This window comes from Helianthus annuus, chromosome 1 (genome assembly GCF_002127325.2).
Source record: "Helianthus annuus cultivar XRQ/B chromosome 1, HanXRQr2.0-SUNRISE, whole genome shotgun sequence".
In the NCBI taxonomy this organism is placed as follows: domain Eukaryota; kingdom Viridiplantae; phylum Streptophyta; class Magnoliopsida; order Asterales; family Asteraceae; genus Helianthus; species Helianthus annuus.
This window is the reverse complement of record NC_035433.2, coordinates 134,480,365-134,624,543: the sequence shown is the minus strand read 5'-3', so window position 1 is coordinate 134,624,543 and position 144,179 is coordinate 134,480,365. Positions and strand designations below refer to the sequence as shown.

Sequence of the window (144,179 nt, the reverse complement as noted above, 5' to 3'; positions counted from 1 at the left end):
AGTGTTGAAGCTAGTCTCACCTTATTCAAAAAAATGGGTTCCCCGTCGGAAGATTCTTTCACCGAAATTTACCGAAATTTTTTTTCGCCCGACGAAGACGCGGCCGAGGAAGAAGCGGTTACGAGTGCATGTACTTTTGTGATACAAGCATTTGAGCACATTCGGCCTACTCCCCCTCCACGACCCATCTTGCGACGCACCTATATCTTGCGAGATCGTGAAGCCGCGAACGAGCGTTTGATGAAAGACTATTTTGATGCGACACCGGTTCACGGACCGAATGTTTTTAGACGACGTTTTCGGATGAGCCAAAGGTTATTTTTGCGCATTAATAATGATTTGGAAAATACGTATGATTTCTTTAAGCAAAGAACGGACGCGCGAGGATATCTAGGCTTCACCTCAATTCAAAAGGTCACATCCGCCTTACGCGTATTATCATACGGAAACACGTACGACATCAACGACGAGTATTTGAAGATGGCGGAGAAAACAACCCGAGATTGCTTGGAACATTTTTGCTATGGTAATTTTTATTTTCTTTTATTTATTTACTTTTATATATTTATTTTTTAGTAGCTTACTAGTAAAACTTTTGTATATTAAATTATATTTTAGGTATATGCCAGTTATATGGAAAACGTTATTTGAGAAACCCCATTTGGAACGACCTTCAAAAAATATATGAGGTGCATCTAGAAAAGCATTGTAACACCTTGAAAAATTTGTGTCCAATAAAGTATAAACACGTGTCATAAGCTCTGAACGTGAGAAAGAATACTTTGGAGGGACTAAAGTTGACAAACAGGGAAACTATGTGAATATAAGGGTTCAAAGTGTCAACAATGGATAAATATATTCTAAAATAGCCCTACATAATGTTTATACCTTCCAACGAATAAATCATGGATCATACGAAGCTAAACAATGAAGGAAAGTGAGGAATTACAAACTACAGGGGCTAAAAGTGTCAACATGTGCAAAGTATACCTCTGAGTGACCTTTTGGCAGACCCGAAGCTTTGTAATGGTAAAATATACTCACTAGAATATGTGGTTAAAATTTCATAAAGTTTCGTTATCGTATGAGAAAGTTATGATCAAATTCGTGTTCGAGGGGTTAAAAGCGTCAACATTGAATTCTATGGCCTTATGAGTGGTTACAAGGTTGGTCAAGGACTTAACCAAGTTAGTAAAAGTCCCAAGGCCCTTAAAAATCAAGTTAGAAGGCTGGAAATGCAATTTAGAAGCTCAAAACCACGTTACAAAGGACCAGGGACCAAAATTGCAAAGTTTGAAAACTTGTTGACTGATCAGACAGGTCAGGCGGCCCGCATTAGAACCCCTGGTAACCCCAGGCGGGCCGCATCAGACTCCCAGCATCAGAAAACGTGGACAGCTGCCCTTTCAGGCCTGATAACCGACTTTGAGAGCTTGTTTTATATACCAGGGGCTACCCCAATGGTATTTCATGCATAGGGGGCACTTGGACTCATCTGGGATCACCTATAGACTTGTTTGGCACCATCTTGTTGCATCAGAACATCTATATAAGAGCCACTAGTTGTAACCATTTGTGCATTCAATTGTAAAGAGTTCACAACTCAACTCCTGGAGCTCTCTCGACAGCAAGCACCTCTCTTAGTGATCCCTAAGCACAATTAGGACTCTTGTAAGTGTCCTTAACCTTTCTTAATTCGTTTAGCTTAGTTAATTAGCTAAAAGTCAAACCGTCGTAATTAAGGTTTGACTTCGTGATTAATTAAAATGTGCTCTGTCAAATCACGAATTAAAAGTACCTTTAAGTAGGTAATTATGTGGGTAACAAACCCTTAAAAGGGTATTTTCAGATTCCCACTCTAACTATGCTAATTGTCGAGTCAAAGCTTATTATAAAAAGTCAACAGAAAGGTTATTTGCAAATTAATGCATAATTAGCAATGTAGGGTACATGCAACTGGTTTGATCATTAAAATAACTTGGTAATTAATGTAAGAACATGTTCCCACATGTTCAACTCGACAATTTTCAGTTTAGGCTCGGTTTGGAACCGAAAGTCGCAAAGTTTGACTTCTGCTTTGACTTTCAGTTCTGACCCATTTAAGCCAAGATTAGGATTGCCTTAGAGCTTCTTTTGAACCTATTTGCATGTTAGTATAACTCTCTGAGATTATACAACTTGGTTCATTAGATATCCTATTCACATGCATGTTTCCGTTAATCGCTTATATGTTGACCATTATGCCCATTTGACATTAAAACGTGATTTTTGAAAATGTAAAAGGGTAGGCATCTTAGCTACTGATTTATAAACTTGCACACAAAATTTGAAGTCAGTTTGAGGTCTAGATTAAGAGTTATGCTCAATAGCGTAAATAAGAGCTTCTTTACTAATTAAATGGCGTAAATTACGTATAGCCTATCAAAACCCAAATTTTTATACCAAACTTTTTACCCACTGTTATAAAATAATATTTTGGGATTTTTGGAGATTTTTATTTATTTTTAGGCTGAGCATAACTTAGTGTTCTAAGGTTTATTCGGTTTATGTCGGTTTTACCCTTTTTAGCCATAAAATGAGTTTTACAAAACCTTTTGACCTCAAACCAATTTCTACTGATTTGTTATGATAAATAAATTATTTTGAGCCTTCTGGAATATTAAAAATATCAGCTTTTTACAGAAAACCCGGAAATGGCTCCAAATCGCCTTTTTAGGCATTTTTAACGCATAAGTGTGCACTAGAACCTTATTAAGCTTAAAGGATTGAACCTACTGATGTAATTAGTAAATTTTTATATTTTAAACAGTAGGCAAATGTTTTAAACTCAGAATTCCAGAATTGACCTTTTAGGCACATGTGAAATTACCAAAATGCCCCTCCGGAGCATCGTAAGGTTAAAGATGATAAATTTCACATATATTTGATACCCTACTGTTATAACTTAGTAAATTAAGTATATTTACTAATTTAATCAGACCTGTAACTCAGGTTATCATTTTAACCCTTTTACACCTTATAAAATGACCAAAACGCCCTTATGAGGCATAGTTTTGGTTTAAAATCATTTGGGGCATAATGGAAGGTATCATTCTGATATCACAACATATTTTAAGCATATTGACTTCAAAAACTTGTATTTGACTCTTATGGTTACTCGTTACGCATTATACGCGTTCGGATCGGCTTATGTGACTAGTTTGGCCATTTTAGCCGAAACGGGTCAAACCATATCTTTTTGGTCTCAAAATCCAGAATGTGATTATGTTACCCATATAAAACAAGTGTGCAAGCTTGTTGGGACAAAACCACATTCTAAAACGGTCTTCGCCTTATTGTGCGTTTAAAACCGTAATCTTTATATAAAACTAACCGGTCTAAGCTTAAGACCCGTTAGGATTCTAATAGGTTATTAAAACCTTAATTTCCAGATCTAGGAGCCCAGTAAAAGCTACGTGCATTCGTTATATTTGGTTTATACTTTGCTCAGGTAAATACGTTTAACTTATTTTCCCTATACGGGCTTGGGGTACGGTATATAAAATATCGCTTGGTCGGGGAATTGACCTTAACCGGTCTTGGTTATGTGCAGTCAAATTAACCCGTTTAAAAATGCTGTTTTGTTTGTTTAACGCCTTTGGGGGCTTAATGACCATGTCCCGGATATCCTTGGCATCATTCGAAGAATGGCCACGACTTTAGCACTCGGGTGTAGGCGTACACCCGTAGTGCTGTACAACACGTATAATCGTCGGTACGAGAGAAGTCTCGCGGCGGAATTATATTAAGTGGTGTGTCTATTAATCTTTAACCCGGCACGACCCGGGCTACTGAACGCAGAACGAACATGTAATTCTTTTACAAGATTATTAAGCAAATAATTATCCCAAGTTATAAAAAGTTTTATGCCACGAGCATTTAAATCAATTTTAAACATTTTCAAATGAGTCAATTAAATTGTATTTACCAGTGTAAACTGACGTATTTTCCAAAAAGACTAAGTGCAGGTACTACGCGTAATAGGCTGGTCACTCCTTAAGCATCCATAGAAGTCTCGCAAGCTTAGGATGCATGAAGTCTGTTGAAATGAAGTTTCCTTTTTATTTGATTCTGCATGTGGATTCTATTTCTACATTTTGTGATACTCGAATATTACAATAAATTAAGTTGAAATAAATCTATCTTTGCTTCCTCTGTGCATTATAATTTGTGTTGTTTGACTATGATGATATCAACTACGTCACGTTAATCCCCCACCGGGCCCACCGGTGACACGTGGAAATTAGGGGTGTGACAGGCATGGAATACCCGGCATGATTGGTAGCTTGGATTGTCGTCAATGGCGTTGGTATAATTGTCCAACCGCATGGCGAGGTCAACATACGCGGGGTGATCAAAAAGGGCCAACTTTGGTATTACAAGCTGTTGCGTCATACGACCTTTGGGTTTGGTCGGCCTTCTTTGGTGTAGCCGGGTGTTTTAACGATATTAATACGTTAGAGGCTTCACCATTAATAGAGGGCTACATTTCTGGAACTATACAAAAGGCCGGTTTTCATGCAAACGGGAACGATTACGAGCATGGCTACTACTTGGCCGATGGTATCTACCCGGAGTATTCGATTATTGTTAAAACGTTTTCTGAAACGTTCGATGAAAAAAGAAAGTATTTTAAAAAATTACAAGAGTCTTCGAGAAAGGATATCGAGAGGTGTTTTGGGGTTCTACAGCAACGATGACATTTTCTCAGAAATCCTTGTCGCATGTGGCATAAGGATAGAATACGAATGGCCATGTATGCTTGCATCATTTTGCATAATATGATCATTGAGGATGATGGAAGAGCGATATGCCAAAACTATATTCCCGAAGATTTAGTCGAAGGAACCCAAGCGACAATGGAAGAGAGACTCGTAAATGCTCAGCTATTGCGATCTAGAGAAATACATAACACGTTGAAGGCGGATTTGGTTGAGCATGCTTGGGCGATTCACCCAATTCGATTCAACAGTGATCACGACGAAGATTCCGAGGAAGAAGAGGTTGAGGAATTCGAAGACGGGAACTTTGAAGACGTAGGTTTGGATGCTGGAGAAAACGAAGAGGAAGAAGGAGAGAACGAAAATGAAACCGAAGAATAAATTTATTTTGTAGGTGTAATTTTTTTTTCTTTAATGTATTGTTTTTTATTTAATGGAATGTTTTTTAATTTTATAAAACTTATAAATTAATTAAAAAAATGAAAATTAAATTAATTGAGTAATGATGATAAAGGGGCTTTATGACTACGGCCTCAAATTTCATAACGCCCCATAAAGCCCCTTGCTGACGTGTCATGCCACATGTCGCATAACACCCCCAAAAAAGCTTTATGAATACACATGGCCTAATAAAGTTTATGTAGTGAGATAGAGATTCATAGAATAGACAGATATATAGAGAGTGAGTGATAATGTTGGTCAAACTAGGCAGGTTTGAAAATTGTGTTTTCATAATAAGAGGACAAAAAAACTTTAATCTTTGAACAATGTTTTCGTACGTATGCAAAAAAAACCCCAAGTACAATGTTTTTGTCTATATTTACAAGCTTTCACTGATGGGCTTCTCCACCATAAGACCCCCCGTAACGGGGCGTTTTTTTTAAAAAAATTTGCAAAAAAACGCCGGATAACGCCGGAACCCCCATTACATGGGGCGTTTCCGGGCGTTTTTTTTGAAAAAAAATGGTGGTGGCGTGGTTTTAAAAACGCTGAACAATGGTTTGAATGCCCAATCAATTGAGGACATGTGGGTTTAGAGAGAGAGATGGGGTTGTGGCCGGATTTTTTGGCCGGATTTTTGGCCGGATTTTTGGCCGGATTTTCTGGGTTTGCAGGGTTTGCAGAAGGGAAGAAGAATGGGAATGAAGAAGAAGAAAGGTTTTTTTTAAAACTTTGATATTGACACTTAGGCCCCTATACTTTTAAACTTTATTATTTTCTGTATTTTTATTTTACTTTCTGTTTTTTATTTTCTGTATTTTTATTTTCTTTATTTTTAAGTTCTGTTTTTAATATTTTAGTATTGTATTTTTTTATGTTTTAAATTAAAAAAAATAATTAGGAAATGATTGCATGGGCATTATTTGAATAATGCCCCACTACACCATTTTATGGTATAATGCCCCTTGCTGACTGGGCTGCCACATGGCGCAAAACGCCCCATGGAGGGGGCATTATAATGTTTAACCATTACGCATGGTCTAAGTTCCCAATTCTCAAACAACTTATTAACACTTTCATCTTCTCCATCACCATCCGAACAAATCTTCAAGTTACCATTGCAACACAAGGTAAAAATTTATAAATTTGGTCGATTGTAATTGCTAGTATGCTATTGCATTTATAAATTCCGAATTAGGTTTAGCGTTTTTGGGAATCTTGTTAAAATTAATTTCTACATTAACCCAAACCTCCATTAATTCCTCCATTCAAACCCCTTCTGCAAATAAGAACCATGCATGCCTTTTTTCCCCCACCTAGTATAAAAACTACACTTATATGTTGTTTTTTTTATGTATTTCACAGATGGCAATGCCAATGGCAAATACGGTCAATATCCCTCTAGTGCAGGGTGGAGAATGGGTACCCCTTGGAGAGGGTTACGAGTACGTTGTGAATATCTACGATGCCCAAGCAATTGAAGTTAACTTTGCACTCGAGTATGTAGACTTTCTACATGATGTGCTTGATGCTCTGGATCTGCAGGAAGGCCAAGTCCGCCTAACTTACCCTAGACAAACCGGAAGGAACACAACGTTTCCGGTTACTATTGATGGCCCGGAAGCTTTTGAAAACTTCAGAATATTTGTGCAGCATTCATCTGCACGATCTCATATCTCGATATTTGTTCAGCAGATATGAGGTTTGTATTGAAACGGGTTGACTCTAACCCACGCGTTGCGGCGGGATGTTGATTATTAATATCTTAGCGAAAATTGTTAATGTTTATTTTTAATATATGCAATTTACTTAATTTGATGAATATGTAAACATGCCATGACAATGCATTTAGAGTGAATGACCGCTAAAAAATTGTTTATTACTAAAAAATGAACTTTTGCTCACTTGATTGATTGTATGTTAGAAATTAAAAATAAACCTTAGTAAACATCTAACAATCAACTGGGAATTGTTGGTTCATGTATAATGTGGGAGGAATTGTTGGTTTTTGTATAGATAGTTACATTAACCGTGTGTTGTGGAAAAAAGAAAAAAATGAATGTGCTTGAAACTTTATAAAAAGGTAAAAGCAAAACCTTTACACAATAAGCATGAAATAAAAAAATAAAATTTTATGTAAGCCCACCAATACACAAATAAATTTAATATAAAAACTAAACTTATTAAGAAGAGCAAAAAATATTATTACAGAAAAAAATAAAATACTTTAAAATAAAATATTATATAATTAGTGGAATGCCTCTTAGAGATCAGATATTCGCTTTCTTAAGGTACGTACGTTATAATGGTTTGATATAGGACTATAATAACCTAATACATTTGAATTCAGTGTGAAATATTTTTGTATAAATGTTAAAACTTGAATGTTGAAAACACAAAGAAAAACATTATTGCCCATGAATTTTATATAGAGTATAACCATAGAAACAATTGTTTAAAACTAATAAATAAATAAAGAATAACATAGAGTATAACAAACTATCGAACAATTGTTTGAAACTAATCTATACTATATAATAAAAGAAATCAATAAAGGGACACATGTCATTCATTGAAGCCATCAGTTAAAAGATAATTATAAAATTAAACTTAATATAAATTTAAACAATTCGTATAGGAGATAATATAATATTTTAAAATATTTATCAGATTTAATAATAATAATAATAATAATAATAATAATAATAAATTATTATAATAATTTATAACGATAACTCTTTTATAATATTTAAATAATGATTAAAAAGCTTTTTATTTTGATATACTCATATTAATTAATCAATTGATTTAATATTAACATATTAAAAAACAAAATGACTGCTCGCTTAAGAAAAAAAATGAATCATTGGATAAGCATCGAATTACCGTTATTCTTATTATTTTCATTACTTTGATATGAAAATATAATTTAATAAATATACTTAATCATATAGTAAGCAAATTTATTTGAGAAATAAGGAGGTATTGCCATGTGGATAGTTAGGCTTTAAGTGGTTGTAACTTTTGCATTAATTTCTTCGTATTAACACCGCAACTTCAGTGTCGGTGGTCGCTGACAGTAATGTGACATTAGTGCTCGCCCATACTATATAATAAAATAAACCAATAAAGGGACACATGTCATTCATTGAAGCCATCAGTTAAAAGATAATTATAAAATTAAACTTAATATAAATTTAAACAATTCGTATAGGAGATAATCTAATATTTTAAAATATTTATCAGATTTAATAATAATAATAATAATAATAATAATAATAATAATAATAATAATTTCTCTAAAGGAGTGGGTAATATTATAAAATAATTTAGTAAAATTAAAGATGTTATTTTGGAGATTAAAACGGAGCTATAGACAGAAAAAAATGGATAAGTTGTTAGGAAATATCATTAAGAATATAGAGATTAGAAATAACTTAGGTAAAATTAATTAGTGTTAACGAGTAAAAAAATCGTAGGAGGCAAATCATGTGAAAAAAGATTACGTATTTACGTACACCAAGAAAAGTAGTCACCAGCTATAATTTTTTATTAAATTCATTCAACCCGTGTAATAAACGAGATTTTTTAAAGATATAACATTTTTATTTTTTACCATACAAAATTATATTTATGCAACTCGTGTAATACACGGGGTTTTTAAAAAATATAACTTTTTTTTTTATTATGTAGTATATAAAATTAGATTTATTCAATCCATATAATACATAGAGTTTATAAAGATATAACATTTTATTGTCCGATATATAAAATTACATGTGCTCAACCCGTATAACACATGAGATTCTTAAAAATGTAACATTTTTCATTATTTAATATATAAAATTAAATTTTCTTAACCTGTACAATACACAGGGTTTCTAAAAGTACAACATTTTTTTATTATTTAATATATAAAATTACATTTATTCAACTCATATAATTAACGAGATTATTAAATATATATTGTTTTATTATTTGATAAATAAAATTGTATTTATTCAACCCGTGTAATAAACAAGATTTTTAAAGATATATATATTTTTATATTATTTGATATATAAAAATATATTTATTCAACCCGTGTAATACACGGGGTTATAACCTAGTAAATAAATAAACGAATGACAAATTAACAACCAAATAAAAAAAAAGTTCCTCAAACCTGAAACTAATAAATAGGGATAAATTACAACCACATAAAAGTAAAAAAGTTACTGCAAACCTGAAAGTAATAAATAGGTTGATAAATTCACGTAAAGTGAAAGATAGGTTTCAGGATTATTATAATTTCAAGATTTTTGTTCTCCCTTGCAAATTGCAACCGGCAAAATACTTTCAATGTTCTTTTTATCTTTCGGCGCAAAATATTCCGGCCATCGTACTCTAAAAAAGGGTAAGAAACGATCTTCCCGATGACATCTAACACTTCCCTCTTTTAAAGAAAACGCATCTTCTAGGGCGTCCTAAATCCCCTTCTCAGAAACCCCAAAAATCTCAGTTCTTCTACTTTCACCCAACAATCACACCAATCACATTCATACATGTTTTGGGGGCTATCTAGACTACAAATTTGGTCGATTAAGGGGGTAAATTGAAAGGACTGGGCACATCCTTGGCGCCATCTTGAAGAAATTAGGACGGGTGATAACTTTGCATGATTTTTTTTTTTTTTTTTTTTTTTTTGTGGTGGTTATGTAGGGTGTGAAACGGTACAACCGAAGGGGGGAAACGGTGGTCGGAGTAGACGCAATGGGGTCGGAGGAGACACGACTGTTTATGTTTTTTTCGGAACGGTGCGTTGCTTTGGCGCCGCTTTGGTTGTCAAATGTAAGGTCCCGACGGTGGTTTATTTATTTTTAGGAACGATGCCTTTTCTTTTCTGGATCAGTGCGTTGGTTTAGCGCCGTTTTTTTTTTTTCCGAAACGGTGCGTGGCGTTTGTTTGAAGCGTTGTTTATAGTTGTTTTAACCAACGCGAGTTGGTTTTTGTATAAGAGATATAATGTATTTTGGGTGGTAGCTTATTTTATGTTATGTAGGTAGGAATGGCAATGGGCCGGTTTTGGGCTGGGTATTGGTAATCCCAGGCCCGTACCTGGTTGTAATTCTTTGTCCCATACCCGGTCTGTTACTGTCGGGTAATTACCCGTCGGGTATCGGGCATACCCGCAGGTATCAGGTATACCCGTTAATTTCCTAAAAATACCCGTTGGAACAAAATAGAATCATCAGTTCGTTTCCCTTGCTCTTGAGATTGATTTGTGGTTGTTTGTTGATCTTCTTGATTATGTTGATTACTATCAATATGGAGTTCAGAAACAATTGAAGATAATATGTTGAGTGTGTTTATAAACAAATGAAGGTAAATCCTTGCAGTTTGAGCATCAAACAGGTCAACTGTTTAAAAATTGAGATAAGAGAAAAATGAAAAGATACAGCCAAAAAGAAGTGAGAAGACGTTACGCCAGTTATCTGGCTTGTGCTCATACCATTAGACATGAAAAGCTAAGTTTTCCTTAGTTGTCATATATGTGGAAGTGGTTGCAAATTACTTCGAGTTTGGTCAAAAACTTGCCAAAAACACCCAATTTTTTTAATGTCATGTGGGTGATTATTGATCACTAACTGAAAGTTATCATTTTTTGCTAATCTAATAGTCATAGTCATCGGATAGAATGACAAGTATTTATTTAAAAGAAACTGTAGCAAGGCACAGTGAACTAGTCCTATAGTAATATGTGCATGTAGTAAGTTTATATGTATGGAAATTTATAATATGATTATTTCGGGTATTATTCGGGTAAATGGGCCGGGTATCGGGCGGGTATCACTACATCCCGTACCCGTACCCGAATTTTTTCTCTTTTTAAACCCATACCCGGCCCATACCCATCGGGCTTCGGGTATACCCGACCCGTATGTTTCGGGTATACCCGTCGGGCTTGGGCTTTTTTGCCATCCCTATATGTAGGTGGTATCGAATAATTAGTGATATTGTGTAACTGTGTTTACTTCTAATTTTAAAAAATGTTCTGACAATTGTATGTTATTGTTTTGTTAATTTTTTTACTTCTGTCAATTTAGGTTTTTGTGTTTACAAATTTATATTTAACTAATCAAGCACGTTTGATTGCCTTTTAAAAAAGAAAGAAAAAGACAATTTCCGGTTACTATTGAAAGTGAAATAGGTTTTCAAAAGTTAATGATAATGGTTAATCATTCGGATGGACCATTTCCGATTCGGGTCCGAAGCTACTGCCATCATTCTCTACTAGATCTGCGTTCAAATTCACCAGATCTACTCGACGGCTCTGCATTCAATTCACAGGGTTATGGAGGAAGAGTTTGATGGTGAAGACAAACTTACGTTGGACTCTTGAATTTATTTTAATAGAGGTTAAATCAAAAGCAAATTTATTGGAAATGAAAACAACATTATACTACATCTTAAAGCACAAAGTCGGTGCTTCACCGACAAAATTACGTAGTTACCCTTCACTTCCCCTTAAACCCTACTGCTTCAATTTGGATTTCCTCCACCACCGCTCCGCCATGGCATCACCCTCCGCCTTCCACCGCCATGGCATCATCCCGCCGCCTTCCATCGCCACAACTGGAGTTGTCCCCACGCAGAGTGTAAGAAGAAATTGCACCGAAGTTTGGCGTATTGCATCCCGCACATAGACACTAAGGGGGTGTTTGGCCTAGCTTTTTTATCTAAGCTTATAGCTTTTTTAGCTTATTTTTACAAAATAAGCACTAGTGAGTGTTTGGTTTAGCTTTTTAAGCTTATGCTTATTAGCTTATATAAGCTAATTTCAAGAAGCTTATGGGTTGATGGTTTTTTAGCTTATTTGAACAAGATGATGTTTTTACTCATTTGCCTTCAAATGGTGGATTAACTCATTTGAATATGATACACACAATGGTATTATACCACTTCCCATAATACACAATGGATTAACTCAACTTGTAGAATATAAGCTAATCCAAACACTTAAAAATAGCTTATCAAATGAAAGAAAATAAGCATAAGCTACTTTAAAATATAAGCATAAGCCAAAAAAAATAAAAGCTAGGCCAAACACCCCCTAAATCAGATGGAAGGTACTTTTTCTTTGTTTCTTACATTCCAGCCAAAGAACTCCACGTCTTTTTAATTTCTTAAACTCCTAGGTCTAAGTAATTGAAAACAACATGTCCAAATTTGTGTATATCTCCAAAGATTGTCTTGGTAATCCGGAAATCAGAATTGAGTTTCTTGATTCTTGAAATATGTAATTTGGAATTAAGATGAAAAAGGTTAGTAATTAGGGTTAGAAGAAGGGGATTTAGTTCATAATCGTCCCTTGACCTGAATAGCCCACTGGTAGTTCCTTTCTTTTTGTATCTGTATGTATTATGAATAAATTATAAAAGAAATTGTAAATTTCAAATTTTCATATATTTGATTGTCGTTGGATGCTATCGTGAGTCCACTTAAGTTTATAGTAGAAGATTGAAAATGGATGTTGTCATATGCGTGTACTTGGGGACAATTGCATAGAAGGCAAAAGATTATTTCTTTTGTGCTTATGAGTTCGAATTTTTGATGGATTAGGATTGATTTATTAGATGGGTATCTATTTCTTCCTTTATTGTTTGATAATAATTCTGTAATGACTTTGTATATTATCATTGTTTCCGTTTCTTCTTAATTTGTTTTAAGTTTTTCTTTTCATTTTATCACGGAATCATTGAGTTCTTGATTGTCAATTAACAATCGACTGGTGTGACGGGTTGTTCTAAATCTGTGCATGTGATACGTGTTTGCTGATATGCTGATTCTGTGTTTCATATCATTAAAACTGAACACTGGTGATTTGTTTATTTTCGTTTTTGTTTATATTCTTACCTTCTAAAGAAACAAAATCTATAACCAATCTATTTTTTCTGTACGATCTTCCTTCATTAGGGGACTTTTAAGTAACGAAAGTTTAGAATCTCTTTTTACATGTTTTGCAGATCGAAATCCCCTCTTGACGCCTTAACCTTGGAACGTGGAACGAGTGTTCAAAAAAAAAAAAAAAGACATGAGGGGCGAAGAGAAGAAGCTAGGAAGCACGGGAAATGTCTGGTATTAAGCCTTTGGTAAGAAAATTTATTACCCAAAAGCTTTGCATAGTCAATGCATTTAGATTAATGTATTGTTTTATGTCTTTTTTTTTTCAAGCTATGTGTTATAGTTCACTATAACGTTTTGATGGTTCCCTATATAAATTGCTTTCAATTTGCACCTATATAACACATTTTATTACTTAATGTACCATGTACACTCCACTTTGCATTGCTTTATGTTCATAACTTATCATTAAAAACCTTGAATACATGTGTTTGAGTTTGGATGTGTAGGAAGCTTTTATATTTATCAAACTTAGCAGCTTTAATGGATTACAAAGTGTGTAGTAGTATGCTTTTTAGTTGGTATTCATGTAGTAAATTCTAATTCTATGTTGATAAAAGAATGTATTAATCATTATTCCATAGGTACAGATCTTGACATTGCATTTTGGTTCTTTTATATACATGGTAAAAGAATGTATAATTTTCCAAATGGAACCACCAAAATATTTTTCAAAGATGGAAGTCATTTTACTTGAATTAATACGTTTGGTATTACTTCGAGTTAGTTTGTGTTTAAACCAGTCACTCACCGCAATGAGCAACATGTACGTTCTCTTTATCTTTTATTTGGTCCAACTTACGATGTAAATTTGCTCGGCAATCATGTATCTACATTTCAAGTTAGTCTATATTTCAACGTAGAATTCGTTCGAGTCGGGTACGCCGTCACAACGCGCGGCGGGTTAATATACTAGCCAGTGGCGGATCTTGCCCGTTGAACCTGCCAGGGCCGAAAGACAGGGACACTAAAATTAGCACTACGGCCGAAAAACTTGCCAGGGCCGAACATAGTATATATACAAAATTTCGATCGAAATGCGGAAAATTAGCACTACGGCCGAAAAACTTGCCAGGGCCGTGGCCCTGCAACGGCTCCACTAAGATCTGCCCCTGATACTAGCTACATCTTAAAACACAAAGTCGGTGGAAATCTCATCGGCTTTGCCTTTCCCCCTACTTTCACGGATATTGCAATTTTAGCCCCTTGATTTTGGTATTTTCAAAGTTTTATAAAATAGCAAGTTTGGTCTCTAAACTACTACTCTATTTTACAAATAGTTTGGTTTTGCCACCCCAACTTTGTGTGTGGTAGTTTTCTTTTCGGTCACAACTTTGTTATAGTTTCCTTCTTACCCAAAAATTTTATCAAATTTTATCTTTATCTTTTCTTAGCCCCTATGTTTAGAAAATGCAATTTTTAACCACTTAAGTTTTTATCAACTTTGTAAATGTCACTTTGACCCCCTCGAGAGTTTTTGGCTTGATGATATAAATTCGAGTTACTCGGGTCGCGTATAATACGTTATGATTGTACAATATAAATTCGATTTACGTTATGTTTTGATCGAATCGCAATGCAACTATAGGATACATTGAGTTCAATTGGATACGTCAAAACGTGCGTCTTCATATGGTTAACACATCACATAACGCTTGGACTAATCCGTCTGATATTTGCGAAGTACCCGCGCCGCAACGCGCACGGGTCTTATTACTAGTTTTTCATTAAAAGTTTGCAGCCATTTTTTACTCTTTCTTTTCACCACTATTTTATTAATTTACTAACCTAAGACCCCGCGAGTTTCGCGGGTGGCTTAACACACAAATATATAACTTAAAATTGTTGGAAATAATCCTTTGAAAGAAATAAACGTTCAAGTAAGGAAATCCATCTCTCTACCCGCGGGTACGTAATGTATCAAACGAAGTTAGATTCAATCTAACTTTAAAAAATTAAACCAAAAATAAGGTAAGGCATCTAAAGTTTGTTGAGTTTCGAATCAAACAATGTACCAAGTAAGATGACAGATGTTGAAATAAGCGATTACGTGTTTTATAGCCCAAGGATCAAACTATGCCATTAAATAAAATAAAAAGACATGTTTTCAAAAGGCAAAAATCCATTAACGATTTTCGATTATTATAAATCTATTAAAGATTTATCTATTGACAAAATAAGTAACTAATCTACACAAACGGATATCAAAAGAATTAAGTAAGTGTGGATTATCTGTTTTGTTCTCCAATTCCCCAGCTACCCTTCACCTTATTTCACATTTTGATCCGACCTTGCAATACCTGTCACAACAAAAAGTACGACATTTTTGATCCGACCTTGCAGTAACAGCCCTATTTACAGCCATGTACAATTATATTTTCCAACCATAAAATACAACATAACAGTCCCATTTTTACAGCCCAAATTGTTGCATTTAATACGGGCGGGGGGTAGGGTGACTTGTTGGTGCATTAAGTGTCTGCTGACTACGTCTTATTAAGTCTTGTGTCTAGATAGGTTAAACAAGTGTTCAAACATGATTAAATTAGGGTTGTTTAGGTTAGAAATGATCCTGGCCGTTTGAAACAACTCTGACCGTTTGAACATGTCTGGCCGTTTGAACCTTGGTCGTTTGAACCTGTTGGTGACGTTCAAACGGAAGGTCATGTGTCTATAAATAGGGTTCATTTGAAACGGGCAGGGAGCATTGTATGTGTGTGTTTGTGAGTCGAGGTGCTGCCGGATTTGTATCAGAATCATTGTAAAGACTCGCAATCAGTAATAGAAAGAGAAATTGGAAGGAACAAGCTGTTTTGACTTGGTTTACTTTGTTTCCGCCCTTGTAAACTGAGATGAACTACTTCTACTGACGTTTAAGGTCATCGGAACGGTCCTACAAGTGGTATCAGAGCTCAGGACGAGGAGTTCATACCAAATACAGCTTGAAATCGCCGGATTATCTCACTTCTACCTTTCTTTTCTGATGTTGAATAGTTGTCACGGTTAAAATGGCTTGAAACGTTCACATATCAAACGAAATTCACTATTAAATAATCCTTGACAATTTGGAACTAAAAATCGATCTAAAACTAATCAAAATCATCATGACCGTTTGAAATTGTTCGAGAAAAAGTGACGTCATCCGTTTGAAAATGACGCAGTTCGTTTGAGAGTTGTCCTATCGTTTGAACATATCGTTTGAACAGAGCCATTCCGTTTGAAAAACAAACCTATCGTTTGAAAGTGGTGTATTTTCAAACGATCAAAACAGCTATCGTTTGAAGGTTGTCGTTTGAAAGACCATCGTTTGAAACAACTATCGTTTGAAAGTGGTCGTTTGAAACCATACCGTTTGAATACCTTCCGTTTGACACTATTGTTATTTCAAACGGACAAGTTCATCCCGTTTGAAAATAACCTGTTCGTTTGAACCATCATTTGCATCATTCCGTTTGAAAGTATTCCGTTTGAAACTGATATTTTCAAAAACCAAAATTAGTGTTGTCTGATTTTACAGGTACATTTACGATGGACGATATTTTCTTGAATCCGTTCAGCGACATGTATGCATTCACGGGAAGTTCAGGAAACAATGATACATCGTCGAGCAATACGAATGAGAATCAACCGAAAGAGAAAAAAAAAGAAGCTTGGGAGTCCGAGAGTGCATTTGGAACATTCAACAAACCTCCGAAGCTAATGGCAATTGAGGAGTACAGTCGTTGGTCAAGAAAATTTGAAGATTGGTTGATGGCTTTTGCGTATGCAAGTTGGAAAAGTCTGAAAAATGGGTACACACTCGGAGACAAAACTGGAGAAACTTTATCATCAGCCGAAGAAATTGAGTCGTTTGTAGCTGAACAAATGTGTGTGGCATTGCTATTCCAATCTGTCCGAGAAGACATCATTTCTTTGATCGATTACTCAAATGCAAAAGATTTGTGGAATAAACTTAAAGCAAAATGTATAGGAAGCGAGGAAATTGTGAAAAACAAACGAAAGCTTCTTAGAAAATAATTTGATCTTTTTGGATGTCTAAAGAATGAATCGGTTTGTAAAATGATAGAAAGGTTCGGTCATCTGAAGTTGGAATTAGTAAGACATGAAATCAAGTTTTCTGATGAAGAACTAGTTGACAAACTGTTCGATTCATTACGAGATGAGGTTGATTGGAGATATTATGCTCTTATGTTGAAGAACACTATTGCTCCTGAAAAATTAACTCCAGATTTGGTGATTGAGAGACTTGAAAGTCACGAGCTGGAATTGAAGAAAACTTACAAAGTCAATCACTCTTCTTCTCAGCAGAATTTGGATCTTTATTATCCAAAAAGCATGATGCCAAAAGCAACTTCTCCAAAGACTGCATTTTCAGCTGAGAATGTATCTCCAGCAAGCAAAGAAAGTCAAAGCAGTCCAAGTAGCGGAAGTCACAGTGGTTATCACAGTGGATCTTCGTCTTCTGGAAATCGTTCTGATGCGAAGTTTTCTTGCAACATCGCAATAGATCTGAAGAACGCACAGAATTTTGATGAGGAGTCGGCTAAGCAACAGATGGTCTTTTTGGCATCTGTGTTAGAATCTTATGAAGGGTTGGTGGCTGGTAAGATCGGGAACACAAATCTGACGAAAGAAGATTACGATCAGATAGACCCCGAAGAAATGGAGCTTATTGACATTCGTTGGGCAATGGCGAGTGCTGTTCGACGTGCTCAGCGTTTCATGGAAATTACCGGGAGGAAGACGATCGGTGGTCCGTCTACTAAGCTGGGGTTCGATAAATCGAAGGTGACTTGTTTTAAGTGTAAGCAGAAGGGTCACTTCAAGCGTGAATGCAGAAACGCATACGCTGATGAGTCAGAGAATCCGTTTAGAGACGATTACTACAAAAAGGCAATTTACCATCAGAATAAATCCGAGCCGCCCAGATTGAAGCAGTCTGAAGATAACAGAGACAAATCAAGGGCTCTGGTTGTGATTTACGATGATGAGGGGTACGATTGGAGTAAGGAAGTTTTACCGGAAGAAGACGCTGTCGGTTATGCTTTCATGGCAAAGAATGAGCCCATTCCATGGAAAGATAATCGAACTGAAGAGCAGAAGTATAACTACAGGAAAATGATTGCCCAAAACAAAATCATTAGAATTTCTGGTATATTTCTAGAAGCTAGAAGAGCGAAAAGATGGGATCCGGACAGAGAATGCTATCTTGATCCGTATGGCAACATTGCAATTGATGACAAGACACTTGATATAGAAGCCATTGTCAAGGAGTATGAAGAAGAGGATGAGTATTGGCAACACAAATGGTGGGGAACGCCAACCAAGAAAATGATTGAAGAAGAGAAAGAGAAGGAGAGAAAGGAGAAAGAGATGAAAGAAAAAGAAGAGTTTGAGAAAGCAAAGCAGATTGATACTGGCGTGATTGATACTACGCAGGAGTTGACGGCAGAGAATCTGGGAAAAATGGCTGACAAAGTGCTAGCTGTGAAAGCACTTGAGGTAGACTTTAACTCTGTAACTGAGTCTAAAGGCCAAGTCAGTCCAAGTGCGTCAACAAATGCGTCAGGTAAAAAGATCGATGGAAATGCTGACTGCAAAAATTGCACCAAAGAATGCAATTTTTGTAGCACTGTCACGTACCTCAATAGTGAGAAAATTAAAAATCTGACAGCGAAAGTCAGAAGTGTTGAGGATCAAATACTTGGTCGTGACAAAACTGTGAAAGCTTCAACTGAACGGATTAGAGAATTAACTAATCAAATTGAAAAAGATAAAATTGATTATGAAAAAGTTAAAAATGAAAATGAAAAGTTAATTCTTGAAAACCGTAAGATTTCTGAAAAATTTGAAAAACTCAAAAGCACCGTTAAAGAAAGTGATGATCGAAATGGTAAAACGTTTAAAGAAAACGAACATCTAAGAGCTGTGGTAAGAGTAAAAGAAGAATCAATTAATAAACAACTGGATGAAATTGCTAAATTGAAACTTAAAGTTCAAGAAGCTGAAATTGAGAACGAGAGAATTCAGTTGAAACTTAACAGTTATAGCTCCGCAAGCTTTGTGTTGCAGAACATTGTTCCTAAACCTATAGGGAAAAACAAAGCTGGCGAAGATGTGTTTTCTGATGGTACCGGTGTAGGGTTTCACAAAGTTCCACCACCGATTTTGCATAATTATACTAAAAAGGAATCTGGGTTGGTTGAACTTGAGGAGGGAAGTGAAGTGCAACTTCCTGAGAACATTGATGTCATGTTCACGTCTTCCAATGACGAGGGTGTCCAAAATGATGTGGTGAAAAGTGTGGTTGATAAAGTGCTAAAACCGGATTGTGACACTTCTGAGGAGGATGGTTGTTTTCTGGACAAATACATTCCGAAACAAAAGTCCAAGAACAACTTAGATGAAGAATCAAACCTTGTCATGTACAAGATGATGGGCTTATAACAAGAAATTTGTTAATCCACCGCGTTTTTACAATAACAACAGAAATAACTGGTCGAGTGGTTATCAGGGGGGTAAACCGTATCAGAAAAGAAATGTTCCAAACAAGAGGTTTATCGAGAAGAAAAAGTTTGTGAACAGTTCAAATTCACTTGCTGATGAAGGAAAAGAAATTTTTTCAAAATCTAACAAAGAATTTTTTGAGAAGAGAGCTTCACAGGCTCAGTCTGAAGGCACGAGTCGGGTAGCTGATACTCGTACTTGTTTTAGGTGTGATCAGGTTGGTCACATTGCACGAAAGTGTACTTATGTGAAGCCTAAGACTGAAGCTGTGAAAGTTCAACAGAAGAAAGATGATGTGAAGGGTAAAACACCGATGTTTGTTGAGAAGAAGGTTGTTGAGAAGAAAAATGTTAAAATTAACAACTTAAAAGTGAAGAATGAACCCGTAAAGAAGTCGGTAACTAAAAATGACACATTTTACAAACGGGTTGCATTAACTCAACAGGTGTGGAAACCTAAAATTGAATCAAAAGTCGAGAAGAAAGTTTCAACTTCTGAGGTGAAGAAGGCTGACGAATCAATTACGGTTGATTATGATGCAAATTTTCCACCTCTCAAGGCTGAAAATTTCAAAATTCAAATTGCGAGAGTCAAGGTTACACCTAAGGCTGATGAAGCCTGGGTGGACACCATGTTTGATTAAGCAGTTTGAATTGCCGGAGCTTCCTGGATTGCGAAGCATGAATCGGCATCTTTCTTGAAGTTGTTTAAATGATGATTTGTTATGTGCAGGATCTTCCAAAACTTGTATCCAGGTGGATAATGGATAGTGGAGCGTCAAGGCATATGACAGGGAAGACCGCGCTGCTGTATGATGTGAATAACATTAATGGTGGTTATGTGGGTTTTGCGGGTAATCAAGGAGGAAGGATCATAGGTGAAGGAATGTTGTCAAATGGCGTTATAACGTTTGAGAGAGTTAACTACATCGCTGAGTTGGAGAACAACCTGCTGAGTATCTCCCAGATCTGTGACAGGATGTATACTACTCATTTCACCGACAAAGAATGTTTGATCTTGAAACCAGGATTTGTGATACCTGAAGAGTGGATCATCATGAGGGCACCAAGAGTCAACGATCTGTACGTGTTGGACATGAGCGTTGCCACTACAACCACGGGTCAGGCTCATTGTTTTGTGTCCAGAGCAACGGAGAAAGAATCACGGTTATGGCATCGAAAGATGGGGCATATTCACCTAAGGAAAATGAATCACTTGGTGCATAACGATTTGGTCACAGGAGTGCATGTCAAAGGTTTTCATCTGGAAGGGGAGTGCATAAGTTGTGTCAAAGGCAAACAGAAGAAAAAGTCACACCCTACAAAGCAAGTCAATTCAGTTTCAAGACCATTGGAACATCTTCACATGGATTTGTTTGGTCCAGTGAATGTTAAGAGTATAACAGGAGATTCCTACTGTTTGGTCGTGACTGATGATTATTCCAGATTTTCTTGGGTTATGTTTTTGAAATCCAAAGACGAAACGTTTGACAGCCTGATAGCGTTGTTTAAAAGAATTGAGAATCTGTACCAGAGGCCTATCTGTAGAATTCGCAGTGATAATGGTACTGAGTTCAAAAACAGTAAGATGGAAGAATTTTGTGACGAACGAGGTATACTGCATGAGTTTAGTGCTCCGTACACTCTGCAGCAGAATGGAGTTGCAGAACGCAAAAACCGGACGCTAATCGAGACAGCCAGAATGATGCTTACAGATTCTAAGTTACCAATTAATTTCTGGGCTGAAGCTGTTTCTACTGCATGCTATACTCTCAACAGAGTTCTTACTGTAAAGAAGTTCAACAAGACGTGTTTTGAGCTAATCAATAAACGCAAGCCAAATTTGAAGTATCTAGAACCGTTTGGGTCGCCCTGTACGGTGATAGAGCCTAATGGCAAGTTTGGTTCAAAGAGCATTGAGGGAATCTTTGTTGGATATTCAAGTCCTACACGGCGTGTCTTTGTTCCAAGCGAGAAGCGGATTATTGATGCAGCGAATGTTGAATGTCAAGGTTACACTATGCCGCCACAGAATCCTGGTGATTCATGGCGTTATCATTATGACAAACTTTGGGATTCGTTTGACATGAGAGAAGAATCTGAGGAAGAAGAAGATTTTTTTGATGAGCTGGATATTTTGCAAGAGTATGAGTCGCAGCTCAGGTTCCCAGCGGAATATTCTAGAAGACCTCGGGAAACTTCAAATGACGATGAAGCAGGTCCTAGTAATGCTGGTGAACATGATGATGAAGTTGCTCCTGGTAATCAGTCGGAGGTGAATAATGATCAAGAGGCTGATAACATGCCAGTATTTGACCATGGTGATTCAGATCTTGAGGGGGAGCAGATCCAGTTATCAAGTCAAACAAACCAAGTTGGTGAACAAGATGCAGAGCAGAATGTTACTAATCTGGAGGGAAATGTAGATGTTCCAAGCGAAGTGATACCGCGAACTCTTTCTTATCATCCAGAGGAGTTAATCATAGGAGAATTGCAATCGGGCGTTCGCACGAGACGTCAAATTGACCAGGGCTTAACATGTTTTTATTCTACAGTAGCACCTTTACAAACTGAATTCTCATTAAGTTGTTCTATCTCGCAGGTCGAACCGAGAACTTACAAATAGGCGCTTACTGAAGATTCTTGGGTCATAGCGATGCAAGAAGAATTAAGTCAGTTTGAAAAGTTGGGGGTGTGGAAGTTAGTTGATTTGCCGGAGGGTCAAAGGAAAATCAATACAAAATGGGTTTTCAAGTGTAAGAGGGACGACAGAGGAGTGGTTGTAAGGAAGAAAGCTCGACTCGTTGTTCAGGGCTTTAGTCAACAGGAGGGGATTGATTTTACCGAAGTCTATGCTCCTGTAGCTCGACTAGAGGCTATCAGAATTTTCCTAGCATTTGCGTCTTGGAAGAATTTCAAAGTATATCAGTTGGATGTAAAGTCAGCGTTTCTTTATGGGAAGGTCAAAGAGGAGGTTTATGTTGGTCAGCCGCTGGGGTTTACTGACCCAATCCACAAGAACAAAGTTTATCTGCTGGACAAAGCGTTGTATGGTCTACATCAGGCGCCGAGAGCCTGGTACGATTCTTTGTCTCAACACCTACTCGCTAACCAGTTCATACGTGGAAAAGTGGATGCCACTCTCTTCACTAAAGTCGTTGATGGTCATCTTCTGATAGTACAAATTTATGTGGACGATATAATTTTTGGGTCAACAAATGAGAAATTGTGCAAAGATTTCGAACAGGTGATGAAGCAGAAATTTGAAATGTCATCAATGGGGGAGATGAAATTCTTTCTGGGTCTACAAGTTGAACAACTTCCTGAGGGAATTTTCATTCATCAAACGAAGTACGTGCATGATATTCTAGAGAAATTTGGAATGTCAAGTTCTACTCCAGCTGCTACCCCACTTGCGACTAATCATGGGATTCACCCAGATCTCACCGGAGACAGAGCTGATGAAACGTTTTACCGTTCCATGATAGGTTCTTTGATGTATCTGACTGCTTCACGTCCTGATATTATGTACCCAACGTGCCTCGCAGCAAGATTTCAGTCTAACCCGAGAGCATCGCACATGATTATTGTCAAGAGGATATTACGTTACCTGAAAGGTACTCCGTCACTGGGGTTATGGTATCCTAGGAAAGGCGATTTTACGCTCGAAGGGTATTCCGATTCGGATTTCGGATGCTGCAAAGTCAACGCGAAATCAACAACTGCAGGATGCCAGTTCTTTGGTCCTAGATTGGTTACCTGGCAGTGTAAGAAACAAACATCTGTGGCGCTATCTACATGTGAAGCGGAGTACGTTTCTGCTAGCAGTTGCTGCTCTCAGATCCTGTGGATACAGCAACAGATGCGCGACTACGGTTTGCAGTTTCTTAACACACCTCTGTTTGTTGATAATGAGGCCGCAATTAATATTACTAAAAATCCAGTACATCACGCTAAAACTAAACATATAGAAATTCGCCATCACTTTATTCGCGATTGCTTCGAGAAAAAGTTGATACGAATTGAGAAAATCCACACTGACGAACAAAAAGCTGATTTGCATACCAAAGCTTTTGATAAAAATCGGTTTCAATATTTGTTAAAACTTAATGGTATGAAATTGCTTTCAGTGTCGGATGGAATTGTGAGCGTTGATGAGAGTACTGTTGCGGATGAAGACGAGAAACAATCTGCAATGGTTTGTCGATTTTTTACGTGTTTTGGTATTTAGGGGGAGATAGATAGTTGTACATAGTTATACTTTCAGAAAATACAAAAACAGTAAAAAAATGAAAAATACAAAAACATGTTACATGATAAAATTGAAAAAGAGCTTGTGTATATAGGGAAAATGATAGTACATCAGCTTGACAATTACAGTATGCTAAAGATTTGGAAAGACAAAATGAGTTAAACAGTCTCACTAACGATGTGTTGATAGGTTTTCGTACATTTAGTAAATTTATTCGGGATATAAACCTAAAATTTCGAACTTGTGAAATTCGTGGGGAACACTACTTGGATATATAGGTAACCCCTGAAATCTCGTTTGAAAGGTCTCGTATTCTGATATACTAGGTGTTTATACTCTATGATGTCTGGGGTATTATTCCGGGACTTCTGCTGAACGGTAGTTCTGACCTAGTCCTTGGCTAATACTTTATCCAAAATGCTTGAAATATAGCATAAAGCCCTCAGTTGATTAGACAATAAAATTGATAATCATCTGTTGTAGCTGAAAAGATCCTCTAAAGGGGACATACTGCAAAGTCGAAACTAATATCTCTCTGCTGAACGGAAGTTCTGACCTGAGATCCCTCAGTTCTCGCATTTAACCCCTAATTTATGAACAGACATCATTGTAGTATTCTTGCCTGTAAGACTGAATATTGGGATTCTGGATACGGGAGTATATTCAAGAGGTGGGATACATGAATTGAACTAAGTTCTTAAGACACTTAAACGGTATCCTGAATAGATTGAAGTTTGTGTGAGAATTTAAGATGGATCAGTATATCGACAATCGAGGTGAATTGTTTAAGTCTGAGTATGTAATGTAGCTTAACGGTACTAGTAATTTGTCTGAAAAGCTGATATGATTCCCAGACACGCTCGCCAAAAATAAATTTGTAAATAGTTTACTTTCTGCAATTTAAGTTTTCTGTTATTTCATTTCTTAGTTTAGAACACATTAAAAATACAAAAAGATTTTATTTCTGCTTTATTTTAGACAAACCATAGTGGAAAGTTGATTGTCGGATTCTAGAAAGATGAAGCAAACGCAGGAGATTCTGAGCTGAAGAATGAGGAGAGCTTACATTGTTGGAAGTTGAATTGTTTCAAAGACAAAAACGAGTTCATTAACTTGATACTTGTTATTTTTAGAAAAAGTTGAAAATGATTTTACTAAAATCAGTTGGATTCGTCAAAAGATCAACCAGGGTCATTAAATTGAACTTGGTAGATAAATCAAGTAATCAGGGTCATTAACTTGAACTTGAATACTTGAGTGGATTTCTAAAATTGATTGTGTTTGTGGTTTATTGTTTGAAAAGATAAAGTCTAATGTTATTGGTTGAGTAACAGGTTTGGAGACTTCATCATTCCCACGGAAGCTAATTGTCAAAGCTTGAACCAGAAAAAGACCTCAGATTCCAGCATACTGAGAGGGGGAGTTTGTGAAAGGGGGAGTCTGGATCAACATTCAAAGGGGAGTCTGAAGATGGAGTCAAATTGTGATTTTGAACCTGTGAAGATTGAGTTGTTACAATGAAGAGACAAAGTTGGAGAAAAGACCAAGACTAAAGACTTAGGCGCTAAAGACTACGTCAACATCCAAGGGGGAGTCTGTTGGTGCATTAAGTGTCTGCTGACTACGTCTTATTAAGTCTTGTGTCTAGATAGGTTAAACAAGTGTTCAAACATGATTAAATTAGGGTTGTTTAGGTTAGAAATGATCCTGGCCGTTTGAAACAACTCTGACCGTTTGAACATGTCTGACCGTTTGAACCTTGGCCGTTTGAACCTGTTGGTGACGTTCAAACGGAAGGTCATGTGTCTATAAATAGGGTTCATTTGAAACGGACAGGGAGCATTGTATGTGTGTGTTTGTGAGTCGAGGTGCTGCCGGATTTGTATCAGAATCATTGTAAAGACTCGCAATCAGTAATAGAAAGAGAAATTGGAAGGAACAAGCTGTTTTGACTTGGTTTACTTTGTTTCCGCCCTTGTAAACTGAGATGAACTACTTCTACTGACGTTTAAGGTCATCGGAACGGTCCTACATGACTTGGTTGGCTACTTTAATTAAAAAAAATTCACATGGCTGGCCACGCCAACCTAAGCCACGCCCCTCCCCTCATTTTTCACCATAAGCTTGTGGATCCCACCCTCGCCACGTGTCAAGCAATGCCCCCAACCCAAGCCCCTCCACTCCCCACAGTCTAATAGAGCAGCCTGTATCACTAACCCATGTAACTATCATTTTCCTTCAATGAATATATTTATGCATCCATTGGCATGATAAAAAAAAACCGTTTCTTCAATTTGTGAATTACTAATGACTGCAGGTAAATCTACTCCTAAAAGACAAAAGGGAAGCCAAAATCCACTTAACCGGAGTGACACAACACACAAACTGTTAAGTTGGGAGTGATGAGAGTCAAAGTGATAGTTGAGAGTGGCAGCGGCCAATACCCAATAGTTAGGAGTGATAAAATCCAATAACCCATATTTAATCTATAAAAAACAAATCACCCACCATTCAATGAAATCTGATGATCAAAAGAACCTACCCAAAAAATAAACAACGAAGATAACCTAGTATTTTAATTTAGAAAAGTTGATAGACTTCTAAACCTACCCAAAAAAAATAATGCTTATCTGTATTTAGAAATCTTGAAGATAAAAGGCTAAAAACTTTGTGTAAAAGATGAAAAAAAATCATGTATAATGAACTTGAAGATAACATCTTTAATTTTACCAAGTTTGTGCGAATACATGAGCTATTCGACCCGTTCTCTATATGGCTAGCTAAATCTTTTATCGCTCACGTGGGATAAATTTTAGCCCAAATCGACCACTTATTAAAATATCGGGTCGCACAAAGGAAATGTGTATGCATTCCAAAATCAGCAATAGATTAGACCACTTAATCTGTAGGCCCACTCATTAAAATGGAGAGGGGACAACCACTCTTGCAGCAACGACTGTATCTTAAACCCGTGGCTAGCTAGAAAGGACTCCAACCGCTCAACAATCGTCACCTATGTTGTAATCTGTTCAAAAAATAGCATAAATCAGTATTTATTGCCATACCTTTATAAATCATTATTCACATTATATAATAATATAAAAAAAACAAAGATAGATTTTAATAGAAATAACGACAACTACATTCACATTACAAACATCAAGAGAACACCTATCATCAGACATTAAGATCTCACTTATATAAATGTACAAAAAGTAATTAGCGTTGATAACTCATATATTTTAGTAAAAAAAAAATCTCTTATATCTCTTGTATCCTGTAGCATAAACATGGACATAACATCCACCTAATGATGACGAATTGACACGAATTCAAGGAGGATAAGAACGGCAACAATCTCTGATGAAACGGCACAATTAAAGATTAAAGAGAAAAGTAAACAAATTCCCATCATACACTACGGATCAAAATCCATGACAACGACCTCCTATCAAAGGCGACCATTAAAGACCAAAGAAAAAAATGAACAGAAAGAGAAAAAAAAAACGGTGTAAACAAACAAAAACAAAAACTGTTGAGAAAAGAAAGAAATAAAAGAGTATGACAATTTACAAATTGGAGTATGCAAGAAAAGTAGCTGGAGTATGCAACAAATGAAGCTCCGGCCAAGGAAAACATGAAAAGCTAACATGGTTACCGGAATAGCGTCAGAAAACCGTAGCCGTGACCCGTTTCCATTGCGATTGTCACCAGCTACGTCCTTACCACCACCAGCGTTGTAAACCACAATCATCATGAATGTTCGCCGCCACTGCGGATGTGGTTGTTGTTGAAGCCCTATAGCCGCCACCGCCCTTCTTCACGAACTACAACTACCGTCTTTGAGGTCGATGCCGGTAAGGGAGGCGGGCATTCCAAAATCGGCCATAGATCAGACCACTTAACCTGTAGGCCCACACAATGCGACGTGTACAAACCTCTAATTTGATTCTCCCAGATGCAATCTGACCCGTTAGGTGATTTGAACTATTAAAAACCTATTACGCTGCAACATGACCTATTACTAACCTGTTACAAAATGAAAAAACTTGTTCTAAGATGTTATTTGTAACCAAGAAATTGAAATACACAATACGACCTATTTGTATTATCATCCAGTTCTTTAGCAAGTGCACTGGTGTGAACATTTTAAACTTACATTTATAAGTTCTTATTCCTCTAATGTTGAGAGGTCGATACATGTTCCGGATTCTGGTCTGAATTTATGTCCCAAACCTCGTTCGAAGTTCACTTTGATCAGTAAATGCTTGTCTTCTTTAGTCACAGTCATGTTACAGTCATCCCCTTCTTTTGCAAAGAAATAAAGGGTAATACTGCCAATAGGATAACATTAAACAAACCAAAAAAACAACTATTGTTAGACCCAATTCATGATATGCAAGTTTTTAAGTCGTTACTCGACCATCCCAGTTTTGCATAATTCAGTTAAAAGCAAGTGACTACCCCCATCATATGTAAAATTAGCATCCTATAAACATACGTTGATATTCTCGCTAAGAAGAACGAACCCTACCTCGGCTCGTTTACGGCCCTATAACTGGTTAACTAACCCACTAAAGCGCTGGTCTTTGACTTGTTTGAAAATTGAAAATTTGGTATTAATGTTGTAACAGACATTTAGATCAATGTAGGTTCAGACCTTATGAGAAATGAAAAGGCAAAGAAAATTTACACATCAAAACTCACCATCGTCTCAAAAGCAGATCGGAAATTGAACTAGTTGATCCACCAGACACGTTCTTCTTTTTTGTAATTTATTAAATTTCAGCACGTTGCGACACTTTTAAAGTTAAAATGAATGTACTAACGGCGTTGACTGTTGTGCTTCCCACGGGAATGGCTTTTGTTGACCTTCACGATCTTCTCCTCGATACGCTTGTTTCTTACAACGAAACATTCCACTCCCATTGTGTTACTGAAATATAAATTTCAAAATCAATGATTAGTTATTATAAAATTATAATATAAGTTAACGGTTCATATATGACGAATAAAATATTTTCATAACTAAAACTAATGGTGAATTTATTGTTCACAAGTGTGTAAAGAAAAGATATTAATAATTTCAAAATAGGATTAAGATGAAATACAGTGATGACACGTGTCCGACAATGTAAAAAATAAGCATTTTGTATTCATTTATTAGGTAGTTGATTTACTAATAAAAACTGTGAATAAAAAAAAAGCATTTCAGGTTAGGTTGACCCGATACCCAACCTGCCTGACCCACCCTTTTGCCACCTTCAACCCTCACCGACAATGTAAAGATTAGTGGAGGAAACCAACCTGAAATAAGGAAACATCCAGTTCTTTCTTTCCCTTTGCAAATTCTGTTTTCAAGACGCAGTGACCTAATGAATTCTGCCACATTAATCGCCTACCGCTATATTTGCTCAAGTAGAACTCTTTAAATATATCCTGCAAAATTACACAAGTTCCAGCTTATCGTAATTTAAAAGAAACTACAAAACATAATAGAGTTATGTTTTATTTATGTCATACCTGATAAACATTCAATTCATGGAGAAGGCGGACATCCATTGGTGGATATGTTGGCCAGTAACTGTGTCAAAGTACCACGTTAATTTAGTTGTCAACAAAAATCAGTTTTTTTTTTTTTTTTTTTTTGTTATTTTCACAAAAGAGCTCAGGATTATAAAACATACCCAGTTGTTAAAACATGAACACTCATCTCGATTCCGGAGGGTAGTTTCGTTATAGTTTGCAATGATTACTTGAAAGATTCATTAATTGTGACACTCGAGGTTTTTCCGAACGAACACCTTGTAATATTTTGTGTATATAAATATTATTAAATGGAAACGTGATCTTTATTTGCTTAATGTGTGTTGAATGTACGTATTATATATAAATGTACGTGAGTCGAGACCATGACTCGCAACCGGGCGGTTGCGAGTGGGCCTTTGGGCCGTAACCGGTTTGGGCCGAAACCCCAAGCCCAACCCGAAACATCCCTTGGTATATATACCCCATCTTTCCCCACTTTCCCTCATTTCATACACAACACACAAACACACTTCTACTATTTTTCTCTCAACTAGAAACCCTCAACAACACACCCCAATCCCTTTCAATTTTCGGTTCAAGCAAGGATCCCGGACAAGGACTCGGTCAAGACCACTAACTCGGACACTCCATCTTCTCGGTTCTTTTCCTTGTTTACGGCTTCTTCTTCTCAAACCGGTTAGTGTTCTATTTTGTGTGTAGAAATTATGTGTGATAAATGAACTAGAAATGTTTGGTTAGAAACAAGATGCATGATTCTTAGGTTGGTTTGTAAAGCTTGACAATATGTGGTAACATGTTTAAAAATGGTTAGAAAATGGTAGTCTAAGAGTATTCATGGCTAACCAATCTATGCTTCATTGTCCTTGCAAAATGATGTTGTTAAATATGAGATTTCGGCTACAAACATGTGTGTTTCTTGTTCTTGCATGATGATCTTGCTAGAAATATGTGATTTTCGGTTCATAAATGTGTGTTTATGTTGGCATGAAAACCCTAGAAAATGATGAACATAAGATGAACTTGTTTGAATATGACTTGAAGATGTAAAAATGGCAAAGTTTGATCTATTTTCATTGCTGGTCAGTTTAGGAAAAGTGTTAGTGAAACCTTATTGGTTGTTTCCTAATCTGGGTCTGAATACATGGTACAATTTCGGACTGTTGCATCTGCATCATCACGTGTACGTGAAAGGGACAGCTTACGACTCGCAACCGCGTCGTTGCGACTCGCAACCAAGGCAAGACAACTCGAGACCACGTAGTTGCGACTCGCAACCACAGCATGACTACTCGAAACCACGAGATTGCGACTCGAAATCACGCCGTTGCGACTCGCAACCAAAACATGATGACTCGAGACCACGGTTACGACTCGTAACCACAGTGTGACAAGCCGAGACCACCTGGTTGCGACTCGAGACCAGCTGGTTGCGAGTGGGCTGTCCATTCTGGTTATTGGGCCATTCTGTGTTAACTTGGGCTATCTGTTAAATGAACTATGTGTTGCTGTTGACTGCTTAATTATTTAGGCCGGCCCATTAACCCACTGTTTACTTATATGCTTGATACATGTTAGTTATGTGTAAGTTTTACGTGAATACTTGTATACCGAACCTGACCTATACCGGTAACCATGTTAGGACGTGGTGACCAACGTGATTGACAAGTAACCTAAACCTACCGAGCAACCCAAGGTGAGTTCACAACTTAAAAGCATGCGTCCCGGTGGTTTGGGACACGAGACCAACAACCCTATCCCCTGGTAAAAGGGGATACCATTTACATACTTTCCCTGGTTATTGGGAACAAAACTTACTTTTCCTTCCCTGATATTGGGAAACCTTTTGGACAATCCTACCCCCTGGTAAAAGGGGATACCATTTACATACCTTCCCTAGTTATTGGGAACAAAACTTACTTTTCCTTCCCGGGTATTGGGAAACCTTTTGGTTAATTACAGTTTATACGGATTGCAACTAACGGCACTAAACGAAACTCTATCACTCAAGTCCCTACTACAAATACCGATTAGTCGCCGGGTTAGGCGAGCGGGTTATTAGTTGATAGCGCTATTTAGGTGTTTACCAGCCTCACACCGTGCCCTGGTTTGGGACGGGCGTGAACTAATAGACTCAGAAATCCGTCAATGATGATAGAACATTGACATCGGGGCATCCTGCGGATACGCAACGGTTACCTAGTGTTCGGTATTGGAAAAACAGTTTAGTCGCTAACTTTTGGGGTAGCTCCCCAGGGCATGTATAAACGGATAAATTAACCGGTGAAACAAGTTTTTGGTAATTAAAACTGGACAACTAGTGAACTCACTCAGCATTATTGTTGACTCCTTACTGCATGCTTTGCAGGTAACCAATGATTCAGGAGCTGCTACTTGGGGAAGTGTAGTGTTCGTCAAACCCGTGTGTTGGGATAACTGTTTTGATCAATGAACTGTCTTTAAAACTATTTTGGTTTATGCTTCCGCTGTTTTGTTAAACTAATTACCGAATCTAAACTCTAACGTTGTTAATTACTTCGGATTTTAAATATTTCTACTATTAATTAAATGCTCAGTATAATTGGTGGCTGGATCCTGGTCAGTCACGCCCTCGAAGCGGGTGTTATCCGCAGGTGGATTTTGGGGGTGTGACAGATTGGTATCAGAGCCATTGGTTATAGTGAACTTGGTTTTAAAAAGGGGTAAATCTTTTTGGAGAAAACCAGACTATAACCCGTGACTCGTGACGACACTACACTCCAAGTGCAAGGCTCAACACTTTTGACCTCATAGCTCGGACCAGTGTTTACTTGTTTGCTTACTTTATGTTTCCTGTTTCGCTATACGTACTAGTATGCCTAACTAGTGAAAGCCCACATACGATATTGCATGTGATTGCACGTTAGCACACCAACATGAATTTATGTACACTTTCTCGTATCATGTGATTGATAGGGTGGTAATTCCCTAAACCTCCATGACTTACACTACTTGATACTCTTTGAAATCTACTCGAGTGTGGGGAACCATTTGACATGAGTTAAGAGGAGCTGAGATGAACATGCAAATCACAATATTATTGTGGGTGCACACATAATAATATAGTGGGGTGGATGTGAGTCCCAGTGAGGCTTAACAAGTGAAAAAGGGGTTCCGTTTCGTTATCTGTATGATGAGAGACACAACAGTTCATAGGAGCCGTAGCAATGATTGCCTCCTACTCGAACACGATCTTTTCACTTCTCCCTGCACCCCTTTCGAACCTCGATGCTATCGAGTAGTACCTGAACACCCATATGAACGCCTAGCAAACTGTGTAGAACATTAGGTGCCTGTACGAACATCCCCGGGATGGGTGTTGAAACGACAACGATTGGTCTATATCCTTCTCACCTTTCTTCGCTTACTGGAACTTAACGTGTTGACGTCTTAAATCCCGAAGTGCGATCACTTCTGCAACACTATCTCAACATACCGTGTATTACTCAGTCAAGAGGGTAGACGTAGTACCTTACTGGCTTCAGCATTTGAACGACCCTAGTCACCGACAACGAGCATCAGCGAATTGACTCCAATCGAACCCTTAACCCTAGTCAGCGGCTCATAGGAGCCAGCTCTTACGAATCAGTCGGGCCATAAGCGATGACAATTGACAATGGTGCGGAAATGCGTAACGGCCAGCTCAATAAGTACACCTTGGGACGCGGCACGGAAACGTGACAAGGTGGACTTGTCAGTGAAGGATCGTAGCGCACCATTCCAAGCAACGACATCAGAAACAACAGTCGCGACAACATCAAGGGCAACAACCAGGGAATGATGATAGTAATGGAAATCCTCGCAACCGTAACAACAACATTGGAAATGATGCTCGTGGAAGGGCATTTAGGATTGGCGCCGGCGACGCCAGGCATAGTAGCAACATGGTAGCTGGTATGGGTAGTTGTTTGCTTCATCTCTGTTCTGCTTGACCCTGATACTTCTTGAAACTGAACCAGATGTGGAATCGACTGATGGCAAGTCAAATAGAATCTCAAGAGTTCGTCAGGATGTAAACACGACCTTGTGGGACGAGTGTCCGATGTCGACCTTCCTTCTACCACACTCGATGGTTACAACGCAGTAGTTAGTGTGAATTGGTTACCCAGGAATCACGCGAATATACCCAGTGAGGAGAAAACTTTGTGTGGAGAATCGGCATTTGTTCTAAAGCGTCAGAGTAGTTCAATAGTTAGCGCCATTTCAGCTGTGAAGGCCAGAAGCGTCTACAGAGGGATTACTCCGCTGTGTTAGCAACCGCTACGGATGTTAAGGCTAAGGAAAAGTGGATCGAGGATCCACCAGTTGTTCGTTGTTTCTCTCGGCGTGCTATCCGAGGAACATTCAGTTTTTCTTCCGAAAATTTGTTAGGCGGAATCTCAGTTTGATCTCACGTCTGAGGCAGCCCTGATTACTTGTACTTTTTACCATTTTGCGCCAGGAAGGTCGCAAGGCCTATCAAAGCAACTACAGGAACCGTTGGACAGGAGTTTTGTAGGGTCTGGTTCTTCGCTTTGGGGGAGCCTCACTTATCCTAGGGAAGATGGGCCTTTTCTTGTGTATACTGACTATTAAGAACTCATCAAGGTGACAGCCCATAACCGTTTGTCTCGATCCTGTATTGACAACCTGTTGACCAGTTACATGGGTCATGCTCCAATGTGAAGATTGAGTAGCGAACGAACTAACATCAGATGGAAGTCCAGAGGGAGGATGTTCCTAAAACGGCATAGTGAACGCAATAAGGCCATTTCCAGGAGACACCGGATGAATTATTCCATGACCTTTTGGGGTGAACAACCCACCAGCTGCTTTATGGATCACACTGCAACTGTGTTTATCTAGTACGTTTTGAATCACTTCTAGGAGAAAGGGGCACCTTGAACAACACTTGTATTCCATTATAGAGCTTCTAGGGGAGGAGCGTCTACGTGCGAAGTCTACCTAAGTATGACTTCAGGATTCGGGAAGTACACATTTTCTTTTTATCAAACAACGAAGTGGGAATACACATGGATCTCGCTAAGATCCATTTTGTTAGGAACTGATCAACATCAAAGATCCCTTCGAGGATACAGGAGTTTCTTGGTCCCACTAGATACTATCGCAGCTTAATCACAAGATTTTCGAAGGTCGCACAGCTTAAGTCTCGTTGGCACAGCAGGGTGTTGTGTTCGTGAAAGACCAAAACAGGAGGACGTCTTTTCAGCTTTCGAATCCCAACTTTGTAATGCACTGAGCATCATCTTCACCCTAGGGTACGGGTGATCTAGCGGTATACCATGATGCTTCGAATCAGGATCCCAGTTACACACGGATGCAACGCGAGAAGGTTATTGCTTACGCCCCTCGACAACTTAGGACGCACGAAAGGAACTACACAACGCTTGATTTGGAACTGGGAGCAGTGATCTTCGCACTTAAGTTATGACGGCATTACCTATACGGAACCAAGTGCGCCGTCTACACCGACCGCGGAAGTTTAGAACACATATTCAAGCAGAAGGAACTGAATATGCGACAGCGACGATGGGTCGGACTGCTGAATGATTACGAGTGCTCTATCAGGTATCACCCGGGCAAGGCCAATGTAGTGGCAGACGCCCTCAGTCGGAAGGACACTACGCCTAAACGCGTAAGAGCTTTACAACTCACGATCCATTCTAGTCTACCTTCGCAAATACGAGCTGCTCAGATAGAAGCACTGAAACCAGAGAACGTTAGAGCTGAAGCCCTACGCGGGTCAAGGCAACGCTTAGAACAGAAGGAAGACGGTGCTTATTATGTAACAGGACGCATTTGGGTCCCACTCTATGGCGACTTACGGGAACTTGCGATGAAAGAAGCGCACAAATCTCGCTACTCAGTACACCCTGGTTCGGATAAGATGTACCACGATATTAAGACTACGTATTGGTGGCCTAGCATGAAGGCCCACATAGCAACTTACGTCAGCAAGTGTTTGACTTGTGCGCGAGTCAAGACGGAATATCAGAAACCCTCAGGCCTACTCTAACAACCAGAGATACCACAATGGAAATGGGAGCAAATTTCCATGGATTTCGTTACTGGCCTACCTAGATCACAGCGCGGAAACGACACTATCTGGGTGATCGTGGATCGACTCACGAAATCCGCACACTTCTTGGCAATCGAAGACAACAGATGAATTCTCCACTCTGGCGAAGATATACCTCAAGGAAGTGGTTTCGAGGCACGGGGTGCCCACCTCTATCATCTCTGATCGAGATGCACGTTTTACTTCGGAACTGTGGCAAGCAATGCACAAGTCTTTTGGCTCACGTTTAGTTATGAGCACAGCATATCTATATCACCCACAGACGGACGGGCAGTCCGAACGCACTATTCAAACATTAGAAGACATGCTTCGCGCTTGTGTAAACGACTTTGGCAACAGCTGGGAAAGGCATCGGCCACTCGTGGAATTCTCGTATAATAACAGCTACCACACCAGCATTAGAGCTGCTCCGTTTGAGGCATTGTACGGACGTAAATGCCGGTCACCTCTTTATTGGGCAGAGGTGGGGGATAGTCAAATCACTGGTCCAGAACATGTGATAGACACTACTGAGCGGATTGCTCAAATACGACAACGCAGAAGGCCTACGCCGATAAGGGCAGGAAACCACTTGAGCTCCAGGTTGGGGAGCGGGTATCACTCAAAGTTTCACCCTGGAAGGGTGTGGTTCGTTTTGGTAAACGAGGCAAACTCAACCCACGGTACGTTGGACCTTTCGAAATCCTTGAGAAAATAGGCAGGGTGGCCTACAGACTGAACTTACCAGCAGAACTCGGTGCAGTTCACAAACGTTTTCCATGTGTCGAATCTGAAGAAGTGTCTGTCAGATGAGACGCACGTAGTTCCTCTGAAGGAACTCACGATCGACGAACAGTTGAAATTCGTCGAAGAACCTGTCGAAATCACGGACCGGGATGTTAAGGTCCTCAAGAGCACTAGAATACCTCTTGTTCGAGTTCGTTGGAACTCACGTCGCGGCCCAGAGCTTACCTGGGAGCGGGAGGACCAGATGAAGTCCAAGTATCCCCAGTTATTCCCAAACGAAAACCCCAGCACTGAAGCTACAACCGAATTTCGGGACGAAATTCCAAACTAACGGGGGGATGATGTGACACCCCGTTAAAACACGCTAGCTTGGCAGTGGCTGCTTCAACTTTCGGGACGAAAGTTCTTAAAACTTGGGGATAATGTGACACTCGAGGTTTTTCCGAACGAACACCTTGTAATATTTTGTGTATATAAATATTATTAAATGGAAACGTGATCTTTATTTGCTTAATGTGTGTTGAATGTACGTATTATATATAAATGTACGTGAGTCGAGACCATGACTCGCAACCGGGCGGTTGCGAGTGGGCCTTTGGGCCGTAACCGGTTTGGGCCGAAACCCCAAGCCCAACCCGAAACATCCCTTGGTATATATACCCCATCTTTCCCCACTTTCCCTCATTTCATACACAACACACAAACACACTTCTACTATTTTTCTCTCAACTAGAAACCCTCAACAACACACCCCAATCCCTTTCAATTTTCGGTTCAAGCAAGGATCCCGGACAAGGACTCGGTCAAGACCACTAACTCGGACACTCCATCTTCTCGGTTCTTTTCCTTGTTTACGGCTTCTTCTTCTCAAACCGGTTAGTGTTCTATTTTGTGTGTAGAAATTATGTGTGATAAATGAACTAGAAATGTTTGGTTAGAAACAAGATGCATGATTCTTAGGTTGGTTTGTAAAGCTTGACAATATGTGGTAACATGTTTAAAAATGGTTAGAAAATGGTAGTCTAAGAGTATTCATGGCTAACCAATCTATGCTTCATTGTCCTTGCAAAATGATGTTGTTAAATATGAGATTTCGGCTACAAACATGTGTGTTTCTTGTTCTTGCATGATGATCTTGCTAGAAATATGTGATTTTCGGTTCATAAATGTGTGTTTATGTTGGCATGAAAACCCTAGAAAATGATGAACATAAGATGAACTTGTTTGAATATGACTTGAAGATGTAAAAATGGCAAAGTTTGATCTATTTTCATTGCTGGTCAGTTTAGGAAAAGTGTTAGTGAAACCTTATTGGTTGTTTCCTAATCTGGGTCTGAATACATGGTACAATTTCGGACTGTTGCATCTGCATCATCACGTGTACGTGAAAGGGACAGCTTACGACTCGCAACCGCGTCGTTGCGACTCGCAACCAAGGCAAGACAACTCGAGACCACGTAGTTGCGACTCGCAACCACAGCATGACTACTCGAAACCACGAGATTGCGACTCGAAATCACGCCGTTGCGACTCGCAACCAAAACATGATGACTCGAGACCACGGTTACGACTCGTAACCACAGTGTGACAAGCCGAGACCACCTGGTTGCGACTCGAGACCAGCTGGTTGCGAGTGGGCTGTCCATTCTGGTTATTGGGCCATTCTGTGTTAACTTGGGCTATCTGTTAAATGAACTATGTGTTGCTGTTGACTGCTTAATTATTTAGGCCGGCCCATTAACCCACTGTTTACTTATATGCTTGATACATGTTAGTTATGTGTAAGTTTTACGTGAATACTTGTATACCGAACCTGACCTATACCGGTAACCATGTTAGGACGTGGTGACCAACGTGATTGACAAGTAACCTAAACCTACCGAGCAACCCAAGGTGAGTTCACAACTTAAAAGCATGCGTCCCGGTGGTTTGGGACACGAGACCAACAACCCTATCCCCTGGTAAAAGGGGATACCATTTACATACTTTCCCTGGTTATTGGGAACAAAACTTACTTTTCCTTCCCTGATATTGGGAAACCTTTTGGACAATCCTACCCCCTGGTAAAAGGGGATACCATTTACATACCTTCCCTAGTTATTGGGAACAAAACTTACTTTTCCTTCCCGGGTATTGGGAAACCTTTTGGTTAATTACAGTTTATACGGATTGCAACTAACGGCACTAAACGAAACTCTATCACTCAAGTCCCTACTACAAATACCGATTAGTCGCCGGGTTAGGCGAGCGGGTTATTAGTTGATAGCGCTATTTAGGTGTTTACCAGCCTCACACCGTGCCCTGGTTTGGGACGGGCGTGAACTAATAGACTCAGAAATCCGTCAATGATGATAGAACATTGACATCGGGGCATCCTGCGGATACGCAACGGTTACCTAGTGTTCGGTATTGGAAAAACAGTTTAGTCGCTAACTTTTGGGGTAGCTCCCCAGGGCATGTATAAACGGATAAATTAACCGGTGAAACAAGTTTTTGGTAATTAAAACTGGACAACTAGTGAACTCACTCAGCATTATTGTTGACTCCTTACTGCATGCTTTGCAGGTAACCAATGATTCAGGAGCTGCTACTTGGGGAAGTGTAGTGTTCGTCAAACCCGTGTGTTGGGATAACTGTTTTGATCAATGAACTGTCTTTAAAACTATTTTGGTTTATGCTTCCGCTGTTTTGTTAAACTAATTACCGAATCTAAACTCTAACGTTGTTAATTACTTCGGATTTTAAATATTTCTACTATTAATTAAATGCTCAGTATAATTGGTGGCTGGATCCTGGTCAGTCACGCCCTCGAAGCGGGTGTTATCCGCAGGTGGATTTTGGGGGTGTGACATTAATCTCCTTCGATAACTCAATATCCTAAAGAAATAACGATGAAAACAAATCAGCAATATTTATAAAACGCTCAAAATTCCCTGTAATATGAATAAAATAAAGTAAACGTGTGGATAAGTAGTATCATACATACCTTAAAAATTCCTTCAAGCTTGTTGGTAAACTGGCTACCACATTCGGTTTTAACTGAAAACAAGATCAAATAGTTAATAATCAGAAAGTATACTTACTTAACACCGAATAAAAAAAAGAGTTAATTACACAAATGGGTCCTGTGGTTTATACTTAATTTCGTCTTTGGGTACTAACTTTATTTTTTAACAGGTTTAGGTTCTATGGTTTCAATTTTGTAACACCTTTGGGTACTAACACCAAAATTAGTTAATTAATGACTAAAATACCCTTGCATTTTTTTAAGTTTATCAATGTAACACATTTGGGTACTAACACTTAATTTTATTTAAGTTTAAATCAATTTTACAAAATCTATTTATTTTTTTTATTTTCATCTTTTTATTATATCTCTTAATTAACATAAACTCTATTTATTTTTTTTTCATATTTTTATTAAATTTCTTATTTAACATAAAATCTATTTGTTACACCAGTATTTTTTTTAAAATAAAATCTACTAGCTATAAAGTTTTATGTAAATTAAATTTCTTACTCATTTTAAATAATGTAAACCTTACTCGTTTTCAATTTTGGATTGAAATGATTGATAATAATAAATATCTTTCATGTAAAAAAATTTAAGCCTTTTTTTAACTCGTTTTTTTTTTTCATTTACATTTTACTATTTTAGAAAGATATTTAATTCACATAAAATTATATAGCTATATATTTTACATGAAACTATATAGCTAGGTATTTTAGATAAAACTAAAAAAATTTAAGCCTTTTTTTAACTCGTTTTTTGTAAAAAAGATATTTAATTACATAAAACTATATAGCTAGTAGATTTTAGTAGTGCAACTAGTAGATTTTATGTAAATTAAATATCTTTCTAAAATAGTAAAATGTAAATGAACAAAAAAACAAGTTAAAAATGGCTTAATTTTTTTTTACATGAAAGATATTTATTATTATTATTATTATTATCAATCATATATATCCAAAATTGAAAACAAGTAAGGTTTACATTATTTAAAACTAGTAAGAAATTTGATTTACGTAAAACTATATAGCTAGTAGATTTTATTTTAAAAATCTATTTAAAAAAATGCTGGTGTAACAAGTAGATTTTATGTTAAATAAGAAATTTAATAAAAATATGAAAATAAAAAAATAAATAGACTTTATGTTAATTAAGAGATATAATAAAAAGATGAAAATATAAAAAATAAATATATTTTGTAAAATTGATTTAAACTTAAATAAAATTAGGTGTTAGTACCCAAATGTGTTACATTGATAAACTTAAAAAAATGCAAGGGTATTTTAGTCATTAATTAACTAATTTTGGTGTTAGTACCCAAAGGTGTTACAAAATTGAAACCATAGAACCTAAATCTGTTAAAAAATAAAGTTAGTACCCAAAGGCGAAATTAGGTATAAACCACAGGACCTATTTGTGTAATTAACTCTAAAAAAAACGTAAAGACTTCAAACCTTTGAGATCATCGACTTTTCAGCATCAATAGATGCATTCTTCCCAAAAAGAAGCCTTGTCGCAAGATCCTTTGTGTAGAATGCTTCAAGCACATCTTTACCCTATATCACAAAATTATACATAAAAAATAGATTAAATTTTTAAGCGAATATAAAAGGAGCAAGTATCTTTAAAAAATACTATTATTTTACAGGTACCTGTATGAATATGAACAAAACCAAAACTTTATCAAGAGTGCCCTCCAATTCTTCCTTAGATGTACCCTTATTTCTAGCACGTAGTTTCTCGTCCAAAAACTTTGCAACCAGTTCAGCAGGGCGGTTCTGAAGATAACATATAATAATACTCTGTTAGTGTCACACCCCAACCGATGGCGGAAACATCGGGATGAGACGAACAAATTGCTCAAAACAACATAACACTAATTGTGACAATATTGATTAAATCAAATTTCATAAATGACTAAATTCAAATACATTGTTTCAAATAAAGACAAATAGCAACAAACATGGTTTATTATTAAAATGGTTATCTAGACCATCCTAACTTGATTTCTTCATCTTGACTATCAACCTGCAACATGTATTAAAATAACATCAACAAAAATATGTTGGCGAGTATACAAGTTTGATACATAGCATAGTAGAATAAAATGTTTAAATGTGCTCATATCCAACATGAACAAAATGATACATGTTACTACTATGTCATTCAATATCGTTCAACATCGTTCACTCTCGTTCAACATCGTTCACATATCGTTCACATATCGTTCACATATCGTTCAACATCGTTCAACATCGTTCACATATCGTTCACACATCGTTCACATATCGTTCAACATCGTTCACATATCGTTCAACATCGCAATACCCCAAGACTCAAGGGCATTGAGATTAACACGTTCAACTTGCATAGCATAAGAGATTAACAAGCATCAAATTGTTTCATGTTTAAATGTGGATAGAGTGTGATTAAAACAAGACTCAAGTGTTGTGTAATTTGAATATGGAATACATGTTGCACCCAAATGTGTTTAAAACGAAAATGGGATCGAGTATACTCACATTGATTGCGTTGCGCTTCTTGTAAGGACGCACGAGTAAGGATTTGAAACAATCCAAGAGAACGAGCAAAGCGATTATCCTAGAATGATCACGATCTCATTATTATTTATAAATTAGATGAATTAATTATTTAGATGATTTATCTAAATTTATAAATAAAAAAAGGAGGTAGAGGATCCTGTAAAAAGTGCCCAAAGTGTGAGAAGTGTGAGAAGTGTATTATAACACTATATATAACACTATATAACACCATATAAACACCGTATAACAATATATAACACCATATAATACCATATAACACTTTGTAATACTATATATCATTATATAACAAATATAACACTATAGGTTGTCTGATAGCATGTCTATGATAGATGTATAGTGTTATATTTGTTATATAATGATATATGGTGTTACATAGTGTTATATGGTATTATATGGTGTTACATATTGTTATACGGTGTTTATATGGTGTTATATAGTATTATATATAGTGTTATAATACACTTCTTACACTTCTCACACTTTAGGCCCTTTTTACACTATCCTTACCCAAAAAAAGGATATTTGTTTTATTATGAATTGCTCATTATTTTTGGCTTTTATTATAAATGGGCAAGGGATATTTGCTTGTAAATTAACTATTCATATTTGCTAATTTTCCTAATAGTTTGAAAAGAATTTGTCAACAAATAATAACTGATTACGTTAAGACCTACCTTTTGAAAAACTGATTTTTAATAAACAACTAAAAAGAGAATACATGGAAGTCGGGTTCGAACCCACGACCTCCTGGACCATTCATTCATTTGTCAAGTTTACCCAATAAACCAATGTAACAAATGTGCTTTATTTATTTATTATTATTATTATTATTTATTTTTTTTTAATTAATTGTACTTATGCCCTTTAACGTTAAAGACCAAATAACTAGATGATTAACTTGGTTACTAACTAGGTTGATTTAAACTAACTTTGAAACTTTAACGAGACTAACTAGATTATTATTTTTATAAAAAGAATAAAACTTTTAAATTGTAAAATTAATTAATTTAATTAGTTAAACAATAAATAAATAAATACCCATATTTATAACGAATTAAATTAACGATAAAACCTTTCAACGATTATTTATTTCGCGAAAATTCTAAGGTTTAAAGGTTAGGATTCGGATTTTCAAAACGGGTTGGATTTTGAAACGGGTCGATTTTGACGGGGGTTACAGTCTCCCCTACTTTAGGAGATTTCGTCCTCGAAATCTAAGAGAAAGACTTCTAAAGATTCAAAAGAAGGAATAGATGAGTTTTGATCCCAATGTTTTATTTTATGAAATTGTTTTCATGAATGTGTCACATAGCATAGAATGTTTCAAATAGTTTCACATAGCATATAATGTTCCAAATAGTTTCACATAGGATAACATGAATAAAGTGACATGAATTTTTACATAGAGTAACATGTATGATGAAAGCATAATAAATTTAATATGTGCACGAGAGAGTAACAATAATTGTTTTAGGTTGCGACAATAGTGCGAAATGTGTCTCCTAGCTAGAAATGAATGAGACACTCAAACGTAAAACACATAATAATTGAGATAACATAAAAGAGATTCATCGTAAAACATGGATTGTCACGGAACGTAACATACGACACTTCCAAAGTAAATCGAAATCCTTTTCAAATTAAGGAAACGTGATTTGGCCTAATAGACAAATACTCTCATCGAGGAGCGACTAACGATATTTGTCCTTCCAGTTACTACACGTCCTTAATCGATTGGGAAAATCGAAACTTTAGCGAGAGCGAAAATCGAGGAGTGGGACTAGTTAAACAAGATGCGAGTATCACCTCTAACTTGATAACATCGTACCCTAATGTGGTTGGTACTTATCAAAAGATAAGGGTCCACTAGAATATGAAATGGAAAACTCCCATCAAGGTTTGGATATCACTCCTAACTTGAGGGTAGATTTCGTGCAAAAATCAAAGTATAGCTGAGTGAAAATCATCACCAAGTGTGGGAATCACCCCTATCTTGATGAATCATTTCGATTGTGTTGTAAGAGTGTCTTCAAAGTCTCCAAGTGTGTATTGTGTTAGCCTTAGGAAAGGCATGTATAATTTAGAAGTCCAAAAGAAAGTAGAGAGAAGCAAGTGAAGATAGAAAGGAAGTTGTTTTAAGCAACACATAGTGAGAAAGCTCCTAAACTATAGACTAGGCAAGGCATTCCTAATTCCCTATAGTTATGGCTCTGATACCAATCTGGTATCAGAGTACTCCTACAATAGACTAGGGTTAAGTAAGGCAATCCTACCTAATTCCCTATAGTTATGGCTCTGATACCAATTTGTCACACCCCAACCGATGGCGGAAACATCGGGATGAGACGAACAAATTGCTCAAAACAACATAACACTAATTGTGACAATATTGATTAAATCAAATTTCATAAATGACTAAATTCAAATACATTGTTTCAAATAAAGACAAATAGCAACAAACATGGTTTATTATTAAAATGGGTATCTAGACCATCCTAACTTGATTTCTTCATCTTGACTATGAACCTGCAACATGTATTAAAATAACATCAACAAAAATATGTTGGCGAGTATACAAGTTTGATACATAACATAGTAGAATAAAATGTTTAAATGTGCTCATATCCAACATGAACAAAATGATACATGTTACTACTATGTCATTCAATCTCGTTCAACATCGTTCAATCTCGTTCAACATCGTTCACATATCGTTCACATATCGTTCACATATCGTTCAACATCGTTCAACATCGTTCAACATCGTTCACATATCGTTCACACATCGTTCACATATCGTTCAACATCGTTCACATATCGTTCAACATCGCAATACCCCAAGACTCAAGGGCATTGAGATTAACACGTTCAACTTGCATAGCATAAGAGATTAACAAGCATCAAATTGTTTCATGTTTAAATGTGGATAGAGTGTGATTAAAACAAGACTCAAGTGTTGTGTAATTTGAATATGGAATACATGTTGCACCCAAATGTGTTTAAAACGAAAATGGGATCGAGTATACTCACATTGATTGCGTTGCGCTTCTTGTAAGGACGCACGAGTAAGGATTTGAAACAATCCAAGAGAACGAGCAAAGCGATTATCCTAGAATGATCACGATCTCATTATTATTTATAAATTAGATGAATTAATTATTTAGATGATTTATCTAAATTTATAAATAAAAAAAGGATATTTGTTTTATTATGAATTGCTCATTATTTTTGGCTTTTATTATAAATGGGCAAGGGATATTTGCTTGTAAATTAACTATTCATATTTGCTAATTTTCCTAATAGTTTGAAAAGAATTTGTCAACACATAATAACTGATTACGTTAAGACCTACCTTTTGAAAAACTGATTTTTAATAAACAACTAAAAAGAGAATACATGGAAGTCGGGTTCGAACCCACGACCTCCTGGACCATTCATTCATTTGTCAAGTTTACCCAATAAACCAATGTAACAGATGTGCTTTATTTATTTATTATTATTATTATTTATTTTATTTTTTAATTAATTGTACTTATGCCCTTTAACGTTAAAGACCAAATAACTAGATGATTAACTTGGTTACTAACTAGGTTGATTTAAACTAACTTTGAAACTTTAACGAGACTAACTAGATTATTATTTTTATAAAAAGAATAAAACTTTTAAATTGTAAAATTAATTAATTTAATTAGTTAAACAATAAATAAATAAATAAATACCCATATTTATAACGAATTAAATTAACGATAAAACCTTTCAACGATTATTTATTTCGCGAAAATTCTAAGGTTTAAAGGTTAGGATTCGGATTTTCAAAACGGGTTGGATTTTGAAACGGGTCGATTTTGACGGGGGTTACAGTCTCCCCTACTTTAGGAGATTTCGTCCTCGAAATCTAAGAGAAAGACTTCTAAAGATTCAAAAGAAGGAATAGATGAGTTTTGATCCCAATGTTTTATTTTATGAAATTGTTTTCATGAATGTGTCACATAGCATAGAATGTTTCAAATAGTTTCACATAGCATATAATGTTTCAAATAGTTTCACATAGGATAACATGAATAAAGTGACATGAACTTTTACATAGAGTAACATGTATGATGGAAGCATAATAAATTTAATATGTGCACGAGAGAGTAACAATAATTGTTTTAGGTTGCGACAATAGTGCGAAATGTGTCTCCTAGCTAGAAATGAATGAGACACTCAAACGTAAAACACATAATAATTGAGATAACATAAAAGAGATTCATCGTAAAACATGGATTGTCACGGAACGTAACATACGACACTTCCAAAGTAAATCGAAATCCTTTTCAAATTAAGGAAACGTGATTTGGCCTAATAGACAAATACTCTCATCGAGGAGCGACTAACGATATTTGTCCTTCCAGTTACTACACGTCCTTAATCGATTGGGAAAATCGAAACTTTGGCGAGAGCGAAAATCGAGGAGTGGGACTAGTTAAACAAGATGCGAGTATCACCTCTAACTTGATAACATCGTACCCTAATGTGGTTGGTACTTATCAAAAGATAAGGGTCCACTAGAATATGAAATGGAAAACTCCCATCAAGGTTTGGATATCACTCCTAACTTGAGGGTAGATTTCGTGCAAAAATCAAAGTATAGCTGAGTGAAAATCATCACCAAGTGTGGGAATCACCCCTATCTTGATTAATCATTTCGATTGTGTTGTAAGAGTGTCTTCAAAGTCTCCAAGTGTGTATTGTGTTAGCCTTAGGAAAGGCATGTATAATTTAGAAGTCCAAAAGAAAGTAGAGAGAAGCAAGTGAAGATAGAAAGGAAGTTGTTTTAAGCAACACATAGTGAGAAAGCTCCTAAACTATAGACTAGGCAAGGCATTCCTAATTCCCTATAGTTATGGCTCTGATACCAATCTGGTATCAGAGTACTCCTACAATAGACTAGGGTTAAGTAAGGCAATCCTACCTAATTCCCTATAGTTATGGCTCTGATACCAATCTGTCACACCCCAACCGATGGCGGAAACATCGGGATGAGACGAACAAATTGCTCAAAACAACATAACACTAATTGTGACAATATTGATTAAATCAAATTTCATAAATGACTAAATTCAAATACATTGTTTCAAATAAAGACAAATAGCAACAAACATGGTTTATTATTAAAATGGGTATCTAGACCATCCTAACTTGATTTCTTCATCTTGACTATCAACCTGCAACATGTATTAAAATAACATCAACAAAAATATGTTGGCGAGTATACAAGTTTGATACATAGCATAGTAGAATAAAATGTTTAAATGTGCTCATATCCAACATGAACAAAATGATACATGTTACTACTATGTCATTCAATATCGTTCAACATCGTTCAATCTCGTTCAACATCGTTCACATATCGTTCACATATCGTTCATATATCGTTCACATATCGTTCAACATCGTTCAACATCGTTCAACATCGTTCACATATCGTTCACACATCGTTCACATATCGTTCAACATCGTTCACATATCGTTCAACATCGCAATACCCCAAGACTCAAGGGCATTGAGATTAACACGTTTAACTTGCATAGCATAAGAGATTAACAAGCATCAAATTGTTTCATGTTTAAATGTGGATAGAGTGTGATTAAAACAAGACTCAAGTGTTGTGCAATTTGAATATGGAATACATGTTGCACCCAAATGTGTTTAAAACGAAAATGGGATCGAGTATACTCACATTGATTGCGTTGCGCTTCTTGTAAGGACGCACGAGTAAGGATTTGAAACAATCCAAGAGAACGAGCAAAGCGATTATCCTAGAATGATCACGATCTCATTATTATTTATAAATTAGATGAATTAATTATTTAGATGATTTATCTAAATTTATAAATAAAAAAGGATATTTGTTTTATTATGAATTGCTCATTATTTTTGGCTTTTATTATAAATGGGCAAGGGATATTTGCTTGTAAATTAACTATTCATATTTGCTAATTTTCCTAATAGTTTGAAAAGAATTTGTCAACAAATAATAACTGATTACGTTAAGACCTACCTTTTGAAAAACTGATTTTTAATAAACAACTAAAAAGAGAATACATGGAAGTCGGGTTCGAACCCACGACCTCCTGGACCATTCATTCATTTGTCAAGTTTACCCAATAAACCAATGTAACAGATGTGCTTTATTTATTTATTATTATTATTATTTATTTTATTTTTAATTAATTGTACTTATGCCCTTTAACGTTAAAGACCAAATAACTAGATGATTAACTTGGTTACTAACTAGGTTGATTTAAACTAACTTTGAAACTTTAACGAGACTAACTAGATTATTATTTTTATAAAAAGAATAAAACTTTTAAATTGTAAAATTAATTAATTTAATTAGTTAAACAATAAATAAATAAATACCCATATTTATAACGAATTAAATTAACGATAAAACCTTTCAACGATTATTTATTTCGCGAAAATTCTAAGGTTTAAAGGTTAGGATTCGGATTTTCAAAACGGGTTGGATTTTGAAACGGGTCGATTTTGACGGGGGTTACAGTTAGTTACACTAACACATTTAATTGTAAATTTTAGTTCCTAAATCATAACAAAAACGGTACCTGACGTACATTGATTAGATACTCGAATGCTTCTTTAATAGTGTTGCAAAACACATCATTCTTCGAGAAACTTTCTTCTCGTATTTTATCAAGAGAAACCTTAAACTCTAATTAATCTAACAATGAGAATAGAGATCACAAATTGATTGTAAACCCCCCCCCCCCTAACACCTGCAGTTTCATATCATACTTCCTGGATTCAAACAAAACCATTAAGCTAGCTTCCCTCTGTAGATTTCACATTTCAGATTTCTTCCTTCGATATGAACCACATTATACGCTAGAAAAAAATGGATATAATTAACCAACCCTAAAAAGCGGTGACCAAAAACAACTCTATAACCTAACATACCTTGATTTTAATTCAATTTCAATTTAACAAATTGCAGAAACCCTAAAATCACACCTAAACCCTAGCCTTCACAAATCTTCCACACAAACATCATGCATATTTATATATAGATATACATATCGATAGCAAGCAATACCGGTTAAAGAACAATTCAGTGGTTATCATCATCTTTGTTGTTCGAAGATTGTGGCGGGGGACCGGAAAGTGACGCAAGCAAATTGAAATGTCCATGAGTTATCGGCAGATAATTCCCAACCCTAGCCGCCGACGCCTCTCCCATCGACTTATGAATAAACCTCCCTTGTGCAACAGCCATTATCTGCCCTTTTTCCTTTGGTTTTCTGGTTGATTTTGAGAAAGAGAGAGATATCAGTGGTCGATTTCATGATCAATGCCTACATTCTTTATACCCTAAAACTGAAATCTGGTTCAAGTGAGGAGAAAGATCAAATTACCTGTGTCAAAGTTGTCGGTGAGAAGAATCAGTCGGCAGACGGATGAGAAACACAGTTGGGTTGTTGGCTTTTCCTATATTGTCTTCTGAAAAGGTCAAATCAGAGAAGATGAAGTCGATTTAGGTTTAGGTTGAGGGAGTGAGCAACATGGTTTCTGAGGAGAAGAAAAAGCGACGGGATGAGATTTAGGGTTTTCTGAAAAGTCGCCATAGAGTAGATGACTATTACACTGTGTTCCTGAGTTTCATTAAATGAGAGAAAAGAAAAGATTTGGAAGTAAAGAATTTTTAGTTGTGTTCCAGAGTTTTATTAAAAGAGAGAAAGGAAGAGAAAATGAGAGGTTTTTTGACTAAATTTAATCTTTCCAATTTGGAAAGAAACGGAGAGAAGAGAAAAGAAAATAAGAGAATCATTTCTTTTCTCCCCTTAACTTAACTCGGAAACACAACGTTAGGGTTTGAAGGTAAGCAGATGAAAGAATAGGAGCGTGTGAGGGAAAAGAGAGTAAAACAGTTGCCGCTCAAAATCAATCGAGTAGGAATATCACATTGCCATGTGGCAATGAGTAGCTTAAGTTAGTGACATGTGGCATAAGTTTGTTTTGCTTTATTAGAAGTAGTAGATTGGGCAAAACAAAAAGGAAAAGCTATGGTCAAAATAAAAAAAATCCAAAAACTACACTGGCGCTATGGTAATGATGGTCCCTATGGGTTGCACTTTGTAACGCATTTAGTCCCTAACTTGGACATGCTAAAACCTTTAGATTTGTTGGCTATGGACTAAATGTGTTACAAACTGCAAACGACGGGGACCACCGTGTACCTTTGGAAGCTAGGGACCAAATCCAAAATTTTGGTAAACCACAGGACCATCCGTGTACTAATAAGTAATGACTAAGTACCTGCAGTTAGTGTGGCATCCTGCTCCATTCCAGTCTCCTTGTCAATGCAAACCAGATTATTTATCGAGTTAAATATTTCTATTACAAACTAAAAGCGCAAATAAATAATTCTATTACATTACCTCAATGGGCTTAGGGTCAAGTGTCAGGACAACACCGGCTTGCTCGGTAATTCCCTGTAAAAAACAGTAAGTACGCAAGAAATAAGCTTAGCTTATATATACTGATTGAAAGAAAATGTTTAAGGAAATATTGCATAGTTTAGAATAACAATGATTTAAATAAATTACCTCAAGGAGGTATCTAGCACACCAGATATGGTCTCGAGCTTCAATTCCCACACTTGGACCAACTTGAAATTCCCACTGTAAATAATTATTGCTGATATGATATATCTGTATATGATATCATAATAATTAGTTAATAAATACAGAGAATGAGTAGGAAAAAACCTGTCCAGGCATAACTTCTTCGTTGGTTCCACTGATGTTAATTCCGGCATATAAAAACTAGCCTTGTAATGTGCATCTGATATGTCTCTTCCAAATGACTTATCCGCTCCAGCACCACAGTAGTATAGACCCTGTAGTTTTAAAAATATATATATAAGTTAATTAAAATAACAACTGTTGTTTCTATATGTGGCAAAATGGGCATGTCAAAATGGGTTCGGATCAAAACCGAAGCTTCTTGTCTAAAATATTTTAAACTTTATATGTATAAGTGGTGTGTCAAATTTGATTAAAAATGTTGAATAGTACCTGTGGACCAGGGTAGCCTCCAACAGGCCATCCCAAAGGCCACTTTACATCTGGTTGAAGCAAAGTGTACTCTTGCTCAATTCCAAACCTAAAATCAGATTCGGTTAACCAAATTAATCAGTTAGTCTTAATACAAAATATTAACATACACCGACTTCTGTCTATTTGTTTTTCAAATGAATTAATACCCCTCTATATAGAAAGGAGATATAGACAAACCTGTTAAAACAATAAAATCGTCTCGTTAAAGCTCAATTTGCCCACAATCATTTAACTAAACACAGATTAAAAATAAAATAGATGAAGATCCATATTAAGGAATTTCATGATCAATCAATTTCCCTACACTTTTTTTTACGAGAATCTCATACTTATTACCTACAATTTTTAACCTCTTATTACCAAAATCTCATACAAAGTTTGACATGGAAATTAGTAGTGACCATTAAAATCAAATGTCTGACTAAATATATTAGGTAATGTGAACATATTATGAGGAAAATAACAGTATAACCTGTGAAGTAAGAACCCTAGCGATGAAATTAGGGCATATCGAAGTGAAACCATAAAAAACCACTAAAAGCAAGACAATTGAATCGGCTAATACATTGAAATGACACAATGAAGTTATGAGCGAAACAAACCATTCTAGAGCAAATTCAGCAAATGGTCTAATGATTCTTTAATAGCTAAGGCCCGCGTTTAAAGCCGATAAAAGCCCTGAAACCATTTCTAATAATTCAAATTATTATATCTTTATATGATTATATCGCAAGAGGGTAAGGTCTTGAAGTATTTGATAAGATGCAAGTAGATCACTAATATAAATACAGATAAACACAAAGATGCTTAACCTAATTTTAAAAACAAATAGATTACTCGAGATGGCTACTCATCCATTCAAGGAGCAAGGTTAGACTTTCAAGAGCTATACTTTGTGTTCCTCTTCTCTAACATAGCTGCTGGATTAAGTATACAAAACATCATCTTGCAAAACCTGTGAGTTTTAGTAGATAGATTGCATTAGTTAACAATAGGTAGAACAATTCAACGTAAAGAAAATGAAGCCAAACATAGAACAAATCAATGCTTCAGTAGTTGCACATATATTGTTTATGAAAACTATTAAAATACCAATTGTAGAATTGATATGGTTTTTTTATGAACAAACAGGCTGCAATTGTTGAATCAGCCACCATCGTTGACGAACCGAAGTAGGGTTAGGGTTCACATCAAGTGTCGATTCCTCTCTTTCGCTGCGGAGGAAACCCTAGCTGACCGGTTGAGAGAAGAATCGACAACGTGAATATAAAGAATCCGATCTAGGGTTTTTGATTTTAAATCTGCTGGCGACAGAGGACGTAGATTAGGGTCTTTGAATGTCAATGAAGGATGAAATCAAAATGGGAAAGAAGAGACATAGAGTGATGGCAATGAAGATGTTGAAATAATGAATCGCAAGATCAAAATCCTGTCAATGAAGGATGAAATCAAAATGGGAAAGAAGAGACATAGAGTGATGGCAATGAAGATGTTGAAATAATGAATCGCAAGATCAAAATCCTGTCGATTATTTTGATGATTTTAGCGGTGGAAGATGAATCATAGATGAGAGAGAAAGCGGTGGAAGAAAATCACGTGTATTGAAGAGCATTGAAGAGCAAGGAGAATGAAGGATAAAGAGTTTTGGCGGTCAATTGTGAAAAAGAGGGATTCATCAAATGCCACGTGGCAAGTAATGGCTTAAGCTAATGTCATGTGGCTTAAGCTTGTTTTGCTTTATTAGAAGTAGTAGATATTTTAGTTTAATTTTTTTACTTAATCGTTTACGATTTGTATATTTTCCCATTTTTTATTTAACTTTGTTATATTATTAGTTTCTTTATATTTAGAAATCGTTTTAAGTTAAATGTTATGTAATCCAGTTTTTAAATCTCTACTAACCGGTTCGACCATTAAACCAGTAATGTGTCTCGTTCAATGTCCGGTCCCGTATAAAAACTTTGGTTACCACCACCATCGTCATTATTTGAGCATAGAAGAAATTAAAGGATCTTGTTGCCGTTCGGTTTTTGGGTTGGTTTTAATGAAGTTTAACTTTCAAAAAAAGAAGAAGAAATTAAAGGAGAATTTTTCTATAGTGCAACGATATTAAGAGTTCCTAAAAACTGATTTTGATAGTGTAGTGTAATACAACTTTTACTAGCTAAGATATTAGAGTTCCCAGAAAGTGATTTTGTTAGACGATCTCCAATGCTAATGCCGCTCTTAGGCGTCCTTAGCTGCCTAGTTAGCCGCCACATCATTATCCTTACAAATCTTTAAAAATCCTTAAAATCCTTACAAATTCTTAAAACCTCTCAATTTTTTCTCCAACCATACAAAAATCCTTACATATCCTTACATATCCTTACATATCCTTACATTTTCCACATCACTCATTATTTATTTAACTTAAATAAGTAGAAATAAGGAATTGAATAATAAAAACATAATATTTAAATTGCTTAAGTTTTATACAGTTGATTTGATAAATATTATATATATATATATATATATATATATATATATACATATATAGGGTAGGGTTCAAGAGTGAACAATAGGCTTTATGTGAACTAAGTGAACAAATCTTGGCCTTTGATTTTGTTGATCTATAGTTTAATAACAATGGCATGATTGTAATTTTTTTGTTAGTAATTTTCTTTTAAAAAAAAAACTAAAAGGGTATATTAGACATTAGAAATATTCTTTCTCCTCATCATTATAGAATTGTAATCGTTTCATATATTTGAAGAGAAATTTGATTCCCAAATTATCGCACATATCAGTACACAAAGGATCAATGTTCATTTGTTTTAAAATCTCCTTTCTCTCTCTAAGAAAGACAGGCGATGGTAATCCACAAATGTATTTATTCTTCTTATGTAGTCTTCGTCGATTGAGCTAGGGTTTGACGTATGATCCTTGTTCTTCGTTCTCTGTTTGGGAAAAGTTAGGGTTCGGATTTTTTGGTATTTTTTGTATAATATCTTCAATTAGTCAGTGTAACTTGTTTTATAAAGTTGGATTAAAACTTTGATGTGGTTGTTTGCAGTATAGATTTGTTTATAGGATGTGTATTTCAGATGTGCTGTCTGTATAAAACGTATAATTTGAAAAAAAAAACTTGATGTCAATGGCTGATGTGGTTTTTTTGTATATAATTATTAATCGGTAAGTGATAACTGTTTCCCCCTGTTTTTTGGCTCATGAAATCTAGGGTTTCAAGATATTATTTGTTATTTAAAGAGATTCATCGGATGAAAATGGTATGTATTTGAGGTTCGATGTACACCGGTGTATAATGAGCATTCAATATGATTTACATTTGTGAAGAAATAGTGTTTTTGAAGTTCGATGTACGTCAGTGTATAAGGAGCGTTCAATATGTACATTTATGAATAACCGGTGGCTTTTAAGGAAGATGTACATTAGTGAACGAAGAGCATTCAATATGATATATATTTGTGAATTACCAGTGGTTTTCAAGGTTGATGTACATCGGTGTATAAGTATTTTCCAAATATGATGCTCTTATGTATTAGGTTTTGCACTTGATGGCATGTACACATATGTATAGTTGTTTTTTAAGCTGCATATGACTTTGTTGTTTTTGTGGTTTTGTAATTGTTTTCCCAGTTCTTGAACATGAACACTTCTATTTGCTGAGCTTTCGACATGGAAAACGTGGTTATAACTATCGACAACATGGATGTAAGTGAGAGTCCTACCGAGTTTGTGAATGATTTGGACTTCTTCAAGAATACGACACCATATAAAGTGGTAACTATCAATATAATCCTTAAAAATATTTATGTTTTACATATTGGTAACCTAGTGTAATGTGATTTTATACGCAGAAAGACATTTTCACCAAAAAAACTTGAAATCAATGACTCATCCGAAAGGTTTGGAATTTGAAGGAGCAATGCCGAAAAGGTTGGAAATTGAATGGGCGATAATTGGAAATATTGTTGATTATGGGGTACAATGTATCTATGAGTATACAAAAGTGTATAGACTTTAATTCACAAGTGTATCTATGAGTATACAAAAGTGTACTAGTGTGTGTAACTAAACGTATTTATGAATATACACAGGTGTATGTATGATTATACACAAGTGTACATGTGTATATACACAAATGTGTGTATGAGAATACACAAGTGTAAAGTTGTGTTATAAAATCAGGTAATAATGGTTTTTCTGTTGTACGTACATTTATATTAATTGTTAAGTAATGTAACAAAGTCAGTAAATGAAAGATGAAATCTTCCTGGTTAGTAAATCAATAAAAACAGCTACCAATGTAAGAGTTTTAAAAACAAAAATATAAAGTTGATGTAAAATAGTGTATCTTTTCGACATATATTCTATATTTCGCATTCGTTCTCTTCGCTTTCCGATTCTCAGACTCTGTTTCTTCCTCATGTTCTTCTTCCACATCCTCTTACTCGGTAGATGAATCATCCTTAGTTGTTTCACCTTTTTTTCACCTTTTTAACGGGAAATTCCTTTTATCGTGTTTTCTAACCCTTTTTCCACAGTAATTATATTTCTTCCGTGGCTTCTTGATTTCTTTTTTTGCTTTTTTCGCGTGACCCAATTGTTCTTTTATGCTTACCATAACCTTTGTTACATATTTTCTTCAGTGCCGTAAATGATCTACATATGTGTACATCCAGCTGAAAACATTAAAAATACATTATTATACATCAGTGTATCGAATAAAAAAACCCTGCTTGCAATACGTAAAACTATCCAAAATCAGTTATTAGTCCACGTATCATCGAGATTATCATAATGCAGAATCTGAGAAAATAATTATTATAGCAACGAAGAATATAATAAGAACGATAAAACGAACAACAAAATCAAACGTCTAAATCTGCAACATCATTACAATGTAATCCAAAAAAACCTGTTAGAAATCAACATTGACAAGCACTCAACTGTTCAAAAAAATCATGTGGTTATGCGAAGTGAACTAACGACACAAACTAAAAAAATAAAAACAGGGAAGATTCATCGTTGTGAAAAATACGGTATTGATTTCTAGACTAGGTCTTGCGTCTTGGATATCTGATTCTAGATTATTTGAGTCTTCGATCAAAGGTTCGTAAATGATAAATTAATAGATGAGATGATGAATTTCGAAAAATATGTTTAAGATAGGAGCAAATCAAGGATAAGTGTAAATGAAATCTCATGTTTTCGTAAATATAGGAAGTGTAACTGATTATTGATCATAAAAGAATATTGAATTAATAAAAAATTAAATATAAAATTACAATCTTATCCTTTTCATCAAAATGAATGGTTGAGATTAGTTCACACAGTTCACAAATAAGGATGTTGTTCACTCATGATCCCTATCCTATATATATATATATATATAGGGCTTGGTTATATAAGAAACCCTATCTTTTTTAGAAAACTATGGAAACCCATTGTGAACCATTGATTACCTTTCATCTAACTTGATCAAAGGCTCTCATAATTTTGGTAAGAATTATATTTAAAAGAAATCTTATAATACATATTAGTAAAGGAGAAGGGCATTTAAGGCATTCAAAATTCTGACTTTTCTCTTACACACATCAACTTTATTTCTCTTACACACATGTTATCTCTCTCTCCTCTCACCTCTCTCCTCTCTCTTCAATCAAGAACATGATGAACACCAAACACAAGTTTCTATCTTCAAGTTCAGATCTAAATCGTATGAAAGAAAAAATGTTTGAAGATTGTTGTTTTAGAGAGAGAACGACGGCAAGATCAAGGTTTTTAGAGTGATGAATTTTTTGTTTTAGAGAGAGAAACAACAATCTTCATCATGCTCATCTATAACACCAAGAACACACATACAAGTGTGTGAGAGAGAAGAAGTTTGAAGTATGTTGTTTTAGAGAGAGAACGATGACACACGCACGAGTATGTGTGTGAGAAGAAGGTTTGAAGATCTTCTTCGTGTTCATCGAACGGTTATAGATCCGGTAAGTGTGTGAGAGAGAAGAAGTTTGAAGTATGTTGGTGACGCCGGAGTTCGAAACGTCGTCGGAGTCAAGATCTAGTAATGGTTAATGTTCTCTCTCTCTCTCTCTCTCCTCTCCTTTGTCTTCAATCAAGATCTAGTAATGGTTAATGTTCATGTATTTTAAATAAATCGAAAACTTTAGGATGAGATTTTTGAACGGGATTTTTTGTTGGTTTGGTTGCTTGTTTGGGGATTTTGATCTTAACAATAATTGTTTTTTTTGTTGGTTTGGTTGCAGGTTTAGCCTTTTGATCTGAACAGTAAGTGTTTTTTTTTTTTTGTTGGGTTGTTTGATTTACAGAAACAGACCCATAACATGTGTTAAGCACCTGTTAGAATAATATATAACGTGTGTTGATTTACAGAAACATATCCATAAAGATATTCAATTGACAAGCTGGATGGATGCGGGGATATTGAACAAGTCAAATATTTTGGGAAAGAAGTTTTCGTTCGTTTATAACATGTGTTAGTGGTTCATGCTGTAACAGATCCATAAAGAAGTTTTCATGCTGTAACAAGTTTTCGTTCATGCTGTAACAGAACAGCATGATGTAACCAGACATGTGTTCATATATAACATGTGTTAAGCCCCTGATAGAATAATATATAACGTGTGTTATCCTTGTTAATTAAAAAAAACAAGTAATAACTATTTTATTTTTATTGATGTTTAAAATATCTGATAATGTGGATACCGAGCGTAATACTTGTACAAGTATTACATGTACAAGTTAGTATGTAACGTGTAATATTAAACGAGCCATTTATGGTATCACATGTACCGGTAATTTTTGGAATATACAGTTTTTGGAATATATAACATGTGTTAAGACTCTGTTATAATATTTGTATAACTTTAACTTTAGGACCTTAACATAATATGAAAGGGGTCATTTGTTGTGCAGATTTTGGAATATATAACATGTGTTAAAACCAACGGTCTCGGCAATTGGATCTTATTTCCCTTGAATCCATCACCGTCCTAATAAACAAAAAGATAAGATAACCGTTAAGTTGTTAACTCATAAATATTAACACATTCATAGCCAGATGTTCAGACTATAACACGAAATATAACGTGTGTTAACATGTGCATCCAGCAAGATGATGGCATGTAAACGTGCATTATGATTAGCGGATCACGCATGGTAACACATTTATAGGTAGGTTGGGAATAAATTTTTAAAACCCTTGTGTGTATAATTCGATGGTGACACTATTTTGTGAACGGGTGTGTATAATTCTTAAACGGTTTTTTGGATTCGTTATTATTGTTGGGGTTTCCTAATCACTTGTTTTTTGTTACATGTTTTACAAGTGTGTTGTTGAATCCAAAAAATATCAGGTTTGTTTCTCTAAGACCGAAAAATGACTGCCCTTGGTAAGATACTAACATGTGTTAGTGTACATGTAAGGTCAGTCACATTTGTTTTCATTAACATGTGTTACGTTTATGTCAGCGTTTGTTTTCACATTTGTTGTCATTAACATCCGGAACATGTGATATATAACGTTTTTTAACATGTCAGCAAGTGTCAAATATTGCGAACCATATTGGGAATAAATAAATTGAAACCATCAAGTTGTGCACTTTTATATCAAGTGGATGGTATCGTTTAAAACGTAGAGGGTGTACAACATGTGTTAGGCTGTATATGTACTAACATGTCACATTTAATCACATGCATGTTACTCCCGTAATTTGTTGGTTTCTAAAAAACGATGGTATCGTTTAAAACGTAGAGGGTTTCTAAACGTAGAGGATGGTATCGTTTAAAACGTAGAGGGTGTACAACTAGTTGGTTTCTAAAAAACGATGTGCCAATGATTAGACTTCAAAAAAAAAAAACCGATCATGTGTTAAGACACATGATAAGTGAAAATATTTTCTTCGGAATTGCTATGTCTAGCAGTATAAAGTGTAACATGTATTTTGGTACAAGCTTTAAAAAGAAAATAGAAAAAATACAAAAAGACAACCATCAGGAATTTCCCTAAACCTAGAAAAATCAAAGGGCAGTTGATTAAATCCAGAACCATGACGAGGCATTTTAGAATACCCGACGTTTAGGGAAGCAACATGTGTATCGCTGAACTACATCGAAAACAACATGAACTAGCAACAAAGTGAAGAGAAAGACATAAATGCGCACAATATCATGACAAAATCTGGGTCGAAGATACTTCATGAACATTAATAAAGCAACCTCAGGAACATTACTTCGTTGAAAGAATCCATTAATCATACAATCTAGAACATTTATCTGGTGATACAATCTGGAACATTTACTTGAATCACTTTAATAAATCGCCTACATGACCATTACTGGCTCTAAATGTATCTCCATGCTTGTACAAAACGAAGAGAAACAACACAACAAGACTCTTTTTGGTACAAAAATAACACATGCTTGTACAAACCTGGAACATTTCCTTCATCTTCGATCTCAATCTCAATCTCACTAATGTTATTTCAGATCAGATGTTGGAGGATGCTCCATGGTTCAACAATGGTGGAACTAGATCTCAATGAAGAAGAATGACTTTATGAAAAATAAAATCTTTATTTAAATGTAAAAAGTAAAGGTATATGATGGGTTGAAAACATGATGGGACATGACAGGACAAATGGAGGAAAATATCTTTGGGAATATATGCAAAATTACGCATATACCCTTAAAGAAAAAGTAGGAGTATGTTAATGGCTGACACGTGGCGTAATATGGACCATGCAATGAGTTTTCAAAGTTTTCTAAAAATAAAGGGTTTCTTGTGTAACATTATCATATATATATATATATATATATATTGGTGGAGATATGATAGGAATTTTATTTGTCTAAGAAGGTTAGGAAGTGATCTTGACCGTCCATTTAATTAATCAAGTGCTAAGATTAAATTAGGGAAATTGAAGGGAAGGAAAGAGGCGCGTGAGTTTGTTTAAGGGTATTCTAGTCAATCCAAGGCAATAGTTTCTCTCTCCTCCAATTCCCCCCATTTTTTAAACGTTAATAACTCTTTCATACGACATTATTTCTTTATAAAAATTTCACAAAAAAAACGAGTGTTTTTTTGTCTTTAAAACGAGTATACTATTGTTATATATTCGAAAAAAAATTCTAAAACCCAGTTGCGTAAAATGCAATGGAAAAAACCCAGTTGCGTAAAAAGCAATGGAAAAAAACCTAAAAAATGACATTTTTCTAAAACGCAATGCACAAAAAACACAAAGAAATGTCTTATTTGTAAAACGCAATGGCCAGAAAACACAAAGAAATGTCTTATTTCTAAAACGCAATAGCCTAAAAACTCAAAAGAAAATTTACTTTCTAAAACGCAATGGACTAAAAACACATAAAAATGTGTTTTACCTAAAACACAATGCACCAAAAACACAAACAAATGTCTTATTTCTAAAACGTGATTGCTAGAAAACACTTAAAATGTCTGTTTTCTAAAACGCAATGGACTGAAAACACATAAAAAAGGTGTGTTTTTTTTTTCATTTTTTTTTAAAACGCAATGGATAAAAAGTGTGTTTTTTTCATTATTTTGTAAAACGCAATGGACAAATAACACACAAAAATATGTTTTTTCATACTTTTGTAAAACACAATGGATAAAAAATGTGTTTTTTCATTATTTTGTAAAACGCAATAGACAAAAACCACCCAAAAAGTGTGTTTTTCATTATTTTGTAAAACGCAATTAATAAAAATTGTGTTTTTTTATTATTCTGTAAAACGCAATAGACAAAAAACACCAAAAAAGTATGTTTTTTCATTCTTCTGTAAAACGCAATGGATAAAAAAACTTTGTTTTTTCACTATTTTGTAAAACACAATGGACTAAAACACTATCTAAACGGCATGGACAAATACAAACACAAAAGAAAAATGAGTTGTGTTATACAAATTGCGTTTTACAAATAACTCTACAAATTGCGTTTTACGAACAACTCTACAATTGCGTTTTCCGGTAATAAGTGAATATATAACTAACGAAAGAACTTCCTAATGATATAATTATCATTATAACACTATAATAATCTTTATGCTCATCAGTAAACTATATATTAGAAAAAGGACAAAAAAAAAATTAAGCATTAAAGGAGAAGTGTACTGTTGGAAACGATAGCTATATTTCAATTCATAAAAAACCACAAACCTGCTATCAATACATTCAAAATATTCCTTCTTTCACCTCCTGGTGATTTAATACAGCAGGGTACCAAAATAAACAAAAAAATGAGTAAAACGCAACACGCTGCAAGACGACGCTGTTACTGCAATACGCTGGTGAAATCGAATCTAATGTGAACGCTGGTAGCTTCTAGAAGCGAGTGCGATCTCCGATTCTAATGATTCAGAAACTGGTTGTTGTGGTGGTGGGCGGTGGAGCGGTGGAGGTGGATAGTGAAATGGGTTTCAGATCTGAAAATCGCAAACATGCGGGTGAGGGTGAAAGTGGCGAGATGGTGTTGGTGGTACTGGTGCCGAGGAGGAGGTGAGAGTGGTGGCGAATGTGAGTGGTGGTGGTGGTGGTGGTGGTGGTGTAGAGGTGGCCATGAAGATGAAGAAACTGTTTCAGATCTGATCTTGATATTCTGATCTTGATATTCTGGGTTTTTTTAGATAAGACTAATTTTTGTATTGGACTAATGTTTGGGTAAGCTTATTGAAACAACTTATTGACTTATTGGCTTTTTGGAAAAGTCAGGATTTTGTGACTTATTGACTTATTGGTTTTCCCCCTCACATACACCCTCTTTGCCAAACATCATTTTAGAGCTTATGACTTTTCAAAAAGCCAATAAGTTAATAAGTTGTTTCAAAAAGCTTACCCAAACATGCCCTAAAATACCCTTTCCACTTGTACTTTTCTTTGTCTCATGGATGGCTAAGATTACTTCTTATCTTTCTTAGCTAGATTATACTTTCTATTTCATATTTTCCCATATATATATATATATATATATATAATTTTAAAGTAAATAAAAGAAGAAATAAACGAGATAGACCAGTTAAATAAAATAAAACAAAAAGAATAAAAGATATCAAGTGAAATAATTAAACAAATAAATAGTAAAAAAAAAGTTATGTGCCTATTTTTCCGTAAGACACTACCTTCAAAAAAAATTAAGGGCATTGGGCTATAAATTAAAGAAAAAGCACAATTCAAACATATAATAAGTAGTTCGGTTATCTTCTCCTCCTGTTATTTGGAAGTGCCACTACTGATGCTCTGGTTTGGTTTGGTTAGGTTCAAACAGTCAGCCAACAATTTTCCCATTATCCCGATTCACAAGTCTTTTTTTCATCAGGAATTTAGGACTCCTCTCGTGCAACAATCCCCATTTAATGTACTAGTCGGAACCCGCGCGATGCGGCGGCAACAATTTAAAACGCGGTTTACAATAGGATACTCGTTTACCGTTAGTTTATCAGTCGCCTCGTGATATATTGTAAGTACTTAATTTTTTCTATTGTATGCAATAAGCTTTTCAACTTCTTTATAATGATGTTGAAAGTAAATTATTTGATAAAAGTACAACGTAACTTCAGTTTCAATTCCATTTCATCACTAATAAAAACTTAAAGAAATATTATATCCATGGTGCAGTTACGGAAGCGATCAAATGGCTTGAAAACGATTAGCTAACAAACTCTCTAAATCACATTCAATCATAAACTAACCAGCAATAAAACCCTAAATCCCAATTTATAGGTGGGAATTATAACTTTAATAGGAAGCAAAATAAAATAACATAGGAAATTCAACTTTATAATAAATTTTAGATAGGTTATTTTCGTCATTTGGCTTGGGGCTGTTTCAACCATCCAATAACATCTTTCCCAACACCTGCCACAACTGAATGCAATTGTTTCAGTATCAAAAAGTGCGCATTTATGTTGGAGCTATTTTTTAATGAATGGGTTTATTTGCGTTATGGTATATTTCCAACATGTTTAAAAAAATATATTTCTTAAAGCAATTGCCTGAAATGTATTTTTAATGTCCAAAGGACTTGTGTATAGATGGGTCAACTCCAGGGCCGACCCGAAGGATGTGCGGGATGGACAACGACTCAGGGTCCAAACCCATCGGGGCCCAATTTTTTTATTTTTTATTAGTTTTACATTGTAATTTTTTTATTTTTAAATTTTTTATATATATTCTTTTTAAAAATTTATAAAGTTCCCGTATTTTCTGTTTGCGCAGGGTCTAAAAATTTTCCAACATTTTCGAAGACGGCCCTGGTCAACTCAATTCAGCCCATGTAAAAAAAATCATGTTAATGCGTACCACAACCTGCCCATTGCTGTAAACAGCAGCACAAAAAGAAACGAGATGCAAATGGGAGTCCACATTGTTTCTCCACAGTAAGGTTTCATATCAAGTGGTTGACTTATTATAACTTAAAGAGATGATATAATAGAGAGAACTTTAAACCAACACTTTACAAAATATACATTGACAATATTACAAAAATATTTCTAAAATTGCAACTTCAGCGCATCTTTTGGCTTGTTCAGTGATGTAGCTGATCTTTACGTTGAAGAAGTTTGATGTATTTGATGTATCGCATGTTTCCTTCCACCCTTCTTACAGGAACTACAAGAAAACAACATAACACACATCACATCACAATTTTGCAAAGATATACTACTTAAGATAAGACGGTTTTCTACCTAGTTGCCTGGGGTCGATGTACGGAAGTGAGTGGACATGCTTGTTACCAGGAGCTAAAGGACCCGATGTTCTTCTTACCGACAAATTGTCTGTAACACTTGGAATTTCCCCAGAGACCTGCAAATAGAATAATTTAAATTAAATGTTTGAATTTAAGGCTCTTTTGACCCGTTTCCTCTATTTTTGTGATGAAGCGTAAACCGTATTCACAAGGAAGAACTTAATATATTCATAGATCATAGCCTACTTGGTGACCATTAGTGAGAAGGGGGACAGGTTGCTGTCACTCGTGTCTAGCAGACGAAGAAAGATCAGCATCATCTCCCTGCCAATGGCGTCTAGCTTTGGTGTTCCCTTGATCATAATTGAACTCGTTTTCCAAGTCTTCGTCGTCCTCCTCATCCTCATCACCATCAACCTGAGGGCTCCCTATTAATTTCCATAAGTTAAAACTTAAAAATCTAACCATCTATCTATCATTGACCAAAAGTCAAACTATACGAACCTTTGTGTCTTCTGTATCTAGTCTTGCATTGAGGGCAGGCTTGATTCCCATCTCTCCTTTCGTACTCATAGCATGGCCTGCATACCGGGAAGGCGCACTCGTTGCAAGCAACAAAGATTTCACCACTTTCAGTTAGGCCTACGGTGTCCCCACAGATCTGGCATATCTGCCCGTTCAAATTCTTCAGTGACTTCGGTTGCTGCATGATCAACACATCAAATGAATCATTCATTATAAATAATATCATATAATAGATCCACATGTCGAAACTACTAATCAGAATTTTAATATGTTATGATTAGCAGATTAAAGCTAGGCAATTTACATGTCTGAATTCACACGCTAAATCATCATGAGATCAGAATCACAATTGCATTTTTATTGCAAATCTAAACAGATTTAACAAATCATTTTTCAAAAAGGGAACTTCTAAACATGAATTCGGAAAATTCACATCTGTTGACACATTTGACTAATCGGAATGATATCGTTACTACCTCTTTCTTTGTTACTCAACAAAATTTCCCATTTTCCCACATTAAACTAATACTAAATAAACACAAATCTTTCCAACAAATTTCTCACAAATCAACCCCCCTAAAATGCAAATCTGATCACTAATCTTATTAAACCTCAGATCTAAACAAAACCCAAATTTAGATCAAACAAGATGCACATCATAACATCACCTGACAATTAGATCTACACTAAATCAAAAACCCATTTCAAAATCAAACAAGAAGAATAAAAAAAACAAACGTGTACGTGAAGCACATCAAGGCCGTAAGGCGTTTTATACATCGCCTTGCACGTGAGGCGCACTTCTAAAAACCGAGATATGAATGTAACCTCCATATAGTGGTCTATAAAATAATATTAATTAAGTATATATTAAAAAGTGTGGTATGATGAACAGTAATGTTAAGTTTTTTATTTTAAATATTGACACCTACACCCCCTCAACTTTGTAAAAACTTTGTAAAATGTCATTTTAACCCCTTAAGTTTCTAAAGTTTCCAGTTTACTATGTACTTTCATTCTTTAACTAAAAAAGACAAATTTTTTTCGTGCTTGTTTTTATATACGTGTCGATATAAATTCAAATTGGTTTATGTTTTGACGTAAATTTTTTCGGATACAAGTAGGCTTAAATATAATACGTTTTCATGTTTTTTTATGTACGTTTTCAGTTGGTCTACGTTTTGACGTAAATTTTGTTCGGAAATGATTCGGGTCAAATGTAATACGCTTTCATTCGACGGTACAAATTCGAGTTATTGTATTTGTACACTACCAGTTTAGCTAAAAAGGGTAAGAGTTACCTCATGACATGTATGTGTTTTTCAATCAAATCCATCTGGTCATCATCATACTCAAACCATTTGTCAGCTGCTTCAACTGTATGATCCCCAGTCCTATATCTGAATATTGAGTAACAATAGCAGTTATAAGTAATGACAATATATGGCTTTACAAGTTTTAAAATCCAATTAAAACTTTAACAAATTACATTTAGAGCTCACCTTGAAGAATGATCCCCAGTCCTATATCAGAACACCCTTTTAACCTCCAGTACACATGCCCTTTGTTGTCTCTGAAAACCGGTTCAGTTCTTACAGCATCAAATATGCCTTTTCCTCTGTCTTTGTAATTTATTGTTGATTTTCACTTTTAGCATGTCAATACGAACTACAGTCTAACAAATGCCAGCAGATCTATGATCTGATTCAACTAACATATGTTAATTCTTGAAAAATGTCAAAAAAAATTACTATATGAACGGGTCAACTCAACACAACCCGTTCCAAACATGCCATTATAACCTTTGTCCGACCCATTTTACCTTGACAAGCAATCGGTTATGCCCATCTGGCTCACGGACAATAACACTCATGGACTTATGAATCCGGTCCAACTCTAATGTGCCAACGCGCTTCGATCTTTTAGTCCACCAGTCGCAACACCCTGCACTCCATTAAAAAATTAATTAAAGAAACATTTACAAATATCAATACAAGTATTAAGAAAACATATAACAAAGTTTTGAACTTGCCTAACTTAACACTATTGTTATCAATCAAATAGTTTGCCATAATCTGCAACCCACGAATTTTCTTTCGGGCATTAACATCAGGAACTCCCATTTTTTCTACCAGCACTTTTAAAGCAGCTTCAGTAGGCAAACCGGTAACCCCTAAATCAGGGCAATCTGCTGCTTAACTGCTAGAAAACACCACCATCGTCTCACTGGCTACCACACACCATTTACCAAGGTAGACTTCATTAACAGCTGAAAGATGAGTGGGTAACTTTGACTATTATATTTCATTAAAAGAACATATAACTCTATTACTAAAAAGATGCAGAATAAACTGCAGAATTATGAAAAATTGCAAACTAAAAATGCAGAATTATGATAAAATTACACAACACATTTTTTCATCTTTCAAGGACTTGGTGATTGTCTTGTGGAAAAACAAAAGGAAAAGAACAAAAATTGTGTTTTTAGCGATTTAATAATTCATCTCTGTTGAATATATTTGTTTTTTAAAAGTTATCAGCCACTCATGACTCATCACAAGAAAAATAGGTACATACCCGCTTAATTGCTCAAGCTTTTTTCTATCATATTGCCCAATCACATCAACAACTCTCTTCAAAACCTCATAGCCCTGTTTTACCCGAAATGTCAGTCGTATTATCATCAAAACACATGATAAAATAAAACAGAACATTTTCATGGTGAAACTATAGCAAAAATGTCATTCGTATTATCATCAAAACACATCTGCACAATTTACATACAAAAAACTAAGAGCAAAAATGTTGACTATTTGGTATAGAGTCCCATTGAAATATACATGTTTTTCCACTCACTGTCATGACAAAAACTAAATATAATTTACATGCTTTAGTAATTAATAAGGAAAATAAGAGAATACAAATATACAGAAGCATAAATTACCATGGATAGAAGTTTCGGTTATCATGATTTGCAGGAAGGAAGTCTCACGAAAGCCGAACCTTCAAAAGCCGAGTTACTTCAAAAGCCGAGGTGTTTATGTAGTCCATCTGTAATATATTATATAAAAGTAACCATCAAAACAAACGATGACCCTTGGAGCAACGGGTAATTTTACACCTTTGTAATAGGTAGGGCTGTAAACAAACCGAACGAGGATCCACTTCCTTCAACAGTAAATCAATATCAGCTTCAGCAGTAAATCAATATCATGCAAAAAGAACTGCATTGATACATCTATAGATACACAAGTGAAGGCGCATCTCCAAACTCTTGACGAATATTGACTGAAATATATAGTGTATCCTTGCTCCTCCAGACAACTCAGATGTTGACATCTGTTCGTTCTTCCCCTCAATCATTGAAGAGAATGCTGTTTAAAGGAACCAACATGAGATCCAGAATCCAAAACATATACAAGTATGTATTGATAAAAATAATAAATAAACTAAAAATGTGAAAAAATGCATCACCTTCTGAATACTTTGAAAGTATGTTTAGAAGAAGGGCTCCCATGCCAGCCTACAGATCATTAAGAAGCACATGTCAGAAGGCAATATATTCATTCCAGATGAACAGAATATAGGTTTAACATGCAGAAAATTATAGACCTTTGACTCTACAATATCGAACAGTCACTTACATGCTTTGGAGGGAAGAAAATGCTCCTAGGGTATCACCCAATTCTCGTACTGAGTTAGCACCATGAACAATTCTATTCAAAATAAGAAAATTAAAAATCAAAACAATTAATTTAAAAATTGCAACAAAATTGAAAGATAGGGTTTCCATACATTGATATACTATTTGTATTAGTAGTTTCACAGACAACACCTTGCCATTTCTCATCACATAGGTCTCCAGCAGTTGTTGTCCATCCAGTAAGATCAGGAGATCCAACTTTAACACCACTCTAACCACTGTCTCACCACCTACGACCATCATCACCACTGCCATTTTCGAGCATCACCCTGGTGGCTTTCGGAACAAATTACACAGCTTTCACCGGTAAATTACACAGATAGGGTTATGGTCAGAACCTCTTCATTTTCTTTGAAGTTCCAGGTAAATTCCAGGTCAACCTAACCCGTTTTGACAGGACCCAAATATTTACCTTTGAGCTATCCCTTCAAAACCCCATTAAACCCAAAACCCCCCATTTCAAAAACTAAAACCCCATTAAACCCAAAACCCCCCCATTTCAAAAACTAAAACCCCATCATCTCTAATGAAGTTTTTATGAACCTTAGCTAAAATTAAAACCTCATCTTTTGCTATAACTTAAAAAATTTTAAAAATGGTGAAATGAGAGATACAGTACCACACAACACGAAATTCGTTTTCATTCCCTTACTGACCAGATCTACAACTTTCACCGGATTAGGGTTATGGTCAGAACCCTAGATAGGGCTACCAGAATCTGGTCGAAACTCTAAACCCTAGGTTGGGTCACCAGAATCTGTTGACACTAACCATTACCACCACAAGCCGCAGACCACCACCATCTCGATCATTGCTAACCACCACCAATTAAAACAACAGCTTGCATCATCTTCAACTCCTGTAACAAAACAAATGGTATGGATTTCATATTTACAGATCCAAACAATGATTACCTCAACGAAATCGGTTCATATCAAAAGTTTGAAACCTAGATCTACAATATAAAATTCCAATGAATTTGGACAAAATCTAGAAAAGCACTTACTCCGTGAAGTTCAAAACCTAGACTTGAGTTTGATTCCAAGGATTTCCATGAGGAATTGGAGTAGTAGAAACGTGATGGAGAAAAACCCTAGATCCAGATCTAGATCTGGAATCGCCGGGGGTAGAGAGAGAGAGAGGGGAGCAGGAAGCGGGCATTTTGAAATGTTTTGAAATGAGAGTGAAACCCTGATGTATCCTTGTTTTTTTAGTTGAAGGGTATAAGTGGAAATGGATGTTTTCTGATGCTTAAAACACTTGTACATCATGTTTTAAAGGTGTTTTAAGGAAATTTTAATGACCTTAAGAAGTCCTTTGGATATGTATATTATATATAGTATAGATTTATTTTTTTTCTTTTCTGAAACTCGGCTCAATAACCGAGGAAAACCATGCCCAAAGTTACGGACTTTTCTTTTCAGACAGAGGTCGGACACTGGCCTCCAACACAGGGACGGATTCAGGCGTGGCTGAGGTGGATTTCGAACGAGGTGTGAAACACGCGTTGGAGATAGTATTTGTGTATTGTAGTACAAAGTGTTTTTTATTATATTACATCAGTAACTTGCAACGTGCCATTTTTTTGTTTTTTCTCTATTTTGTTTTATTCATTTACTTTTTTTTTAATCACTCAAGTTTACATGAACATCAACACTAAGACCATGGGGTATGGTGGGGCTTGGGTTGAGCATTGGTTGACAAGTGGAATGGAATGGCAGGCATGGGTAACCCACAAGAACACACGGTATGGTGGGGCGGGGGTTTGGGGGGCGGGGGTTTGGGGGGCGTGGGTTTGGTGGGCTTGTGGGCTGACCCGCTGGGCAGACCCAATATGATTTAAAACATAAATTTTATATTTTTAAATAAAGAAAATTACAAAAAAAAAAAATTCTAACTTTTATATTTGTTTTTTTATCTCTTCTCTCAACGTCAAGACTGTTTCTAACTCGTCACCCTGTAGGTGATCAATCGGCTCTGATAGAATTTTCAAATCATCCCGTCTTTGTTCCAGGGCATCTCTAGCGGCATCTCTAGCTTCTTTGCTCCTTCGTATTTCGGCCCTTTGTTGTTGGAATACGTTGAATGTATCCAACTTGCATGAAATGTCATCCAACTGGTCGCTGTATATTCCCCTACGCGAACCAAAACTCACAGCTAAATGCGATGCCGTTTGTTTTTTAGCACGCCTTCTTGAGGCATTTCTTCCATGCTCAGGCCGGTTTGGGCTTGGCGAATCATCCAAAAGGTCCTCAAACTCTTGATCTCGTGTATCAGATTGGGCTTGGGACGAGGCCCTTGACCTTTTACTAAACGAGTTAGTTTCGCTACCAATGGGGATAGTAGCCCACTTTGGATGGAATTTACTAATCTCCCAACATCGCATGAAACGGAAGTCGGTGTTCATATTTGATTTGAATGCATTTACTGCATTTGTCAAAACGTCGGCTTCGGTTTCACCACTTTTAGGGTTTTGCTTTGTTTTATTTAAATAACCACTAATTTTTGTAAGTTTGGTGCTTATCTCGCTCCACTTTGAGGATAAGCTATCGTTTTCACGATAAGTCCCCCTACCCATTTCTTCATGGAATAGTCTACTAACCGATTCCCACAGGGCGGTTCGATGTTGCGAATTTCCTATTTTAATAAAAAAATATTAATATATTACAACGTTATATAAAAAATAACAATTCCATTAATATAAACAAAGGTTAAGAATACCTAAAGTTGAATGTTGAGATTGTTCACACCAAGCCCTCGCCAATGCAACTTCTTCAGCATAGACCCATTTTTGTTGTTTTCGTTTGGCGGTTTCAACTACTTTATCCTCCTCGGTTTTTTTCTTATGACTTCTTTTTTTGATGGGTTTCGATGCGGAAGGACCCTCTTTGGGTGGTTGAGTTTCGGGAACGGATTCGTTTTGTGAAAGGTCGATGGAGGTTGGTGAAAGGTCGATGGGCGATTGTGAAAACGGGGTAGGTATTGAATCTTCGGTGTGTGGGAAGTTAGTAAATACTCGATTCTCGATATACGATGCATAACCTGTTATGTCGGGCATAGGAGAGTGTATGAAAAATGGACGAGCTATTGGACGAGTGGGTGGTGGGCTAGGATTATTTTCTTGGAATCCATACGGGTTGCTCGGGTCAAAAGGACGGTTGTAAGGATGCATTTTTTCGTTTTGTAGTAGGAGAATTGAAGATGTATAGAAGATATGGTTGAATGTGGTAAAAATGGAAGTAAAATGTGAGTTTTTGTCACGGCTCCCCGACCCACCCTGGACGGAGTCGGGGGACCGCGAGACAGTTCCCGTGGTATTTAATTAATGCGGCAGCGGAAGTCTTTTTATAACAGGATCTTTTATCCGTGAAATATGCTCGTTTAATATATTACACCAAGTTTAAGGGATACATCCCATAATTTACAATAAGTTGATTTCACATAGAAATCTTTATTTTTCAAAACACGTTTTATTCATTTATTTACACTGAGCCACTTCTCTGAGCTTGATAGTGCTTTACTGCACTTTTCCTGGATCACACAGATCACCTGAAACATGTTTGAAAAAGGTTTTGTCAGCGGGGAAATACTGAGTGAATCATTCTGTTTTCTAAAACGACCCGTTAGTTATAATTTACAGTATTAAGAGCGATTACAATGTTTCTATCAACCAATTATCAAGAATGGGTATTTGTCACTCGATTCATTTCTGTGACTGTGGTCATACCACTATTGAGTCCCGTTGCCCAAATAGTGACGGTGTACTCACACAGAGTAATAATAACTCACATAGAGTAATATTCACTCACATAGAGTGATAAAATAGTAATGTGCACAATTACCCCACATACCAGCTGTAATTTGGTGATTACAAAGACTTAATCCCTGTAATTATAACCTTTGAAAATAATTTGAAGTTTTGTAATACTTACTCACAAACGGTGAGAAAACAGTTTAAAAAGAAGAATGACTCACATTGCAGATTAACGAGCAATAGATATAAGCCTACTGATTAGCCTTGCTTAAACCTAATTTAACACAATGCACACACACAGGTTAGTAACTAATACAGCAATTACATCAATTCACGAGATTAAACCTTCACAACAATTAATCAGTGCAATACTCGTTAATTCAATCGGATTCACAACGAATAACAGAGCATAGTCCGAATTCGAACAGCACTCTAATATTCAAGTCGAAATCACGACGAATAATCAAAGTACAAGCTCAATTGAGCAGCACCCGGACTATCGTTGGATAGTTATAATCGATCGGACGTTGAATCGTAATAGCGATTGAGTTATTACCCTGATTGCGGCAGCGTTTCGATAATTGTGTGTGTGTTGGACTGTTTTGCTTATAACTCGACGTATATTATGAATTTTAACGTCGTTCAAGTGCCAGATTTCAAGTCCCAACCCCTGCTATTTATACTGAAAATTTGTCACCGTCGCGTAGCGCGAGGGGGTACCCCTTTAGGCGTCGCGCTACGCGAGTGACCACCCTATTTTCATAGACTAGGTTTTTGCGTGTGTAGGCTCGCTGAGTCGATAGATTTTTAAAATTCTATTTCAACAGAGAGTTATGATGATAATCGTAGCTAGGGTTTTGCCCCCCCTGAGTTTTAGGGGCCCTGATCCTGATTCTGATTATTCTGGAAATTTTAGGGTTAGTGCAGAATTACTTGGGTTTCTCAATTAGGGTTTCCTTATTACCTAATTACCATCCTAATTATGGATTTTAGTGGCAGTTGTTACATCCTCCCCACCTTAAGAAAAATCTCGTCCTCGAGATTTACTGGAATAGATGAGGGTACTTTCGCTTCATTTCTGATTCCAGTTCCCAAGTGTATTCTGGTCCTCTTCTTGAATTCCATTTGACCTTTACTAGCACTAGTCGTTTGTGCTTGAGAAACTTGACCTTTCTATCTTCAATCTGTAGTGGTTTCTCTATAAATTTTAACTTTTCGTTCACCTCTACATCTTGAAGAGGTACTACCAGGGATTCGTCTGCTAAGCATTTCTTAAGATTGGATACATGAAATACATCATGTACTCCAGCTAATTCTTCTGGTAGTTGTAAACGATAAGCAACTGGTCCTATTCGTTGAATCACGGGGAATGGTCCAACGTATCTTGGACTTAGCTTTCCTTTCTTACCGAATCGTACTACTCCTTTCCAAGGAGAAACTTTTAAAAGTACTTTATCTCCGATTTGAAATTCTAAAGGCTTGCGACGATTGTCTGCATAGCTCTTTTGACGATCTCGAGCTGTTTTTAGTCTTTCCTTGATTTGAGTTATCTTGTCAGTAGTTTCTTGTACAATTTCAGGACCTGATAATTGACTTTCTCCGATTTCTGCCCAACATACTGGAGTTCTGCACTTACGTCCATACAGTGCTTCAAATGGTGCAGCTTTGATGCTTGAATGATAACTATTGTTATAGGAGAATTCAATTAATGGCAAATGGCTATCCCAATTACCACCAAAGTCAATTACACATGCTCGGAGCATGTCTTCTAACGTTTGTATGGTCCTTTCACTCTGTCCGTCTGTTTGTGGATGATAAGCAGTACTTAGATTTAGTCGAGTTCCCATTGCTTTCTGAAAACTTTTCCAGAAATGCGAAGTAAATCGACTATCTCTATCCGATACAATGGAGAGCGGGACTCCATGTAGGGATACTACCTCGTTCACGTACAGTTGTGCTAACCTTTCCATGCTAAAGGTTTCTTTCATTGGTAGGAAATGAGCTGACTTGGTTAATCGGTCTACGATTACCCAAATCGCATCATTACCTCTTTTGGTTTTGGGTAACTTTGTAACAAAGTCCATTGTTATAAGTTCCCATTTCCATACAGGCATTTCTAACTGTTGTAGTAGTCCTGAAGGTTTCTGGTGTTCAGCTTTAACTTGTGAACAAGTTAAGCACTTGGATACGTATTCGGCTATATCCTTTTTCATTCCTATCCACCAGAAATTATTCCTTAAATCTTGGTACATCTTATTGTTTCCTGGGTGCATAGTATACCTAGATTTATGAGCTTCTTCTAGGATCTTATTTCTTAATTCTCCTTGCTTAGGTACCCAAATTCGTTTCTTATGGAATTTCCAAATTCCATCATTTCCTTGTTCTAATTCTTTTAGGTAACCTTTCATTCCTTCAGCATCGTCTTGGATTGCTGCTTTCTGAACTTCTTTAATTTGTGCCATTAAATCTACTTGTAGATTTAACCTCAGAGCACGGACTTGTTTCTGTTTCTCATGATACTTACGACTTAAGGCATCTGCAACTACATTTGCCTTTCCTTCGTGATATTGGATATCACAGTCGTAATCGCTTAGCATCTCCATCCATCTTCTTTGCCTCATGTTTAATTCTTTTTGCCCAAATATATATCTTAAACTTTTATGATCTGTATAGACAGTAAACTTACTTCCATACAGATAATGTCTCCATATCTTAAGGGCAAAAATTATGGCTCCTAATTCTAGATCATGAGTCGTATAATTTTCTTCGTGCTTTTTCAATTGTCTAGAAGCATACGCAATTACCTTCTTGCGTTGCATTAACACACATCCGTATCCTAATTTTGAAGCATCACAATATACTTCAAAATCTTCTGTTCCTTCGGGTAAAGCTAAGATTGGTGCATTTGTCAACCTATGCTTTAAAATCTTAAAGGCTTCTTCTTGTCTAGGTCCCCATTCAAACTTAGCAGCTTTACAGGTTAACTTAGTTAATGGTACGGCTATCTTAGAAAAATCTTTGATAAATCGTCTATAGTATCCAGCTAAGCCTAGAAAACTTCTTATCTCCATAGCTGTTTGTGGAACTTTCCACCTCGTAATTGCTTCTATCTTAGCAGGATCTACATGGATACCTTCGTGATTTACCACATGACCTAAGAATTGTACTTCTTGCAGCCAGAATTCACATTTCGAGAATTTAGCATAAAGCCTTTCGGTTCTTAACAAAGTTAAGAGAACATGTAAATGCTCACAATGTTCTTTTTGGCTTTTGGAGTAAATAAGTATATCGTCGATGAAAACGATCACAAATTTATCCAAGTATGGTTTACAGATTCGATTCATCATGTCCATGAATGCTGCTGGGGCATTCGTTAATCCAAAGGGCATGACTGTAAACTCATAATGACCATACCTAGTTCTGAAAGCAGTTTTAGGTATGTCTTCTTCTTGTACTTTCAACTGATGGTATCCGGATCTTAAATCTATCTTAGAGAAATACCTAGCTCCTTGCAATTGATCAAAAAGATCATCAATCCTAGGTAATGGGTATCGATTCTTAATTGTAACCTTATTCAATTCTCTATAATCGATACACATTCTCATCGATCCATCTTTCTTTTTCACAAACAGTACCGGTGCACCCCAAGGGGATGAACTAGGTTGTATGAATCCTTTGCTTAATAATTCATCTAATTGCTTTTTCAATTCTAGCATTTCGGTAGGTGCTAATCTATATGGTGATTTAGCTATTGGTGCAGTTCCTGGAATTAAATGAATTCTAAACTCTACTTCCCTATCAGGTGGTAATCCAGGTAATTCTTCTGGAAAAACGTCTGGGTATTCTGACACTACTGGGATGTCCTGAAGTTCCTTATCCTTAGTATTAATGATTACTGAAATCATATACATCATTTCCTGTTTTCTCGAATAACTAGCCAACTTCATTACTGAGATGAATTTTAGTGGCTTTCGAGGTCTATTTCCAGTAATTAAAATTACTTCTCCTGTAGGGGTTTGAATTTCTACTGCATTTTTGTCACATAGGATTCGAGCATGGTTGGCTATTAACCAATCCATTCCTAATACTACATCGAATCCTGCTAAATTCATTGGTAACAAATTTGCAGAAAACTTATGGCCTAATAACTCTATTTTTCCTTCTTGCGATCTTCCTCTCTTGTGCGTACCAATTCATCTGTTAGGGTATTAGCTAATTCTACAGCATCGTCAATAGTACGAGGTCTCGCAGCTTTAACGATGTTTCGGATTTCACTAATTAACCCCCAGATGTAACGAGAGATAAGTACCGGTTCTGGCGAAGCCAGTGATGGCACTACCCTTGCGTATTCAAAGAATGTCGAAGTATATCCCCGACAATCTACTCCTAGCATACGATGACTTAGGAACTTGTTTGCCATTTGTTCCTTCTCGTATTCGGGACAGAATTTTCTTTCTACTAAACTCTTAAATTCTTCCCAACTCATTGCATAAGCTATCCTTCTTCCTTTTGCCTGGAGGACCGTGTTCCACCATTCGAGTGCTCCTTCTTTGAACAGATTTGATGCATACATCACCTGGTCTCCCTCGGCACATTTGCTTATTGCAATTACTGCCTCGGTTTTCTCTAACCAACGCAGTGTTGCAGTTGCCCCTTCGTTACCTGCAAATTCAGCGGGTTTGCAAGCAAGAAATTCTTTGTAAGTGCAACCAGGCGTTGCAGCTTTCATTCTTTTAGGGAGTGGGGCCTGTTGCGGATCATGATTGTCATGATTACCGCCTCCATTTATGCTGTTACTGCCGTTATCTTCTGGAATACGTTTACTAGGAATTAATTGTGGTTCGGCAGGTTTTCGAACAGCAGCTACAATTTCTGGAATAGCATGAGCTATCCCTTGGGCGATAAAATGCTCGATATCTTGTCGAGTTATATATTGATCTTCCTGTTCTTGCTCAGATTGATTTTCTTCATTAATTGGTTCATTATTAGCGTTTTCCATCTGTTAATTAGTAAAATTATTAGTGTCTAACTTATCAATGACAAATTCACATAGATACACATAGATTATCACATCATACGAATATAACCAAAATTGTCGATTTCTTAACTTTTACTTTGTTAGTATATTGTATATGCATCCATACACATCGTATTTTACAGAGTTTTATTGCCCATTTTACAGAATTTTAAGTTACTATCATATAATACGGCTTTCTGTGGTTTAACTGACGGTTCTAGTAACGGTGCTCCCTCTCATCGTACTTCCAAGTTAGATGCTCTCCCATTTCCCTGATCCTATTACCTGTACCTATCAGTTCTTCACCGAACTGACGGAGTTCAGCTAGGTTTTCATTACTCATGGGAGGATTTGGGAGTGGTTCTGGGTCAAATTGTGGAAGGAAGCTATAAGGACTGTTAACTATGTTTTGGAATTGCCAATCATTAGTCCACCATTCCTCCATTTGGCCTAATGGTCTGGTATGAACTAGTGGGTCTGGAATAGCTGGTCCTAGGTTTAGTGGAAATTGAACTGTAGCCGGGTAAGAAAAGAGATTATCGTTGATAGGTTCTAAAACATCACAATTCTCCAGTAGGCGATCTATTTCGTCTTGGAACGTGAATTCCTCAGATTGTTTAGAGCTTTCGCCAATCTCTATTCCCTTTTGTTTCAGATCTATTCCTATTTCTTTTTCAGGTGATTTCGAACCTTCTCCAGTTTCTATTTCCTTTCCCTTGCTCACACTCACAGGATTTTCTATTTTAGGGAGTTTCCTAGTGGCAGTTTTCCTACGGCGCACTTTCCTCCACCCTACATATCTTCTCTTCTTTTTAGGTTTGGCTTTTTCCAGCGGTGGAGCTTGGAATTCCACAGGTTCTTCTATGTCAGCAATGTAACCAGTAAAGTCGTGAGAGACTTCGATAGGCACTGGATATAAGTTGAGATTCTGGAATGTTTCCGACATCTCATTCATGCTGCATAGCATATATGTAAAATGCAATGTTAAAACTTTGGAACAAAGTTTAACAAACAAAATACTGAAGTTTTATTGCATACTAATTTATACAAAGAACAACAGAAATAAACACACTTAGGATTTTATTTATTTACGGGATTGTGATTTCTCTTACTAGACCCAACTTATCGGATATTTAAAGATTAGCATTTTCTGCTACAGTAGCTAGCATGTAGAGATTTGCCCATTTCCCGTCTATTTTATCTTCCCAAGGTATACTATTACCCAACTCTTGGACTTCGGGGTTAAACCTAACTCTCTTGGTTCGGGGTTTCTTTGTCTCCTGACTCTTTTTAAGTATCGAATCCCTTTTCTCTGGGGAAAGTGGATTCTCATAGTTTGCCTTGCGGACAAAGATTCCTTCTTCTAGATTTACCGGATTTCTAGAAGAAGATGCCACATCTAGTTTGTGGTAGATAGCAGACAACTTTTGTTTACCCATACTGTAACTATCAAATAATCAGTTAATAAAACAAATAATCACAGAATAACAATTAGTAAAATTAAGTATCGTGGTCCATAATGCTTTAATTTAGGCTTAATCAGTGGCTCGATCAGTGGCTCAATTTAATTATTAGCTCTGATACCACCTTCGCTGTCACGGCTCCCCGACCCACCCTGGACGGAGTCGGGGGACCGCGAGACAGTTCCCGTGGTATTTAATTAATGCGGCAGCGGAAGTCTTTTTATAACAGGATCTTTTATCCGTGAAATATGCTCGTTTAATATATTACACCAAGTTTAAGGGATACATCCCATAATTTACAATAAGTTGATTTCACATAGAAATCTTTATTTTTCAAAACACGTTTTATTCATTTATTTACACTGAGCCACTTCTCTGAGCTTGATAGTGCTTTACTGCACTTTTCCTGGATCACACAGATCACCTGAAACATGTTTGAAAAAGGTTTTGTCAGCGGGGAAATACTGAGTGAATCATTCTGTTTTCTAAAACGACCCGTTAGTTATAATTTACAGTATTAAGAGCGATTACAATGTTTCTATCAACCAATTATCAAGAATGGGTATTTGTCACTCGATTCATTTCTGTGACTGTGGTCATACCACTATTGAGTCCCGTTGCCCAAATAGTGACGGTGTACTCACACAGAGTAATAATAACTCACATAGAGTAATATTCACTCACATAGAGTGATAAAATAGTAATGTGCACAATTACCCCACATACCAGCTGTAATTTGGTGATTACAAAGACTTAATCCCTGTAATTATAACCTTTGAAAATAATTTGAAGTTTTGTAATACTTACTCACAAACGGTGAGAAAACAGTTTAAAAAGAAGAATGACTCACATTGCAGATTAACGAGCAATAGATATAAGCCTACTGATTAGCCTTGCTTAAACCTAATTTAACACAATGCACACACACAGGTTAGTAACTAATACAGCAATTACATCAATTCACGAGATTAAACCTTCACAACAATTAATCAGTGCAATACTCGTTAATTCAATCGGATTCACAACGAATAACAGAGCATAGTCCGAATTCGAACAGCACTCTAATATTCAAGTCGAAATCACGACGAATAATCAAAGTACAAGCTCAATTGAGCAGCACCCGGACTATCGTTGGATAGTTATAATCGATCGGACGTTGAATCGTAATAGCGATTGAGTTATTACCCTGATTGCGGCAGCGTTTCGATAATTGTGTGTGTGTTGGACTGTTTTGCTTATAACTCGACGTATATTATGAATTTTAATGTCGTTCAAGTGCCAGATTTCAAGTCCCAACCCCTGCTATTTATACTGAAAATTTGTCACCGTCGCGTAGCGCGAGGGGGTACCCCTTTAGGCGTCGCGCTACGCGAGTGACCACCCTATTTTCATAGACTAGGTTTTTGCGTGTGTAGGCTCGCTGAGTCGATAGATTTTTAAAATTCTATTTCAACAGAGAGTTATGATGATAATCGTAGCTAGGGTTTTGCCCCCCCTGAGTTTTAGGGGCCCTGATCCTGATTCTGATTATTCTGGAAATTTTAGGGTTAGTGCAGAATTACTTGGGTTTCTCAATTAGGGTTTCCTTATTACCTAATTACCATCCTAATTATGGATTTTAGTGGCAGTTGTTACAGTTTTATAGTGAAAAAATGGAAGAAAAATTTATTTTTTTTTAAATATAGCCGTTGGCCAACGGCTAGCCCAGCGGATCTTTTCTTTTGGCCATTCACAAACCGCCATGTCACCTTGGTCCCCCGCCCCACGCCCGGCTTGAAACCCAAGCCCCAAGGGGCCACACCCCAACCCAAGCCCACCCGGGGTGGTGCCTTTGGCGTTTTCCCCCAACCCAAGCCCCATACCCCATGGCCTAACTTGCAATGTGCCATTTTTTTGTCTTTTCTCTTTTTGATTTATTCTTTTACTTTTCTTTTGTTTTTTATATTTTTACCACTAAACTTTTAGCGTTAACAATTACAACCTTTTAATTTTCTAAATACTTTTTAATGGAGTTTTATGTGTTTATTTTTATGCATATGTTGGTATAAATTCAAATTGATTTACGTTTAAGCGTAATTTTTTTCTGGTAATAAATTGGGTCAAATATAATATGTTTTTATGCTTATTAAAATGTACGTTTTCGGTTGTTTTACATTTTAACGTGATATTTTTTCCAGAATTGAACTTGCATTGATCTTTTGATGGGTCTTGCATTGATCCACCGTCGGCAAACGCACTAAAATCGGCATGTTCACACGCATAGTCCATAGTCTCATTGAGTTTTTGTTTGTCACGAGGCACATCTGACCTCAAAACACACCACTTCTTAGACTAAAAAGTGACTGTTTTCGCTCCTACTAATTTCTTGTTCTTGTCTTTTGCATCTAAGCTTGTGTTGAATTTCGGTTGACCCGCGTAGTCAAAGATACCCCAATGTCATTCGAAGTTTTCGGGAACTATGCTTTTCGCATCTTCGTCAACGAGCCTAAAAAGGTAAGCTTCAATATAACCGAGGTACAATGGTGTCCCCTTATTATTTGTAACTCGAGGCAAGAACCCGTTATAAAACTTTGAAGCAAAGGAGATGTTGGCCCACTTATTTCCGTCAGTGGGCCAACCTATATCTCTGATAACAATGGTCATGTTCGCATGACAGGGGCAGATCTAGGTTGAACACTACGAGTTCGCACGAACTCATTCGATTTCAAATTTTTAGTAGAAATGATAATATAAAATTTGGGATGAACCCATAAAAGAAGTTCTAGATGAACCCATTAGCTAAATTGAACAATGGCTGACTGGTAAATGCATGCTTGATCTAAATCAGAATCTAGGGAGGTTAGTGGAGGTGCTCGGATGCAACGAGAAGAGGTAGTATCCCTGAAAATAGAATCAATTGAGTTCTTGTATGTTATTTTCACTTCTTCAAATTTTCCTTATGGAAATATTAATTTATTCTTGTGTTTTCAAGTAATGTTAGTTTTTTTAAGTCGCGCGTTGCGGCGAAACTGAGTAAATGATAATGAAGTTTTTAGAAAAAAATTATAACGTAAATTATTAAAGAAATATTAAATTAATCGATAAATTAATATATGTTTAAAAAAACAAAAAAAAATATATTAAAAATGGTAAAGGAAATATATATATTAAAAAAAGAAAAAATAATAAAAATATGTTATTAAAGAACTATTATAATATATTAAATAATAAAATTATAGAAAAAAAGTTACTATTTATCAGCGCTCATAAACAATATATATATAATTACGGTAGAGAAAATGGGTGAATATTGTTAAGTAGGAATATTCACCAGGTTGTTTTTATGAAAGAATGAGATGAAATCAAATGCCGATCTAAGAGTGTTCAGAATTCGATTAAATTTGAAAATTTCGAAATTCGACTCGCTTCGAATTCGATTAAAAATGTTTAAATTCAAGTTGATTCGTATTTGAGTCCAGTAATCGAATTAGAATCGAATTTATGATTTTGAATTCGATTCGATTCGAAATTTGAATTCAATTTATATATAATTTTTTATATATGTATATACACACACAAACATATATACACACATATAACTTCTAAACTTAGCCAACATATGAACTACCTCCATAAGTGATAAGTTTATTATTCATAACATTACCAAACCTAGTGACAAATAGTCAATGCTACTTATTTCTAAATTTTAACCTAACTTAAAGCGCTACTGGTAACCAACCTATCTTCTAATTTTTTGGTGTTTTGACATATTGATAGTTAATTAATTTTGCAAATTATTATATTTTATGTTGAATATAATTAGTTTGTAGTATTTTAAAAAATGAATGTTAAATAATTTATTGATTAGGGTAAATTTGAATTAAATCGAATTTATTCGAATTCGATTCAAATTCGAGTTTCAAATATTAATCGAATCGAATCAATACGAATTTAGGTAAAAATAATAAAAATTCGATTCGAGTAATTCGAAAATTCGTTATTTGATTCGATGATTCCATGTTTGACTGGTTCGTCGCAACGACCGGGATCCTAGATCGACTTAGGTATTTTTTTTCTATGCTTTACTTTTTAGTTTAATTTTTTCGCATTAACACGACGCAATGTGAATGATGGTTCAACGATTTTAAACTTGTTTAATTTACTTTGATATATATATATATATATATATATATATATATATATATATATATATATATATAGGGTAAGGTTCATGCGAGAACCACCTTTATTGCGAGAACCGCAAGAACCAATGTGAACATAACCTAACGGATCTTTGTCATATATATATATATATATATATATATATATATATATATACCATTTAATCTATTTATATTCATAATATTGTTCATTCCTTGCATCTTCAAGGGTTAATTAACCATTTAATCATGTGAATTGGTTTTGTATAGTTTAATTTCCAATATAGTGACAAATAGAAATCTTTTTAGCTTAAATTAACTAATGAAATTTAATTTTCCATACAGTGACAATTAAAAATTTTGCGTTCTTTGAAATATGAAACGGTTGTCACGGCCCTCGGCCCCGGTTTGACCCGGTCCAGAGCCGCGAGGCAGGAAATCCCGTGGTATTTAATTTAGGTGACAGCGGAAGTCTTTTAATACAGGATCTTTTAATACTCAAATGCCCGTTTACTTTATTACATAAAATTTAGGGATAAAACCCTGTAATTTACAATAAGGTGATTTCCCGGGGAAATCTTTATTTCTCAAAACATGTTTCTTTATTTATTCACATTGAGCCACTTTTCTAAGCTTGTAGTGCTTCACGGCACTTTTCTTGGATCACAACAGATCACCTGAAACATGTTTGAAAAAGGTTTTGTCAGCGGGGAAATACTGAGTGAATCATTCATTTTACTAAAACGACACATTTGTTATAATTTACAGTATTAAGAGCGATTACAGTGTTTCCATATCAACCAACTACCCACAGTATTTGTCACTCAACCGGATCGGTGACTGTGGTCATATCACTGTTGGGTCCGTTCACCCACAAGTGACGTTATTCACTATTTAGGTCTGACTACCTAATAGTGTATATCATGATTTAGGCTCGCTCACCTAAAATGATACAAACAGTAGTAATGTGCACAATACCCACATACCGGCTATAATTTGGTGATTACAAAGACTTAATCCCTGTAATTATAACTTTGGAAAATAATTTGGAGTATTGTAAAACAGTTGATAAAAAGAGAATGACTCACATTGCAGATTTAACAAGCAAAGTATAAGCCTACTGATTAGCCTTGATTAACCTAATTTAAATAACAATGCATACACAAACGGGTTAGTAACTAATACAGCAGTTACGACAATTCACGAGATTAAACCCTCACAACGATTTACAAGTGCAATACTTAACAATTCAACGGGTTCACAACGAATGACAGAGTATAGTCCGAGTTCGAACAACACTCAAACATTCAAGTCGAAATCACGATGAATAACAAAGTATAAACTTAATTTGAGTAGCACTCAAACAATCGTTGGATAGTTACAATGGATCGGACGTTGAATCGTAATAGCGATCGAGTTATTACCCTGATTGCGGCAGCGTTTCGAGATTAGTGTGTGTTGTGAATTGTTTCTGCTATAACTTAACGTAGGTTTGGAATTTGATCGTCGAACAAATGTCAGAATTCAAGTCCCAACCCCCTCTATATATACTGGAAATTGGAACCGCCTGCGTGTCGCGAAGGGTTTCATGGTCCCGGTCGCATGTCGCGGGGCACACCCCCTAGCCTAGGGTAGGCTTGTCACCTGGGTAGCTCTGTTGAGTTGACGTGCAATGAAAATTATATTTAGACAACGAATTCGAAGGATAATCGTCAACTAGGGTTTAACCCCCCTTGAGTTTTAGGGGTCCTGATCCTAATTCCGATTGTTCATGAAATTTTAGGGTTTATGCGGAATTACTTGGGTTTCTTAATTAGGATTTGCTTATTAGATAATTAACATCATAAGTAATGTTTTTATTGGGAGTTGTTACATCCTCCCCACCTTAAGAAAAATCTCGTCCTCGAGATTTACTGGAATAGATGAGGATATTTCCGCTTCATTTCTGATTCCAGTTCCCAAGTGTATTCTGGTCCTCTCTTTGAATCCCATTTAACTTTGACTAGCACTAGTCGCTTGTGCTTGAGAAACTTGACTTTCTTGTCTTCTATTTGCAGTGGTTTCTCTATGAATTTTAACTTTTCATTTACCTCTACATCTTGAAGAGGTACCACCAGGGATTCATCAGATAAACATTTCTTGAGATTGGATACATGAAATACATCATGTACTCCAGCTAATTCTTCTGGTAGTTGTAAGCGATAAGCAACTGGTCCTATTCGTTGCATTACTGAAAATGGTCCTACGTATCTTGGACTCAGCTTTCCTTTCTTACCGAATCGTACCACTCCTTTCCAAGGAGAGACTTTCAAAAGTACCTTGTCTCCTACTTGAAATTCTAGTGGCTTGCGGCGATTATCTGCATAGCTTTTCTGGCGATCTCTAGCAGTCTTTAGTCTTTCCTTGATTTGAGTTATCTTGTCAGTAGTTTCTTGCACAATTTCTGGACCTGATAATTGACTTTCTCCTATTTCTGCCCAACAAACTGGAGTTCGGCACTTGCGTCCGTACAGTGCTTCGAATGGAGCAGCTTCGATGCTTGAATGATAACTATTGTTATAGGAGAATTCAATTAAGGGTAAGTGGCTATCCCAATTACCACCAAAATCAATTACACATGCTCGCAGCATGTCTTCCAGGGTTTGTATCGTCCTTTCACTTTGTCCGTCTGTTTGTGGATGATAAGCCGTACTCAAATTTAGTCGGGTTCCCATTCCTTCATGGAAACTAGTCCAAAAATGGGAAGTGAAACGACTATCCCTATCTGATACAATGGAGAGTGGAACTCCATGTAAAGATACTACTTCATCTACATATAATTTGGCTAATCTTTCCATGCTAAAGGTTTCCTTCATTGGTAGAAAATGAGGTGATTTGGTTAATCGATCCACAATTACCCAAATTGCATCATTACCTTTTCTGGTTCTGGGTAACTTAGTAACAAAATCCATTGTTATGAGTTCCCATTTCCATACAGGCATTTCTAGCTGTTGTAGTAATCCTGAAGGTTTCTGATGTTCCGCTTTTACTTGTGAACAGGTAAGACATTTAGATACATAACTGGCTATATCCTTTTTCATACCTATCCACCAGAAATTATTTCTTAAATCTTGGTACATCTTATTGCTTCCTGGATGTACGGTATACCTGGATTTATGAGCTTCTTCTAAAATCTTATTTCTTAAATCTCCTTGCTTAGGTACCCAAATTCTCTTCTTGTGGAATCTCCAAATTCCATCATTTCCTTGCTCTAGTTCTTTTACATAACCTTTCATTCCTTCAGCATCGTCCTTGATTGCTGTAGCTTGTACATTTTTCAATTGTTCCATCAAATCTAATTGTAGATTTAACCTAAGAGCACGGACTCGCTTTTGTTTTTCATGATATTTACGACTTAAGGCATCTGCAACTACGTTTGCTTTTCCTTCGTGATATTGAATATCACAGTCGTAATCGCTTAGGATTTCCATCCATCTTCTTTGCCTCATATTTAACTCTTTTTGCCCAAATATGTACCTTAAGCTTTTTTAATCTGTATAAACAGTAAACTTACTTCCGTACAGATAGTGTCTCCAAATCTTAAGGGAAAAAACTATAGCTCCTAGTTCTAAATCATGAGTTGTATAGTTTTCCTCATGCATCTTCAACTGTCTGGAAGCATACGCAATTACCTTTTTGCGTTGTATCAACACACATCCGAATCCTAAATTTGAAGCATCACAATATACTTCAAAATCTTCTGTTCCTTCGGTAAGGCTAAAATTGGAGCATTCGTCAATCGGTGCTTTAAAATCTTAAAAGCTTCTTCTTGTCTAGGTCCCCATTCAAACTTAACGGCTTTACAGGTCAGCTTAGTCAAAGGTACAACTATCTTAGAGAAATCTTTAATAAATCGTCGGTAGTATCCAGCTAAGCCTAGAAAACTTATAATTTCCATAGTTGTTTACGGGACCTTCCATTTGGTGATTGCTTCTATTTTAGCAGGATCTACGTGGATTCCTTCGTGATTCACCATGTGACCTAAAAATTGCACTTCTTGCAGCCAAAATTCACACTTCGAGAATTTGGCATAAAGTTTTTCCTTTCTTAACAAAGTTAAGAGTGCATGCAGGTGCTTACAATGCTCTTCCTGACTTTTGGAATAAATAAGTATATCGTCGATGAATACGATTACAAATTTATCCAAGTATGGTTACAAATCCGATTCATCATGTCCATAAATGCTGCTGGGGCATTTGTTAGTCCAAAGGGCATGACTGTAAACTCATAATGGCCATACCTAGTTCTAAAAGCAGTTTTAGGTATGTCTTCTTCTTGTACTTTCAGCTGGTGATATCCGGAGCGCAAGTCTATCTTAGAAAAATACCTAGCGCCTTGAAGTTGATCAAAAAGATCGTCAATCCTAGGTAATGGGTATCGATTCTTAATTGTAACTTTATTTAGTTCCCTATAATCGATACACATTCTCATCGATCCATCTTTCTTTTTCACAAACAACACTGGTGCTCCCCAAGGGGATGAACTAGGTTGTATAAATCCTTTGCTTAGTAATTCATCTAACTGCTTTTTCAATTCTAGCATTTCAGTGGGTGCTAATCGATAAGGTGCCTTGGCTATTGGTGTAGTACCCGGAATTAGATGAATTCTAAACTCTACTTCTCTATCGGTTGGTAACCCAGGTAATTCTTCTGGAAAGACATCTGGGTATTCTGAGACTATAGGGATGTCCTGGATTTCCTTACCTTTAGTGTTAATGATTACAGAAATCATATACACCATTTCTTGTTTTCTTGAATAACTAGCCAACTTCATTACTGAAATGAATTTCAGTGGCTTTCGAGGTTTATCTCCTGTAATTAAAATTACCTCTCCTGTGGGAGTACGGATTTCTACGGAATTCTTATCACAAAGGATTCGAGCATGGTTGGTTATTAACCAATCCATTCCTAATACCACATCGAATCCGGCTAATTTCATAGGTAACAGGTTTGCAGAAAACTTATGGCCTAAAAGTTCTATCTTTCCTTCTTGCAAAACTTTATCTATGTTAACAGAATTCCCATCTGGCGTTTCGACTGCAAAAATCTGCCTAAGGGTGGTTAAGGGTAAGTTAAGAGCTTGGCAGAATGAAGTATTGATAAAACTTTGGTTTGCACCAGAGTCAAATAATACTTTTGCAAACACGTCATGAACTAAGAACGTACCGGCTATCACATCTGGAATGAGTTCTGCTTCCTGAGTGGTTAGCTGGAATGCTCGTGCATTCTTCTTGGTAACTCTGTCGGTCGTCTTAGTTTTATTATCTGCTGGTTTTTCTAGCTTAGGGCATTTTGTTTGAAAATGTCCAGGTTCTCCACGGTTGTAGCAAATTATTGTTTTCCTTCTACATTCTTCTTCCCGGTGTCCTATAGTTTTGCAAAAGTTACAGGTCACATTACATCTTCCAAAGTGATTCTTTCTGCAGTTTCTGCAAAAAGGCGGATTTGCAGCTTGCCTCGTTCCCCTCTTCTTGAATTTATTGCTATTATTGCCCATACGAAATCCTTGGGTAATCTTTTGGGCCAATTCCTTCTTTCGATCTTCTTCTCTTGCACGTACCAGTTCATCAGTTAGGGTATTAGCTAATTCCACAGCATCATCAATAGTGCGAGGTCTCGCAGCTTTAACGATGTTACGGATTTCACTATTTAATCCCCAAACGTAACGGGAAATGAGTACCGGTTCTGGCGAAGCCAGTGTTGGCACCACTCTAGCATATTCAAAGAATGTCGAAGTATAACCACGACAATCGACACCCGTCATACGATGATTTAGGAACTTATTTGTCATTTGTTCCTTTTCATATTCAGGACAATATTTTCTTTCAACAAGAATCTTAAATTCTTCCCATCTCATAGCATAAGCCATCCTTCTTCCTTTTGCTTGTAATACAGTGTTCCACCACTCTAGCGCCCCTTCTTTGAACAGATTTGAAGCATACATAACCTGATCTTCTTCGGCACACTTACTTATTGCAATTACTGCTTCGGTTTTCTCTAACCAACGCAGTACTGCAGTTGCTCCTTCGTTGCCTGCAAATTCACCAGGTTTGCAAGCAAGAAATTCTTTGTAAGTGCAACCAGGCGTTGCAGCTTTCATTTTCTTAGGAAGTGGAGCCTGTCGTGGATTATTATTGTCATGATTGCCACCTCCATTTACACTATGACTAAAATTGTCTTCCTGAGTACGTTTACTAGGAATGATTTGTTGCGGCTCAACAGGTTTCTGAGTAGCAGCCATGATTGCAGGAATAGCATTAGCTATACCTTGTGTGATGATATTTTCAATATCTTGTCTAGTCATGTTTTGGTTTTCCTGATTTTGCTCAGATTGATTCCCTTCATTAACTGGTTCATTACTAGCGTTTTCCATCTGATAATTATTATAGATATAATTATTAGTATCAAATGATTGTGAAATAAAACAATGGCAAGTAATCACATAAATCTTTTTCACAACACACATATATATAGTCAAAATTGTTAATGTTTCAACTTCTATTTTGCCTTATAGATTATATAGGCATCCATACACACTGCTTATCTTACAATGTTTTATTTCCCATTTTACAGAGTTATATTTTTCTACTACTGTTATTATACAGACATTCTTCCCAACCCCACTATTCTTTGGTCAACTGGCAGTTTAGTAGCGATGCTCCCTTTCGTCATATTTCCAGGAGATTTGTTCCCCTATTTCCCGGATCCTATTCCCTGTACCTATCAGCTCTTCTCCGAACTGACGAAGTTCGGCTAAGTTTTCGTTGCTCATGGGAGGATTGGGGATAGGTTCTGGATTAAACTGTGGGAGGAAGGAATAAGGACTATTAATCATGTTTTGGAATTGCCAGTCATTCGTCCACCATTCTTCCATTTGGCCTAAAGGTCGAGTGTGAATTAGTGGGTCTGGAATAGCTGGTTCCAGATTACAGGAAGTTGGTTTTCGGCCAGGTAAGGATATAGATTATTGTGGATAGGGCTAATGACATCACAATTTGCCAGTAGACGGTCTATTTCGTCTTGAAATGTGATTTCTTCAGGTTGTCTAGAGCTCTCTCCAATTTCTATTCCTTTTTGTTTAGAATCTTTCCTGATTTCTATCTCTGCTGGCTTAGAACTCTCTCCGGTTTCGATTCCTTTTCCTTTGTCTATAGGGTTTTCTACTTTGGGGAGTTTCCTAGTGGCTGGCTTTCTCCTGCGCACTTTCCTCCATCCTACATATCTTCTTCTCTTTTTAGGTTTTGCTTTTTCCAGCGGTTCCTCTATGTCAGCAATATAACCAGTAAAGTCATGGGAGACTTCAATTGGTACTAGGTAGAGGTTGAGATTCTGAAATGCTTCCGATATCTCATTCATGCTGTATAGCATATATGCAAAATGCACAAAAATGCTAAGTTAAAACTTTGGAACAAAGTTTTACAAATAAACATTAAAGTTTTATTGCATACTGATTTGTACAAAAGACAACAGGAAAGAGAACACACTAGGATTTGTTTATTTACTGGGTAGTAATTTTCTACTAGACCAGGCTTATTGATGGTTTAGAGGTTTGCATTCTCTGCTACGGTAGCTAGCATATAAAGATTTGCCCATTTTTCATCTAATTTGTCTTCCCAATGTGGACTATTGCCTAATTCCTGGATTAAACCTCACTTTCTTGACTTGGGGTTTCTTTATTTCCTCCTGTCCCTTCCTAAGAATCGAATTTCTTTTATCTGGGGGTGAGAGGATTTTCGTAATTTGCCTTACGGACAAAAATCCCTTCTTCCAGATCTGCTGGGTATTTGGAGGAAGAGGTTCCTTTTTCTGTGGGTGCAGTATCTAATTTGTGGTAGATAGCAGAAAGCTTTTGTTTACCCATACTGTAACTTAACAATTAATCAGTTAATAAAACATATATTCACAGAATGGCAATTAGATTTCCTAAGTATTTCTTAATTACTTTAATAGGCTAAAATCAATAGTAAGCTTAAATCAGTGGCTCTGATACCACCTTTTCCTGTCACGGCCCTCGGCCCCGGTTTGACCCGGTCCAGAGCCGCGAGGCAGGAAATCCCGTGGTATTTAATTTAGGCGACAGCGGAAGTCTTTTAATACAGGATCTTTTAATACTCAAATGCCCGTTTACTTTATTACATAAAATTTAGGGATAAAACCCTGTAATTTACAATAAGGTGATTTCCCGGGGAAATCTTTATTTCTCAAAACATGTTTCTTTATTTATTCACATTGAGCCACTTTTCTAAGCTTGTAGTGCTTCACGACACTTTTCTTGGATCACAACAGATCACCTGAAACATGTTTGAAAAAGGTTTTGTCAGCGGGGAAATACTGAGTGAATCATTCATTTTACTAAAACGACACATTTGTTATAATTTACAGTATTAAGAGCGATTACAGTGTTTCCATATCAACCAACTACCTACAGTATTTGTCACTCGACCGGATCTGTGACTGTGGTCATATCACTGTTGGATCCGTTCACCCACAAGTGACGTTAATCACTATTTAGGTCCGACTACCTAATAGTGTATATCATGATTTAGGCTCGCTCACCTAAAATGATACAAACAGTAGTAATGTGCACAATACCCCACATACCGCCTGTAATTTGGTGATTACAAAGACTTAATCCCTGTAATTATAACTTTGGAAAATAATTTGGAGTATTGTAAAACAGTTGATAAAAAGAGAATGACTCACACTGCAGATTTAACGAGCAGAGTATAAGCCTACTGATTAGCCTTGATTAACCTAATTTAAAAAACAATGCATACACAAACGGGTTAGTAACTAATACAACAGTTACGACAATTCACGAGATTAAACCCTCACAACGATTTACAAGTGCAATACTTAACAATTCAACGGGTTCACAACGAATGACAGAGTATAGTCCGAGTTCGAACAGCACTCAAACATTCAAGTCGAAATCACGATGAATAACAAAGTATAAACTTAATTTGAGTAGCACTCAAACAATCGTTGGATAGTTACAATCGATCGGACGTTGAATCGTAATAGCGATCGAGTTATTACCCTGATTGCGGCAGCGTTTCGAGATTAGTGTGTGTTGTGAACTGTTTCTGCTATAACTTAACGTAGGTTTGGAATTTGATCGTCGAACAAATGTCAGAATTCAAGTCCCAACCCCCTCTATATATACTGGAAATTGGAACCGCCCGCGTGTCGCGAAGGGTTTCATGGTCCCTGTCGCGTGTCGCGGGGCACACCCCCCTAGCCTAGGGTAGGCTTGTCACCTGGGTAGCTTTGCTGAGTTGACGTGCAATGAAAATTATATTTAGACAACGAATTCGAAGGATAATCGTCAACTAGGGTTTAACCCCCCTTGAGTTTTAGGGGCCCTGATCCTAATTCCGATTGTTTATGAAATTTTAGGGTTTATGCGGAATTACTTGGGTTTCTTAATTAGGATTTCCTTATTAGATAAATAACATCATAAGTAATGTTTTTAGTGAGAGTTGTTACATCAGTTCAGACTATGATAAGGAACAAACTTTCTATAAAAACCTGTGGATAGTTTGTGATGTTAGTTAGAAACCCACTTTTCATATAGACGTTGATAAATATTCAAATAAGTAACTTTTTATAAAAACCAGTATATAGTTTGTGATGTTAGTTAGAAACCCACTTTTCATATGGATGTCCATAAATATTCAAATAAGTTTGAATTTACTGTTATATAACATAACAATAGTTAGAACGTGGGGTGTGAGCTTGGGTTTGGGGCGTGGGAACTAAACCAACGCCGTTTTAGCCACATCGGGCCATCTTGGGTGGCGGCGTTGCCCCTCTGGCGTGTCTATGAAGCCTGGCGTGATGCGGGTTGGGGAGCTGATGTGGATGGCTGGGATTGGTTGAGTTCATGTGACCGTTGAGCTAGCCGTTGGCCAACGGCTATTTGATAAAGAAAAAATTCTTTAACTTTTATTCTATATAAATCAACCAATTCTTACTAAATTTTACCATCAAAATATTCAACCCACGCCCCCTCCACACCCCACTTTGTGAAGTCCATCTCCGTCACATGTCAACCCAAGCCCCTAACCCAAACCCCACACTCAAGAGTCTTATAACATATTAACTCAAAAAGAATTAGAGTTTTAATGTTTATACTTTTCTTTTATTATATTTATATTATTGCATTTTTTTATTTTTTTTAACTCAACAGAAATTAGGGTTTTAGTGTTACTCCCAATTCCAAACGACACACCACTGCACAACACCCCTATCTTCCATTCCAGCCACCACGCACGTCGTTCTCCTCCAACCAGCCGCCGCTCACCCCTTCTCTCACAATGAGTGTTTGAGATTCCTTATTTTGCACTAACTTTTAACTTATTAACTTGTTAAAAGTTAATAAATTGAAGAAAAGTGCTTGGCAAATGGAGAAAAAAATTTTAAAATGACTTTTACTTTCCCCTTTCCACTTGATAAAGTAAAGAGGGTTTCACAAATTCTTACTTCTCAAAAAATCCTTTAAATGACAAATTCCCCATTAACCCCTCCACACTAACCTTCTTCATCTGGATTCTGGCGCCAACATCCTCCTCATTCATCCCTCCAACTACCCAACAATTAAGTCACCTGTATGTATGTATGTACGTATCTTTCTTTCAACCGATCAAATCAAACTACTCCATCTCTCTTCTCATTAATCTTCAATTACTCCCCCATCTACCACCTTTACATCTATCTGCCCTATATCATCTACCAGCATCAGCAGCTTCAAGTAACATCAGCGTCTCTCCCTGTTATCATTAAGGTTAACATCAGCTTCAAGTAACACCGGCGGCGCTGTTGCACCGGCGGCGCTGTTGCTCCGGCGGCCTTTCTTCTTCCACAATCCAACAGCAGGTCGCATTTACAAAGGTGATTCTGATTACTATTTCATAAAATGAGTGTTTTTGATACAAAATTACTTCTCACTGATTGAACTAGTAACTGAACTTTTTGGGATGAGACTTGATATAAAACTGTTTCTTTGATCTGGACTTGAAAGATAAGTTTATTACTATGACTGATAATGGTCAAACTATTACGTAATTGATGACCAGTTTAGATTATATTACTCTTTTGATCATTTATTTTAGAAAATTTGTGAATATGCTTCTGCTGCCTGAGAGGTATTTATAAATTGTTAAAACCTCAAACCGAAGCTAGTCGCCTGGTTCGAGATCCAAACAGTTCGTTTGACAATGTGGTTATTGCTCTACCCATTTAAAAGGCGTTGCTTGATTAACCAGCCCTTTTTTTGTAATTTAATATGTCGTCAATCAAACATAACTAAAATGAAGCAAGATTCATAGATCTGTTAATGGTAGAAGAACCCCATACTATTTCAAAAAACCTGTTACCATTATACGAATGTTGGGGTTGTCGAATGTTTTTTTTTTTTTTTTTTTTTTCTAACTGAGAATGTTTGTTTGTTTTTTCTAACTGAGAATGTTTGTTTTTTTATCTAACTGAGAATGTTTGTTTATTTACTGCAATTGTCGATAACACTTATATACTGCTGTTGCTGTTTTTGGGACATTATTTACTTGGTGATGGTATGGAATAATGGATTTTAATAATCCAAACTTTCACCCATTGGCCGGCAACGGAACCAACTTCAAAAATAACCGGTGGTGGTTTCAATTTTTCGTATATTGTAAACTAATGGACTTTTACTAAAAGAAAACCTTAATTTCTTTTTGTCTCCTTATCCTTTTCGGTTTAGTAAAGGTCCATTGGTTTACATTATACGAAAAAGTTGCCGAAAAGGATAAGGAGACAAAAAGAAATTAAGGTTTTTTTTTAGTAAAAGTCCATTGGTTTACAATATACGAAAAGTTGGGACTACCACCGGTTATTTTTGAAGTTGGGTCCGTTACCGGCCAATGGGTGAAAGTTTGGATTATTAAAATCCATTTTGCCTATAATTATGTATCCTTGTTGCTGCTGTTCTGTTTCTTATGTTTAAAATATATTAACTGATGTTTATCGGCATTTAGAAAATGGATGAAATTTAGATCTGTTAATCTACCCTCCAACTATATGAATCCAGTAAACTAAAGTAAGTGGTCCATAAGAAGTTAAATACCAATCATCGAAACCTTAACATATTCTGGTTAGAACTCATTTTAACCCGAACATCTCACAGGTACTCTACGATTTATTTTTTTTAATCAATTTTTATTTGTAAATTGTTATACTATTTATCTCTTAAGGTTGCTATTAGGGTAATTTACCTTTTTTTATAGATTATAATAATACTCTTTAAAAGCGACCCGTTGTATTCGTGTAATTTACCTTTTTTATAGATTATCACTACTACAAAACAGAGCTTTAGACGGGGTGATATGGGTTTTAAGACGGGGTGATACGATTGGTTTTTTCTTATCATTTTTTATTTGTAACATATCCAGATCAAACCAATATGCAGGAACCCCCAACAAAAAAAAAAAAAAAAAAAAAAAAAAAAAGCACACCCACCTAAACGACATTAGCACAATCAAAAAACGAACTTCCATTATTAGCACTCTCGTTTCAATAAAAAGGAACTTCAATTATCAACAACCTTAGCACAATAAAAAAACGACATTAGCATAACATAAGACCATCCACATTATTAGCATTATTGTTTATATCATTTTATAATGAAGGACACATGTCACATGATGGTTGGTTCTTATAGTTCTTACGAACATAGTGATTTGTATTTGATCCCATACACTATTTGAAAAGCAACTATAATGCAGGTCATTTAGAGAATTAAAAGGCTTACACCCATTGATTAACTACATTTCTATTTTGTAGTAATGTACCAAGTACGGTTCAAAAAGAAAAAAGAAAGAAAGAAATGTACCAAGTACTATTCAAAAAGAAAAAAAAAACGAAATGTACCAAGTACCGTTTAAAAAGAAAAAAAAGGTACCAAGTATTGTTCTTAAAGAAGAATAAAATAAATGTACCAAGTACCAACAACAAACCGCCCCATCTAATCCTCTTATTTAACAGAGGTTTTACCTTATTTCATCTCGCTCACCTTCTCTGTTTCTGCTATATATATTTTTATTTCCGTATTTGTTATGTTTGGTGACTCACTTAGGTAACCAAAATGATTTTTTTGTGTTCTTTAATATGTTCATTTAGAGTCATTAGTATATATGGTTTGGGTTGTTTCAAAATTTTCGGCAACTTTTTGTAACCTACGATCATAGAATGAAAAAGATAATCAAGAATTCGACCCTTGAAAATCTTAGTGTCATTAATATTTTTGTTGTATTTCACTTTTTTTTTGCAGTGGAAATTGAATACATATTTCAAAAGAAAGGAAACTTGTAAGCCATGGCATTCGATTTCTATATACTTCATTTGCTTTCATTTCTAGCACTACGACGTTTCTCTAAGCTTTAATCAATGAGAACACTATCAGGTACGATTACTAATCTTATTATTAATATACACAATCTGATAATTAGTATTATATTTTATACTTGTAATTAAAATGTGCAAAAACTTTTATTTGATATTTTATCAACTGCATGCTTACTTTACTGTGACTACATACTTTATATAGATAATAATATTTTCTTTTTTTTTGGTTTTTTGAAAAGAGAAATTTGAACAACTCTTTGTTTATCCAGTATTTTTTATTTAAACTGTATGAAATTAAATACAATCTTAAACCACGATTACTAGTTACTTTCAAAACGCACGACCAAACACCCTTTATGACAGTCATGTATAGAGGCTTATTACCTTAAGTTCACAACATTATATAAAATGCTTAAATTCCAGCCAAATCATTAGATATTATGGATGTTGCAAAATGGAAATACCCATATTGTTCCTCAGAGGATTCATATAATCGCTGAAAATTTAGAGCTACCTTTAGATTTAAAAGGTAAAGATATCTTCTTGATGACCCGTACCTATACTTCTTTAATTGTGAAAGATAACTGCAAAGGCAATCAATTAATAATGCTTTAAGGTTGTATAAATGATATATGAAACGCATATTAAAATTGATCAAAATGTCTAAAACCAAAACCATAAAATCCTAATCCAAAATCTATCATTTAAAGCTTTTTAAATTTCATTCACCTTCAAAATACATCAAACATTCTGGTTAAATTAGTTGGAGGCTTCCCTCCTTCTTGTTAGAGCATAAGTAGGACCTTTCTTAGTTAATAGGGTAGCCTTTCTATACCATGTAAAAAGTGTACAAACATAAAAACCACATGAAAATATGTGTATGGTAAAATCAAGCAAGATATTCAACACATGGTAGCCTTTCGATAATAATGAACTCAATAAGCTTGCATGGGTTACATAAAACAAGCGCTCCATTGAAGGTGAATCGAACACTCATTGAACACCAATCGTGGAATCGAACAACAGACTAAATATGGAATCGAACACCAAAGAACTAGAAAAGAATGTGGATCAAACCAAGAAAGAACACCAAACCTGGAATCAGACAAATCGAAATCTGGAATCCAACCAAGAGTAAAAACTTCCAATTGCCGATTGAACTTGAATAGTTGGGTAGCTGATTGAAACCGAAAAGTCGGGATTTTGCATCTTGTGTGAATAATTTGATAATATATTCTCAATTTTGAAAGGGGTAATTTTGTAATTTAGATAAAGAAGGGGAAATATGCAATTTTTAGTTCGGGTTGAGTAAATATGCAATTGTGAAGCATTTTAAGGGGAAATATGCAATTATCCAAACAATAAAGGGTCGGAAATCACTTTAAAAACCAGGGAACTAAGTTGAAATAACAAAAGCACAACCATTGAGTTGCTGCAAATTTTGTTGATATTCACATGAAGTAAATATCTTAACTTAAAACTGGTGGTGGTAGACTGATGTGAAGGTAACAGACTTTCAGTTTTAAGAATATGTATAATGTTGGTTAATAAAGTATTTGTGGTGCAGAGTTCACTTGTCTGAGTTGCCACAGAGTGGACGCCCCTGTTACTACGCCATGTGCACTTAATTTCTGCATCTCATGTTTGCCGTATCAATCTTCTAATTCTGAAGCTAGAGTGTTAAGGTCACGAAAGAATTCTATGAAATGTCCCTCATGTACACTACGGAAATTTATGATTTTTTGTTTAAGCCATAGGTAAACGGGCTAATCCAACTTATTTATCTAGTGTTATTGGATTTTATCACCCCTAACTTTTGGCTATTTGCCGCCGCCACCCCCAACTATCACTTTGACGTCCGTCACCTCCAACTTAACACTTAGCGTGTTCTATCACCATGTCGTTAGTTAACTGATCACTAACTTTTGATCTTGATACTATACTTTTGGGGGTGTCATTGAGATCTTAGAAATGTTTTAGGGATCTTAAAACACCCCAAAAGTATAGTAACAATATCAAAAGCTAGTGATTAGTTAACGACGTGGTGACAGAAACACTAAGTGTTAAGTTGGGGGTGACGGGCGTCAAAGTGATAGTTGAGGGTGGCAGCGGCCAATAGTTGGGGGTGATAAAATCCAATAAACCATTTATCTACTATAATATGTTTGTGTGTTAGAAGTTTCAATTTAATTAACCAAATAAGCATAACAATTTGTTGTCTTGGCAGGAGAATACAGAACTAAGGACGCTTATTGATTCATCTCAGAGACAACAAAAAAATGTTGTTTCTGAAGGTAAAATGTTGAAGCCTCTCAATTATGATGGATGATGATAATAATCTTAATCAACTCATCAATGAAACATGTGGAAATTTGGGGTTGGCTTTGGTTGAGAGTTTGACTGGATACCGGGCAAAAAGAAATTAGTGTATTAATATTATAGTGTATCAAAGAGTGCCATATTTTCAAAATCAGAATTGCTAAATAGAGAACCACGATTTCTTTTATAGATTATGGCGCAATAACATTCAAGACGAGAAATCCTGATCATCACACAAGGAACATGGTAGGAACAAAGGACTGGCCATTTTCGTTATGTGGAAGCAGATATTTATGTTCGTTCAATTAGGATACCTAGTACCCTCAGTACCTTTAAAGAATTTTGTAATAGTATCTTCACTAGGATTAGCCTTAATGTCAACAATGATCAAAGACATTTCACCTACGCATCTTATGTAAGGAACGAAAGCCGAAGGCGCAGAACGGTTAATTTTCAGATCTCTGACGATCCTACTTTTCGTACGTATTGGAGGACTGTGGGTGCCAACGCACCGGGATATGCGAATCGTCTCTATTTTGAACTAGTCAATCCGTAGTTTTTTATGTGATATGTGCCAGATTCTCCACATTATCTCTATGTATTTCCTGTTTATGTTTTTTGAATTCAATTTATTTAAGAATGTTGATGTTTATATTTTTGACATTTTTTTTACTGGTCTAAAATAAGAGTTGTAAATTTTGAGCCATTGTAAAATTCCCAATGGGTTGAAATGGTACAGCCCAAGACAAAGGAGAGCCCATTCGACCTTCTGTTAATGGAACCATGCAGCGAGAGCTCAGTTGGTATCGGTTCTGTGTGTTTCAGTACGACACTCGCTATAACAACCGAAAGAAAAAACTTAAAAAAAAGTCGTGATATACTCAAAAGGATATCGGCACGTGTTTTACATTAACCGAAAATCATAAAAACAAATACCAATGTTGTTTGGTCGAAAACGATTATGTTCGTCACGTATTGCTACTCATATATTTTATGATAAAAAATGTACATTTTTTTAATTGCTACAGGCACATGTATAGTTACTATAAAAAATGTGTTGTTTTGAACAACAAAAGATAAATTACCATTCATCACTGGTTTCGATTCGATTTGGTACAATATTAGCAAGTATCCATTTTTAATAAAAACTAGTTTTTTTCTCCGTGCGCTTCGCGGCGAGAGTGGTTGTTTTCCTCACGTAACATGACAAGAGTTTTCTCACTATCGGCTTATCGGAAAACGTTAAAGCAAAGCAAACACCGACCATTTCCGTTCTAAGTATCTTTTGAAGTATAGTAAAAAACATGCCCATTTCAAGTTAGTCATGCGATCACAACAAATCATGTATACAAAAAAAACACAAAATCAAGAAATACTCACAGCATTATCATCTTCAATGCCAGCACATTTGGATTCTTGATGTGCACAAAATGCAACATATAAATTACATCAATTGTGGCATAAAACTAACCTTTTTTAGTACTAATGTTGGAAAAAGTGTGTTTTTGTCTTCCTTTTGTATTTTTAGGATTAAATGAGCTCAAATAAACAAAAGAAGCAAAAAGGCAGCTAAATCCAACATAAATACAAGAAAAGGAACAAACGTGGCATGCCCGACCCCCTGACAACATCTCCCCAGCAAAACAAGAAGAACAAAAGGTTGAACACGCCCCGTGCTCAGTGAGCACGGGGGCGTGCCCAAGTGTCAGCAGAAAAGACAAAGTTATAGAAGCTTCAATCGCCCACCAAGGGGTCGTGCTCAGCAGACACGGGGTCGTGGTCAACTATAAGATGTGGTATGTTAGTAGGGTATGTTTTAGGTTGAAATGAATTGAGGTCTTTTGTAATCCAACTGATGTTTGATGAAATGAAATGAAGTCTTTGAATGTTTGTATATGGTAATTGTCATGAATGTAGTGCAAAGATTATGGTTATGTGCAAACCATGTAATGAACAAATTACCAAAGTTTTGACTCTTAGCCAGCCGATTATTATCAGAAAATTAGGAATAGATTGTATTGTTAGTTAGAGATAATCTTTTGTATTTATTTGTATATATCCTTTCCTTATTTCTTGGTTGTATCATTCCCTATATATAGGGCCCTTTGTTTATCAATAAGATCATTCAGATTTACAGCCTAATTACTTTTATGGTATCAGAGCCATAACCGGCTTCTGATTACCCTCTTTCTTTCCTCGTTTTTTTCCGATTAACCCACAACCGGATTCGTTCCGTCCTGCCACCATGCCGCCTAAGGAAGATACTGCTGAACCATCGACCAAACCCAACTCCCTCCACCCCGCATACTCCGTATCCAATATTCAGTCCAAGATCCGTACTTTGGACGGATCGAAGGTTACATATTCAGCCTGGGTCAAGTTGTTTCGTCTTCATGTCGTTGCATACAAAGTGTCTAACCACATTGATGATTCAGCCGCCCCAGCCACTACCTCACCCGAGTATGATGAATGGAAAGAACTGGATGCTTTGGTCCTTCAGTGGATCTACAGCACCGTTTCGGATGACCTTCTGAAACGGCTCATGGATACGACTGTAGCCAGAGCGGCATGGACAAAGCTCGAAAAGATTTTTTTGAGCAATAAAAAGGCTCGCGCTGCGGCGCTCGAGACAAGGTTTTGCAACCTCACACTCACAGCTTGTTCGTCGGCTGATGACTACTGTCAACAACTGTCTGATTTAGCCAGCCAACTGGCTGACGTTGATCAGCCCGTTTCCGAGTCACGACTCGTTCTTCAGCTGGTTCGCGGACTCCCGGCCGAATACAACACCACTGCTTCGTTAATCAACCAGCAGGGTGTTGATTGGGATCAAGCTATTGTGATGCTTAACGATGAAGTAATCAGGATTGACGCTCAAAAGGGCTCCCAGAATACCGTTCTTGCTGCCACTACAGCGCCGCCCCCTGGCGGCTCTTCCACCAATCAGAATCAGCAATCGGATCAGCAGTCGTATTCCTCCGCCAATCGACGAGGCAGCCGCGGCAGAGGTTCGAATCGCCGGGGCAGGGGCAGAGGCAGGTCTCAGCAATCGTCCCCTTGGACCTCTTACCAGGGCCAACCAACACCTTATCCAAACTGGGCATGGTGGACGCCTCCACCTTGCCCTTACCCGACACAGCAACAGTGGACAACAAACAAGCAATCAGATCAGCAGTCGGCTCCCTCGGTTCAATTCACCGGCTTTCCTCAGCAGCCCGGGTTTTCTCCTGCACAGTATCCCCCACCGGGTTTCACTCAGCCGATGTACAACCCTCTCTGTCCAACCGATTTAAGTGCTGCCATGTCTAACTTACAGGTTAATTCTCCAAATATGGCTTGGAACTCAGATGTTATGGATACGGGAGCCGAGTCACACGTCACTAAAGACCAAGGTAAAATCGTAATCCCTGATTCTACTCCTGTGTGTCGTAATATTTTGGTAGGTAATGGCATGTATTTACCAATTAAAGGATCAGGTACGGGGTTTCACCCTTTACCAAACCGAACCTACATACTCCCACACATCCTTTATAGCCCTCAAATAATTAAAAATTTGATTTCCGTTAGACGTTTTACTCGTGATAATCAAGTGTCTGTCGAATTTGACCCGTTTGGGTTTTCTTTGAAGGACCTCAAAACTAAGAAGACACTATCTCGCCACAATAGTACCGGGACTCTTTACACGTTCACGCCGCCTCAACTGCCGCCTCAAGCCACCTTTATTGCTTCCCACCACCTACCTTGGCATGATCGTTTAGGACATCCCGGGGCGCAAGTTCTAGATATTTCGAATCGTAATTTTAATTTTCAATGTAATAAGGACAAAAGTCACAATCTTTGCAATTCTTGTCAACTTTCGAATAGTAAAAGATTACCGTTTTATTCATCTAATACTTTTACTTTTGCTCCTTTTGATATTATTCATTGCGATTTATGGACTTCGCCAATCACGAGTAAAACAGGATATAAGTATTACATGGTGCTAATTGACAACTTCTCACACTTCGTGTGGGTTTACCCCCTAAAATACAAATCTGAAACCTTTCCTACTTTTGCCAAATTCCATCAATTAATCCTTACCCAGTTTCACCGAAAAATAAAAACCTTTCAATGTGACTTAGGGGGTGAATTTGACAATTTAGCATTTAAAAATTTTGCACAACAAAATGGTTTGCTTTTTCGATTTTCGAGCCCTCAAACATCCTCTCAAAACGGAAGGGCAGAACGTATGATTCGCCGCCTGAATGACATTATCCGGGCTCTCTTAATTCATGCGAATTTACCTCCTTCGTTTTGGGTTGAAGCCCTACACACGGCCACTTACCTACACAATATCTTACCAACCAAACACCTAAATTTTTACACACCTACCTTTGCCCTTTACCTTCGTCACCCTGATTACGAACACTTACGAGTGTTCGGATGTGCGTGTTACCCTAACACATCCGCTACCCAGCCTCACAAACTTCACCATCGGTCCATGCGTTGTATCTTTCTCGGGTATCCACACGACTTCCGTGGCTACCGTTGCTTGGACCCCACCACAGGTAAGGTTCATATTTCTCGTCATGTGACTTTTGACGAGGCCGTGTTCTCGTACACACGTCCTACTCATCCTATCACCTATGATTTTTTGGACGAGCCCACCCCACCGGGCTTCACTTTTCATCGGCCCGTAACCCAGCCCGTTACCCAGCCCGTAACCCGGCCTGTTACCCAGCCTGTAACCCCATACCCGTTTACTTACTCACGTCGTCCCCGTACCAATTTGCCCACCCAAACCGGCCCACCTCACACTTCCGCTGCCATCCCAGCCCAGACCCAAACCGGCCCATCTAATCCTACTCCCTCAACAGCCCAAGCCCAGACTCAACCCACCGGTCTGATTACAAACCAACACCCGATAACAACTCGTTCCAAATCCCGGTCCAACCCTTCGGCCATACACCACACCCTTAACCTTTCACCGGTTCCTACCTCCTATTCCAAAGCCCTAACTGATCCTAATTGGTTACATGCTATGCAAACCGAGTTTACGGCATTACAGGATAATGAAACATGGGAGCTTGTTCCCCGCCCACTTGACCGTCCCGTCATTCGTTGCATGTGGTTATTTAGGCATAAATTCAAATCGGACGGATCATTGGAACGTTATAAGGCTAGGTTGGTGGTTAATGGAAATTCCCAAACGGTCGGTATTGATTGTGATGAGACATTTAGTCCTGTGGTCAAACCGGCCACTATTCGCACAGTTTTGTCTCTTGCGGTATCTCGGGCTTGGCCTATTCATCAACTTGATGTTAAGAATGCGTTTTTACACGGGGAACTACATGAGACGGTCTTTATGCATCAGCCACCGGGTTTTTATGATAGACGATTTCCTAATCACGTTTGTCGGTTGAAGAAATCACTTTATGGTCTTAAACAGGCACCAAGGGCTTGGTACACCCGGTTTGCTAATTTTATCACTTCTAAAGGGTTTCGTAGCAGCACTTGCGATCAGTCCTTATTTGTTTATCAACAGGACCCGTAAAACATTGCATATTTATTGTTATATGTGGATGATATAGTTCTCGCAGCTTCTAATGATCGTCTCTTGAACAACATCATTAGCACACTCTCTCGGGAGTTTGCCATGACTGATCTGGGCAGGTTACATCATTTTTTGGGGATCAAGGTTACACAGCAAAAGAATGGTCTTTTCTTGTCTCAGGCTCAATATGCAAAGGACATAATCGCCTGTGCTTCGATGTCCTCCTGTAAACCGTGCTCAACACCGGTTGATCTTTCGTCTAAATTGAGTGCTACTGATGGGGCTTTGTTCTCGGATCCGACACTGTATCGGAGTCTGGCAGGTGCATTGCAATATTTAACTTTTACTCGTCCGGATTTGTCTTATGCGGTTCAGCAGGTGTGTCTCTTCATGCATGAGCCTCGCGATCCTCACTTCGCGTTTATGAAACGTATCATCCGTTATCTACAAGGTACAATTGACTATGGCATACGGATCCTGCGATCAGCTTCTTCTGATTTGGTCGCCTATTCTGACGCTGATTGGGGTGGCTGCCCAGATTCGAGACGCTCCACATCAGGTTATTGTGTTTTTCTTGGTGACAATCTCATCTCATGGTCAGCTAAACGTCAGCCTACTGTATCCCGATCCAGTGCGGAAGCTGAGTATAGGGGGGTTGCCAATGTCGTCGCTGAAGCGACGTGGATTCGAAATTTGTTGTTCGAACTTCACAATCCTTTAACGCGCACATCAGTGGTCTTTTGTGACAATGTCTCCGCGGTGTATTTGTCCAATAATCCAGTTCAACATCAACGGACAAAACACATCGAGATTGACATACATTTTGTACGCGAGAAGGTTCGTCTTGGGCACATTAAAGTTCTTCATGTCCCCTCCTCTATGCAGTACGCGGATATATTTACCAAGGGATTATCTCGTGAGCTATTCCAATCGTTTCGGTCCAGCTTGAGCGTTTGTCCTCCGCCCGCTCAAACTGAGGGGGTGTCTTAGCCAGCTGATTATCATCAGAAAATTAGGAATAGATTGTATTGTTAGTTAGAGATAATCTTTTGTATTTATTTGTATATATCCTTTCCTTATTTCTTGGTTGTATCATTCCCTATATATAGGGCCCTTTGTTTATTAATAAGATCATTCAGATTTACAGCCTAATTACTTTTATTGACATCCGACAAATGACTATTTTTGCAACAAAGAAATGACCAAATCACCAAACTTTTGACATCGGACAAATGACCAAAAGACCAAACATTTCTGCAAAAAAGACCAAAAAGAACCTGAATCACCAAACATAACATAAACTGCATTCAACAAAAGATCAAACATAAACTGGATTCAACAAATGACCACTACAAACCAAACAAAAGACCACTGCATTCAAACATAAGTTCAAAACATTACATCATAAACATAAGTTCAAGAGACCATCTGATCCAAACCTAACTAGCATTACTTAAGTTCAAAACATAACATAGTAAATATCAGTACCATTACAAAAGATCAAAACATAGACTCCATCAGGCCTTCTTCTTTCCCCTACGCTGCTTATTTTGGACATTTTTACCCTCACAACCTTTTTTCACTGTCTTTGTCTTCACACCCTTGTTTTGCTGATCAGGCGGCACACCTGTACATGTCCTGCTGTTGTGGCCTTTACCTTTACACCTACCACATGATCCTTGAAGGTTTTTCTTTGATAACTTGCTTGCCTTCTTCACATCCTCTTTCTCAACCTAAACATGCTACCCTGACCCTATCAGCCTCATCCTTAAATATTCTCAATTGTCGTCTGCTTTCGACTGTGTACTTCCTTATGAATTTCTTAACCTCCTCCTTTGTACTAAACATTTGTCCAACATAGAAATCATTTTCATTCCCAACTGCCCTTCTAGCATGCTTCAAACTTTTCTTTCTTATGTTTGCAAGATTCTCATCAGAATCACTGCAACTATCAAAGTCATCATTGTCTAAAACATCCACATTCGATTCAAGGTCTTGTTTTGTATCATCTACTTCTTCATCAACCATGAACCTAAAATATCTCATATCTACCTCCTCATCCATATCATTTATTTCATCTACAAAATAATCACTATCCTCATCACTGTTATCCTCATCCTATGTTCTATCATCCCTAACTTCTTCATCCTCATAGTCCTTATCTGAATTATCACTAAGTTCATGATCACTAACTTTTACATCATAGTCCTTATCTTTACACTCATGATCACTAACTTCTTTAGCCTCATTAGCACTAACCTTCACATCGTTAACATCTAAAGAAGTATTGCTTTGGGTTTGACTTAATCGTTGAACGTTAGACATCCCATTTTCCAAATAAACATTAATGAACCGGTGACCATCCCTAACAAAAGCAAGCAACTTCTCAATATCTTCATCATTACTTAATAATGTAAGTCCATTATCAAGGTCATTCATTGATGGATTAGATAAGTGAAAGTAATGAAGGACATCATGGTTATAACCTAGCTTATCCCTAAACGACTCTAATTATGCAAACCCAAACTTGTCACTGTCAAGAAAATCAAAGAAATCTAGGTCATCATTCTTATACAATCGTCCCGGAGGATCAGTAAAATACCCTCCATGATACAAGTGTATAGTGAACAACGTTGGATAATCACCTACAATGCAAGTTACTGAACATAATCAGTGATCAATAACAACTTAATTTTGACCTAATACACATATTTGGAGTGAAGAAGTATTACCGTATATAAGTTCTAGTGCAAGATCATCATCAGCACGACGTACTTGAATCGGAACAGGATCCATTTCACCTTTGTTATAATCGATTGTGATGAAGATGAGGGTTTATGATTTCTTGTGGTGGGAATTTGATAAGTCTCTTACAAATGGGGGTAATCTGATATCAGGTTAGTTGAAGGAAATAAATAAAAAGGTTTAAATATAATATTCATTGTAAAAGGGGTCAAAGGAAAAGACATATATGCCCTCACGTGCATCGCAAGTTGGGCAACTTAACTGACTTTTTTGACTGGGTTAGGTGTAAAGGTTGTGACGTGTAACAAAACATGAACGTAAAGGTTGGTTTTGGCGGATTTCATAATGAAAGGTATAAAGTGCAGTTTGGGACTTTGGGGTAAATATAAAGGTTGTTTTCTGCAATTTTGTCTTTTATATAATATAATTTCAAGTTTTTATACTTGTACTTTATCATTATTTCTTCCGCTGCCAATTGTGATACTGTTATCCGACCGTCACGCATAAACCCCAAGTCCGGCCCACCAGGAAACCATGGTGTGACACTGGCACCTACCGTTTCGACGCGAATCCTTTCAACTTGTACCGGGCCCACCCAGACCGTTTCGACCCGAACCGTTACGACGCGAATCATTTTGACCCGAACTATTTCGAGGCGAACCGTTTCAACCCGTACTTTTTTCACCTGTACCGTTTCAACCCCAATTGAGGTGATGAATTCCAATTCATTTCACAACCAAAACACATCAAAAATGGAAAATGGATTGAGATTTTAATTCCAACAATTTCCGAATCCAATTGGTATACAAACCTGAAGGGGTATGGTCCCAAAACGACCATTACCCGCATCAAACAAACCCCTACCAGTAAGCAAACCGCACCCGCGCGGTCACATCCTTCGAACCCATTCGGTTCGAAGATGAATAGCTTGACCCAAGTACGAAAGAAGATGAACATATCGATGCGGCTGGCACCGCATCATATGGCCATTTTCGTCACGACAAGGGAAGCGAGCAAATAGTCTCCACATACGATGATGCGGCCAACACCGCATCTCGCGTATTTCTTGATCACAAGTAGGAGACGCGGTAACTTCAGACGTTACCGCATGCAGCGATGCGGCTCGCACCGCACCCTGCATATCCAACAAGTGGACTGACACGCCAGGCAAGTGGCTGACACCACGAGGCAAGTGGCGCCGGCGACAGTCCCCTGTCAGAGCTATTAAAGCAATGGGCTGACGTGGCGTAACCCCCACGGCCGGCGAGACTGACACACCTGCAACGGTGCAGCTCGTCGTCAGCCCATCCATCAATCTCCTCCTTCACTCCTCGGCTATAAATACCGACCCCAAACCAGGTTTGAGGTATCTCTTCACAACTCTCTCACTACTCCTACTATCTTGCTTTGCTTCCCAAGCAAACTACTGATTCTCACGCCGGAGAGTGGTAACAAGGAGCACCCCCCACCCCATCCTCCTTGTTACGAGTCACGGCTTGTTTCCTTGTGCAGGAGATCATCCACCGGTGACCCAGCCAGCGATCTCCGAGAGGAAGGGATTAACCCTTCTTGACGAGACCAGTGTGTTAACCCAGCCCGGTTAACCATTGTTTCATCATTGGCGCCCACCGCTACTCTTAGCACTTTTTAATCCATCCCTCTCCCTCTCAAGATCATGACTGATAACCAAAACACCAATGCGGATAATCCAAATCCCCCGGTCCCAACAGGGGTCCACCCTTCGACCCCCCAACCCGGACACATTGGCACGTCCACCCAAAGGATCCCATCCTTTGCGTTCGGACACGACTCATCACAGGCCCCAACTGTGCTTCCACCAGGCGTGGACTTACACTCCTGGTACCAACAGCAGACTGACCTGCTGATAGCGGCTTACAACCGCGCTTGTACGGAAGCAAACGTACAAGCTGGGCCTACTCCAATACAACACACACCTGCCAACCGTATACTCCAATACGATGGCAGGTTACACTCACGTCCGGCTTCCAGAAGCCGACATGACGACCGTGGATCATCTTACTGTTCGGTCAATACACTCAATGAGGATACTTCCTCATATGAGTCCCGCTCCAGAGGGCCAGTACATACCCGCCTGGGCCCCTATGGCGAAGATAGGAGGCGGTCAGCCTCCAGGCGCGGCCCAGGCATCCAGAGCCGACTGGGCCCGCAACCTTACACGGAAGGGTACGGTCATACCGACCCTGACGATCAAACCTACCGCGGGGAGTCTCACGACACCAACAGCAGACCGGGGGGACGCAACTATGTTCCTCCCAGTCACCCCCGCACTACATACCTCAGGGCGGCAAAGCGCCCTGTGCACGAACCATACAGGCCAAGGGCCGCGGCCGAAAATTCAAAATTCGTCCCGCACATCGCCAACGCCGATATCACAACGACAAAATTCCCAGTCAACATTGGGAAATACAGTGGCTCGACCGACCCGGACGACCACATGAACATCTTCACAGGCGCAGGCGTCAATGGCAGGTGGGACGAACCCACCTGGTGCAATTTTTTCCCCCAGACCCTTATCGGTCTGGCGAGGGCATGGTTTGATTCTTTGCCAGTGGGATCACTGGATTCTTTCGAGGACTTGCGCGCCAAGTTCCTCGCCCATTTCAGCCAGCAACGACGCCACGAACGCGATTCGTTGGACGTCATGAACATCTGGCGAAGGGATGACGAATCACTCGAGGCATTCGTCATCCGTTACAATAAAGAATGCCTAGAGATAGGCGACGTGGCGGACCAAATGGCGCGAAACCATTTTATTCGGGCCGTCAAAGACAGAGAGATGATCATGACCATCTCTGGCAAGGAGGGTTTGCCTAAAAAATGGGAGGATGTCATGACCGCAGTCAAGACATATGCCCAGACACATCGGTCGCTCGAACCGCACGTCAAAAAGGCAAAACCCCAAGCCGAAACATCCCACCAAGGGTCCAAACGTAACAACAAACGAAACCGGGATGCAGGAAATCGGGATATTACTAAACCGTATTTCCCGCAACCCAACACGTTTGACCCACAATGCTACAACCCTGCCCGAGACACTCGGGCACCAAGAAAAGAATCTCGGGACCGCAAATGGACCGAGATCAACCAGTCGCCAAGAGAGGTCCTCCTCGCAGATCCACAATTCTTGCGACCGGCCCAACCAATGAAGTCCAAGAAAAGTCAGGACCTCACACTATACTGTGAGTACCACAAGGACTCGGGCCACACCACCAACAACTGCATCAGTCTCCGACTGGAGATTGAGCGGGCGTTAAAAGAGGGGAAACTGCAACACCTTTTGCCAGGTGGACAAAAGCCCACCAAGCATATCACCCCTCACAACGAAGGTACCTCCTCCGGAAAGAAAGCCATGTACGTGGCTTCCACCCACATGATTTACGGAGGCAAGGGTAGGCCGCGCAAAGCGGCACGAAGACCGGACAATGATTGGAAAGACGAGCAAGTCGTCTTCCCAAAAGTCCGAGGCGGACCGCGTGATAGACGCGCCGTCGTCATTTCAGGCCAGCTGGCCCATTACTGCACCGAGCGTCTGTTCATCGACCCGGGCAGTACATCCGATATAATCTACGAGCAATGCTTCAATCAATTTGACCAAGAGGACAAAGATCGGTTGCAAGCCGTAGATTACCCGCTGGCCGGATTCGCAGGGGAAACAGTCTTTCCCCTAGGTCAAATTACATTTCCCCTGCGTCTTACCAATGGTAAACACACGCGGACGGAGGAGGTAAACTTCATGGTTTTACCCCACACCTCCAATTATGACGTCCTCCTTGGGAGAGAATCCCAAGGAGATTTCAATATGATCACATCCGTCCCCCACTCCGCGGTTGGTTTCCCAACCGCATCGGGGGTTGCAATCATCTACGCCCGCAAGGACGTCATGATGACGGACGAAGCACGTCCGACAAAGGTCGCAAAGCCCACCCCCGTCGACCAACCGGAAAAATGGGTTCTCAACCCAACGCATCCGGAACAGAAGGTCACATTGGGTCACGCCTTATCCTCGACCACCAGAGCGCACCTGAAGGAGCTCCTCTTCAGGAACCAAGACATCTTCACGTGGACTCCCGCAGACATGACAGGGGTCCCACGTGAAATAGCGCAGCACTATTTGAATACCAAACCAGGTATCAAACCAGTGATCCAAGGCCAACGCCACCTTGGGTCAGCTAAAAATCAGGCGATGCAAGAGCAGATCGAAGAACTGCTCTCCGCAGGTATACTGCGGGAAGTCAAGTACCAGACTTGGTTATCCAACCCTGTCATGGTAGAAAAACCATCCGGGGGCTGGCGCATGTGCGTCGATTACAAGGACCTTAACAAGGCCTGCCCCAAGGATTGTTACGCGCTTCCAGAAATCGACGAAAAGGTCGATAACCTCGCACCATTTAGGTGGAAGTGTTTCCTCGATTGCTACAAAGGGTACCACCAGGTACAAATGGCACTTGAGGATGAAGACAAAACGGCATTCCGGACCCCAACCGGAAATTACTGCTATACAAAAATGCCGTTTGGGTTGCGCAACGCGGGCTCAACCTACCAAAAACTGATGAACGACACTTTCCGCGGTCAAATAAGCAAAAGTGTCGAAATCTATATGGACGACCTGGTCGTCATGAGCATGGAGGAAGATACCATGCTCACCGATATAGAAAGAACGTTCCAAACTCTGCGAAGCGTCAACATGAAGCTCAATCCAGGGAAATGCTCGTTTGGAATGGAAGAAGGCAAATTCCTTGGGTTCATCGTCACCAAAGATGGATTCAAGGTAAACCCGGAAAAAGTGCAGGCGATCGAGCGCATGCCATCGCCTGCATCGATGAAAGATATGCAACGCCTGGCCGGAAGGCTGGCGGCACTCAACAGGTTTTTGGCTAACCACGCAGCCAAGTCATACCCTTTCATCAAGACCCTGCGAAGCTGTTCAAAGAAAGAACAATTCCAGTGGACCACAGAGGCTGAAAAGGCCTTCCGGGAAATGAAGGAGTGTTTGATACAACTCCCAACACTAACCGCACCATGCAAAGATGAGCCACTCATCTTATACCTATCCGCTGCAGACAACGCAGTGGGCGCGGTATTAATAGTGGAACGAGCGGGGGTTCAAACACCCATCTATTATATCAGCAAAATGCTCAACGACCCGGAGACGAGATACTCAATAATGGAAAAATTGGTACTAGCACTGGTACATGCTTCAAGACGGTTACGACGCTACTTCGTAAACCACATCATCACCGTGCTAACCAATTACAGGATCGGCCCGATCCTGTCCAAACCCGACATCTCTGGGAGATTAGCAAAATGGGCAATTGAACTGGGCGCACATACGATACATTACAAACCGCGCCCTGCCATCAAAGGCCAAATCTTAGCTGATTTCGCCGCTGAAGTACCAGCGGATCGCATCCAAGAATGCGAAGAATCCCAAAATCCTGCGCCCCCACCACCCTCCTCAGAAGTATGGGCACTATTTACCGATGGTGCATCCAACGAGGAAGGCGCGGGCGCAGGTCTGCGACTCGTCAGCCCTGACGGCCAAGAGCTTACATATGCCATCCGCCTCGATTTTAAAAGCACGAACAACGAGGCAGAATATGAAGCACTATTAGCCGGGCTACGTTTAGCAGTCAAAATCGGCGTGCAACATCTGGAAGCGCACGTCGATTCTTTGTTAGTTGCGGGCCAGGTACGCGGCGACTATGCCGCCAAAGGGGATATCATGATCCTCTACCTCGAGCAAGCCCTGCAGCTAAAAACCAAATTCGCTTCATTCAATATTCGACACATTAATCGAAGCGAAAACAAATCCGCGGATGCACTATCAAAGCTTGCATCCACCAGCTTCCAACACCTGGCAAAGGAGGTACGTATCGAGATTTTGCAAAATCCTTCGGTTCCTCTCCGCCAGGTCAGCGTCATCCAATACGGAACAACGTCATGGATGACACCAATTATCGCATACCTTCAGTCAGGTGTGACTCCCGAGAGCAAAACAGAGGCACGTAAGTTGCAATACAAAGCGTGCCATTATCAAATGGGAGACGGTATCTTATACCGAAAGTCATACCTCGGACCGCTCCTCCGATGCGTTAATCCACAAGATGCCACATACCTCATCCGAGAGATACATGAGGGTATATGTGGCATACATGCTGGACCACGCACGGTCGTGGCAAAAATCATGAATGCCGGGTATTACTGGCCCGGCATGCACCTGGACGCCGTCAAAGAATTACGCAAATGCATGGACTGCCAGCGCCATGCTCCAAAAACTTTGCGACCAAAGAACAATCTGGTCCCCGTCACTACTGCATGGCCTTTTCAAAAATGGGCAATCGATGTAGTGGGACCATTCCCGGACGCACCAGGTGCAGTTAAATTTATCATAGTGGCGGTTGATTACTTTACAAAATGGGTAGAGGCGAAACCACTCGCTTCCACCACTGCTATGATAACAAGAAAGTTCATTTGGGAGCACATCATCTGCCGTTTCGGTTTACCAATGTACATTGTTACCGGCAACGGCACCAACTTCGCTGCCGACGAATTCCAAACATGGCTAGAAGAGCTGAACATCAAACACATATTCTCGTCAGTCGCACACCCACAAGGGAACGGCCAAGTCGAGAGTATAAATAAAGGCCTAGTCGAAGGAATCAAAGCACGATTGGGAACAGCCAGGCGTGGCTGGGTCGATGAACTCCCAAGCATCTTATGGGCTCACCGCACTAGCCCAAAAACAAGCAATGGGGAAACACCTTTCAGCCTCGTCTACGGGTCTGAAGCGGTAATACCCGCGGAAATGGGCCTCCCATCTCCTAGAATGTTGGCTATCGAAAAGCTAGACAACAACAGGGAACGTAGGATCGATTTGGACCTCCTAGAAGAAAGGCGCGAGAACGCCGCCATCAACGAGGCCAAATACAAATCCAAACTGGAAAAGTATTACAACGCGCGAGTCCGCGTTTGTACTTTCAATCCAGGGGACTACGTCCTACGTGACAACGAGGCATCTAACGCCGAGCGCCCAGGAAAACTTGCCCCCAAGTGGGAAGGACCCTACCTCATCAGCGAGGTCTTAGGGAAGGGCGCATACAGGTTACAAACACTAGAGGGCGAACCTATCGCCAGAACATGGAACGCACAACAGCTTAGACGCTGCTATATGTAAGCTATGTTCTTACACTCTCTATGTAACCTATTGGGCCGCAGGCCATTTGCAAATAAATAAATAAGCAATTTTCTACATTATTGTTCGTTATTACTATTACAAATGCGTGTTCCACTTTGCGGTATCCCAAAAACAGATTGGCAAAATCTTCATTCGTGATACCCATACAAAGTGGTAACCACACACAAATATTGTAATAGGCCAGCAAAAGACAAACAGACTTGCATGTTTTATCCGGCCGGATACACAAGTTTTTGTTAAACACAATTCCTGAGCCCCAAAAAAGGCAAACAATGGAATTGACGCGGACTCATACGACAAAGGTATGGAGTACACTCGACCCCATTCACAAATGGGTAGAGTTCCGGTAATATAAGCTTTTACAAAGTTCACGCAATTCTAAAAACCCTCACACGGTAAATAACAGAATTGATGCATACCCATACAACAAAAGTATGGAGTATACTTGACCCCGTTCATAAATGGGTAAAGATTACACACGTTCAGACATGCAAGAATTAAAAACACTTGTACAAACTGAACAAAGAAACTTTATATTCAAAAAATTCAAGTATCCACATGATGCTTACGGAATTTACATAAAGTTCCTATTCTATACAAGAGGAATACAAAAAAGGAGGCACACTAGCCAACCTAAACCCTATTTTGTACCGCTGGTCCCCGCGTCTTCTCCGACACCACCAGCGGGTTCTTCCTCTTCCACATCCGGATAAAGCATCCGCAAGCGGTCGACATAGTCCGCAACCTCCAAACACTCGTCCAGCTCCCCTACACAGGCAAGGGGCGTATCATAAAAGGAGGCTACGGCCGCTTTCAGACGACCCTCGGTATCCACATCACGGAACCCGGATGCCTGATCGGTATAACCACCTGCGGATAGTACATTGATGTGCCCAATACAGCGGTTAAAACCAGCCTTGAAGCCAGCCTCGCGCGCACGTTCCTTGACCAGGTCCAATCCAGATGAGGTCTCAGGGGCATTCATTATAGCCTCGACAATCTGCAGTAAAAAGATCATAAGTCTTGAGTGCTAATCCAAGCAAACGTAAAGGCAAAGGATACTTACACGCGCAATGCCGTGAGTCCGCAACCACTCACGGTCAGCTTCCAGTTGGTTAAAAGAGGACACCAAGACATCCTTGGCCTCAACGGCAGCGTCGGCTCGCTTCTCCGCATCAGACACGCGGGCAGTAAGGTCCGTAACCGCAACCGCCCGGGCCTGAACCTCAGCCTGTTACCAGAACAGCAAACGGTTCACCCGATAAATATTTTCAAAACAATAAAGGAAATATAAAACAGAGGTAACGAAACATACCTGAAGGCTGGAAACAACCTTATCCAAACGAATGCGCTCCGCATTCACCTCTTCCAGAGCCTTGGAAGAACGGCTCTCCTTCTCCGCGGCCTCTTCAAGGGCCTTTGAGGCACGAGCCCCGGCTGCTTTGGCCTCTTCAAGCGCCTTGAGGGCCTCATCCTTTGCCTGCAGCGCTTTAGCTGCTGCGGCCTCAGCCGCAGCTTTTTCATTGCCCAAGGCAACATTTGCCGCCTTGGCGTTTGCTAGCTCCTGCCGAGTATGAAACAGAAGATTGTTCTGCTTAGCCCAAGATTCGTTCCACTTCTTGCGCTCGTTGGATGAAATTTCCTCCCAACGCTTACGCTCATCAGCAAGGAGTTTAGCAAGGGTACGCACCTGTTTCAGTTGGACAGTGGCAGCCCACTCAGAGGTCTGCTTCTGCTTCTCAAAAGCAGCTTTACCCTTCTCAAGCTGCTCTGCACCCGCACGAGCAGCCTCGACCAACTTCTCGGCTTCCGCCCGCATACGAGCAGCCTCCTCCTCGCGGCGGCCCAGCACCTTATAATCTTCCAAAATGGCATTAGCCACAATGGAAGTCCCTACCAACATGGTCGAGAGCTGGTTTATACGCAGCTCCCGCGGTGCGGCACGAGCCCGCTCAACTTCAAAGGGGGTCCCCAGACCGCCCAAGATCTCCCTGCAGGCCGCAGGGTCGTTAGCAATATCATCCCCCTGCAATACAGTCCAGGGGGGTCGATGGTACAGCGTACTGCGATCCAGGGGGACCCGCAGCTGTCCCTCCCGCAGCCGCCTCTTCTGCCTGCTTCTTCGCAGCACCAGAACGTGACTCCGCGGCTGTACTCAAACCCTCAAGGGTATCAGATACTATCACATAATCCTTGTGTCGACGAAAAGAGGAATGAGAGATACCTGCTGCCTGCGGCACCAGATGAGGCACAGTAGTGACCTCCTTTATCTTCTTTTGGCGAAAGCGCACGCCCTTCACAGTTTGCCTCTTAGGCACACCTTTCGCTTCAGGGTCCCCCAAGGCCCCAAGATCACCTGCATGGAATCAATACGTCAATAACACACCTTGATCAACACAAGTAGCTAAGCTTCGATAGCATACCTTTGCCTACTGGCAACTCAACTGCCAGTGCAGCCGCAGTAGGCACCCGGAAGTTACTACGGATGATAGTGTTGTGATCCTGTTCACCATCCGCACAAACTACGGTCTCAACCGTACCCTCGAAATCCGGAGCAAACATCCTCCATGCGGGAGCATCTTCTGATAGTAGACACAAAAGTCAGTAACACACGCAAGGATAAAGAACGTAAAGAAACAAAAAGTACGTACCACCGCTCTTTTCCCGCACCACGGGTTTCGAATTCTTGCCCCTCCTCAACATCATACGCAACAGCCATAGTTGCGTATTGGTCAACTTCACAGACTCAATAGTCTGCAGCTGCGGGAACCATTGCACTGATTTCAAACTGGGCATCGCAATGGTCTCTGCTATGATCGTCTCGGTCACATTCCGAAACGTCATATCCACAGCAAGGGCAGCAGACTTGATATAGAAGAACTTCTTCTTCCACATCGTCATCCCCTTAGGGGGAGTCATCAGCTTCGGGGTACCGTCTCGTTGACGGAAAGAAAAGAACCCCATGAACACTGTCATCTGATAAAACCGTCGGAAATCTCCGACGGTAGGCTCTATGCCAAGAGCACGAAAGGTAAACTCAAAATTACGAATCCGAATCATCCCAAATGGACTCACTTGAGAAATGTGGACCTTGTACCACTCCAAGATATCCACAACAAACACCGTCAACGGTAATCGGAGGTTACAATCGACGAAGAAATCGGACCACATGGTCACGTAACCGGCCGGAGCGTCGGCACCAGTATCACCCTCTGATGGGTACCGAGCCCCATACTTCGAGGGCATTTGGACCTCAAGCATAAGGCGATCAAAGCTTTTTCTGGTCCACTTCAGCGCCGGTAATCCACCACCGGCAGCCCCCTCTTCTTCTTCTTCGGCCACTAAAGGCTGTTCAGGGTTTTCACCCTCCACATTATGTGGACTAGATGGTTCAGCCATCAAAAATATCAAAGAAACAGAAGATGGTGAACAGAAACACTAGAAACCTCACCGGAATTTCAGAAAGAATCGTCGGAGAAGACAGATGACAACTTTCTCTCAAACGGCAAATTTTTTGAATTTTCGACCAAGTGAGAGGAAACCACGAACGGTTTTCCCCTTATATACCCATCGCAATTAATGCGGAGGGAGAAAGCAAATCATCACGTTCAAAAAGAGCGTATCTTGCAACAACACGTGTCGAGCGCCGTTTTAGCTGACGGTTATCACGCGCGCGTGGCCGCCCACGCGCCTGACAAAGAAGACGTTTACACTCCCTGCTACAGTGCATTTAATGCCTCGGGCAGTGCAAATGTCCTTTCATTTCAGCACATGCAGAAACGTCTCACCAACTTCTACCAACTCACACGTGCGATCAAGCCACGTAGGCAAGAAAAAGCGACAACATTATCCAAAAAACCTAAGCGGCATGCGGTTTTCTGGTTTACCGCACCATAACCCATACCGCATGTCGTTTTTTTATATACCCTAAAAAATAGGTAGAAATATATCTATCTATACTATAAAGGGATATATTACCTTTTCCGCATCACTCACGAGCACACGTGAAATATGCGGAAGTGACACACATGAACCCATTCAGATGTGTCAGATGCTCAGAACCAGTGTTGTTCTTTGGACTGAACCGCATCTCAGGAACAGGCAAAGCGCATTGCCTTCATTTTCTTCAAGCTTCAAATCCCTCCTGTCCGGTTCACAACCACAGAGGGTGCATGAACAACTTCTTCAGAAAAAAGAAGGAACGGAATCTACGCGCCCGCACATCAGCAGCCCTGACTCCTGAACCTTCAAGAGCTACATCCGTGCAACAAGCACACTTTGAGCGAAAATGGGACTGCAACATCGCAGACACCCATGAAGAGCTACAGACATAACCATAGCTTCCGCAGAGTGGTTGCTACGGAAGAGCAAAGCTCACTCCACATCACCGAACGAGGCTACCTCGTTATAAACTCGGTATTGGAGCGTGAAGGAAAGTGGCTCCAGAAAGAACGCAGATACGTGCTCTAAACAAGCACTTATCAAGCAGCAAGTGTCCGAACAGCGGTAACAAGTCTGCCTATGACTTTGTTTACCTGCCAACGGACCGCGGTAACAAGTCTGCTTAGGACTTTGTTTACCTACCAATGGATCGCATGGAATAAACAACGATGGGCATCCCCTTGCCTATGACCATGTTTATTTACCCATAGATCCACATTGTTCGACCAAACAGGGCCAACAATGACGCAACGAAGTAACCGCAAAGAACGTACGGTTACTTGAGAGCTATCAAGATGAACACGAACACCCCACAAAAAAGGGATGGTCATCTCGTCATAGGATGCTGAACATAGAACTTGAGCAAAGTTCTAACACAACATCCAGAACCTTCAAACCCGACCGCAAAGGTTGGTTTAAAAGCTTTTCTTTTCTTCTTCGTGCACCATTCTGGCAAATGGTTCGAAGAAGAAACCACCTCCAAAAGGTTCGAAACATGTGCAAACCTTCGAGCCACCATCCAAGAGGTTGGTTCGAAGTTTGTGCAGCATTACTATGAAGGTCCCTAACAGGCCTTCAACACAACAACAGGTGGCAACCCACCTGATGACATGCAACGGCTGAGAATTTCGCATCAAGCGAAACCCCTTCACCGGTACGGAAGAGGCATAGCCGGATTTTTTACCAGATCACCAGTTTGATCTGGCCTAGAATTTTCTCCAGACTGCCACACTACCTTCCTACACCATAAGTCCAGTACTCCTCCCACGTGCAACTTGCACGAGGTAGCAACACTAGACTGGGGGGACTTGAAGGGGTATGGTCCCAAAACGACCATTACCCGCATCAAACAAACCCCTACCAGTAAGCAAACCGCACCCGCGCGGTCACATCCTTCGAACCCATTCGGTTCGAAGATGAATAGCTTGACCCAAGTACGAAAGAAGATGAACATATCGATGCGGCTGGCACCGCATCATATGGCCATTTTCGTCACGACAAGGGAAGCGAGCAAATAGTCTCCACATACGATGATGCGGCCAACACCGCATCTCGCGTATTTCTTGATCACAAGTAGGAGACGCGGTAACTTCAGACGTTACCGCATGCAGCGATGCGGCTCGCACCGCACCCTGCATATCCAACAAGTGGACTGACACGCCAGGCAAGTGGCTGACACCACGAGGCAAGTGGCGCCGGCGACAGTCCCCTGTCAGAGCTATTAAAGCAATGGGCTGACGTGGCGTAACCCCCACGGCCGGCGAGACTGACACACCTGCAACGGTGCAGCTCGTCGTCAGCCCATCCATCAATCTCCTCCTTCACTCCTCGGCTATAAATACCGACCCCAAACCAGGTTTGAGGTATCTCTTCACAACTCTCTCACTACTCCTACTATCTTGCTTTGCTTCCCAAGCAAACTACTGATTCTCACGCCGGAGAGTGGTAACAAGGAGCACCCCCCACCCCATCCTCCTTGTTACGAGTCACGGCTTGTTTCCTTGTGCAGGAGATCATCCACCGGTGACCCAGCCAGCGATCTCCGAGAGGAAGGGATTAACCCTTCTTGACGAGACCAGTGTGTTAACCCAGCCCGGTTAACCATTGTTTCATCAAAACCCAACTTCAATTCCAAACCATTCCGCGATCCAAACGCAACTAATTTTCTGTTCCTTTTGAAATCTGTGTCTCGTTCTATATTTCAAACTGTGTAAACCCTAGCGACAAATTACGCGCGCTCAGATCTTACAGCTATGGCGATCGCTAGAACCGGAGTTTTCGTCGACGATTACTTGGAGTGTAAGCTATCTTTCACACGATGTATTTTAAATTTCGTTCTAATTATTACGCTTATATATTATTATATTGAATTTTGCAATAGATGCAAGCACATTGCCAGCAGAGTTGCAGAGGCTTCTCAACACCATTAGAGAACTCGATGACCGCTCTCAGTGTATGCGTTATCTTGTTTGTTACACATATACAAGATGTTAGTTAAGCTGTATGCGTTATCTCAGTGTATGAATTGGAATCTATCAATCTTGGCCCACCGATCGGGCGAGCCAGTTCGGGTCAGCAGTGGATGGGACGGGTCGGGTCGAGATGTTTCATGTCGGTGGGCTGGGTCGAGACGTTTCCGGCCGATAACGGGACGGTCGGTCGAATTGTTGCGGGTGGCGGTGGGGCGGGGTGGGTTGGGGCGAGGCGTTTTTGACATCGGTGACCGCTCGAAGATTCCAATGAATTTCTTCAATTCCTTCAAAAATTGGAAGGATTTTGAATTCCTTTAGTTAAAGGAATTTGAAGGAATTCATTTCCACTTCCAATTCCTTTGCTAACCGAACACGATCAAGAATGGAATTGAGATTCCAATTCCTTCTAGGTTCATTCCATTATGTGAAACGAACGCTACCTAAGAGTATGATGAGTGAATATTACCTTGAGTTGACTATTGTTTTTCACTTCTAAATATTGGATATTGTTGGATCATCTGATGAAGATATAAAGACTTGAATTTGGATATTGTTGTTTACATTTAATTGCGTTTATGTTCTATTTTTGTTTAGAATATTAACAAATGGCATAACGGACACGAACATGTTCGTGCGACACTTTTCAACGAAAGAAACAGACAACAAAATCCGCTTGTATAAGTGTTTGTGTTTGTTCGGTTACATGCTTATTTCTAGGCATACAGTATCAGTGGGTACTTAAGTGGTGATAGTATTGATAGTCATGACTCAGAATTAGAAACGCAATACATTTTGTTTACATATTTGAGATGATTAGGGGTACAAACGAGCCGAGCCGAGCCCGAGCTCGGCCAGGCTCGAGCTCGAGCTCGATTAACTTATGAGAGCTCTGGCTCGAGCTCGGCTCGTTTGTATTTTATCAAGCTCGAGCTCGGCTCGGGCTCGGCTCGTTTATTATTTATTAATTAGTATATTAAATAAAAATAATATAAATAATAGACTTTTTAGGCTTGCGAGCTCGATAAGTAAAGCTCGGGCTTGGGCTCGTTTACTAAATAAGCTTATTTTTAGGTTCGAGATCGGCTTGTAAACAAGTTTAAATAAGCTCAGCTCGACTCGGCTCGTTTACCCTAAGGCTCGATAAGGCTCGACGAGCCTAACGAGCTTCACATGTGAGGCTCGAGCTCGGGCTCGATAAACAAACGAGCTTTGTTTTGAGGCTCAAGCTCGGCTCGGGCTCGATAAGGCTCGGCTCGTTTCGAGCTTTTTCTCGAGCCGATCTGGAGTAGCTCGCGAGCCGCTCGGCTCGTTTGCACCCCTAGAGATGATCAAAATTGTCTTTTTTGTGTTCTAGCCATGATAAATCAAACACGACAACAGACAAAGAACTGCTTGGATATGGCTTCTCAAAACTCCTATAAAAGCATTCATGAAGATGATGACATGGCTTTTGAGAAAATGAAGAAAGAAATCGAAGCAAACCAAGATAATGCTTTAAGCCTATGTACTGAGAAGGTTCTTCTTGCACGCCAAGCTTATGATCTTGTGAGTCTTTATAGTATGTCGACATTTTTTTGTGTTTGTTAATGATTATGCTCTTCTCTCTAAAAACCGTCTGTATCGTAATTTACTACTCCGCAACTACACCCTATTCTAAGTTATTGCATTACCTTATAATTTTTTTAGTATTCGAGCTTGTTCTGTGTCTTACGTTTATTTCAAATTACTTGCAGATAGACAGTCATGTAAAACGTCTTGACGAAGATCTACACAACTTTGCTGAGGATTTAAAACAAGGTTTTAATTGAATTTACTTTAGTTTGACTTTGGGCTGCAAACGAACCGAACGAACACGAACAAGACCTTGGTCGTGTTCGTTTATTAAGAAATATATGTGTTCATGAACTGTTCATGAATACTTACAACAGGATTTTATGTTCGTGTTTGTTTGTTAATTTTAGGCACTGAAACGTTGATGAACACAAATGAGCACTCACTAATGTTCATGAACACGAATGGAAACAAACAAACACAAACAAGCGTTCATGAACAAAATATATAATACACTGACACTTATTAAATATTTTACTGACACTTGTTAAATACTTTATTTGTCGGAATTTTGAAGTATTTAAATAAAAGATAAAAACTAAAAACACTAATGAACTATCCAAACACAAACGAACACGTTACCGAACATTCACGAACATAATTCGTTCATTAACTAAACGAAGCAAATTTCTTGTTCGTGTTCGTTTGTTTAATAAACGAACGCACACAAACGAACTTCCCGTCGAACAGTTCACGAACTGTTCGCCTAACGTTTGGTTTGTTTGCAGCCCGTACATCTGCACATATCAATGTTTGATAATTAGTTGAATATCTAATTGAAAAAAAAAATGATTTTTTTTTTTTTTTTTTTTTTTGCAGAAGGAAAATTACCAGCAGATGAACCTGCAATACTTCCTCCATTACCTTTAGTTCCTAAAAACGAGAAGCGGAAATTACCGTATTCAACGCCTCAATCTAAGAAACTTGATTACAGGGATCGGGAGTGGGACCACCGGGATAGGGATTTTGAGCTCATGCCGCCACCTGGCGGTTTCAAACGGGATTATGCAACCCCGTTGGAGATGGATCAACCGATTGATCCAAACGAACCCACCTACTGTGTTTGTCATCAGGTTCGGACTTCTTTCAAATACAAAGATAAATAAATAAAACATGTAAATTGATTTCATATAGTAAAGCAACGATACGAATAAGTAATTAACATCACGGGTAATTGCTTTCTCTTCAGGTTTCTTATGGTGATATGATTGCATGTGACAATGAGAATGTAAGTTTATATCTTTAATCTTTCTTGATTGAATTCATATGCTGTTGAACTTGTTTGTTTTAGAGTTGATTACGTTTTTCATCCCTGTGGTTTGTTGAAACTAACCATTACAGTCCATTAGTTTAAAAATTGCCAAAACAGTACCAGTACTTTCACGTTTGCAACAATTTCAGTTCACATCCGTTAACCCCATTCCATTTACTGTTAATTCTTTGGTGAAAAGACAAAAATACCTCATTTAAAAAAAAACAATATATAAACAAGTGAGTTAATTACGTTTTTCGTCCCAGTGGTATGTTGAAAATAATCATTACAGTCCCTCGTGTGTGGCCGAAAAGGCTGGCTGGTTGGGCCGTGGCAGTGTTTTGGCAATTTTTAAACTAATTGACCGTAATGGTTATTTTCAACAAACCACAGGGACGAAAAAAGTAATTAACTCATTTGTTTATATATTGTTTTTTAAATGAGGGGTATTTTAGTCTTTTCGCCAAAACTTAACGGTAAATTGGATGAGGTTAACGAAGATGGACTGTAATTGTTACAAAAGTGAAAGTACCAGTATTGTTTTGGCAATTTTTAAACTAATGGACTGTAATGGTTATTTTCAATAAATCACAGGGATGAAAAACGTAATCAACTTTTATTTCTAATATCTTAATAAATAATCAGCATGCTAATCATGGTTACAAAAACATATCCTTTACAGTAACAATATAACATAACTGTTTTTTTTTTTTTTTTTTTTTTTTTTTTTGTTGGACAGTGTCAAGGTGGAGAGTGGTTTCATTACTCGTGTGTCGGGCTGACACCCGAGACCAGGTTTAAGGGGAAGTGGTATTGTCCAACTTGCAGACAGCTTCCGTTGTAATGGATGAGTTTTTATGTGTTGTATAACACGAATTATGTGTCGTCGTTTCTTAGTATGATGTAATTTATTGAATTCTTCATGTGAGATTCCAACCAATAAGGAGTCATGTATTGGGGATTGTTTGGAGAGAAATGCAGATTTAATTATGTAATTATTCTAAAACACAAATTTTAAGCCATGCCCAGTAAGGTAGTAAAGCTATCGTTTGTGGTAGTTAGAAACATAACTTTTTTCATAAGTTTGTTTCTTTGCAATAGTGTCATAAAACATTAGGTGAAAGAGTTTGTTCACTTGATACTTTAGGTGGTGTTTGGTTTGTTTTTCTGGAATCGCTATTAGACTAAGCGGTATGGAGGGTCGGCTGAGGCCCGTCCTCCCGCCGCCGCCCCAAACTCCCCACCCCCCATGCCCGTCGCCGCCCCATTTCCGGCAACTCCGGCTCCCACCAGCCGAACTCGACGGCCCAACCTCCTCTCTCCTCTCACATATACCTATACACACATATATATATATAAAGAGGTTCATCCCCCACCCCCTAGTTCCATCACCCTCAAGCCCTTCCTACGTGGCGGTGACGTGGCGGCCCATCCTCTTGAGGATGGGGCTCTCCATACCCTCTAGTCTTAGGAAACTGTAAAAGTTCGATTCTAGGGTCATACAAGGGTGCTATGAGTTTGGGTTGTCAAGTATTAACATGATCTAATGATATTCGATTTCAAGAGTAGTTCGATACTACTATTTCATGATGAATAATAGACAATTTGGGCTAGTCGTTTAAGAACGTTTTTTTTTTCAACCCGCAAACACACATACCCTAAAATTGTCGCAACTACTATACTCCTAAAATTATCACAACTACACAATCGCTTAGTTAAGAAATTTAATGATGTTAATGAAATAAAACAAAATCTTGGTATGTTGTAACAGTTATTGTTAAATTAATAATGAATTCTCCATGGCTTTATAGTCTAGTGGTATCTTGAGGGTGAGATAAGACTTTGGGACCAATAGGTCTTGGGTTCGATTCCCACAAGGGGATTTTCCATTATTTATTGGGTTTCCTCTTGAATTGGTGTATAAGCATTATGCCTACTGGAGATGGATATGATCGGGTGGTTCCGCTGGTGGCACGATGATACTCCAGTGGTCCGTCAGTGATCGAAATATGCCGTTCAAAAAAAAAAGAATTATCAATAGTTAGTATAAACTCATAACAAATACTACAATTTTAATTTATAATAACAAGAAAAAACACAATATATGTCTGCATTATTAATTATTTAATTATTTTCTTGGTCTGTTCCATGCTTCCATGTTTGGATCTCTAAAAAGATATGAAAATTTGAAAACAAGAGGCGGCAAAAATCAGATAAAGTGGCCCAATTAAATACAAGCTAGTGAAATGACATAATTGACCTTCTTAACAATTATTATTCCCTTTTTATGGCCTATTATCAAATATCAATCGTATTTTGGATTTGATTTTTTGCTCTAATTTTTTTTTTAAATACATTGCAATCATCTGGGCAAATTAGAAATTACGATCCGATATTGAGAGATTACTTTTTTAATATTACCCTTATTAAGTTTTTTAATTGAGTAAACTGCAATTTTACCCCCTGAGGTTAGAGGCCATTGGCACTCTGACCCCCTACTAAGGAAATATCGCTGTCTGACCCCCCCCCAACTAATGAAAAACTCTGCAATATTACCCCCTGCTGTCAAATAACTTAACAGTTCTGTTAAATGTTATGTAAAATGATTATGTTACCCTTTCATATTACCCCATATGCTTTGTTGTAAGCAAACGTATTACCCTCCCCCCTCCCCCGTGTGTTAAATGACTATATTATCATTTCTTATTACCCCCTATGCTTTGTTGTAAGAAACAGTATTACCCCCCGTGTTAAATATTTCTTTGCTTCCTTACCCCCTACAGAAAACAAAACCAATCACGCCAAAAATGTTTGACCAGACAAAAAGGCTGCAGAAACTAAATGTAACATACTGCAATTGATGTGATGATGTGATCCACTGCAGAAAACAAAACCAAACCTGCTGCAAATGACTCATATGGTTTTTATTAACTGTGATTCACAAACCTTTTAATGCACATGAGTGATTCACAAACCTTTTAATGCACATAAAACTGCTTAATTGATGTTATGATGTGATCCATTGTAGAAAACAAAACCAAACCTGCTGCAAGTGGATCATATGGTTTTTATTAACTGTGATTCACAAACCTTCTGTGATCAAACTGCTACACATCAAACTGCTTTTTTATAACTGTGATCATCTAACATGCTACACATAAACAACTCAAACTTGCTGCAGATGACAAAACTGGTCATTTAGACCTTATAATTAAGTCAATCCTGCTGCAAATGACCAAAATGGTCATTTTGACATTATAACTAAGCCTAACTGTTGCAAATGGTCAAAATGGTCATTTTGACCTTATAAACAAGTCCTAACTGCTGCAAATGACCAAAATGGTCATTTTGACCTTATAATTAAGCCTAACTGCTGCAAATAGATCATATGGTCATTTTGACCTTATAAACTAGTCAAACCTGCTGCAAATGGATTATATGGTCATTTTGACCTTATAATTAAGTCAATCCTGCTACAAATGACCAAAATGGTCATTTTGACCTTATACATGCTGCAAATGACAAAAATGGCCTTTTGACCATATATAAGTATAAGACTTTAATGCATGTGATTTTATAATTGGATCATTTTGACCATCATAATTAAGAAAAGCTATAAATTAAGACTGAAATGCTATAAATTTTGACCATCAACATACAAAATTAACATCTAATTTCAGTTATCCTACTTCAAATGTACTAGTAACATCATACTTAAGTTAACCTACAAAATACACATTACTAATCCTACATAACTACTAACTGAATGTTAGCTCAACTCTCCGGTGGATAATGGAAGTTGATGAGAGGGCGACCAAACAAGGAGACCACCAAGTGGACCACAAGCGATGAGCTTGATATGCTCATCGTCAGGTCAGCTATAAAAAAACACCAAACACAAAATTAACATAGTAATCCGACTGTTTATAACATCAAACAAATCCGACCCTAATCGAACCCTCCATTTACATCATACAAATCGACCCTAATGGGGTTCATACATGACATCTGGAACCCCGATTAACTAAGAATGACATACATATCAAACTATAATATACCCAATCTGTGATCTCTAATGTGGAACCCTGATTAACTAACAATGGAACTACGATTGTACCTGAGGTGTGGTGGATCAGGTATCGGATCACCCAACACAGTATGACATTTGATCGGAGATGAGAAATATCGCAGTTGATGTCGCCAGAGAAGAAACAGAGGATAGCTTAATAGGTGGGGGGTCATATTGCAGTGAGTGTGATGTATTTAGGGTGTTGTGTTGAATAAGACATAAAACTAGACTAGAAAAGACCATTATACCCTTTGACCGTTAATAACTTATGTTGACTTTAAACAGGATTTGACAGCAGGGGGTAATATTGCAGAGTTTTTCATTAGTTGGGGGATCAGACATCGATATTTCCCTGGTAGGGGGGTCAGAGTGCCAATGGGCTCTAACCCCAGGAGGTAAAATTACAGTTTACTCTTTTTTAATTTTACCGTTTGATTAATCAGTATTGTTTTCTAAATACTGTATTCTACAATTTAATCATGTTTCAAATGAAAAAAAAAAAAGAATTTATTAACTAAAAATTGAATTAAATGCACCTGTTTTAAATTAAAATTCCATTAATGGGCAATAAAAGTGAACCAATGGAGTATATTATTCCTTATTTTATTAAGTCATTTAAGAAACAAAAAGCTTATACCAATAAATGCTTAATAAATACGTTAAAACAAAAACAATTTAATATATTAAAACAAAAACAATTTAATATATTAAAAAAAAATCCTCACATTGATAAAAGAAAAGAAATTATAACTTTTTATTTAGTTTGGGGGCATATTCGTCAAAGAAAAAAAACAGATTAAAAAAGGAAAAAATATTTGAAATGATATGGAAACCCTAAAAAACAAATCTTTGACAAAAAGGGGGGGAAATATCAGATCAAATTAAAACACTCATCCGTCTTTACATTCCACCGAAATACACGCAGCTCTTAAACATTTCAAGATTCTTCATTCTCTTCGTATTTTTTTATGAAAGATTAGCTGCAATCAGTTTACAACCACAGGTATGGGTTAATTTTGAATCTTGTTTTTTAAATCTGACTTCTTTTTACTGAATTTAATCAGTTGTAAGTCAATCTTTTTCTTGAAATTTGACTTTTTTTTTGTTACAAATTTGATCATTTGTGTATGGATCTGTGTATGGATCTGGATGTTTGTGAGTGAATTTTGAAGTAGAATTTGAATGTCTTAGATGGGGATCTTCAGGTTATAGAAAATTTGCAGGTTTTACTTTTTGTTTTTTTTTTTTCATTTTATTTAAAATTGTAAAAAACCCATGAAGAATTGGTATTTTCAGATTTATCTTGTTACATTGTTGATGCTTTAACTCATTTGTAGGATGTAAAAGAATTAACTTGTGATTAATCTATGTCTAGTAGGCGTGTTTATAAACCGTTAAATGAGTTAATATTGAAATAATATCGACGCTTTGGTTCACGGTTTGGTTTTGACGGTTTGACATATTACGGTTTGGTTTACAGTTTAGAACTTGTAACGAGTATGAAAGCCGAATCAGTTGTTTGTCTTATTTAATTTTTTTTTTTTTTCATTTTAAGAATATAAAGTTATGTATATAATATATTCATGAATCGTCTTTTATCATTTTCTAAAGACTTGATACAAAAAAAGTTGTTTAAAAATGCCAAACTGTGAAAATTGAACCGTCAAAACCAGCCGATCTGGCCAACCCAACCAGCCATAGTTGTCAATAGCGAGCGTAGCGATCGCTATAGCGCGATGTATAGTGTATAGGTCTTGGCTCGCTATTAGGGTTTGTAGCGATAATAGCGACAATTTATTTTATTTTTTGTTTTTTAATATATTTAACAATTAAATATAGCTATTAAAGAGTTGGATTTTTAGGTTTTTGTTAAATATACATGTAAAATAGCATATATACTAGGAGGTAGAGGATCCTGTAAAAAGTGCTCAAAGTGTGAGAAGTGTATTATAACACTATATATAATATTATATAACACCATATAAACACCGTATAACAATATGTAACACCATATAATACCATATAACACTATGTAACACTATATAACATTATATAACAAATATAACACTATAGGTTGTCTGGTAGCATGTCTATGATAGATGTATAGTGTTATATTTGTTATATAGTGTTATATAGTGTTACATAGTGTTATATGGTATTATATGGTGTTACATATTGTTATACGGTGTTTATATGGTGTTATATAGTGTTATAATACACTTCTCACACTTTAGACCCTTTTTACACTATCCTTACCCTATACTAGGATATTTTGATATAATATACGTATAAAAATTTTTAAACTTTTTAACCTAGGGTATCACTATTTATAAAATAGCCGCCTACTATTTATCACTACCTAGCATATAGGTATCTTATCGCTATTTGTCGCTGTTCGCCATTAACCAGCCTGACCGGTTTCATTTGTCTTTTTGGGAACTATAATTAGCGGTTCGGCCCAAAACTTTAATCAAAACTAACCAGAATGACTCAACCAAACCATGAATGTCCCTAATATCTGTTTGTTTTTCTTGAAATTTTATTAAAATTCAAGTTCTGGTTTTGCAGCTTTGTTACAAAATGAGAAGAAATCTGAGCCCGGTGGTTAGACGCCAGTTGGAAAATCTCGACAAAGATTCAGACAGTCGAAAATTCGCCATGAAAGCATTAAAGTCATACGTAAAAGATTTGGATTCGAAGGCGATCCCGATCTTTCTCGCTCAAGTTTCCGAGACCAAAGAAACCGGTTTAACATCGGGTGAATACACAATCTCGCTGTATGAAGTTCTCGCTCGGGTTCACGGCCCTAAGATCGTTCCACAAATCGATAACATCATGTTGACCATCATCAAGACCTTGACATCCAGTGCCGGCTCGTTCGCTCTTCATCAAGCTTGCTCAAAGGTGGTCCCCGCCATAGCCCGATACGGAATGGACCCCACGACACCCGATGCCAAAAAGAGTGAAATTATTCACTCTCTTTGTAAACCGTTATCGGATTCTCTTTTATCCAGCCAAGAGAATTTATCGTCCGGCGCTGCACTTTGCTTGAAAGCGCTTGTCGAATCAGATAACTGGCGGTTTTCTTCGAGTCAAATGGTCAACGAGGTCTGTCAAAGGGTAGCTGCAGCTTTAGAAAAGCCTATGCAGGCGAATTCGCATATTGGTTTAGTCATGGCTTTAGCTAAACATAACGGGTCAGACGTTGAAGGTTACGCAAGACTATTGGTTCGGGCCGGTGTCGGGATTTTAAACATGGGTTTAACCGAGGGGAACTCGCAAAAACGGTTATCTGCTATTCAAATGGTTAACTTTTTAATGAGGAGTTTGGATTACAAGTGTATAATGTCGGAACTACACTATGTGATTGAAGAGTTTCAAAAGTGTCAAAGCGATCAAATGGCGTACGTTAAAGGTGCGGCTTTCGAAGCGATACAAACGGCTAAGAGAATTTTAACCGAGAAAGGATCTAAACGCGAGCATAGAAGTGTATCACCTCGATCACAAACCATTGAATCGTTTGGTGAATACAGTTCGTCTATCTCGTATTCGCCGATTTTAACAAATTTTGCATCACGCGATAGTGATCCGGATAGTAGAAGTATTAATCGAAAACTTTGGAGGAATGTCGACGTGTCATTAAAAGACGGGTTGTTTTCGGGTGACATGGGTACTCCTAGAAGCGTCATCGATAGCTCCGAGACCCAAGAGGATTACGACGATGAGTTTTCGGGCTTCATGCTCACCCCGACCAATGGTGTGACGGTAACCTCAAGAAGCGCGACTCCTAGTCCTCAGGTGAATCTAATTTAACATGTTTTCTTCTACTGTAGATTAGGGTTGTAACGAGCCGAGTCGAGCCAGACTGGGCTTGAGCTCGAACTTAAACAAGCCAGCTCGGCTCGGCTCGATTATTTTTTTCGAGCTGAAAAGTCGAGCTCGAGCTCGGCTCGTAAAAAACTTCGAGCCAGCTCAAGCCCAATCGAGCGGCTCGTTAAATTATTTTTAAATATTTATTTTTACAAATATCGGTAACATATAACATACAAAAAAAAAAAAAAAAAAAACTAACACACATTTCTAAAGATAATATACGTATATATACACACACCTATATACGAGCCACAGAGCTGAGCCAATCCACGAGTCGAGCACCCTAGCTCGAGCTCGGCTTGATTACAAAACAAGCTTTTTTTTCGAGCGAGCCACGAGCTTTTTGAACACCCCTACTACTGTAGATTGGGCAATCCGTTAAAATTTGATTATATGTTAACTTCTAACCCTATTAGCCTATTAAGCCACCACTATTAACCGGTCTAGCTAATTCCGATGTTTGTTATGTTTCAGAAATCAAGATCGTATGTTAATATCGACAACACTGACCTTTTCACCACTCCTAAAAAACTAGTGAAGTCTCTTCAGGTTTCAAACAGCGACTGCTCAGAAAATCAAAGCCGAAGATTCAGAAGCCCGCCCTCCAGCAAATTCAACTGGAGCCCGAATTCAAGTTATGGTCAAAGCGGTTTCAATGAGAGTTTCACCAACGAAAATGAACAGTTTAATGGTGCCTCAGAATCGGTGTCTTCAACTGAAGACATCATGACTAATGGGAGCAACAATTTGCAGCTGTCTCAAGAACCTGTTCCTGAAACTAAGGTGAAGTCGAAAGTGCAGATATCACTGGTTATCAGCATTGCTTCCGCGCTTTTCGTTCTAATAATTGCAGTTGTTTGTTTCTTGTGGATGCGAGATCTAGATGATGGTTACGACAACCTCGTACCTACCTAATTTCTTGAATTGTTCTGTGTTTAGTACTAGAAGTGATGAATGTTATGTATAAGGATTCTTGTTGTAGCATTAAGCATTATGGAATTTAATTTGTTCCATGTTCTTAGATTGGGTGTTGTCCAATGGAGCTCATTAATGTACCCACTCAGCGGTTAACTATGGGCACATCGAGCCAGGCCGTTAATGGCCATCATTAAATGTTAATGGGGTTTTGATTAATCGATTAGTAATGTTAGATTATACGGTGTGGTAGGGCATGAAAAAAGGACAGGAAGCGTCATGCGACAGCCACATCAGCAACTGTTAGAAAAGTGGTGTGGTGCCAACAAGGGTGGGGTGGGATGTGGCGTGAAAGGGTGACGTGGTGTGACACACACTTTTTATTTATTTGATATTTAAGAAAATAGAAAATCAAATAAAAGATCTGCCACCCAGCCTAAACAACACACATGATCACCTCTTCCGCCAATACCACCACACCATCCACGTGCCGAAGTGCGGGCATTGTTGAGGCCTCCACACCAAAAACCACACCGCACTTCGTGTGGTCTTAATGGGAAGAAGGAAATGATGGTGAGACTGAAGGGGTATGGTCCCAGATCTCGCGTCAGCATCGACCGCGAGTGACCATTACCCTTATCAAAACCCCTATTAGCTAACAACCTACTTATGTTCGTGCGGGAACGCATCGACACAGTGGTTGAATCCAATCTGTCCAGTGATGGAGGAGGACTTACCTGGAATATTAGAACGGTAGAGTGATGCGACATAGCATCACATCTGGTGTATGAAAACGGAAGTATTCACAGCGATGCGGCCTCGCACCGCGTCAGTGAACACTTCTATCAATACAAGGAAGCTGGATAACAACAACAGTCACCACAGGCGACGATGCGGCTAGCGCCGCATCTCGCGTATTTCTTGATCACAAGCAAGAGACGCGATAACATCAAATGTTACCGCAGGCAGCGATGCGGCTCGCACCGCATCCTATACGCCTGACAAGTGGGACTGACACACCAGTGCAAGTAGCGCCAATGACAGTCATCTGTCAGGGCTACGTAAGTAACAGACTGACGTGGCGTAACCTCCACACCCGACAAGCCTGACACACCTGCAAAGGTGCAGCAGCGTCGTCAGTCTGTCCATCATCCTCCTCCTTCACTCCTCGGCTATAAATACCAACCCCAAACCAGGTTTGAGGTATCTCTTCACAACTCTCTCACTACTACTACTATCATACTTTGCTTCCCAAGCAGATTACTAATTCTTACGCCGGAGAGTGGTAACAAGGAGCACCCCCCACCCCATCCTCCTTGTTACGAGTCACGGTTTGTTTCCTTGTGCAGGAGATCAACCCACCGGTGATCCAGTCAACGATCCTCGGGAGGAAGGGATTAACCCTTCTTGACGAGATCAGTGAGTTAACCCTGCCCGGTAAACCATTGTTTCATCAGAGGCCTACCACAATCTAAACCAATCACATGTGTTACTTTATATATTTAGTTATTTTAAAAAAAAATTATTTTAGTTATTGGTATTGCATGCTTAGCTAACCCACAACACATTGTCAACAGGTATATAGTTAATGGTCAACTTCTTATGTCGCAATGATGTGCCAATGGGTTTAGTTAACCCACAACACATAGACTTACATTATGTATATGATAAGCATAACCTTCAACTACGAAATTACAAATAGATGAAATTGTAATATAGTTTGTTCTCTAGTCGGATTTCGGCATCTCTACTTCTCTAAGGATCTTTGCAGCATCCTCGGGGAAGACGGGGTTTATGTAACACCCTGTTCCCATTTCAAAACCGCCAATTGTAGACAATTGTGGTACAATTTGTATGTACCAATGTGTGCAAGGTAATTGAGAGGAAGTGATCCGAAGAGGCGATGTATGAATCATATAATTATATGGCGGGTCATTTAATTGGACGGACAGCTTTTGAAGTGTTAGTTTCAGTAATCCTCCAAGATCAATAGCCTGCAAATATACACCATTAAAATACTTCCAATAGCATTCATGAGAGTTGGTGGTTGCAACTTATTTAGTTGAGAATAACCATTGTAAATTGTAATATACTTCCATCAGTAGGGCTGCAAACGAACCGAACGAACACGAACACGACCTTGTTTGTGTTCGTTTGTTAGAGAAATATATTTATTCACGAACAGTTTAAGAATTCATGAACACTTACCGAACGAGATTTTGTGTTTGTGTTCGTTCGTTAAGGAAATGAATGGTTTCGTGTTTGTGTATTTTAGGTAACGAATGCAAACGAATGTTCATGAATACAAATGAACACAAACTAATGTTCATGGACACACTTAGAAAACAAACGAGTACAAACAATTGTTCATAACTAATACTTATTAAATATTTAATTTGACAGAATTTTGAAGTATTTATATAAAAAAATAAAAAAAAATACACTAATGAACTATCAAACACAAACGAACATAAATGAACGAATGTGGCCTCTGTTCATCTTCGTTCATTTAACTAAACGAACGGAATTTCTTGTTCGTGTTCGTTCATTTATAAAACAAACAAACACAAACGAACTTCCTGCCAAACGGTTCACAAACTGTTCGCTGAAAGTTCGGTTCGTTTGCAGCCCTATCCATCATTTTGGCATTTATAAATAACATTTGACCAAAAAAATATAACAAACTTGACAAGTGAAGTACCTTGTCTTCATCAAGTTCATGGTAGTGAGAAGAATGATAGCGGGGTACGATCCATGTCTCAAAAGGGAAAGCTGAGGCGAACGGAGAGATGGAAATGAAATGGGTTGATTCATCGATTAATAACTTGTTTGTGTGGATATTGCAAAGAACACATTTTCCTGTTTGATTGTGGTATTCTTTCATGCTGTTGAGACGAGTAGAAGCAGTGGATGGAATAACGGGAAGTGCTATAATTTGACTGTGTGAATGACTCATTGAAGCTCCAGCTGAAGCACCATGGTTTTTGAATACCTTCATACACAAAACATAGACCGATTTATAAAAGTTGTGTTTTATAGAATGAAACTGATTGTAAGTAAGTATAAAGAGATTTGAAAACACACCTTCATGGTAAACTTGACATTTTTTTTTTCTTAACACGCAATCAAAAATGGCCAACTGAGGTTACAGTTCTTAATTCTAAAGCCTAGAAGTGTAGAATTGGTCAATTGGTAATGGTTTGTTTCACAACTGAGATGTTCCAAATAGCTTGTAAATAAACCGAACGAACATGCATGGGGCATGTTTGTGTTCATTCGTTTAACTTTAACTGAACAAAGAATCGAACACAAACAATTAAATAAATAGAGTTTTCTTGTTCGTGTTCGTTCGTTAAGAAAATGAGTGTGTTCGTGTTCATTTATGTTCCTTTTCTAATAGTATAAACAAACGGTTCACGAGAGTAAACGAACGCAAAAGGACGAACATAACCGAGCGAACTCCAATTAAAAGCAAACGCAAACATCAATATGTTGTGCTACAAATTAATAAAACTAGACTAAATTGTAAGAGTGATATTTTAAATTCATTAAACTAACTAAACTACATTGTAATGGGCCTATATATATTAAATGCATATAAACTAACATAAACGAATGATCATAAGCAAACATAAACGAATGATCTTAAACTAACGAACATAGATGAAAGTAAACACATGAACATAAACGAGCATATATGAATGAAAGTAAACTAACATTCACAAACGTAAATGAACGAACGAGACATGTGTTCATATTCGTTCGTTTAACTGGATGAAAACAAAAAAGTTATTTCATGTTTGTTCATAAACGAACTAACACCAAACGGTTAGTTTAGTTTATGAGTCTAGTTCCAAACAGCTTGCAGGTAAGTTAACTGTTAGTTCATTTCCTGATTCTTCATATTACATCAATTTGAAACCCTAGAACAGATTAGATTAGCACAACAGCAAAACTACATACATAACAGATGAATTCGTACCAATTTTACAGTTTACAGTAACAATTGCCTATCAACACAAACCACAAACTCCAAAAACAAAACTAAATCAACAAATACCTGTACATAACTAATCGAATCAACAGCACAAAGCTGTTCAATCCTCTTCTTATACGCAAGCAGCACACCTGCAACTCCAGATGACGTCAGATCCGGCAAGTGAACGGAGTGAACCGGAGACTCAATTATGACGTCATGAAATCCAAATCCTCCTAAACTCACATCTCCGGCAGTGACGTCAGCTTGACAGTATTCATCGTCATCCGATTTAACTTTCAAATCTCTACTAAGAGCTGGATATAAGTTTTCGATCACACGAACTTTCCAATCGGAAGTAGAATCTTCCGGTGACCGGAAGATCTCCGGCGCGCACTGGTGCTCGTTTCCGGAACAAAACGGACACTGCGGTTGACCGTCGGAGCTAGGGTTTGAGTCTGGTTTGGCTTGAGATTTGGATTTGAAGTCCGACGGACGGAGAGATCTTGCCGGAGATAGTATAACCGTGCGGTTGTTGACGGCGTCTTTTCGGATTTCCGGATTCCGATTCGCCGGAGACATTTCTGTTAGTTTTCCGGCGAGTTATGGCGGTGAGTCTAGAAAACTTGTGGACGGTTTTAGGGGTGGTTTTAATTTATGTAAGTTACATAAATGGTCCCTGATGTTTTCTGCGTAGTACATTATTCGTCCTTTTTTAATATCTAATGACATTATGTGTTTTAAACTTTTTTTATGAGTGTGTGGTTTATCATCATCTCACATGTGTGTGGTGCTCTAGCTTAACACGTTCTTGTTTTCTTTGAATTTTATAGATGATTAGGGAAAACAATGGATGGGACGTTTGGAAATGTTGGATCTTGTTTAAAGCTTAAAAAGACAAAGCTAGTGTAACTAGAGAGATCATGGACGGAAATAAGAAACATGTTTTCATTGTTAGGTTAGAAGATGTTGCTGCTAACTGGCGGGACTTACATGTCTTGACTTATTCAGTTGTCATTTCATCCACATTTAATAATTCTAGTACGCGTTGGTAATAATTGAAGCAAGGTATTCCTAATGAATTCCTTATCTCTTGTCCACAAGCAGTGTAGAATGTACGTATGATGTTAGAATAACCTCGTTATGGACCCATGGTTCTCAATGAGGTTTGTCTCACCATCCCAATTAGGGATGTGGGATTTTCCTAATTTGTGTCCCTAAAGTCTCACCCTTGGAGACTCATCATCTTTCAGGAGGTTTTCCTTATCATCCCGAACAACATAAGAGTAGCTTTGATACCATTTATGGCATCTGGCCTCTCATACCTAATAATATTATTCGTTTTACCTACAAGGAGCTCACATACTTGTTTTAGGCTACTCAAATGGAGACGTCTCACGAGGCCACCCATCACGGTGTACACACAAAAGCAATTTAATTGCGGGGTTCTCCTCTCATCCATATTTGTTGCGTTCAAAACGTTGGTGATATTTGAGACATGGTATTCCTTGTGAATCCAACATATCTCTTGTCTGCGACCGATATGCGATTTGCCTAAGGTGTTACATGTGAAGTTCCAAATTGAAATTCATATATGCACCTTGGGATGAATCGTGTGCTTTTAATATTTCATAATAAACACTTAGACTTGAATAAGACACAATACATAGACGTTACTGAATTTTGAAACATAAATTGACATACTTGTGGTGGCCTTATGAATCTTACAAGTAGTAGGAAAGAAAAAAAAAACTAACATTAATCATTGGAGATTGTCGCTTGTATCTTTAAGAATCAAGGGCATACTAAACAAATATAATCCTTAACACATCAATGTCATATGACATAAGTGTAAGGATGGCTAAATATCCTTATTGGCACCAAATCTCACATCCTTGTTCTAATTCATATATAAAAGTATATGTTGTTGCGTACATGTTCAAACGTAGTAAAATTTACTTTCTTATTTTGATGATAACGAACATGTGATACAAATGCCAAATATAATTATCATATGTTATGGTCCTACACTCCTACTTTCTCTAGTTGCATGAAATTATGCCTAAGGCGTTGTTTGTCTTTTAAGAGGTAAAATGTCTGCAGTCTGCGGACCACATCTGCAGACATCTGTAAAAGAAGAGGTGGAGCAGACCTCAGCATTCTGCAAAAAGAATGTTGTTTGGTTTTTAACGTATGTAAACTTCTAACATAAACTGGTGGTGGTGTACGGAGGGTGGTGGTGGGTGGACGATGGTGGTGGACGGTGGTGGTGGACGGTTGTCACACCCAACCTATGGCAGAAACATCGGAGTGAGACGAAAACGAGATTTCAAGAGAATTCATAACACTAATTGTGGCAAAATTTAGAAATTTAAATTTCACTGATACTAGAAGAATAATAATACATTGTCTTGAAAGGGAAAATACAACAAGTGGCGGCATGAACAAAATACATAAGTTCAAATCCAGGTGTGTTTCTAATTCACCCTAAATATGTTTCTTCAAACATCACTAGTTTCCTGTAACATGTATTAAAATAATGATCAACAAAAAGTTGGCGAGTATACAGGTTTAGTTACATAGCATAATAGTGAATAAAAGTCGTCCCATATCCAACATGGTAATTTGCATACATTGTTACTAACATACTAGCATGTGTTAACTATAAGTCAAACCAAAGTATACCGCAATTGTGCATACCATTGTCGCTGAAGCGACAAGGTAGTAAAATAGTTTACTTAACAATACCACAAGAATATGGACGGTACGTTAATCCTATAGCGCTATAATTGTTAAGGTATGCTTGCAAAGTTGATGAGCATATAGAACACAAGTATAACATAGCATACGATTAACAAGGAGAATACAAGTATCTTGTTATTAACGAATATAGCATGTGCGTAAATAAGTTTAATCGTGATTCGTGATTTTTGTATATGTGTAGATGTTGCACCCAAAGTGTTTAAAATGGAAAATGGGATCGAGTATACTCACAGTTTTGCAAAGCTTTCCTAATAACCGAGAGTTTGACGAGCGTTGGGATTAGAACACCGAAGTTACCCTACAAGGGGGAAACGGAGGTGTGTAAGTATTCGGATTTGGCGTAGGATTTGGATTCGGATTTGGAATTTAAGTATAGAAAAGTATAAGTACACGAAAATATATCTTGTCTAAATACGCGTTTTGACACTAAGATTTTATGTGGTTTCATGGGTCCTAATTTTCCCATTAGAATAAAAAACGAGGAGTTTAGAACAAAGATAAAGTAACCTATGTTCATGACATATAACCATAATTCGGTTAATATCACAAATTCGATTAAGTATATATATTATATATTATATAGTATAAATTAATATTTGTCCATCATGTAAAGTCATGTATTATCAATTTATCATGTAAGTCAAGCATGGAGGTATGTATACCTCATTTTATGATTCACCAAAGTACAAAGCTACCAACATAGTTGGTAACTCGGTTGGTCATGAATGAAAGTAATAATACAACTAATCTACTAAGACACTAAGACACTAAGTAGCCAAATAATAACAACCCGAGCGTGTCATACCCAATATGACAAATGTTGGAGGCGAGGCAGGGTTAATTTACTTTGGGTCTAGGAAACTACTTAGTTTAACATGAACAAAACATCAAGTGAGGTGGTGGAACAAGTTTGGAAAGCCAAGGCCTCCATGGTTCACACCTTTACCAAAACACAAGTCTTGGCCATATAAACTATGGTAGACTTTGATGGTTTCATCACGTGTAGGTCATCTAAGACCTTGTCAAAACAGAAAGTTTAGAGGATGTCTGCACCTCTAAACTCATAATAATCAATCTCAAACAAGTCCCATAACCATATATGGGTTTAGGAACATGTTAGGCATAAGATTCATGTAAGAAAGTTAAGTTTATAAAAGTTTATAACATATAACTTCCAAAACAGAAAGTTTGGACCTCAAAATAGTGATGTTCACCTTAGTTTCCCATGGTAAACTTGTGGAAATACTACTAGAGGTGTTCCAAGCTTTCATGAGGAAGAAGAAGTGAAGAAAAGATGGAGAAATATGAGAAAAGTGCTCACTTTGGCACTTAGATAATTCTGCCTTTTCTTGAGTTTGCAACTGATATGATAGAGTTTTGTGAGTGTAGAGGAGTTGAGAAAGTGAAAATGGGAGGTAGGAAACTTGTTTATATAGAGATGAGGTAGGGTATGGTGTTTAATAAGGTTTAAAGATGATTGGGGAAGAAAAAGTTGGAAGAAATTGGCCAACCATGGAGCTGGTAGCAACCATCTGCGTATCCGGGACCTTGGCGTCACGCAACGGCAAGGGGAGATAGGGGTCGCGTAACGCGACGCCCTATTTGGCCAAACTAGTTTCATTTTTCACACTTTGGCCCCCTGAACTTTGATTAGGTTATCATTTTATGCAAAAACTTTGTATTTTGGCATGTTCTGAAATAGAAACGTGTTTGTAAGTGTCGTTCAAGTATGGTGCAATGTATAATGTTAAATCAAGCGTGTAATAAGTCTCGGTTGCATGCAAATGTGTATCTAAGGTTTGATTGTGTTTAAGGTAAGTGTAACAAGTATAACTATAAAAGTGAATTTCCATTACGATCGAATTCTCGGGTTACAAATATAGGAAAGAAACACGAATACAATACGATTACAAGTTTCCAAAAATAGAAATATGAGTTACACTTTCTAAATAAGGAAAGTACAAAATGCGAAGCGTTACTACGATGGTGGTGGACGATGGTGGTGGGTGGTAGACAGTGGTGGTGGGTGGTAGACGGTGGTGGTGGGTAGTGGACGGTGATGGTGGGTGGTGGTGTTTAACCCTCTGCAGACCTTAGAAGATCTTAGAAGTGGCTAGGCCAGGTCTGCACCAAGAAGAGCTCGCGCAGACGTTTTTTAGTGAAATGTCTTCGGAAAAACAAACAGTCTGCAGATGACAATATCTGTGCGTGGTCTGCGCGACGCAGACAGAAGAGCCTGCGCAGATCTTTTTTAGAAAAACAAACACCACCTACAAGATCATCCAATGGAGCAAATACTTTAACATATGTATTATGGTTTATGTTATGGTCATACCGTGTGTGGACTGTTAAGTGTGTGTTGAGATTGATCTTATCATAACTCAAAAGTTGGAGGATGCTAGATGTTTGGTTTATTTTATGTGGAATATTTAGTATTTATGGTAGTTTTATTTTATTTTTATTTTGTTTGGTTCCCTTATAGAAATAGGTTACTTGTTCTCTAAGGGGGGTGTTTAGTATAAATAGAGATCTTATATTTAGGGTTTATGCACCTTCAATTTCAATCAAAGAGTTTTTTCTTGTTAAATCTATTGTTTGATTATGTTGAAGAATGTCTGATTTCCAACAATTGGTATCAAAGCGGTTCATCTTTTCATCATTGGTTAGGACGCCTGTTATCATCAGATTGTCAAGGATTCAGGTTGAACACTTGACTACATTGACGATTGATTCCAATGGCGGCGAATCGATGATTGACCAAATTATACCCGAAAAGCAGATTTTGCATGTTGGAAATCTCAAAACAACAAAGGAAATGTGGGATGTTCTAAAAACCCGCCATCTGGGTGCAGATTGGATCAGAGAGGAAAGATTGTAGACTTTAATGGCGAAGTTTGAAAATCTGAAGATGAAGGATCAAAGTGCCATAGGCGAGTTTGCTAATAAGTTGTCTGGGGTATGCCTCTAGAGCCGCCTCACTTGGCTTAGTTATAGAAGAAAACAAGCTAGTCAAGAAGTTTCTCAACGAATTGCCGAAACGGTTCATTCATATGGTGGATTCAATAGGACAGGTGGTAGACTTGAAGACCATCGGTTATGATGATATTGTGGGTCGGCTTAAAGCTTATGAGGAAAGGATCAAGGATGAGGAGGAGACTCGTCTAGAAATCTAAACTAACTTTTGTTCACAAAATCAAATGAAAAAGCATAGTAAAAGGAGCACATATATGAGCATTGCGGTTATGGAAACTCTAATCGAGAAGATCTTGGACGAGGACAAGGTAGAGGTCGGGGGTCCAGTAGAGATCGAGGAAATTGTCGAGTGCAGCGGGACAAAAGCCACATCAGGTGTAATGAGTTCGGCCACTACATATCGAAGTGTACAAGGTGCGACAAAAGGGAGGAAGCCAACCTTGCCCGATATAAGGACAATGGACCAACTCCAATGTGATGAAAATTGTTTGACAAGATTAGGTAGTGATTATCAGGCCATCTTCAACAGTGTGGATATAAAAGTAGGGTCAAAAACTTATAAGTTTGAACAAGGTAATTGAGAACCGCAATTGCTTGGACTGTTCGACCGTGGATCGACCATTGAATGTATGACTAAATTATTAAGTCAAAATTAGGATTCTCAAATTAATACCGCGCTTAAGCGTCCATTGGTATAACAGGCACAATAACTTAAGATAAGTGACATGTTTTTAACTTGAGTCTTAAGATCACTTGAAAACGACTACATCTTTATAAAGCTCATATATAATATATATATATATATATAGATATATATATTGTAAAATATTGTAAGAATAGTAAAGGCTTATAAAAGATCGTGATAATGAAAATTGGTATATGATCAGAAATTTGACCACTCTTTCACTATTTAATAGACCCAGTTGCACTTTGTTTTCCTTTGAAACTCTATGTCAACAAACATACAATGATTTTTAGGTTTGGGAAGGTTGGTAGTGTGTGGATAAAGTCTCACTTTGAAGGTCTCTTTTATTGGGCGTGTTCTCAAAGAATAAAAAAACCCCTTGAATTTTTCATCAAGATCAATTATTCATCTAATCTCACTCATTTAGCTCGTTATTGGCAACATGAACATTTTATGTGCTAAATGCATGTTTATTGTGATTTGATGGGCATGTGATATATAACATTTGGCTAAAGGTATGTCTAAACATGTGTATTCGTTTAATCAAATAACACTTTCATGTTATTGACTTTCATGATGATTATTGGCACTTTAGGTTCTTTTACTTCAATTAACACATATATTATATTGATCACCTTTGATTTGTGAGGTATTTATGTAGCATGAGGTTTATAATCTCCACTTAGCTAGGTTTCAACAAAGATAACCATTGAGTAGTTTAAAAGGAAGTATAATTTATATGAGTTAACCACGTGATGAATTTTGAACAAGAGAGATATTGAATAATTTAAAAATGAATGGTGATTAACTTGTATTGATAGAGTTATGATAACCAGATACCTCCATGCTGGTATTTTAACTCATAAAAGGTAAAATTTGTTGGTCGATAACTACATCAATTTAAACAACGCATATTAAGTGTACCCATTATGATTGGTAAAAGAAAAGTCTATAATATGGTATTGTGTTAAACATGGTAATAAATGAGTTAATAATCCACACAATCTCACTGTCAGTGAGTTTAATTGACATCCTATAAGGACTACAAGAGTTCAATACAACAACAATAATCGTACCTGGTATAATCTCACCTGTAGCCAAGCTATTAGTAGAGTTTGGGGAAGGTGAGATATAGGCAAGCCTTATCTCTATACTAAGGGATACAAATGCTGCTTCCAGTGAGACCCCGGCTCCAAAGCCACGTCCAACCATAAAAGTTAAATGAAACAAAAATAGGCACATAACTACTGTAAAAAACAAGAAAACATTGGGTACTGAAAAATATTATTTTTAAAGCTACCAAACAATATATAGGTAAGAACTTACAAAATGGACATCTAACACATCAAATAAACACATAAGCAAGCAATAACATGCAAAGGTTACCAAAAAAACAAATGAAAAATTAGGCTCCTAAGACAAGACTCTAATATCCAATCGTACACCCTCCTAACAGTCCTTAACTATAATTCTACGTCTCCACAAACACCTATCCTCGACCATGTCCTCAGAGAGGTGTAAGTCTATCAAATCCTTCCTAATCCGCTCCTCCCAAGTTAGTTTCCGTATGCCTTTGCTCCTTTTGGCCTCAACAGCAAGAGTTTATGATTGTGGTTGTCCTCTGATTCCTCCTAACATGCCCAAACCATGTCAACTTCCCATCCCGTATCTTGTATGCTATATTAGCTACCCCTAATCTATCCATGAAAAGCACATTTCTTATCATGTCTAACCTAGTATGCCTACACATCCACCTCACCATTCTCATCTCAACTACCTATAGTTTATGTGTTTGTGTCTTCTTGATGGCCCAACAATCTGTTCCGTATATCATAGCAAGTTTAACTGCAACCATGTAAAATTCCCCCTTTAATTTAGTTTGAAACCTCTTGTCACACAATACCCTAGTGGTTATTCTCCACCTGCACCATCCAACCTATACATAGTGGGTTACATCACTATTTATCTCCTTATCCTTTAAATAAACGATCCTAAGTACTTGATTTTAGTTGCTTGAGGGACCACGTGTCCCTCAATGGTGATCTGAGTGTCCTCGTCATCTCCCACACCAC

At 37.8% G+C, this 144,179-nt stretch overlaps 4 protein-coding genes and 11 long non-coding RNA genes across 24 annotated transcripts; 6 read left to right on the top strand and 9 right to left on the bottom strand.

Annotated features, from left to right (window-relative positions):
* The first annotated feature begins 6,156 nt into the window (after positions 1-6,156).
* On the top strand, positions 6,157-7,073 carry LOC110879138. Its single transcript, XR_002558489.2, has 2 exons — positions 6,157-6,331; positions 6,567-7,073. It is a non-coding gene; the product is annotated as an uncharacterized LOC110879138 (long non-coding RNA).
* A 5,278-nt stretch (positions 7,074-12,351) lies between these two features.
* Positions 12,352-13,303, top strand: LOC110940012. The gene is made up of 2 exons (XR_002592722.2): positions 12,352-12,505; positions 13,208-13,303. It is a non-coding gene; the product is annotated as an uncharacterized LOC110940012 (long non-coding RNA).
* Positions 13,304-15,309: 2,006 nt separating this feature from the next.
* Positions 15,310-29,676, bottom strand: LOC110879145. Of its 2 annotated transcripts, XR_002558496.2 has the most exons (8): positions 29,591-29,676; positions 29,427-29,487; positions 29,211-29,342; positions 28,611-28,839; positions 28,063-28,237; positions 27,477-27,932; positions 26,634-26,928; positions 15,310-15,445 (listed from the first exon to the last, which is right to left on the bottom strand). It is a non-coding gene; the product is annotated as an uncharacterized LOC110879145 (long non-coding RNA). The 2 variants fall into 2 exon arrangements; XR_002558494.2 differs by lacking the exon at positions 15,310-15,445 and having other exon boundaries at positions 26,584-26,928.
* A 9,467-nt stretch (positions 29,677-39,143) lies between these two features.
* LOC110879151 lies at positions 39,144-49,504 on the bottom strand. Of its 2 annotated transcripts, XR_004861857.1 has the most exons (7): positions 49,284-49,504; positions 48,829-49,169; positions 48,477-48,756; positions 40,957-41,082; positions 40,759-40,860; positions 39,281-39,333; positions 39,144-39,171 (listed from the first exon to the last, which is right to left on the bottom strand). It is a non-coding gene; the product is annotated as an uncharacterized LOC110879151 (long non-coding RNA). The 2 variants fall into 2 exon arrangements; XR_002558511.1 differs by having other exon boundaries at positions 48,477-49,169.
* Positions 49,505-50,688: 1,184 nt separating this feature from the next.
* On the bottom strand, positions 50,689-51,288 carry LOC110931916. The gene is made up of 3 exons (XR_004861856.1): positions 51,165-51,288; positions 50,946-51,033; positions 50,689-50,767 (listed from the first exon to the last, which is right to left on the bottom strand). It is a non-coding gene; the product is annotated as an uncharacterized LOC110931916 (long non-coding RNA).
* Positions 51,289-56,935: 5,647 nt separating this feature from the next.
* Positions 56,936-57,637, top strand: LOC110940019. Its single transcript, XR_002592727.1, has 3 exons — positions 56,936-57,066; positions 57,263-57,284; positions 57,390-57,637. It is a non-coding gene; the product is annotated as an uncharacterized LOC110940019 (long non-coding RNA).
* A 5,779-nt stretch (positions 57,638-63,416) lies between these two features.
* LOC110879152 lies at positions 63,417-66,188 on the bottom strand. Of its 2 annotated transcripts, none has more exons than XR_002558530.2 (7): positions 66,069-66,188; positions 65,749-65,947; positions 65,548-65,646; positions 64,226-64,424; positions 63,968-64,138; positions 63,720-63,837; positions 63,417-63,642 (listed from the first exon to the last, which is right to left on the bottom strand). It is a non-coding gene; the product is annotated as an uncharacterized LOC110879152 (long non-coding RNA). The 2 variants fall into 2 exon arrangements; XR_002558529.2 differs by having other exon boundaries at positions 63,432-63,642; positions 63,968-64,149.
* A 91-nt stretch (positions 66,189-66,279) lies between these two features.
* Positions 66,280-69,137, bottom strand: LOC110879163. Of its 7 annotated transcripts, none has more exons than XR_004861854.1 (9): positions 68,956-69,136; positions 68,042-68,808; positions 67,891-67,962; positions 67,721-67,769; positions 67,483-67,620; positions 67,368-67,414; positions 67,191-67,297; positions 66,824-66,897; positions 66,280-66,515 (listed from the first exon to the last, which is right to left on the bottom strand). It is a non-coding gene; the product is annotated as an uncharacterized LOC110879163 (long non-coding RNA). The 7 variants fall into 7 exon arrangements; XR_004861855.1 differs by having other exon boundaries at positions 67,397-67,414; XR_002558538.2 differs by having other exon boundaries at positions 67,397-67,620; positions 68,042-68,246; positions 68,569-68,808.
* Positions 69,138-92,650: 23,513 nt separating this feature from the next.
* On the top strand, positions 92,651-98,725 carry LOC110879176. The gene is made up of 5 exons (XR_002558541.2): positions 92,651-93,253; positions 95,670-95,801; positions 97,311-97,500; positions 97,971-98,037; positions 98,253-98,725. It is a non-coding gene; the product is annotated as an uncharacterized LOC110879176 (long non-coding RNA).
* Positions 98,726-106,106: 7,381 nt separating this feature from the next.
* LOC110931922 (uncharacterized abhydrolase domain-containing protein DDB_G0269086-like) lies at positions 106,107-115,641 on the bottom strand. Its single transcript, XM_035989353.1, has 4 exons — positions 114,893-115,641; positions 114,644-114,808; positions 114,478-114,577; positions 106,107-106,240 (listed from the first exon to the last, which is right to left on the bottom strand). Exons 1-4 carry the CDS (start codon positions 115,478-115,480, stop codon positions 106,107-106,109), a joined length of 987 nt encoding a protein of 328 aa, XP_035845246.1. The 5' UTR covers positions 115,481-115,641.
* Positions 115,642-115,890: 249 nt separating this feature from the next.
* LOC118480301 lies at positions 115,891-116,259 on the bottom strand. The gene is made up of 3 exons (XR_004861852.1): positions 116,229-116,259; positions 116,001-116,159; positions 115,891-115,933 (listed from the first exon to the last, which is right to left on the bottom strand). It is a non-coding gene; the product is annotated as an uncharacterized LOC118480301 (long non-coding RNA).
* Positions 116,260-119,633: 3,374 nt separating this feature from the next.
* On the top strand, positions 119,634-123,875 carry LOC110879184 (PHD finger protein ING2). The gene is made up of 7 exons (XM_022127609.2): positions 119,634-119,817; positions 119,900-119,971; positions 121,345-121,535; positions 121,724-121,787; positions 122,421-122,674; positions 122,791-122,829; positions 123,593-123,875. The coding sequence occupies exons 1-7, from the start codon at positions 119,772-119,774 to the stop codon at positions 123,695-123,697; spliced, it is 771 nt and encodes a 256-aa protein (XP_021983301.1). The 5' UTR covers positions 119,634-119,771; the 3' UTR covers positions 123,698-123,875.
* Positions 123,876-126,469: 2,594 nt separating this feature from the next.
* Positions 126,470-127,096, bottom strand: LOC110879193. The gene is made up of 2 exons (XR_002558550.1): positions 126,971-127,096; positions 126,470-126,731 (listed from the first exon to the last, which is right to left on the bottom strand). It is a non-coding gene; the product is annotated as an uncharacterized LOC110879193 (long non-coding RNA).
* A 619-nt stretch (positions 127,097-127,715) lies between these two features.
* On the top strand, positions 127,716-131,818 carry LOC110879201 (protein SINE1). The gene is made up of 3 exons (XM_022127619.2): positions 127,716-127,925; positions 129,491-130,720; positions 131,270-131,818. The coding sequence occupies exons 2-3, from the start codon at positions 129,503-129,505 to the stop codon at positions 131,708-131,710; spliced, it is 1,659 nt and encodes a 552-aa protein (XP_021983311.1). The 5' UTR covers positions 127,716-127,925; positions 129,491-129,502; the 3' UTR covers positions 131,711-131,818.
* Positions 131,819-133,277: 1,459 nt separating this feature from the next.
* Positions 133,278-136,344, bottom strand: LOC110879208 (ADP-glucose phosphorylase). Its single transcript, XM_022127629.2, has 3 exons — positions 135,771-136,344; positions 134,412-134,702; positions 133,278-133,704 (listed from the first exon to the last, which is right to left on the bottom strand). The coding sequence occupies exons 1-3, from the start codon at positions 136,266-136,268 to the stop codon at positions 133,438-133,440; spliced, it is 1,056 nt and encodes a 351-aa protein (XP_021983321.1). The 5' UTR covers positions 136,269-136,344; the 3' UTR covers positions 133,278-133,437.
* Between the last annotated feature and the right edge of the window lie 7,835 nt (positions 136,345-144,179).

Excerpts from the sequence above, each read along its gene's own strand:
- LOC110879184 (XM_022127609.2), top strand. The coding sequence starts at position 119,772 with ATGGCGATCGCTAGAACCGGAGTTTTCGTCGACGATTACTTGGAGT. Across the intron at positions 119,818-119,899 it reads CGTCGACGATTACTTGGAGT|ATGCAAGCACATTGCCAGCA; the intron begins GTAAGCTATCTT and ends ATTTTGCAATAG. Across the intron at positions 122,675-122,790 it reads CCTACTGTGTTTGTCATCAG|GTTTCTTATGGTGATATGAT; the intron begins GTTCGGACTTCT and ends CTTTCTCTTCAG.
- LOC110879208 (XM_022127629.2), bottom strand. The coding sequence starts at position 136,268 with ATGTCTCCGGCGAATCGGAATCCGGAAATCCGAAAAGACGCCGTCAAC. Across the intron at positions 134,703-135,770 it reads ATTCGATTAGTTATGTACAG|GTATTCAAAAACCATGGTGC; the intron begins GTATTTGTTGAT and ends TTGTGTATGAAG. Across the intron at positions 133,705-134,411 it reads ATGAACTTGATGAAGACAAG|GCTATTGATCTTGGAGGATT; the intron begins GTACTTCACTTG and ends GTATATTTGCAG.
- LOC110879201 (XM_022127619.2), top strand. The coding sequence starts at position 129,503 with ATGAGAAGAAATCTGAGCCCGGTGGTTAGACGCCAGTTGGAAAATCTC. Across the intron at positions 130,721-131,269 it reads GCGCGACTCCTAGTCCTCAG|AAATCAAGATCGTATGTTAA; the intron begins GTGAATCTAATT and ends GTTATGTTTCAG.
- LOC110931922 (XM_035989353.1), bottom strand. The coding sequence starts at position 115,480 with ATGTTGGTAGGGACTTCCATTGTGGCTAATGCCATTTTGGAAGATTAT. Across the intron at positions 114,578-114,643 it reads GGACTCACGGCATTGCGCGT|ATTGTCGAGGCTATAATGAA; the intron begins GTAAGTATCCTT and ends TTTTTACTGCAG. Across the intron at positions 106,241-114,477 it reads CAAGGCTGGTTTTAACCGCT|GTGATTATCCAACGTTGTTC; the intron begins GTATTGGGCACA and ends CTTGCATTGTAG.